Source organism: Vidua macroura, chromosome 16 (assembly GCF_024509145.1).
Source record: "Vidua macroura isolate BioBank_ID:100142 chromosome 16, ASM2450914v1, whole genome shotgun sequence".
NCBI lineage: Eukaryota > Metazoa > Chordata > Aves > Passeriformes > Viduidae > Vidua > Vidua macroura.
The window spans coordinates 13361920-13497342 of record NC_071586.1 but is presented as its reverse complement, the minus strand read 5'-3'; the positions used below and the strand labels follow the sequence as shown (position 1 = coordinate 13497342).

General features: G+C 52.8%; 4 protein-coding genes and 2 long non-coding RNA genes across 13 annotated transcripts; 3 read left to right on the top strand and 3 right to left on the bottom strand.

Moving 5' to 3' along the window:
- Window positions 1–4439: 4439 nt before the first annotated feature.
- ACTB (actin beta) lies at window positions 4440–9264 on the top strand. The gene is made up of 6 exons (XM_053992539.1): window positions 4440–4535; window positions 6013–6141; window positions 6445–6684; window positions 7206–7644; window positions 7970–8151; window positions 8518–9264. The coding sequence occupies exons 2-6, from the start codon at window positions 6019–6021 to the stop codon at window positions 8659–8661; spliced, it is 1128 nt and encodes a 375-aa protein (XP_053848514.1). The 5' UTR covers window positions 4440–4535; window positions 6013–6018; the 3' UTR covers window positions 8662–9264.
- Window positions 9265–13219: 3955 nt separating this feature from the next.
- LOC128815444 (uncharacterized) lies at window positions 13220–14621 on the bottom strand. The gene is made up of 2 exons (XR_008439643.1): window positions 13557–14621; window positions 13220–13359 (listed from the first exon to the last, which is right to left on the bottom strand). It is a non-coding gene; the product is annotated as an uncharacterized LOC128815444 (long non-coding RNA).
- Window positions 14622–14690: 69 nt separating this feature from the next.
- FBXL18 (F-box and leucine rich repeat protein 18) lies at window positions 14691–38513 on the top strand. Of its 7 annotated transcripts, none has more exons than XR_008439617.1 (6): window positions 15066–15279; window positions 15422–15613; window positions 16459–17999; window positions 20601–20819; window positions 32724–33161; window positions 36381–38513. XR_008439617.1 is itself a non-coding variant. In XM_053991997.1 (5 exons), the coding sequence occupies exons 1-5, from the start codon at window positions 14752–14754 to the stop codon at window positions 32878–32880; spliced, it is 2127 nt and encodes a 708-aa protein (XP_053847972.1). In that variant the 5' UTR covers window positions 14691–14751; the 3' UTR covers window positions 32881–38513. The 7 variants fall into 7 exon arrangements, 5 of the variants coding, with proteins under 5 accessions (XP_053847972.1, XP_053847973.1, XP_053847974.1 ...); XR_008439618.1 differs by having other exon boundaries at window positions 32724–36519; window positions 37190–38513; XM_053991997.1 differs by lacking the exon at window positions 15066–15279 and adding an exon at window positions 14691–14769 and having other exon boundaries at window positions 32724–38513.
- Window positions 38514–59967: 21454 nt separating this feature from the next.
- On the bottom strand, window positions 59968–64792 carry LOC128815634 (uncharacterized). The gene is made up of 2 exons (XR_008439678.1): window positions 64549–64792; window positions 59968–62382 (listed from the first exon to the last, which is right to left on the bottom strand). It is a non-coding gene; the product is annotated as an uncharacterized LOC128815634 (long non-coding RNA).
- Window positions 64793–68922: 4130 nt separating this feature from the next.
- TNRC18 (trinucleotide repeat containing 18) lies at window positions 68923–123259 on the top strand. The gene is given in 29 exon segments (XM_053991554.1): window positions 68923–69086; window positions 69089–69179; window positions 85654–85779; window positions 86185–87993; window positions 91075–91177; window positions 91572–91777; window positions 91979–92125; window positions 92632–92816; window positions 93579–94002; window positions 94502–95449; window positions 96098–96273; window positions 96965–97101; window positions 97600–97728; window positions 99515–99689; window positions 100727–101087; window positions 103394–103678; window positions 110673–110912; window positions 112839–113281; window positions 114078–114242; window positions 115027–115168; window positions 115514–115631; window positions 115909–115984; window positions 116341–116449; window positions 117358–117474; window positions 117750–117914; window positions 118463–119769; window positions 120067–120303; window positions 120773–120847; window positions 121407–123259. Coding segments are annotated over 29 exon segments (8814 nt in total). The 5' UTR covers window positions 68923–68975; the 3' UTR covers window positions 121614–123259.
- A 452-nt stretch (window positions 123260–123711) lies between these two features.
- SLC29A4 (solute carrier family 29 member 4) lies at window positions 123712–131498 on the bottom strand. Of its 2 annotated transcripts, none has more exons than XM_053991555.1 (11): window positions 131431–131498; window positions 129258–129427; window positions 128479–128610; window positions 128254–128367; window positions 128046–128174; window positions 127520–127594; window positions 126904–127169; window positions 126682–126817; window positions 125982–126169; window positions 125476–125716; window positions 123712–125401 (listed from the first exon to the last, which is right to left on the bottom strand). In XM_053991555.1, the coding sequence occupies exons 2-11, from the start codon at window positions 129415–129417 to the stop codon at window positions 125259–125261; spliced, it is 1584 nt and encodes a 527-aa protein (XP_053847530.1). In that variant the 5' UTR covers window positions 129418–129427; window positions 131431–131498; the 3' UTR covers window positions 123712–125258. The 2 variants fall into 2 exon arrangements, with proteins under 2 accessions (XP_053847530.1, XP_053847531.1); XM_053991556.1 differs by lacking the exon at window positions 131431–131498 and adding an exon at window positions 130823–130853.
- Window positions 131499–135423: the final 3925 nt, after the last annotated feature.

The following is a 135423-nucleotide window of genomic DNA, read 5'->3' as shown; positions in this document are numbered from 1 at the left end:
CTCTGCTCTGGCCAGGCCAGCACAGCCCAGGGAGGGTGAGAGGGTGGCAGGGCTGTGGGGCACCAGGATGGGGCTGGACAGAGGGTGCCAGCCTGGGCACTGGCTGATGGATGCTGACCTGGCTGCCTACAAGGCTGGGAATGACACCTTGGCCTCCTGCTGCCTGTGTGAGCTGAGGAACCCTGGGGCCAACATCAGGATCTGGAAATGCTGGCACAGGGGTCAGCTCAGGGATACGCAATGAAAGGGCTGGGGAAGGCATGGGGGTGCAGAGAGACAAGGCTGGAGAAATAGGTGGAGGAAAATCTTCAACCCCTCCAGCAAAGTCCACTTATCAGGGACAGCGGGCTGTAAACCAGGCACGTGTGCCCTGCCAGCACCTTGGCTACCTGGGCAGGGCTGGGCCCTTTCCAACAGCCCCGGCAAAACCTGGCACAGATTGTCTGTCTGTGCCTTGAAAATGGAAAATGGGGGATTGATACAGTTTTTCAGCATGATACAATGTAGTGATTTTCATCCCTTGTGAATGGGAGGGATGCTCGATGCGCTGTTAGCCCATCCACGCAGATGCAGCAGATCAGGGGAGAACACCCTTGCACATGGAGGTCTGTGAAGGGAAAGGCTGTCTCTCTGAAAAAGGACTGATAGATCAGAGAGAGCTCAAGGATCAATACAAAGGAGCAGAAACCCCGGGGAAGGGTGTATGAGAGTGGAGAATGATGCTTAAAGGGGGAGAGTCGAGTCTGCAGCTTGTCAGGGATGAGCTGGCATCAGGGATGCAACACAGCAAGCCAGGAAAATGTCAGGGGCTGTTTTGCTTCAGGTTTAATGCTGAATATGTTCCCATAAAGGGAGAGGTGGGGGCTGCAGTGAGGCCCCCAAACATCTCCAAAGGGAGTGAAGGGCCTGGGGTTCCTGCTTAGATTTTACCTCCTGCAAATTCCCGTTTCAGCTGATGCTGCAAGGAGAAAATTGAAAGAGGAAGGTGCTGAGATAGTCCCTGTGCCTGTGAAACAGGGGATGTGGTCAGCACCTTTCCTTCTTCCCCTTGGGGAGCGGGAAGGGAAGGGAAAGGCAGTGCTTCAAAAAACCTCCATGATTTTTGTGTGAGGGTGATTCAAAGAGACTGTGGTTGTTTCAGAAGTTTCTACCTCTCTTCTCACTGTCAAAACAGCAGGAGGGAGAGAAGGGAGGCCTGAGCACATGACAGAGTGAGAGATGGAAGAGCTGGCGCTGAAGGGGATGTGCAGAAATCCAAGCCAAAACTCCAAGTCCAAAAATTCCCAGGAATATTTCCCCCTCTTTGACCCTCCTCTCCCCAGCAGCGTGGCAGATGCCATCCCTGAATGAGCACAGGGCTTCTGCACTAGGGGAAGGGCTGGGAGCAGTGAGGGGAAAGCAGAGCTCACATATTGTCCCACAAGTGCAGCGATTCAAGCCCAGCCATATCAGCTGGTGAAGGGCAGGAGGATCCTCCCTCGCATAGTTTTGTCCAGAGTCGGTGTGAGCCAGGCACCAAGGACGAGCAGGGAGAGATGAAGCAAAACATGGGAACTTGGGAGCTTGTGATGTCTGCCCAAAGGTAACACGACAGCCAGGAAGCTTTTTGCTTGGTTCCCTTTTCTCTCCTCTCAGCTCTTGCAACATCCCAGAAGAGATGGGAAGAGAGCCCCAGCCATGGCCAGGGAGGTGGCCTGGCCCATCACACAGTGGTGAACATGGTGACCAGCTGGTGGCTTTGCTGTCAAGGTGTCTTCAGCCTGGGAGGAAGTGGTGGCACCCAGCCATGTGCTGGAGGCCACATCCTGCCATCCCACCAAGGCCAGACCTCGCTGCCCCTAAAGCCAGGAGACACGAGGCCGGTGCTGCTGCCCTCCGGATGCTGGCAGATTGATTGCCTTCTGATTCAGTCCAATAATCAAGAGTAATTGCCTGGCAGCTCCATCCCTGCCTAATGGGCTGTCTCGCACCGCGGCTCCCCAGCCTGGCTCCACCCAAGCTGCTCACAGGGATGCAGCAGAGTGCAGCATCCCACCCGTCTCATGCATGCCCCATCCACCTGCCCAAGACACCCATGAGCCTGGTGGCCTCTCCACCTGGCCCTGACCTGATGTTCCCCATCCCAAACCCATCACCCCAGCGGTACTGTTGGACTTTTTCCTGCTCTGTCAGCACATCGGTGGACAACACTTCTCAGCTGCGAGGGTCATCAGCTCTACCCATGCCTTGTGGCTCCCCTTATTTGACGTATAATCTTCTAATTAATAATCAGCATTTTCAAAGTGGAATGCAAACATTAATTAATTCCCCATGAGGCAGGTAATTAACAGCAATGACTCCCATTTTACTGCCAGGGAAGCTGTGAGGGAAGAGATCTTGCACGATCCACAGTGAGGTGACAGAGGAATGACCAGGCAAAGGCAGCTCTGCTCCAGCATGGCCCTGCAGGAACCCTAGGCTGGGTCCCCTTCCACTGAGGGCTTCCTGTGGGGACTCTCCTGGGCTATCTCACCTTTATCACTGTGGCCATCTCCAGACAGGAGGGGATGGCATAATCCCAAAGTGGCCTGGCAGGACACGTCCATCACCGTGGCCATCTCCACATGGTGAGGATGGCCTGGTCCCAAAGAGGCCTGGCAGGACACGGCCATCACCGTGGCCACCTCTGCCCTGTGGGATGAGGCATGGCCCTGGGGTGGCCCAGAAGAGCCCACAGGTCTCCTGTCCTTCTTTACCACCCCCTCCAAAGCACCCACCTGGGCGCAGCTGTGGTGCTGAATTTTGGGGCACCTTCACCAGGACAAGGCACTCCTGGGGAAGGGGATGCCATCCAAAGGAAAAGGGTTTCACTCATATTCCCATCCATGCCTGGTGTCCTGTTGCCTCCCATCCCCCCAAGTAATTACAAATCTCCATCTCAACAAGCTTTTGCAGGTTCCTCTTGCTGCTCTCCTCCTTTGTTCATCCCACAGCAGGAGTAATGAAGGGGGGGGGGTGTGAATAATGCCTGGGACCCCTTCAATGAGACCCACACGGGCAGTCTGGGGAGGGAGCCCCATCCTCATCCTCACTGTGATCTCGGCAGCTCCCTGATGACAAAGAGCTTTGCTGGTGTGGCCTGCAAGACCTTGACTGCAGGTCTGACTCCCGTCTCTGTGATGCTGGACAAGGGGTAACCCATGGAGAACAGGCATTCTGAGCCTTTTTTTTTACCAAGATTTTTTTTTTTTAACCTGTCACTACTGTTTTAAAACGGCTGAGATTACACATCCAAGGTCCCCACGCTGAAGTCTCTGTGCTTCCAGCCGGCAACAGATTGCGAGTGGCTGCTGCTACTTTACTTACAGGACTGCTTAATTAACTTGATTAATCAGCCCGTGTTCGCACAACACTCTGGAGACGCAAAGCCCTCTGGTTGCTGCTGCCTGCTGCTCTGCGGCCGCTGCTCTCCCCTTTATTCCCGACCCGTGTTGGATGGTCACAGGCAAGAAGGGAACTGCAGAAAGGCAGCCTGGGCTGGAGCAGCCACGTCTCCTACTCCAGCAAGGTTTGGATCAGAGGACAGAAACAAATATTGCTCCAATCTGACCAAACCACTGCTCCCGTGGTGTCCCCTGCCAGCACGGGGCAGGATGGAGAGCGGGGACCAGGGTCTCCTGCTTGACTCGATGCCTGAGCCAGAGCCAGCGGAGCGTTCCCTTCTCCCCGGTCCCGCCGCCACCGTAGGCGCACGGGCTTTAATAGTGCTCGGTGGCGCCGGCGGCGTTCCCGGTTGCCCGGGCGGGTCCAAGGGCCGAGGGCCTGGTGGCTGCTGGCAGGAGCCTGTCGCCGCCGCTTGCTGACATCAGCAGTGAACTTGGCCCCGCGTCCCGCTCGTCCCGCTCCCGGCCGGGGTCACCGGAGCCCGCCCGGCCCAGGGCTGCAGGTGACGGGCGCTCCACGTGCCCCGCGCCGGGCAGCGCGGCGGGCAGGGCGAGCAGCCCCCCCCACCCCGGGACCCCGCACCGCGCTGCCCCCGCGCACCCCCTTCCCTCCGGGGGGCTGCATCCGCCCGGCTCCCACAGACACAGGGGGCGAACGGGCCGGGACCCGCACCCGCCGGGCTTTGTCTGAGGGTTGGGGTGGGGGGGGGCTGCACCGGGGGTACCGGAGCACCGCGGAGTGCGGCGGGCACGGGCAGGAGCCCGGTGCCACGGGCAGGAGCCCGGTGCCCGCGGCAGCGCAGGGACCCCGGGGCCGCACCCCCACCCCAGCCCCATTCGCTTCCCCCCCCCCCCACCCCAATATTTTCCCCCCTGTCGGGGCGGCGGGGCGGGGCAAGGCTTGGGGGGCGTGGTGAGGCGCGGCCAATCGGAGCGGCGCACTCCGAAAGTTTCCTTTTATGGCGAGGCGGCGGCGGCGGCGGCCCGATATAAAGCGCGCGCGGGCGGCGGGCGGGAGCCGCCGCGAGCTCTGCCTGCCCTCACCGCGCGCGCGCCCCGCTCCCGCCGCCGCCTCGCGCCCGCCCCGGCTCCGACCGCGCCAACTCCCCGAAGGTGAGAGCGGCACCGCGACAACGGGGGGCTCGGACGGTGGTGATATTAACGGGAACAGTAACGAGCCAGTGTTATTACGAATCTCGGGGTTGTTGGGACGCGGCGCGCCCTTTGTGCGCTGGCGGGGTGGCGGCCCCGTAGCGCGCTGCCGCGTTTTAAGGGATAGAGGCGCAGCTCGCGGTTTTAAGGCCGGTTTCGGGGGTGATGCTTGCCGAGGGGGGTCGCGCCTCTGCCACCCGCGGGGCTAATCCGCCCCGTAAGAGGATTGCTGGTGCGGACGGGGGGAGCGGGCGGCTCGGCTGCTGTGTCCCGGGAGCGGCGGCGTGGACGGGGGGCGCGGGGCTTTGTCTGTTCGGCGGAGCCGCCCGTGCCGGGGTCGGGGCCCGGGGGCGTTGTCCCCCGTGAGGAGGGGCGCGGCCCCCCCGCCTCGCACAGAGGAATAGTCGTGCTGGCTGTTGCTTGCGGGGAGGGGGCGGCACCCCCTACACGGGGCGAGGCTTTGGATAGGAACAATGCGGGGTTGGGGGCGCAGGGGGGACCCCCCGTGTGCCCGGAGCGCAGGTGCAGGCGGGCTGCCCGCTCCGGCTCCGACTACACTTCCCAGGCTGCCCGTGCGGGGCGGCACATGTGCGGCAGCTGCTGCCGCCGCCCCCCCGCCACCAGATTACACCGGCGCGGCCGGAGCCGCCGGGGTTGAGCCTGGGCGGGCGGCAATTGCATAAGGCGCTGGCTTTAATCCCGCCCGTGGTGCCGCCGGTCGATGGGGCAGAGCCCCGGTCACGCTTGACTAGTGAACTGGGCGTGGTGGCCAGTGCTTGTCCAGCTGCGGTTCCTTGTAGAGGCCGGCTGAGGCTTTGGGGGGGCTGTGCAGAGTGGTCGAATCCTGCTGGCTGTGCCTGGCACACGGCAGGCACCGGGCGTAACCCCTTAGGCTGGATGGGCGCGTCAAGCCCCGCTGACTGGCACATGGCGGGGCTCTGAGGAGAGCACCGGGCGTGACCGGCGGGGCTGTGCGGAGGTGTTGAGCCCCGCCGGCCGGCTCAAGGTGGGGCACCGGGCGTGACCGGCGGGGCTGTGCGGAGGCACCGAGCTCCGCTGGGCGGCACACGGCGGGGCGCTGGGGTGTGGCGGCCACGCCCGCCCGCTCCGGGGAGTGGCCGCCGCCGTCCCCCCGACAGCCGGTGGCGGGCGAGGCGCGGCGCGCTCCATCCCTTGCCTTTTATGGTAATAATGCGAGAGGGCGCAGGGACTTCCTTTGTCCCAAATCCGCGCAGTGCCGAAATCTGGGAGGCGTCGCCCCCTCTAGCGGGCGCCGGGCGAAGCGGAGCGGCGCCGGCAGGAAGGAAATGGGTGGGGAAGGCCTTGGCGGCATCGCCTGCGCTTCCCGCCATCGCCTTCCCTTCCCGCCTGCCGCCGCGGGACGGGGCTCGGCGTGAGTGGGGATGCTCATGTCTCCTTCTCTCCTCTCCTCCCGCAGCCAGCCATGGATGACGATATTGCCGCGCTCGTTGTTGACAATGGTTCCGGTATGTGCAAGGCCGGTTTCGCCGGGGACGATGCTCCCCGTGCTGTCTTCCCATCCATCGTGGGTCGCCCCAGACATCAGGTAGGTGGCTGGTTGTGCTTGTTGTCTAACAAAAGAGGGGAGTTTTAGGTGGAAGTGGTTCCCCTAGAGGCAAGAAGCCCTTCTATTTGGCTTTGTACATTAAGAGACCTGTGCACTGCAGCACCGCTGGTGGGGAATCCAGCCTCCTGCAGAGCCTTTGTGCAGTGTGTGTTACAGCAGCTGACTGGATGCCTTTCCTGATAGAGAGGTGACAGCAAAGGAACAGTAATTGGTGACTTAGCTTTAGGTAAAGGGAGTTATCCACTCTTCAGCTGTACTTACCATGTGGTGTTTGTTCTGCAGGGTGTGATGGTTGGTATGGGTCAGAAAGACAGCTACGTTGGTGATGAAGCCCAGAGCAAAAGAGGTATCCTGACCCTGAAGTACCCCATTGAACACGGTATTGTCACCAACTGGGATGACATGGAGAAGATCTGGCATCACACTTTCTACAATGAGCTGAGAGTAGCCCCTGAGGAGCACCCTGTGCTGCTCACAGAGGCTCCCCTGAACCCCAAAGCCAACAGAGAGAAGATGACACAGGTGTGTAGAACTCTGCAGCATGAAGCTACAGCAGCTAATTGCTGCAGGCCAGCTCTCCTCTTCCATGTTGTTCTCTCTCCTCCTTCACCACTATTCTCCCTTTTGCCATCTTTACAGGGTTTTCCTTTCCTGACCTGAGTCTCCTCTTTGCTGGACCTTGACAGGTTTTGTTTGCTCTCTTCTAAGCTGGCTTTCTCTGAGACTGAACTAGCACCTTGTCTAACTGCTGTTTCTGACTAGGCACACTAATCCATTTACAGCCCTTGAGTGACTGTACCGTAGTTTACTTGGCATTTGTTTTGTTCCTTGCTGTGATACGTGGATGGGTCTGTGGCAGTGGTGTCCCTGCTCAGGCAGGTGTGGGTGGAGACCAGGTGAGATAAGCATGGACTTTGAAGGGAAGTGTAGAGATGCTTCTTATCTAGGGGGAAAAACAAGACCGTTTGCATGGAATTGGTATAGACGGGTAGCAAGAACCCTGTATTTTGCTGTTGAGTCAACCCCTTCTTTTCTCTCTCTAGATCATGTTTGAGACCTTCAACACCCCAGCCATGTATGTAGCCATCCAGGCTGTGCTGTCCCTGTATGCCTCTGGTCGTACCACTGGTATCGTGATGGACTCTGGTGATGGTGTTACCCACACTGTGCCCATCTACGAAGGCTATGCCCTCCCCCATGCCATCCTCCGTCTGGATCTGGCTGGCCGTGACCTGACGGACTACCTCATGAAGATCCTGACAGAGAGAGGCTACAGCTTCACCACCACAGCCGAGAGGGAAATCGTGCGTGACATCAAGGAGAAGCTGTGCTACGTCGCCCTGGATTTCGAGCAGGAGATGGCCACAGCTGCCTCTAGCTCCTCCCTGGAGAAGAGCTATGAACTCCCTGATGGCCAGGTCATCACCATTGGCAATGAGAGGTTCAGGTGCCCTGAGGCCCTGTTCCAGCCATCTTTCCTGGGTAAGTCCAACTTTTCTAGGATACTCTGTTGCCCCTTAATGCTCTGTGAAGGATGACCTAGAGACCATGGCAGTGATGAACCATGTTTTACTGCTGGTCTGTGGCAAGGCTTCTGCTGCCCACCAGTCAGTCTTGCTTCCTATCCAGCTTAAAGCTGTTTGAGGAACTTGGGTCAGTAGAGCCAGAGATTGAGTCTTTCCCAGTCATGGCTCTGTATCCTTCCTGCTGAAAGGACTGCTGGTCTCTTGGTTGCCTGTAGTATCCTCTTAGGCTTCTTGGACTTAGTCTGAGCTCTTGTTAATTTGAAACTTCTGCTTCTTCACAGGTATGGAGTCCTGTGGTATCCATGAAACTACCTTCAACTCCATCATGAAGTGTGATGTGGATATCCGTAAGGACCTGTATGCCAACACAGTGCTGTCTGGTGGTACCACAATGTACCCTGGCATTGCTGACAGGATGCAGAAGGAGATCACAGCCCTGGCACCCAGCACAATGAAAATCAAGGTAGGATGGAGTTGGGGGAACATCTCGGCACCCCTGTTTGGCTGAAATATGCAGCATGTGTGGAGGGGGTGGTATGCTGGAGCCTTGCTGCAAAAGATAGAAACCATGTCTGTCTGGAACAGCCTTAATGGCCTTGGGCTGGACAGGATGGCACCCACCCAACTGCATGAATAATGGGATTAGAGTAAAGACTGACTGCAAAGGAGGGAGGTGGGTGTGTGAGGTTGTGTCTTGATCCTGTTTGGACTTCATGGTATCTTGGCCAAGGTTAGATAAGGGAATTAGGCAGCTCCATCTTGCAGGGCTGTGCGTGGGCTGTGGCGTAGCACGATGCTGTGTCTGACTGGTTCCTCCTCTTCCTTGCAGATCATTGCCCCACCTGAGCGCAAATACTCTGTCTGGATCGGGGGCTCCATCCTGGCCTCCCTGTCCACCTTCCAGCAGATGTGGATCAGCAAGCAGGAGTACGATGAATCCGGACCCTCCATTGTCCACCGCAAATGCTTCTAAACCGGACTGTTTCCAACACCCACACCCTTGTGATGAAACGAAACCCATAAATGCGCATAAAACAAGACGAGATTGGCATGGCTTTATTTGTTTTTTTTTTGGCGCTTGACTCAGGATTAAAAAACTGGAACGGTGAAGGTGTCAGCAGCATTCTTAAAATGAAACATGTCGGAGCGAACGCCCCCAAAGTTCTACAATGCATCTGAGGACTTTGATTGTACATTTTTTTGGTTTTTTTAATAGTCATTCCAAATATTATAATGCATTGTTACAGGAAGTTACTCGCCTCTGTGAAGGCAAAGCCCAGCTCGGAGGGAGTCCACCAGTTACAGCTGGTGTTAGGTTATAATTGCTTGTCTGTAAATTATGTAACCCGACAAGTGTCTTTTTGTATCTTTCCGCCTTAAAAACAAAACACACTTGATCCTTTTTCTCTTCGATTTGTCAAGCAAGCAGCCTGTGTTCCCCAGTGATAGATGTGAATGAAGGCTTTACAGTCCCCCACAGGGTCTAGAAGTGGTGCCAGTATGTGGGGGAGGGAGGGGCTACCTGTACACTGACTTAAGACCAGTTGAAATAAAAGTGCACACCATAGAGGCTTGACTGGTGTTGGTTGTTCATTTTCTTTCTTCTCCTGCCATTTTTTTGACAGTTGCTCCCTCCTTGGATCTTGCCCTGCCAGACTGCACAGCTCTGCTATCTGGCTGGGGGGGATGCTGGTGCTTCGGGGCACGAGGCAGATGGCTCTGGGTGATATGGGGAGGGGTAGAACTGAGCCTGCCAAACCTGTGAGTCTCCAAGGTTGCTGGGGGCTGGAGTTCTCCAGATACTGCCCGTGTCTGCAACAGGGAGCTGCTGAAGGAGCTGGCCTTAATGGGAAATTCACCTGCACCTTCCCAAATGTTGCTCTGTGTGTGTCTCCCTCCTGAGTGTTTTATGTGCTGGACTAATGCAAGCAAGTGGGGTGTGCTGATCCCATAACAAAGCCAAAGCAGCTGCCTTCTCCCTCCACCACGGCTCCTTTTGACTAGTCTGCAGCTTTACATGGGGCAGTGTCCCTGCTTCTCCCTGCTCCAGGTATCAGAGCTTGCCTGTCCTGCTCCCAATTTGCAGGTTCAGGTAGGGAGACTCATACCCTGGCAGTGTGCTGGTTGGGTGGAGCAGCTTTCAGGTGAAAGCAAGAGAAAGTCCTGTGAAGTGGAAAAAACTGACTTCAGAGAGCAGGGCTACTGGAGTGTTACTTGGGTGGGGCTGGGAAAAAGGTGCAGGAAGGAAGGAGGAAGCTTTGGCAGGGTGAGTGACACAGCTCCAGTGCCGGTACCTGCCTCCAGCCCAGCCTTTGCCAGGAAGGTTTTGGGCTTACTGACTCTGTACCCATCCTTTGAGCTTCCAAACCCTCTGTGAAGCTTCAGCCTTGTTTAGTCAACTCTGCTGGTTTTGTGGACCCTCACAAAGCTGCGACCCTGCTGGGTACAGTGATGTCCACAAGTCCCCAGAGCTGGAGTCACATCTGTGGAAAGGAGACAGAAGATTGAGGCTACTGGGTCAGGAACCAGGAAAAGCTGAACCAGGAAAAGCTGAGCCAGGTAACACTGTTGCCAGCTCAGAGACCAGACCTGTGAGCGTATTCAGGAGTGAAGCTTCCCCAAGGCTCTGCCACCCTCGCCTGCCTTTGAAGAGCTAATGTCTGTGATTGTGTCATGCTCAAGTAGATGAAAGGTGGGGAACAGGCTCTAGTTCCTCTTTAATCCTCTGCCTGCCCTGCTCCTGCTCTGGCATCGTACTGTATTCAGGGTGGACCTGCCGGTTTCTGCCCTTCATCTCCCCAGGCTCCCTCCTGGATGCAGTGGGAGCCTGGCAGGGCTGGAGGTGCAGACGCTGGGCTGAGCTGATGAGTACTGGAAGTGCTAGTTTACAAGAGAGGAGGTGAAACAGGTTGGAGCAAGGCCCAAACTGAGCTTATAACCTGAGGTCTTGGGGAAATGGGGTGAGGAAGAGGCAATGGCAGCTCCTGGGGAGGGAGCTGGTGGGAGTGGGGTAGGAAAAAGGCCAGAAGCCAAGAAGAGATGACAGCAGTAGGGAAATGGGGTGCTTTTCTTCAGCCTCTTCTGAAATGGTCACTGATCGCTGTGGGAAAACGTACTGAGACACAAAGAACAGAAGAAACTGGTGGTGGTGAGAAACCAGTGAGCAGCAAAATGCCCAGGGCTGAGAGCAGCTCAGGTGAGCAGAGGTGTGGGCACAGGGAGACTGATGCACAGCTGCTGGACACAGGGCAGTCGGGATGATTTTCATGCTCCACAGCCAACGGAGGTATGCTGTTAGTGAACACTTGGCAGGGCTTTTTCTTCTTTCTTCCCATTTCACTTGCTGTTTTGGGTAACCAGCCCCTCAGTAAAATGAGGCTGAGCCTTCCACAGCCCTTCCTGATGCCTGTCCAGCGTAAGGCCATGGTGTGCACAGCCACACTGCAGGCTGCTCCAGCAAGGCTCCATTTATCCCTCCTCTGGGCCATTACATGCTGGAGAAAAGAATGTGGTGCCGGGCAGGGACAACTGCAAGCATTACTCACTGCTCCCAACTCCAGCGAGCACAGGGGAGCCCAGAGTGGTTTCTTCTCAAGAATGTCGAGTGCTGGAAGAGAGGGGATTTTTTTAAGCACAGTTTCTCTGCCATGGAGTTTCAGAGAGTTCATTTCACCCCTCACTGTTTCACAGAGGTGGGGAAATGCCAAGAGGCCTGTCAGGGAGGGCAGTAGAGGAGCCATGTCCTGGCTTTGTTAGACTCAAAGGAGAAGTTGTGTAGGGAATAATCAGTGATCTATTTCCTCCTCTTCTCCAGCACACAAATAGCCAGGAGCTGTAGGGAGAGCAGAAGCTTTAATATGTCCACCTACGGGCCAGGCTGAGTGTGTCCCCCTGTCTGGCTCAGCCATGGTGATGTTCCAGGATTCCTCAGGCTGCAGAGATGGCGGGATTTGGCTCTAGATCCTTCCAAGGCACCCAGCCCTTTCCTACCTCCCTGTAGCTGCCCCGGGAGACATGGCTCAGCTGAAGAGAGCTGAGCAAACATATTTTACACCCTTTCTTCCCTCAGAGTTCCCAACTTTCCCTCCTGCTGGAGACAGTCGCTGGCACTTCACCTGCAATTAGCTGCTGACCTGGAAAGTCACCTCACTGAGCTGCTTATGGAATCAAGCCACCGCCGGGAATTAGTGATGTCCTTGGCAAAGGAGATGGTTGCAGCTCTCGGGATTTAGCCCTGAAGGGCCTCATTGTCTCTCAGCTGTGTCAGGGACAGTTGACCAGAAACAGTCCCTGGATGGGGAGGGTCCTGTTCTCTCATTAGTGAGCATGTGCTCCTCCGGGAGAGATGCCAGCTGGCTGTGTGGAAGAATCCCAGGGAATCTCAGAGCATTCAAACTAAACTGGCCTCCTTGCAGAAGTCGCCCTGGAGGATGCAAAGCACCAGCTTTAGAAAATGGCCATTCCAAGGTACCCATTCAGGGGTGGGTCTGTGGTATTGGCTGTGTTCAGACGAAGAGCAGTCTTGGTCTCTGAAGTCATTCTTTGCAGGACTGCTGACCTGGAGCCTGTCCTGACTTGCATTATACCCATCTGTAATCCACTTTAGCAGGCCTTACAGTATTAAACCGTATCAGGGATTGAGAATCACTTCCAGCAGTGGAGCTACCAATCCACCCAAGCATACCGAGTGCTGTGGCTGCTACAGCACAGCTGGGCTTTAGTCAAGCTGACAAAAAGATATTCAGCCTGTATCAGTCTTAAGAAGAATCAGAAGAGAGAACCAAAGCAAGACTTTCCTGAGAAAAAAAAAAATCAAATCCCCAGGACAGACTGGCCTTGAACATTAAGATATTTTGTTTTAAAATACCTTGATAGTGGTATTAATTTGTTTGCCTTTCTGGACTGGGACAGCATGAGATGTGCCTTGCCTTGTTTGGGCTAGGAAAATGTATATTGATTGTAAGATGACCAAAGTCTACCCACATGAAGAGCATTCCTGAAGTGAGGCACAGCAAGGAGGGTTTCCTCTATCACTGTCTGGCCACCTCCCAGGGCCATGAAGAGAAATGCCAGAGTTCGATGTAGATGTTCAGTTTCTTCCTCCTTTACTGCCCACTTCTGCCTCATGCTCAGCCTCCGTGTCTGATCTGCACCAACACACTGCTCGTTTATTTGGTGGATCACAAGTCCAAATGCAGCTCCTCTTACAAATTCTCGTTTCTCCTCAGGAGCCCCTTACACCACCCTCTGTTCCCAGTCCTTATTTGGGGTTGTCAGCTGCTCTGTGGTCGCTGTACGCCCCAGGGCTGGAGGGAACCTGTGGCTACTCTAAATGCCAGCTGCTCCAGCTACCCTGGCTTTCTGGGCAGGGCCTTCACTCTGCCTTTGGGACTCACTGCTGGTTTTATTTATCATTTGCATTGGAAATGCAGGTCTCCTCCACCCTGGTCTCTGCTTTCTCTGGTGACTGCAAATATGGTAGGTTGGTATTTTTCCCAGATGTCAAACAAGTCAGTCTTGACTGAAAGGCCTCCGGATTTAATTTGTGATTACCTTTTATTTAAGTGAAACACATGACAAACAAAGCAGGTACAGATCCTCTGCAGAGGCTCTCTCTCATCTAAGAGCTAAAAATGGTTTTCCTCTTTGACTCCAGAGCTCTCTCACAAGCCTAGAAGCAAAATACATAATCAAGACTTGAGGCACTTGCTATTTCTAAGTGAAACCCCCAATTTACCCTTAATGTAATTCACGGCCTTAAATGGCAACAATCAAGCAGGAAGAAAATAGCAACTTATTCATCTTCCTTTATGGGTCATCTTTAAAACACATTTTCTATGAACAAAATTCCTGAAGCATACACGTAACTGGAAATTCCAGCGCTCTGGTCCTGTCTGTACTTGAGATTTGGGATAGGAACTATGTGGAGCTACGCTGCTGGAGCCAGCTGCTCTCCTTGGACATGGCTGTGTGATGGCTGTGGTCACAGCAGCAGGCACAGCAGCCCTGGGTGATTCTGCATGGCCCTCTGCACATCAGTGAAGGGTAGGATGATGATATTGGGAAGGAATTCTTCCCCGTGAGGGTGCGGAGGCCCTGGCACAGGGTGCCCAGAGAAGCTGTGGCTGCCCCATCCCTGGAAGTGTCCAAGGCCAGTTTGGACAGGGCTTGGAGCAACCTGGGATAACAGAAGGTGTCCCTGTCCATGGCAGCAGGGGGAACAAGATAACAAGATGATCTTTTAAGTTCCAACCCAAACCATTCTAGTATCCTATGGTGTGTCCCGCAGCAGTGATTCTGCCCCTGTACTCGCAACTGGAGAGTTCACACCCCGAGGGCTCTGTCCAATTCCAGGTGTCTCAATCCCAGAAGGCCATTGAGGCACTGGGGCGTGTCTGGAGAAGGGAATGGGGCTGAGGAAGGGGCTCGAGCACCAGGAGCAGCTGAGGAAGCTGGAGGGGGCTCAGCCTGGAGAAAAGGAGGATCAGGGGGACCTTCTTGCTCTCCAGTTTCTGACAGGACGGTGTAGTGAGACGGAGGCTCTGCTCCCAGGGAGCAAAGGGCAGGATGAGAGGAAATGGTGTTAAACTGTGCCAGAGGAGGGTCAGGATGGACATCAGGAAGCATTTCTTCACAGGAAGGTTTGTCAGATACTGGAAGGGGGTGCCCGGGTGGGTGGTGGAGTCACCGTCCCTGGAGGCGTTTAAGGAAAGCCTGGACATGGCACTCAGCGCTCTGGTCTGGTTGACACGGTGGTGTTCGGTCAAAGATTAGACTCGATGAGCTCAGAGCTCTTTTCCATCGCGAGCGATCCCGGTGTTCCGTGACTCCCGGCACCCGCCACTCCCACCATGGCGGCGCCGCCCTCAAGATGGCGCCGCGCCGCGGCCGCGCCGCGCTCAAGATGGCGGCGCGGGGCGGGCGCTGCCGCGGAACCGGGTCATGGCCGCGCCGGAAGAGCCGTGAGGCGGCCGGGCCGGCGGGAGCGAGCCCGGGACGCGGCCGCTGCGCGCGGGGCCCGGCGAGGCGGTGGCGGCTGCGGCGGGACCGCGCGGCTGCCGCCATGTTGCGCTGCGGAGAGGTGAGTCGGGGCTTGTGGGGCTCGGCTCGCCCCCCGCTTCCCCTCCGCACCGGCCCCTCGGGGCGCCGGTAACAGCGGCTGCTGCGGGACTGGGGGAGCCCGGAGCCCTCAGGACGGGAGCCGGGCTCGGGGGCATGGAGAGCGCTCGGCGGCGGGGCCAGGGCGCCGGGATCGCCCTCGCCGGGTGAATCCGGGGGCTCATGGGGGCTGTGAGGTGGAGCAGCCCCGCTTCCCCTCAGCGGCTGCCCTGGCGTTAGTGCCGGTTTGGGCTCTGGTTTCGCCGTTAAGGCGTGAGTGTTGCACAAGAGCTGGGGGTGATGTTGGGCTGCGGTGTTGGTGCGTGTCTGTATGTGTAAACAGATATATATAGCCGTATATATATGTATATATGCGTGGTTATGTAACTCTAAAGGTTATTGAAACGGGTGGCGCTTGGAGGAAGGATGTAGAAAGAGATTGCTGTGGTATATTTAGGAAAGGATCATGGACAGTCCCTTTTCCAGTTGCAAAGTAAGTGGAATGAATGGAAATGTTAGCCAGTGGTGAAAGACCAAGTGAAAGTACCATGATTTTGTGTGAAGTTTTGCACTACCTCCATATTCTCCTTTTATTTTTCCTCTTTTTTTTTTTTTTTTTTTTTTTTTCCCACCAGGAGGTCGTAAGTGAGGAGGAAAGCAATGGAGTCAACTTGATGGAGTTCTCAGATGAGATCCTTCTGCACATCCTCAGCTATGTCCCTTGCACAGACCTGGTCCTCAATGTCAGGAGAACCTGCAGGAAACTTGCAACACTTTGCCTTGACAAGAGTCTAACACATACAGTCCTGCTTCAGAAGGACTATAAGGTGGGAGAGTAGCTTGCTTCTTCTGTTAGCTGTGAAGACAAATCTGACTTCTGAAAAACAGTGCCAAGAAGTAGAACTTTCCAGTGTGTATGCCTAAATAGACTGCTCCTGAACTCTGAAATCAAATCCACAGTAAGCTGTTTTAGAAAAGCATTTATTTTTCAGTATGCTTTGTTAAAACAGCTCTGTGCTCCCTTAGTTATATAAAATACTGTCAGTGAAAATGTAACTTCTCCATGTTTCTGGAAGCTAAAATGAAAGTAAACATGATCTTAAAGTTACCACTTTCCCAAAATATGTTTTCCGTGTTGTTGTGCAAAAAAATCTTGTGCATGTTGCTGTCAGGCATGCAGTCAGCAAAGCCAGAAATTGTGAGCACATTATAACAAAAATAAAGCTTGGGAAGGAAGGGTGATGTATTAAATGAGAACTGTATCAGTGCAGGCAGGGGAAAGCCTCCTATAGTCATTTCCAAAAGAGGAAACTGAATGAAGAAGAATGGAAACATTCTTCTTTCAATTTGAGTTTCTGCACATAGCCAGTTCTGCCGAAATAGCTTTGCTGGTAGAAAATTGAGATGGTTTACCCTTCCACTCTCAGCTGCTGAACAGTCTGTAATGCAGAACTGCAGAAGCAAAAGGAAGTGTAATCCTAAGAGTCCAAAGCATGGCAAACTGAGCTGCCAGCAGTGTGGTAATTCTTAGGCTGTGCTGCCATCCCCAAACCTTTGGATGAGCCATGTAATCCAAGTACCAGCCACTCTTATCCCCATCTCCAGCTGGGAAACTGAGTCAGTGCCCACCACTGCTGTATCTCTCACTGAATGTGGTTTTGTTTGGGTGCAGGTAAACAAAGACAAAGTGAAGCAGCTGATGAGGGACATTGGAAAGGAGATCTACCAGCTGAACATGGCCGGGTGCTACTGGCTGCCCAGCTCCACTATCGACCACGTAACACGGTGCAAGAACCTGGTCAAGCTGAACCTGTCGGGGTGCCACGTCACCTCTCTGCGGCTCTCCAAGATGCTCTCCACGCTGCAGCACCTGCGCTCCCTGGCCATCGACGTGAACCCGGGGTTTGATGCCAGCCAGCTGAGCAGTGAGTGCAAAGCCACCCTCAGCCGCGTCTCGGAGCTGAAGCAAACCCTTTACACGCCCTCCTACGGGGTCGTCCCGTGCTGCACCAGCCTTGAGAAACTGCTGCTCTACTTTGAGATCCTCGATCGCTCGCGCGAGGGATTTATGCTCTCTGGGCAGCTGATGGTGGGCGAGAGCAACGTGCCCCATTACCAGAACCTCCGCATCTTCTACGCCAGGCTGGCTCCTGGCTACGTCAATCAGGAGGTGGTGAGGCTGTACTTGGCAGTACTGAGTGATCGGACACCTGAGAACCTCCACGCCTTCCTCATCTCTGCCCCCGGCAGCTTTGCGGAGACGGGAGCCACCAAAAACCTCCTGGACTCCATGGCCCGAAATGTACGTCTGGATGCTTTACAACTGCCCAAAGCCTGGATTAACGGCTCTGGGCTCCTGCAACACTTGAAGTTCAACAACCCTTTCTACTTCAGCTTTAGCCGATGCACCTTATCTGGTGGGCACCTGATCCAGAGGGTCATTAATGGTGGGAAGGATCTTAAAAGCCTGACCAGTTTGAATCTCAGTGGCTGCGTTCACTGCCTGGCCCCGGAGTCCTTGTTTCGGAAAGCAGAAGATGACATTGACAGCAGCATTTTGGAAAGCCTGGTAGTGTCTTGCTGCAACCTGAGACACCTGAACCTCTCTGCAGCTCACCATCACAGCTCTGAAAGCATAGGGAACCACCTGTGCCAGCTCCTGTCCAGGCTAAAGCACCTGCTCTCACTAGCACTACCAGTTTGCTCCATCACAGATGTTGGTGCAAGCGTGGAGAAGCCTCCCACCACACCTAACTTGGTGCCCCAAACATTTGGAAGGAAAGTTCGGATTGGGATACAGACATATCCAAGGAACTTAGGGGACCAGGCAAATCAGAAGATCGAATCTTCAGTGTTTTGGGCTCTGATGGGAAGCCTCCGATTTTTGGAAACCTTGGAGATAATTGGGTCCAGTTTCTCCTCTGCCATGCCCCGCAACGAGCCAGCAATTCGGAACTCGTTGCCTCCCTGTGTCCGGGCACAGAGCGTGGGGGATTCAGAGGTGGCTGCCATTAGCCAATTGACTTACCTGCAGAGCCTCACCTTAGCACAGCTGCCAAATATTCTCACGGGCTCTGGGCTCGTCAACATCGGGCTGCAGTGCCAGCACCTGCGGACTCTTTCCTTGGCCAACCTGGGCATGATGGGCAAGGTGGTCTATATGTCTGCTCTCATGGACATGCTGAAACACTGCAAGTGTTTGAGAGATCTCAGGTGAGGGGCTGCCCTTGAACATCTCCCATTTTGTTTGTGGATCTCCAGATGTGTGGTTTACTGTGGCTACTATTAAAAGTGTTCCGGTCCAGAGTAGATGCAGTGGCTTGAAAAGTGGGTATTTTCCTTCCTGTCTTGTGGAGAATGGGAAGGCATTGCATGTTGTCCTTGAGGGCTCAGGATGTGCCCTTTAACCAGTGTTTTAGGAGCAAAAAGTGCTGTGACTGACTTCCTTTTAGATAAGGAAGAGTGCATGCTGCTTATTTGGGAACTAGCAGCTTGTCAGGGCTGGTTAAATACTACGTGCCTTTGCTGATTTTTTTGGCTTTGTGTACATGCACACCTCTTAAATTTCCAGGAAGGAAGAGACTCCTACGCTGTCTAGATAATGTAGAGTTGTCTTTGGGTTTCCCAATGAGGTATTTGTCTGCCTTAGGTTTGTATGAAAATCTCACCTCTTTATTTTTTTGTTTTCTTTTTAATGTACTGAAAACATTCCTGATTTAGAGTTTGTCCTGTTGGTGTTCCTCTTCTGATAGGATTTAAAGGATCCTACCACGGGTCTGATCCTAAAGAGTGCCCAAAGGAGCTTCATGGTAGCCAAAATGTGCTTGTGAAAGGAAACTGTGATGGTTTCCTTGCACTAGTCTATATGAACACAAACATTATCACTTTAGAGAGATGAGTTGTTTTTTTTTTTTTCTTCTTCCAAAATCAGCCTCTTTCAGTGAAACTGCAGAACCTGTCAGTCCCATTGTGCCCCTTTGTTCACAAAGCTCCAAAGTGCTGTGCACTTGAGACAGCAAGGTCACAGTTACTGTGGCTGAAATTACTGTTCATCACCTGAGACTGGTGCTTGTGTGCCTGTCCCTGATCCACTGCAATAGTGAGGGGGGCTAAAACACCTCAGGAGGGTTTTTATTTTCCACCACTTCCTATTTATAACGGGCGAGGAGTGTGCTGGTCTCTCATCTGAGTTTGGTTGCTCAAGGTCTTGGGTTTTGTGAATGTGTCTTTAACCTTGAGGAAATAGCCATGGAGGAAGTGAGGGCTGGGGAAGGAGGTTTGGGTGTGCAGTGCTGCTTTGCTCATCCTAGGCCCTGTAGCTTCCTGAGGCTTTGAAATGGAGGCCAAAAGCGATAGAGATGGGAGGCGGCGCAGAGCCTGGAATAAAGGCTGCAACAGGGCTGTCTCCTTGTACCACATTTGGGTGGAAGCTGTCACTCTTCTTCCCTGAGTAAAATCTAAGGTTTTATATTGGCTTAAGATGGTTTTAGAAATTAGCACTTCCTCTTGATAACGTAGTTCCCTTTTGATCTGACTAATTCCCTGCTGTTTCCACCCTTTTTTCCCCTTCCCAGTTTTCCAGGCTGAGGAACAAGTTTAAGGGGCTCTTCCAAAGCAACATTGCCATCTAGCGAGTGCAGGGCGGCATTGCAGGTGTGGCTGGTGCGTCCCAGAGATTCACCTGGAAACCTGGATCCTGCAGATTCTGTGCTTTTTGTCCTAAATTTACAGTGCCCCAGTAATGATGCTGGAAAATTGAAGAGGCTGCCTGTTCTCTTAATATGAATTTTAACTTATTATCCAAAGTGTAGCTATGCTCTTAGGATCTCTTCAGGCAATGCCACCCAACAGCAGTCGCAGGCTGAGACAGAAACAGAATTTATCAATTAACAGGATTAAGTTGCTGAGATATCCCTGCATACTACAAAGCCTATGTAGAGATTACCCAGATCAGGTTGGGCCCGACAGCTTGTTATCACCTAATGGATTAACCTTCTTAGAGCTCTTGGCTTTCCTGACCCAATGACTGAGATTCCCAAGCGCTCTGAAGCCTGGTAGTAAATCTGCACTAAGCAGATGAACTGTCCTGGTGGCACAGGCCTCAGGCAGGTTCAGCTCCCTGCAGGCTGGCTTCTGTGAGGGAGTCATCCACTTATGCTGCTGGGTAAAACACAGACCCCTTGTTGGCCAGGTCACTGTGTCATTTTATTGTCCTCCTGGATCACCGTGATAGAGGATCCTGACTCTCTTCCCTGAGCCAGGTGTTTAAGGTAAAAGTTGGGTTGATGATGGTTGTTCCTCCTGTGGGAGAGCAGTAGCTCTGATCCTTTGCCAGGGCTGGCTGTGGCCGCTGTGTTGGCCCCAGTTCTGCATCAGCCTGTGTGCACTGTGTGTTTTCCATGCCTGCTTCTCCCCAGGCAGTAAACTGAAGATACGACCAGTTTGGGCAGTGTTTGTACACTGGAGCAGAAGGTCCCTAAATCCACACCACCTGCTTGGTGGATGTCAGGTACGGAAACCAGGCTGTGCTTTTAAGACCAGAATGGATCTCCTGCTTAGACCCAAGGCTTGTCTTACCCACCATACTTTGTGGGAAACTTGCAAAACCAGGGTTACTCCAAGGTCACTCCCTGTGGGCGCCAGAATTCTGCAGTTTAGAGCTTTCCTGCCTATTTGTGCCCTTGTCCTTCTGGACTGGAGGCACTGCTCCATCCATTTGCCAGCTCCCCCGTGAATGTGCTGTGTCTTTCCTTCTTGCATGAGAGCGCCCCAGGCATGAATTGCCCATTGAGTTGTTTTTGTTTATTCCTGCAGGCTGGAACAGCCGTACTTCTGTGCGGGCGCCCAGTTCTTCCAGGCACTGAGTCACTGCTCCTCTCTCCAGCGGCTTTGCATCGTCTCCCGGAGCGGGACTCTGCAGTCTGACGCAGTGATGTCATTCATGGCCAGCTGCCTTGAGGTCATCATGTGCCACATGTTTATGGGAGAATCTCTTACCGTTTGCAAAAATCTCCAGCAGTCCATTGTCCGGAGGTGAGTGCGGAAAAAGGTGGATGTGGGATTTCTGGAGCTGTTGGAGATTTATCTCCATCCCCTGGCTTGCCAAGGTTTATATGGTTTGGAGCTCTTGTTCCAAGGAGCTAATAGGTAATGTGTAACTTTTTGGCACATAAGCCAGCCTCTTACTTTAATAAGAGCGAATCAGTGAAATATTTGAAGGTATTATATGAATTCTTGATTCCATTCCCACCCATGTTCTCTGCAGTTCTGCTGGCCGAGTTGAAGTTCTGGATGTGAAGCTCCATCATAAATCAAATGACACTTTTCTTGTAAACAAAACATCTGCCGACATTTAAGTACTGAGAGATTTGACCTTGAAGCTTTCCTCCTTTCCCACAAGTGACTAAGATAATTCTCTGTCCTCTAATCACTTGTAAATGTCACTTACTGATAATCCCCTGACAGCGCAATTCAAAGCCTTTAAAGGGTTGTTGTGAAGGGTTTTTTCTTCGGAGGGTGCTTGAGGGGGGAGAATTGGTACAAACTGCCTTTGCACGTTTGGCAGTTCTTAAATGCATTTTGCTTGGCCCCTTGCAGCGTTCTGAGGCTCACGTGGTGGGAAACGTTTGTGTGTGAGCCGTGAACTGCATTTGAAAAGAGAGCTTTTAATTACGCTTGGCATTTGGAAATCTTCTAATAATGGCAGTCATCTTACAAAATATTTCCCATGCAGCAGACTTTCCATTATTATCTTTTTTTTTTCTGTGAGGCTATTTCCCCACCTTCAGCCTGTTTTCTTTGTCACCTACTGTTGCTGTGCCCTGTTAAGCTCTAATAAAAATTTCAAATCACACGGCGTTATTAGTGCATCCTAAAGGGTGCTCCTCCTCCCCAGCCTTCCTCCGGCTTCAAACTAACTTATTACACTTGGCTTGTTTCTGTGGATCAAATCCAGAGAAGGCTGTGACTATATTAGCTCCCTACCAAACTGCTCCTGAGGTTGTTGCTGCCTCTGAAAGCCTCTGTGTCCTTCTGGGGTAGGGATTGTTGGAAACATCTGAGTAAATTCCTTGTGATACGACAAGGATTCTTTGAGTTTGTTTTACACAGGGCTTCATATTTGTAAAAACTTTACTGGGTTGATTTCAGTTGTGCTTTGGGGATCCTTAGAAAGAACCAGAAATCTGCAGTTCCTGTTTTTTATTTTCCTTCCCTTCTCAGCTTCTGCTGCAGTGCTGGCCAAAATTTTAATGTCCACTTACTGAGCAGAAATACACCATTCTGCAGTCTTTTCTCCCTCTTCTTCTCTGTCATGGACTGATTCTCACTACATTCTCTACCTCTTTATAATCTAAACCCTGGGAGCTTTCAAAGAGCAGCTGATGCCTGGTGGAAATGTTAAAAACTATTTTTATATTTAGCTACAGTTCTGGCTGTCAAACTTATTTTCTTCTTTTGTATTTTATTAATAGAGACGCTTGTATGAAAACAGGGTTTTTTGAAGGCTGGGTTTTGGGGTTTTTTTTTGCTGAAGAGAGCATCTGCTCCCTCTGCAAATTCTACACCTGAAGTCATAATCCTCTGTGACATTGTAATTGGTGGCTCTGGAAACGATTTTGATGTCATGTAAGATTATGACTTCAGGAGGGGGATAAGCAGTGGGAGCAGATGCTCTCCTAAGCAACAAAGATCCCGTTCTCATGCAACTGTCTCTAGTAATCAAATGGAAGAAACAAAATACAGAAAATGATGTGTAAGCAAAGCCTGGAGTCTTCCATGAGCCATCAGTGACTCTTTAACCACGTGACTTCTCCAGCAATTCCATTCTCATCCTTGCACAAATGTGCCTTGGGATGGGGTCAGGAATTGACTTGCTCTTGCTTGCATTTTGTCTGCTACTCCAAGGCAGAGAGATGTGCAGTAAAATCTGTGTGTGAGCTTAAACCTGTGACTATGGCTCCAATTCACACAGCATGACTTCCTCTAAGAGTGTGCAGCTGGTGTCTCTTTAATCCAAGTTTTACACCAGGCAGCAAGTTGAAGTTATCTATCCTTGTGCCAGAAGGAGACAAGGTGATTTATGCTTATTTTTTTCCATTTGTTTGGAATGGGTGTGGATGCTGTGTGTGAAACATGGGGAGCGGGTGGGAAGGAGGAGGTGAGAGGAGGGACCTCAAGCCTTTGTTTGCTCCCTTTCTGGAGCTGGAGCAATTGATCCTCAGGTCCCACTGAGGGTCAGAGTTGCTGTTTTAGGGCTGTGGTGATGGTGTTGTTTAGGGTGAGAGATAGTTTTGAACAGCAAAATGGGGCCGAAGTGATTTGCATTCTCCCAGTTGCCTCTAAAACAGAAAAGAAATGTGAGTGGGAATGGGAAGGACCCAGGGCTGGCTATGCATCAGGAGTTTGCTGCAGAAGGTAGAGCTGAGAGGGCTTGAAAATGCAATATAGTGCAGGGTAATCCTCTTTCAAGTGTTGGTGCACAGGAGGGTTTGGGTAACAGAAGAAGCCAGAACCTATCTTGGGAGAACAGATTGGTTTCAGCTGTGGAATTGTACTGGAGGATGGTGAATAATACAGGGTGTGGTGATGGGAGCTTGGGAATTAAATCTGCTGCATCACAGCAATAGCTTAAAGCCTGAACTGCTTCTCAAACTGTCCCTTTTGACTGTAAAAGGAGGTTAGTGTTATGTATTTCTGTTCCACTGGCCTGAAAAGAGAGGTTGTTCTCATGTCTCTTATCTGTCACAAGACAGCTTTGAACCAGACCCTGTGATGTCCAGATTTCTGGTGAGCAGTTTCTGGTTGAAGTTTGTTACGATTTGGGACAAACTAATTCGTGTATTTGAGTCGTTAAAAGCCTCTGATTCAGTTCTGGCTCTTTTGCAATGAAACACAATAAGCAGAACAGGGCTCATCTGGAGCCTCATCAGCAAACAGGAGGCTTGCAAGGGCAAGGTCTCCTCTGAGCTGTAGAGAAGACTGTAAAGATTGTTTCCCTCTGGGCAGATAAATCATTGCAGTGTTTTTCTTTATTCTTTTTCCTTCAGTGTGAATGGGAGGGGGGAGCTCCTTTATGGTTCAGGGAGATACTCTGCACATGAGAAGGGCGTAGTGGTTAGAGTGGGAGATGTGGCTTGAGTGATCCATATCCACTTCCCTGATCTTCCTCAGGTTTCACATGTGATGTTGGTCTAGTCTCAGTTTCTGCGGAAATTGACATTTTTTTCCTCCATCACATGGTGCTCAGCTGCTGCCACACTTCAGATAGCAGCAGATCCAATAAGCACAATGTTTTCCATTTTGTGCTTGGACCCAAACTTTGCTGGAGTGCTCAGCTCTAAGCACGTGTTGTCCCTGTTTAAATAACTCTTCTGTTAAACCACTGCAGCATTAATTCCATAAACTCTAAAATACCATAATTTGAGGCCTTGTGGTTGGAGGTTCAGGTGTGAACCTGACTTGCTGCTGTGCCAAGGCTTCTTTGCAGAAAAGGTAAATTTGCTTCACCATTTTGGGCTGAGCTGCTGTGCTGGGATTGTTTCTAAATTCCTGCTCAGACCCGTGTGTCCAAAGGCAGGTCCAAGGGGTTGAGCCTTCCAGGAGCTTTCCCAATCTTTTCCACAGTGTTATTTTGTGGAAGAGTCAGTAGATGGAGCTGTGACCCATGGAAGGTCCCACCATTTACCAACGGGCTGCATGCTAAATAATCGTATTTATATGCCAGTATGTCTCTGCCCCAAAAATCCTGCGGGCAAGGAATTTGGATGACTTCAGGCTTGCACAGCAACATGGGGTTAGCAGGCACTTCACAAATGTGCAGGAGAAGTTGCTTTCCTGGTGCTTTCCTTGCCATCAGAAAAACAGGCTGGAGAGGGGATGGGAAATGCTTCGGCAAATATCCCCTTGGCTTCAAGGACAGATTTTTATTTTCCACTCTGTGCCTTTAGAATTTTGTCGGTTTTAGCTGAAGTGTTTAAATAGCTTCTATCATTGTAGTGATTTCAAGGACTCTACAACACCAGACAATACAAGCCAGTGAAAAGTCCTTGGAAAAAACACCTTGGAAAAAGATCAAGAAAGCTACAATAAAATAAAAACAAACAAACAAAATTAAAAAAAAAACCAAAGCAAAACAAAAAACCTCTGAGAGCATGGCGTCATTAGGGATTCTTCATAAAGAAGGGGGAAAGTGTCAAGGTGTAGAGGTGAGCTGTGATTTATAGAAATGGAATCCAAGGGAAAAAAACATGGTGCAGCTGGAGTGTGTTTTGGGGTGCCGGGTGGGCAGCTGGGCTCAGCTGTTCACATCTCCCAAAAGTGCTGTTGTAAATTCCTGGAGTCTGAGAGCTGTCGGGAGATGGTGCAGAGGGCTGGGGCTGTGTGGGGTTGTGGAGCAGCATCCCCCCAGAGCTGTGGGGTCAGAGTGGGGATGTGGCAGTTCTCTCCTGTGCTCTCTGCCCCTGTTCCCCAGCCACACTGGTACCTCTCTCCAATAAATGGCTTTGCAAAGCACCTGAGCAGCTCAGCACTGCTGAGGCCACACCTTGAATCCTGGGGTCAGTTCTGGACCCCTCAGTTCAGGAAGGACATTGAGGGGCTGGAGTGTGTCCAGAGAAGAGAATGGAGCTGGAGAAGGGTCTGGAACACAAGTCCATGGGGAGAAGTTGAGGGAGTTGTAGGTGTTTAGCCTGGAGAAGAGGAGGCTCAAGGGGATCCTTCTGTCTTTCCATAACTCCCTGGCAGGAGGGTGCAGCCAGGGGGATGTTGGGCTCTGCTGTCAGGGAACAAGGGACAGGACAAGAGGAAATGGTCTCAAGGTGTGCCAGGGAAGGTTTAGGTTGGATACTAGGAACAATTTCTTCACCAAAAGGGTTCTCAAGTACTGGCCAAAGCTGCCCAGGGCAGTGGTGGAATCTCCATCCCTGGAGGGATTTAAAAGCCATGAGGATGTGGCACCTGGGGACATGGTTCATTGGTGACCATGGTAGTGCTGGGGGAATGGTTGGGCTTGGTCTTAGGGGGCTTTTCCACCCTAAACAATTCTGTGATTCTGTGACTCATGTCACTCTTGGGTTAACCAGTGCTGGAAAGTGCAGAGAATTTTTCTCATTTAGGACAATCCCACTGTTCTGGGGATCCAAACTCAGAGGAAGAGAAACACAAACTTACCCTGCCTTGTGTCTGTGTCAGGTATGAGCACTGCTTGGTTTGAAGTGACTTTCATTATAAGATTCCTGCCACTTTCTAGGAAGAGCTTTCAGCCTAAATTAGATCTTTTTGTTCACTCTTCTGTAGCATTACCTAAATTTCCCCGTGCTTTTGTCCTTTTTTTGACGTAAAACTCTTGGCTGGATCTTCCCTTTTTCTTAAACTGCTGATTCCAGTGGCCCTGTGTGGCTGTGAGCTTGCTGAAGGGATGGAGCAGCCTCCTGGGATTCAGTTGCAGAAACAGGGCTTCCAGGTGGGAGCACTGGGCTGAAAATGAGTATTGGAAAGTGCTGAGCGAGCCAGTCCCTCTCCTGACATTTAGCACAGGACTGAGTTATCACAGATGAGTTTTTGCTCATCTCAGGGCTAAGTATTCCCCCTTGCCCTGGATATCCCTGCAGCATTCTGCTTGCCTGGATTCTCATTTTGGTCTCAGGCTCATAAAATCCCTTTTGGGGATCCCTTTTACTCCTAGAGGGATTGGAGGGGGCTCTAGGGGCAGTAGGTGATTGCAAGATGATCTTTGAATTCAGCCTCGTCCTGCAGCATCACTCCTGTGCTGCCCACCCGACTGCTGCAGTCCTACTGACACTGCAAAAAGCTGCTCTGAGCACCTAGGGCTTATTCAAGATTTTCAAGCTGGTTTTGCATCCCTTCAGCACCTTCTTTGCCTTCTGACCTTGAAGAAGTCCCTGTCTGTACGCTGGTGGCTTTCCTGGTCCCAGAGCTGCTGGCAGTGGCTGCTGATCCCACCCCGCCAGCCCCAGCGTGCCGAGGGCTCCAGCCCCGCACAAGTGGGATTGCAGAGGACTTAATGTATCACCAGGCTGGTGAAGTGAATCATTAGCATCCTGCTCAAGCTTTCATTGTCTCTTTCATTTCCTGCTCTTGGAAACCCCTGAATCATTCTGTCACAGACTGAATAACAAACTGCATCCTTGTCAGATTGCGTTGCCCAAGGATTCCTTGGCTGGCTTGCCGAAGGTTGAGTGCATGAGGTGTGGCCCAGACACCTTTGCTTCTACCAGGGATGTTGCTTATGGGTGGGTTTAAATACTTTACAAGCCAGCAGGGCTTGTGGGACCATCCCCAGTTTGCCATATTAATTTATCTTCTTTTGGGGGTACTCACAAACACCCTTCTTTAAATGCATTCCTGTGGCTGACCCAAATGCCTCGTTCTAACTGCCAGCTCGTGTGTTTTGAAAGGAAATCAGTTCTGAAACCTTCCTCAGCGGGCAGATTGGTTTGTGCATGAAATAACTTTCAAGGATTGTCCTCTGTCTCTTGGCTGAGAAATAATATTGGAATAGCACTGTCGTGCTTTCTCTTCATGAGGGTGTAAAAGGCTGAACGGAAGCATTAACTGCAGCTTTAAAGCATTTCCATAGTAAAATAAATCTAATTGAGCAGTTATTGCAGTAGCTTTTTAATTTGTGGAAGAGATTAGGAAATAACTTTCAGCTTGCTCTGGCAGAGCACTCCCCTAGGACGTGTCCTGGGCGCTCTGGCATCGCTTCTTTGGGTTCTTATTCCCTCCCCCTCTAATTGTCCGGTCACATTTGAGTGATGCAGAGTTCAGCTGGCAAAATAACATAGGAACCTCAGTCTGCAGGCGTGTTTGATACAAACCTCAGTTCACAGGAGAAGTAGCAGAGTGCCATTCATGCCTTACAGGGAAACCACAGCAGAGAGATGTAATTTGCCTCGGCTCGGGATGAGTCTGATGTGTTATTGCTCCTTCCCTGTGGCTCAACGCAGTGGCAAATGAAGAAGCTGCGTTGAGGATAATGGGAGAGTTGGCAGTGATGTGTGTGAGTGATTTCCAGAATCCCATCTACACCCCTTGGTCTCAGGTTGGAGGCTGCAGTGATGGGACTTAGCGTGGAAAAATCAGCAGCTTTGGGAGAATGTTGGTTTGTCTACACAGGCATGAAGGGATGGAAGTTACCCCTAAAGGAAAACATTTTATAGCAAAAATATCTCATTGTGTGGAGTTAAGAGCAACCAGAGGAATCTGAACATCTTTCCTTGGGAACTTTTCAAGTCCATTTCTGAGGTTTGGAAATAAAGTGTGCTTACCACTGGCACTCTGGCAGGGCTGGAAGGGAGAATGGCACTAGAGAATGGATCTGCTTTAGAGTCAGTGTGAGGAGAGTTTGGACCCCCCTGAGACGCTTCTGGGGGATGAGTGGGAGGCAAAGGTTCTCCCTGCTCCCAGGAGAAGGGGCCTGGGAGAATCCCACCTACAGTTTCTTTGGCGAGGCCAAATCTTCTTTGGAAGATGCTCCTGCAGAAGCTTCTTTGAGAGTCACTGTAATCAAGGAGAGATTTGCAGCTCCTTGGTACTGAGGTCAGGGCACAGCCAGTGGAATAAATCTTAAGTGTTTGCCTGGCCTTCCCTGAGAAGATGAGAAAAGTGTGAGTGTGTGTGTGTATGTCGGGTCATGCTGCTTCCAGCTGCTCCAGCTTGTCCTGGCACTTCCTCCATTCCACCGTGCCATGTTGCAGGAAGGGAGTTTCCAGGCTGGCTCAGGTATGCTGGCTGAAGCTTTCAAGACAGATGCCACACTTGAACTTCGAGGTGTGAGCAAGTCTTCCAGTAAAAACAGGCAGTGCCTGGCAGAGCATTAACAGGGCTTTGTGCATGTAGGTGAGAAAGCTGCATACAGGACAAAAAGTGAGTTGGTTTGAAACTTCTGCTCTTGAGAAACTTGTGCCTCTCCAAAAACAGCTCATCAGCCTGTGGGGAAGGTCAAAACAGAGAGGGGAGAAGGTGTGTGACTGCAGCAGACTGGTTTGCATTTGTGAGAGTTGTGCCAACCAGAGTCCACATCTGCTCTGTTCTCCCAAATCAAACTTCTCCTCATTTCCTTCCTTCTTCTCCTTCTCTAGAGCTTCTTTTTCCATAAGCTCAGCTTGGTTTGTGGAGGTCAGAGATCTGCCCTTGATCCATTCCTGACACACTGTATTTCCTCACTTCATCTGCTGTGTGCTGCTTTTGTTGGCAGTGTTTAATTATCCCTCATTGCATGCCCTCGGTCCTGCTTGCCATCCTCTGTGAAGTGGGATGTGCTGAAATGTCTGATTTGGCTTAGGACTTTCCTTGGGTTTCTGTGGAAATCTCAAGGGGAAGAACATTGTTCAGCACCAAATACTTCCTTATCCTTTCCTTATAAGTAAAGGAGGGTTGAGCAGCACCTAATGCAGAGAGCTGTCACCTTACAGGGTCTGTGGTGCAGAGGGTTGCAGGGGGGTGTAATCCATCTTTCCAGGCTGGCTGGAGAGATTCCCCATGGCTTTGGGCTACCCTTTGGATCTATCAGCAGGTGGAATCTCCTGGGGACTCACTGTCCTCTCCGGAGAGGCTTGTCAATGTTTGCCAGGAGATAACTGCATTCCAGGGAGGGGCTCTTTTGTCTTGCTAAAATCAAGGAAATCTGATCAAAGTGCAGCCTTGCTTTAGACTTTTTCTCTTTCTTTTTGACTTTGTCCCTGACCTACATATTGGATCCTGCCACAGTGGTTGGAAGTAATTGAGAGCCTAGTGTTAGGCTATTTACCAAGCTGTTCACTTGAAAATAACCTTACTGATTCCAGTCCACACCTGTTCTGGGAGAATTCCGGAGACAAATAGCAAAGCATCATTAACCCTTTCATCCACACACAACCAGTTCAAGATCTAAGAGCAGAGAGATGCTGCACCTCTGCTGCTGCCAGGAGGAATTTGTGACACAGGGTGTGCTTCATCATTTGTTTCCCAGCTATGTGGATGATTCCAACCAGCTGCTGAGAGGCCAGGTCTGCTCTGTGTCCACATCCACATGAGGACACATCAGAGACCTCCTTGTGGAAATTCCTGCTGGGTGGTGGTTGGTTTGGTGTTGATTCTGCTGGACCAGAGGTTATGCTGGAAAATATACATGGGGCAGGAGGGGAGGGAGGTGTTTTCTTTGTTATCCCAGTGGTTGTGTCTGATTAAAGGATCTGTTTTGAAGGGGCTGCTAGTCAGTTGCCTAGAAAACTTGCTTTCATGTAATTAATCATGATGAGTTTAGTCTGGAGGTTTTTGTAGGAGAGAGCAAAAAAGCATATACTTGGCTTTTTTCCCTTGAAAAAAAAAAAACTCAAACCAAAAAAAGCAGGGCTTCATGTCTGAAACTGCAGCTCTTTTGTCTCCCTGGGTCAACATCCTTCTCTGTCCTTCGGGTTTTAATTTTACAAGCCATGCGTTTGCAGAGGTGGATGGAGTTTGAAGTCCATCCAGGTGTGGAATGAGGAAAGAACCCTCAAGAAGATTACAGGAGCTGTTCTGCAACTCATTAACTCACTCTCTTCCCCTTCTTGTTATCTCCTCCCCATGCCTGGGGCCTTTCGAAGTAGTGCTCTAAGTGCCTCTCACTTAATCTAGCCCACCTGGACAGGTGTATGAAGAAAGGAATTGCCTTCCGGGGAAGGACTAAAGGAGCATAGATTGCAGAGGGAGGCTGCTTTTGGGAACTGCTAATCCCAGTTTAACATTATGACAGCTGCTCGTTAAAATCAGGGTGTTTTTTAACAGGCAGTTAAAGGAGAGGCTTTGCACGCACATTTAACTGAGAATAATAGTGAACCATGTGCATTTGATTTTTTTTTTTCCTTAAATCACGCAAATTGTACATGGAAAGAATTCTCCGGCGTCAACTTGCTGGGGTATGGAATTTACAAGGTTTGCAGTAACATACAGTTTCCTGTTGGGGGGGGGAGAGAAAATCACAAAGCTTTCTTTTTTTTCCTCTTATTTTAAGATCAAGTTCAAGCCCCTGGTATAAACCCAGCCTCTTTAGGAGGGACACTTACTGCGTTGGGGTTTTTCACTTGTCTCGGTGGCAGTTCATCATGTAAACTTGTCTGGGTTCTTGTTTTTATAGCTACATGTGAAGGCTGCTTATAAACTACAATTTTGTACATGGTGAGAAGGCAGCACTCAGGACCAATTTGGGAGAGTCTATATACAAAGAAGGAAGCAGTTTCTTTCCCTTGGGGAGATGGCAGTTTCTTCCTTTGCTGAACTTCAGTAAACTTGGTCTATTAACATGATTTTCTCTGCAGGACTGTGGTGTTGGATAAGAAGCATGAAGAGCTGAGGCAGAGCAGGGACTATCAAAGAGATGTTTGGCTGTATTTTATGTGATTTCACTGCAGACTTTACCAGCTGCCTCCCAGATCAGCAGTTATTTGCTGGTTGATTTCTTGAGGGCAGTGCTGTGGAAGTAAGAAGCTGCCCAGCTCTGACACAAGTCCCCAGATCTACTCAGGGAGCCGTGTCCTTTTCTGCCAGCCCTTAGGCATGAGGCATGAAGGGCAGGTCTGTGATGCAGAGAGATATAAAATTGCCCCAGGTAGTTCTGTTGCTGGAAATTCTTATTCCTGCAGCTACTTAGGTTCAGGCAAATTAATTCTACCCACCAAGACCGAGCAGCTAGCCTGGGAATGGAAGTTTCTCTGCTGTGTTTTTGGCAGCTCTACTCCAAATCGTTTGTGGATGGGAATGTCCTTTCTGTCTCCCAGGAAATGCCAGTCTCTCGTGTTGCTTTCTTCAGCTGGCTGTATTGCTACCTGGGATTTTCATGTCTGTTTCCAGCAGCTGGATCTCCAGCCTTTCCTCAGTGTTTGGCAGAAATCTGGCCATTTCAGAGCTAGAGATGAGCTGGGAATCTTCCAGGCACATACCTGTCTAAGTTTGTCGAGCAGAGAGCTTCTCTTTGGACCCAGCACAGCTTGGTTCAGCCTCCAGGGACTGGTGCTGCCAGTGTGACTCTGCCTCCTCCTGAGTGATCATGAACTGGTCCTTGTCACACCCTTCAGAGGAAACATCTTGGTGGCACAGGACTAGGAGTCACAAATCTTTTTCATCTTAAGGTGTGACTCTTACGGGTAATTATCCTACAGTTTTACCCCCCCCCATCCCCAGCTTTAAAAGACTGAACTCTTGTTACACTGCACTGAGTAATACCATTTCTCTTCCTCACAGGTTGCTGTCATGTAAAGTACCTGCTGGTGGGCACTTGGGCTTTTTCTGTACGGTTCTTTCTACATTGTTTAATGGCTTTAACTTGTGCAAATCTCTTCCTTTGCTCTGCAGCCTGGATTGAAAAGAAGGCTGCAGTGTGTGAGTGTGAGCACATTTAAATGCTTATCTGCACATCTGAGCTTTCTAAACTTGCCTATGCTCTAATTGCAGAGTGTAGACTCTGCGTGCAGAACAACCCAGCCTGAAGTGATAATCCCAGGCTCAGCCCCGAGGGGATGCCTGACATTGCTCTGGCCTGATTTTCCTAATGGCTCTGCAACTTGCCTCCGGTTTGCAGGTGGTTTAAATTGTTATCGCTGAGCACCTTGCCGAGCTTGGGCAGAACTCTTGAGATCTCTGATCCTCTAAGAATACCTACCTGTCTTAATTTATTCTTCATTAATTTTTTAAAAACTTCTTCCTCCCTCCCGATTTTAGGTGCAATTTGGGCTTGTGCCAGCTTAGCAGACTCATTGCAAAGGGGTGCAAACCCAGCCTGAACTCCCTGCTGACACAGAGAGGGAAGAGTGGGAGACCTGGAGTTCCAGCTGCCCCTCCTGCCTCCTCTGAACAACCCTTCCTTGCCCCCATCCTGCATGATCGATACCCAGGCCATCCCCTTCCCTTGCACTAGAGAACTGGTATTTTTCCTTGGCTAATAACCTGTGTCTGCTTTAGTTTCCAGGCAGAACGCCCTGCATTAAACGTCGTCATTTTCCCTCTGCTTCACGAGGACTTGACAGAGGTCATCAGAGATGTCCCCATGAGGCACTTGGATGAAATTACCTTGTTTAAAAGCAGAGTGGCCGAGGAACCTCCCAATTTGTGGTGGTGACTGCCACAGCATGGAAAGGACAAGTCAGTGTGAACCCATGGAGCAGCTTCTTGTTGGCCTGGATTTCCCATCCTCGGCTCCTGGCCACCTCACTGGATGCTGTACAATCACTTCAACCAGGTGCAATTGCAAAATAAAAAAAAAGCTGGTTCTTTGCAGTGGGGAAATATCTATTGGATATTGCTTGCATCTGAAAATCCTGTCTCAAAGGCTTGTGGAATCTGATGAGTATTTCCTTGCGGTTAATATGAATCGTTTTTGTTGTTTTACTGAAGTTAAAGGTAAGAGAAACTGACTTAACAATGCTCTTTCCCCTGTATCCCCTGGTGTCTGTCCCAAGGGCCCCTGTGTACGTTGGCAGTGTGCTTTGTGGTTTTGGTGGAAATCATTCTTTGCTTCAGTCTGTTTTTGGCAAAGTAGAAAGCCTAGGCCAGCTCAGAGGCACAAAATTGTGTTGCTCAGTTGAAGTGCATCACATCTTTTCTATGTTACAAATAGGCATTTGTAGTCACACATGTGCAGTCACAGATATTTAAAGGTTTTTTTTTTATTGAGAAGTACCACAAGGACTTTTTTTATTTTTTAATAAGAAAATAAGGTCATTAACACCTTGACCATGGTATCAGCATCCTGCTGATGCTTTTCCATTGGTCTGGTGGAAGAAGTTCTCAGCTCTTCTGGAAATTCTTGTCCTAGGGTAGATGGTGCCTACAGTGAATAAGTTGAGGCTCAGATCTGATTTATATGCAGTCTGTCTTGCAGTGTAGATGGGAATGTAGTGTTCCAGTTCTGTCCTTATATCCCATGCCTTGAGCTTATGCTAATTTTAGAGATGTTATAAAGTATTTTCACCGTGTGATTTCAGTCAGCTTCTCTGCTCCACAGAACTTCCTCAGGCATCAGTAGTGGTCTGGATCACTTTCATATTGCCTTATTTACTGAGCACTTTTAAAAGCATCAGAAAGCTGTACCAAAAGCCAAGTTACAAATTCCTGGAGCTACAAGTCTGGGTGGCAGAATTTTCCTTGGTAGCATACCAGGTCTGTCTTCTGCAAAGCAGCTGCTGACCAGAGCTGTCTAACTTCACCCAAATCCCGAATGTGTTGAGCTCTTCTTTTCTGGGGAGGCCCAGAGTCGTCCAAAGATGATGTGCCCATCTCCTTGACAGCATTTTCTACTCAAGATGCCCTCTCCCAAATGCTCTTCTACCCTCAGTGTTCATAGGAAGCCTGGTCTGATGGGATAGATTTGAGAACAAAAGGCATCTCCCAGCCTTGGAGGACTTTCTGTCCTTGATTTCCAATCAGCCACGTGTGAGCCTGCCTGGAATTCTGTCTCACAGGTGTAAATCTTGAGCCAGGCTGTGATAACCCTTGTGCTCAGAGAGGTTACAGTAAAGAGCAGGTGAGTGTCAAGCTCTGCTAGCACAGGTCTGTGCTTTGCTGAGACCAACCCCTGGTGGTTTGCTGCCTTTCCCGAGGCTCTCATCCTTCCCCTCTGAGGACAGGGAGCCAGCACAGCCTCTGGAGTGCAGCTGGCAGCAGGAATGTGAGGCCAGCTCCCCGGGGAATGCTGCAGCTGAGCTGTGAGCACTCCTTGAGTGTTTGAGGCTCTGCCTCAGCTTCAGCTCCGTGCAGCTGAGTGTGAGGAGCTGCTGCCCTGCTCCTGCCACTGTTTCCCTTCCCACTCTCCCCCATGAGGTCGTTCTTTCTACCTCTTGTCATATTACTCACCTGTTGGAATCCCTCTCTTCTCTCATTCTCCCTCGCTTCAACACATCAGATGTGCTTTTTGGCAGGAACACGAGCTGCTGCTCTGTCCAGTTCAGGCCACTTCAGCTCTACCTGCTTTTGTCCGTGTTTTTTCCCTAGGATAACTAGCAGGACTGGGCAGAGGGTGTTTGCAAAGCTGCTTTCTCCTCCTTGTTGGATGCACTGGCAAAGTTGCTTTGTCCTGCTTGTGCCGCTGGCCTCAGGGCAGAGCGAAGGCCGAGGGTGTGGCGGCAGCTCTCTGATGCCTTGGGGGACCTGTTCAGTCCTGTGAAATAATCCTGGTGTTTGGTTCCAGTGAGGCCATTCCCACCCTCAGCGGGATTTCCCCTGTATAAACAGCTGTGGTATCAGCAAGAGCTTGGCAGTGCTGCCGACTCACCTCTTCCTGTTCCGATGGAAAACCTGGACTGAGGGACAGTGGTGTGCAGAAACCAGCTGTTGCTTGATTCTGGTGTTAAACCTTTGCAGTCACCTGATGGAACATGCTGTACACTTGGCTTGGCACATCCATGTCCACCTGCCTTGTGTCCTGCTGGATGGGAGCAGCAGCCAGGGATGTTTTGTAGTGCTGTTATTCTCTTGCCAGGGATATGATGTTTGGGCATCTGTATTCATGCAAGTGAGTCACAAGCCCTTATGATGCTACCAGTTATAAGCAGGGCTAGGAAAGGTCACCCACAGGTGATAAAGGTAGCATCCCAAATAGTTAATAAAGAGCTAAAATCTCCCACCCCCAGCTCCCCAACTCCGGGCCAGTGCTTGATATCTCTACTACAAATCCTCTTATGGTGAGTGAGAATTTCCGCTGCTTTTGCACTCCAGGCAGGATTCACCAGATGTTAATAATGTGCTTATTTTCTCTAAGTGCTATTTTGGCATCGGTGTTAATTACAATTTATATTCTGCAACATTTACACTGGGAAAAGAACCCACCCTAATAGTACCCAATTGGCAGAGCTGGGCTATTAAACACAGCTCCATATGTTCTGAGCAGAGCAGTGGATGGGACTCGGAGCCCACTCAGTGCTCAGGCAGGCAGCTGTAGAGGAAGAGAGGGGAGCAGAGAGAGGGGTGTTCTGCTCCTGAATTTTATTTAATATGAAATCCCCCTTCCTTTTCTCTGTTCCCATCTCTCTAGAAATCTCCCTCCTGCTACCTGTGAGCATTTAAGGAGGTGATCTCTGAGCCTGCTGATGCTGCTGTCCGTAGTCTAAAACAAATGAATTCAATTCCAGAAGGTGCCCTTCTTGCAGGGAGTGCCTCTGCAGGATCCCAGTCCCTGCTGGCTTTTCCTTGCTGCCTTCCAAAGCAGATCTCCAATCTTTGGGAACTGCAGCAGAAATCTTTGCTTTGACCACCCCTAAAGTGTCAGTGGTTCTGTGGAAGAAGGATATTCTGGGACAGTTCTGTTCTTGTGTAAAACTCGATGTAGTTTGCTGCTCTGCTCATGTCCAAAGTCTTGTTTGGCAAAGTGGCATTTGGTTCCTGCAGGCTGTGAGGGTCTGGAGTGACACTGGTGTGGGGAATTTGGAGGGGCTAAGTCATCTGTGTTCCCGTGGGTTTCTTAGGATTGTAGGTTAAAGGATTGCTTCCTCAGCTGTTTGCAAAGCTGATTTCATGGTCTCTTTAGGAAATGGCAGTGTATCCACTGCTCTGTTAGGAGAAGGGGCTGTGTGGTGACAGTCTCTCCCTTCAGGAGAGCTCTGACTGTAGTCACTGCTCCGTCAGGGAGAAGATGGGAGTCAGAGGAGGCAGGGTAGGACGGAGTCATGGATCTCACCCTGGAAACCAGACACACATCGTGAGGCTTGGCCTGTTTCCTGTGGAAGGGGAGGAAGCTCCCCAGGTGCTGAACCCTCCCCTCCAGGTAAGGTGTTGCTTGCTGGGGAGCAGAGGGCAGACCTGGGGCTGGTGTGGACTGAGAGCAGCAGAGCCATAACCCCACTCACTGGGGCTTAATTCCCATCACTGCCTCCTCCTCTGCCAGGGGTGTGGGATCCGAGGGAGCAGAGCAGGACCCGTCCCCTCACATGGATGTTCAGAGCTGTGGCAGCTCTGGGGCACTGGGCAGGCACATGGGAACTGTCTGTGTGAGGTGCTGGCTGCTTTCTTCCAGCAGTGCTGTTTTAGGACAGGGCCGTAGAAATTTGGGACTTTACTGGTGGGGTGAACCAGTGCAGAAGGGTTGTTTCACCTGTCTAAGGGGGATGCAATTCCCTCTTGGCTGGTCCCAGCAGAGTGTCCAAAGCTGGGAGAGCAGTGCAGAAGCTGTGCTGGGTGTTGCAGAGCCCAGTCTCCTTCCACTGCAGCTCTCCTGCCTCTTTGAGATGCACAGGCAGCCAGGGTACTCCAGCAGGAGAAACATTTCCATAGAAACCAATTGGGATGTTGTACAGGGAATAATGATTAATAGTGAGGGGATGTTGCCTCAGGCCCTTTTCATTTTTTAGGGGGCAGTGAGGGACAAACTGGGGCACAGGTAGGGGGACAGGGAGAGTTGAAAACTAATGGAAACCATCTCTTCCATTAATTTCCAGGACAGCTTCTCCTCTTTTCCTCCTACCCAGCCCCCCACTGCTGCTCCCAGCTTTCGTCAAATTTTCAAAATGGCTAACCTGGTTAGAAATAATCATAATAATAAAAAAGGATGGATGAGGTCTGACTACTAACATTGTTGCTGTTAGCAGCAGGATTTCAGCCATAAAACATGAAGCAAGGGAGGCATTGACCTTTCCGCTGTTTGAAATGAATGGAGACATCAATATCTATTGTTTTGTGGCATTGACCTCTGACGCTCTCAGTTCGCCCTCCCCTTTCTTTTATTTTAATTTCCCCCTGACACTGGAGGAAAGGGGTCAGTCTGTACCATCTATTGATCCCGATCTTACTTGGTGATAGGGAAATAATTAGAATTTTAAAGATCTCTGCTGCACGCTGGTGAAATACATACACAGAGGCACAGGCTAAGCCCCCGCTTGCCATGTTGTGTTCTCCCCCCTTCCTTGCAGAGATCCAAAGCTCTGAGATCTGAAGGAAGGCAGATCAATATAGGTTTAATCATGATGGGGGTTTTATTTCAGTTTTTTAAATAGTAAAGTGTAACATTTTATGTTAATGTTGTCGGAGCCTGGCTGCCTGGTGCCTTGTTTTATTTATTCTTTTAAGTAGCCCCTTCTTTTGTGAACTTCATCTATGTACAGAGAATGTGAAATCAGGCATTGCTAATTAGCTGTATGACAATTAAGTAATGTAGCACAAAACCATTAGGACACTGGATTTGTTTTTGAAGTTTGTCCTTTGAAGTGGAAGCTGCAACTCCCTGCCCAAGGCTGCTGGGGAAAATGTTTTTCTATCAAAACTTTCTTTGAAAATAAAATGTCAGTGTAAGAGTCCTTATTTCTGTCGTCTCTCCCTCTAAACAGCGGGTGGAAATTGTTTCTCCTTATAAAAACTGCTGGCATTGATAGAAAGGGGAATTCAGGAAAGCATTAAATGGGCAGTTGGTCTCCAAACACCCTCAATTCTGGTAGAGATATTACCAAAAATTCTTGTTTAGCACATTGAAAGGGAACGATGCCACACTAGGAGAGAAGACCCAGCTCACAACTCTGGAGATGGCAAAGGGAGGTGGTCCTAAAACTGGGTGTTCATCTCTGACACCCCAAGTGCCATCAGGGTGGCAGCCTGGTCACAAATCCCTGCGGGCTCCTGGGTTGGGGCTCCTCCGTGCGTGCGCTCGTTTGACACTTGTGTTTGCATCTGGCCCTTTGTCCCTGTAGTGAGTCCAGTTCTGAATGTGCAACTTTCATGTACGCTGGTGGCATGTAAAACTTCAAATAAAGAGTGGAACGTTTGGAACCAGCTCTGTCTTCTTGCCTCCTGCTTCCTGTTTCCCTCTCGATGTGGAGCCCAAAGCCACCCTCTCATGGGGAGTGCTTTGGCATTGCCAGGTAAGGTGTGTGTGGGCTGGGCCGTGCCTGGGTGCAGCCCCAGTCTGCACTGGGAGCTGTGGAGTGTCACTGGGAGTGCTGGGGTGAGCACTTTGGGGTTACAGCCCTGTTCTCCTGGGTCTCCTGGGTTTGGGGATGCTGTTCCGTGGTGTTTGTGGCTGTGGGCTCAGCTGAAGAAGCAGCTACTCTGTGCTTAGGAAATGCTTCTCCTCCTCGGATCTCTGCACATCCAACTGCTGAGCTGTGCTGATGTGGGACAAAACATCAGTACCAGCTTGGGAGGGGATTGGAGCAGCCTGGTCTAGTGGAAGGTTCCCTGCCCGTGGCAGCAGGGTTGGAATGAGATGAGCTTTGAAGTCCCTTCCAGCCTGAACTGTTTTGGGATTCTGTAACCATTATCCCTGGGTAAGTGACTCACAGTGAAGGTCCATTTCTCTGAGCAACCCCAGGCCACCTCCCACACCTCTCTCTGACAGCTCCAGCCCCTGGACAGCAGACAGGACCTGCACCACTGCTTTGTGTGAAGCCAAGGGCTAGAATCAGGTGCCTGGTGAAATGTGAGCTGGGATGGCCAAAATGCCATCAATGGCACCATGACAGCATGGATTTAGCTGAGCTGGGCTGGCTGAGGCTGCAGGAGAGGGAAGGTGGGAGTGGGCAGGATGGGCTGCTTGTGGTGAAGGAAACTCCTGAGGCATTAACCTGCCTTGGCAGCAGCACTTGTGCCCTGGCAGCCACCTCTGGTCCCTGAATCCTGGAGCTCTGCAGTGGTGGCTGAAAGGCCACTGCCACCCACACTGAGGAGTTGGAGGGGAGTGGGATGGATGTGCTGGGGCCGCACAGTCCTGGGCTTGTCTGTGTGATCAATGCTCAAGAAAATGTGCACCCTGTTGAGCTGTCCCTGTGTTACTGTTCCCAGGGATAGTGGTACAGAGAGAAGCCAGGCTTCAGCACCTTCTTTGAGTTACGAAAATCCACAAAATAAACACACAGGAGGAGCAGCTTGGTGGAAAACGGTGCAGCTCATGTACTCGTGTGCTTAAGTCAACTTGCCCTAGGTAGGTGAAGTAGAGAAAAGCCTCAGAACTGGGGTGTGATCAGTTTTAAAAAGGTGAGTGAGTCCATGCAGGACTTGTGGGACTGTAGGAGAACCTCTGTGCTGGGATGTCTGCCTGCAGTGTTCCAAGGTTTTATTCCCAGAGGGGATCATGGGCTCTCCTCTGTTTTTCTGTTCTGGCAGGTCTGCTCACCCAGGCAATGGAGTGGAGACCCTCCTTCCATCCCTCCTGTGCTTGTGTTTAAGTTATAGATTTTATTGTTCCAATAACATTTATCTAAATGTGCTTTTGGGGGAGGGAGGAAGGAGATAAGGAGGGAGGAGGCTGAGGAAAGAATGTGCTTTTGGACTCTGCTAAGCCTCCATCTTATTGCTGGGACTTGCTGTGGGGTTTTGGAATTCATGATCCCAGGGGAGGACTTGGGGGAAATGGCTGGAAGAGCTGTGGTCAGTATGAAACACTGGTGGGAGGAAACCCAGGGATAGCCTGTGCTGAGCATCCCTCTTCCCTTTTGGTACTGATCTCATGTCCTCTGCCAGCTTATCTCTTGGCAAGGAGGGACCTGACTCAGTTTCCAGGAAGGAGAAGTGGGGTGGAGGTGTGGGAATGCTGAGGATGCAGAGCTCAGCTTGGCACAGGGAGAGATTTTCTGCTCGGATGTCTCAGAGTGTTTTGGGGTTTACCCTCACCTGCACACCCATGAGGTGGGCACATAAAGCAGTGATGTCAGGGAAAGGGGGCAAAAGGCCCTGGTTCTTCCACTGCTGGGACATTCTCTGGGAGGTCTCCAGCAATGAGATGGCAGGAGGAGAGGTCCTCTGGGTCTGTGCTCCAAGTGCAACTTCACCCCCAGGTCAGTTTGGGAGCAGTTTGTGCATCTCTGGCACTGACATGGAGGCAGGGGAGAAGGGGATGTGGAGGAGAGAGGGCAGACTGCTTCAACTCCCAGAGGCTGAAGGATGCCTGTGGCCACAGGATGCAGCTGACAATTGCCAAGGTGCTAATTTTGGGCTTGGTACTTCCCAGCCCCAGAGCTGGCCTCTCCCAGGGGCTGGCAGATGAGGCAGAGGTGGAGGATACCTGCACTGCACAAGGGAGAGCCAGCACGTGGGTGAGGTTCTGACCATGGGGAGAGGTGGAAAGTCTTGGGGAGCATCAGGAGAGGAGGGAGTGATGGTGTCAGGGCATGGATCAGCTGTAGCCCTGTGATCCAGCCCTTCCTGTGCTTTTTGGTTGCCATCAGAGTGGACTCCAGGGTCCCATTCCCATTTCACCGTGCTTGAATTTGGTTTTTGGTGTGGTGGTGCAGGCTTGCATGGCGAGAGAGAGCCATGGCAAGTGGAGAAGAGAAGGAAAAGGATGAGCTTTCTTTTTCCTAGGAAGCACAAATGGATGGAGCAGTATTTTTGAACAAACAAGTCTCTCCTCCCTGTCTCCTGGAAGCTGCATTATCAGAGCACCATTACTGTCCTCTCTTCTCCTTCCTCCCACCAATGAACAGGAATTAAAAATACAACTAATAAAACCCTTTTACTTTTTCCAGCAGGAGGAAAAAAAAAAAAAAAAAGCAAAGCAGCCTTGAAAATGCTAAAGGACATAAAGGGCATTCATGAAAGGGTTGGATGGTGGTTATTGCAGCAGGGGGAAAAACATTATTTCACTGTGCAGATAAAAGGAAGTGGAAAAGCAGCATATTTATAGCTGGGGAGCCTGGATTCCTTGTTAAGCTGCTATTATCAAATTAATGTCAAAATGCATCAAACAGGCACGAGTGTTCTGGGCCCCTTATGCAAAGTGCTTGCAAATTGGTTACAAATACATTTGTTTACAGGGGACGAGGCAGGAGCGAGCTAATTAGTCATTGTAGCAGGGCTGTTTTGTGTCTTTTTTTTTTTTTTTTTTTTTACATTTTTTTGGCAATTACACAAACAAGCTGTTTTGAAGTATAAATACACGCTGCATTACAGCCCCTTTAAAGGGGAATCAAATGGGAATTGTGGGATGCAGAGGGCTTGGTGTGAGTGGTGTGGAGCATCGTGGTGGAGCATGGTTCTCTCCTGTCTGGATGCAGCAGGAGTGCCACACTGGGCACTCAGCTCTGGGATGTGGTGTGGAAAGGGAGCAACTCCCATCCCTGGGCATCAGGAGCATGGGATGTGGTGTGGAAAGGGAACAACTGTTTTCTGGGTCCTCTGAGAGGCCTGAACCCCCTCACACGGGGCATGGTGCTGTTTTCATACAGGACCTGTTAAGGTTTCAGCTGCCCACCTCTATCATGGGAATTCCCTTTGGGCCTGGGATATTTTGGGGTGTTTTTGGTGTCAGTGGCGGCTGCCAGCTCGGGGTGTGAAGCTCCTTGTGCCCAGCTGGTGGGTACTGACATGGTTTTGGATGTAGAGAGCATCCCATGGATGTGTGAAGAAAGGAATCTGGTGTGAGTTCTCCCAGGTGAACGTGTCCTCAAGGCTTCTTTAACAAAACCACAGGCTGCACCTCCCAAACCCATTAAGGAGGAAAGGAAACAGGAGAGCTTATCTGATCCTCAGTGTGGGAATGGTTGGGGAATTTGGTTGGGGGGCAGATGGAAACTTCCTGCTGCCCTGCATCTTAATATATCCCATTCTGGGAGTAAATCACACCTCTACCACTCAGGGAAGCTGCTAATTGAATCTGCTCTGGTGGGAGAGCATAAAGCCAAGAGGCATCTACCACCATTATTTTTAATTTACTAAGAAAGAGAAAAGAGAGAGGAAGGAACAAGTTGTGTCCCTCTCATGCTGGAGGCCCTGACATTTCTTGGCAGAAGGTGCAAAAACCCCACAGCTGCTTCTCCATTTGGATTTGTTTGTGGTAAATCTGCCCTTCAGGCTGAAATAACCCTTCTGAGCAGGTCCTGCACTCCCAGAGGTGCTGGGAACATTGAGTTTAATGCCATCATAAAACCCTGTTGTGGGTGGGAACAGAACGGGAGAAAATCTCAGAGGACCAGGAGCAGTGGAGAGGGCAGGGCTTTCCCCAGCCTCCTGCAGGAGCTCAGATGGTTGCACCAGGTTTTATTAATTTAAAACTCAGGGTAGCATTTCTCTGCACCTTGTACCTGCTTTTCAGCGCTGCCTTCAAAGTCCAAACCTCTCGTTACCATTTTTTGCCTTGTTGGCTTTGGTGGGCTCATTTGCCATGGGGAGGGTGACCCACTCCATTGGGAGCAGGGGCTGTGATTTTGAGGAATATTCTCATTTCCAGCATAATCCTACCCCTGCCCTACGAGCTGTGCAGGAGCACAGCTCAGCTGGTCAGCAAATGCACGAGCAGCTCGTTGTAATCAGGCTCTGACTCCTGCCCAGTTGTTCCAATCAGGACCTGTCTCTCTTCATTTATAGCAGGGCTCTGGTGTGACTGTCACCTCCTGTGATTGCTGGTGGCCGTGCCACGGGATCCTGCCCTGGTTTGAGCAGTTGGTGTTTCACACCTGCTCTTCTTATCCAGGGGTGTCCCAGCATCTCCTTGCTCTGATAGTTGGGAGCAGACCTGGAATTTCCACCCTCTGTAAGTCACTCTGGTCACCCTTTCCCTTGGAGAAGGCTGTGGAGCCCAATGGCTTTGCCTTGGTGGAGAGGGATGATGGGGCACAGACCTGTGCTTGATTTCCTTCTCCACTGTTAATTAACATAATGAGGGTGCAGCTTTTCCTGTAGTTGAGTGTGGCAGTGACTTCCAGGCTGCCTGGTGAACCCCTCAGTTTCCAAACGTGCCCAAAGTATCCAAGAACCTTCCTTGGTGTATTCTTGGGCGTGTTCCTCAGTATCCTCCTCTCCCGTGTCCAGAGGGATGGAAGCACTGCCTCCAGTTCTGCCTCCTGTATTCCCCACAGAAGTTCCCATAGGATTGGGGTGTCCAAGGTCTCTTAAACGCTTGCAACAAAGAGGAAAACATTACAGTCGTCCTGCCCTTGTGCTTGCTGAGCTCAAGGGAAAGGATGAAGATGTTTCCTCGAGGCTGAGGGACAGGAATTGGGTCTTGCCCATGGAGATGATGATCCCCTGGGTGTGGGAGTGAGTGTGGGGTGCAGAGCTCGGCAGGGAACGTGGTGCCCGATAAGGCTGCGGGCGCTGCCGGCGGTTCGGGGTAACCCAGCATCCTCTTCCTCTCCCCGGGAATCCCACGTGGGCAGCACGAGGGCTGAGCTGGCCTGGGGAGGGATGTGGCCTCTCCTGATAAGAGGCTCTGGTTCCTGCTGCTGCAGATTTACAGCCTGGCAGCGGGCGGTGGGCGCTGTGCTTTCGCTGGGTGATTTATCGCGGCTCGGGGCGCAGCCGCTTCCCTCTCTGGCCAGAGCCTGCACGGGCAGTTACGGCTGCCTGACTCAGCCAGGGTGAGGCAAAGGCTCAGCCGAGGTCACCACATGGTGGGACACAGGTGGGAGCAGGTCTCTGTCATCTGTGGCTTGGAGAATGTCCCCATCCCAGCATGGGGAGGGCTGGGACCGTCAGGCTCTGTCCCATGGCAGCAGGGATGCTTCCAACCTTTCAATCCCCAATCCCACATGCTGGAGCCCACCCAACTCACAAGTGACTCGTGTGGGAGACCCAGGACCACCACCAGCCCCACTGAGCAATGCCTGCACTGCCCAGTTGTGTCCCTTTGATACAGACAATGCCAGGAGGGAGGAGCTGCAGTGGGGGAGGATGAGGAAGGAAAGGTCAAATGCCATCACTGTGCTCCCTTCCATGTCCCAGCTCCTGCCTGGGTGAGCTTCCCAGCTCCTCTGGTTTGTTTTAGAGGCAGCATGGGGGCCCCAGATCCCTGCAAACCCTCCATGCTCTGGGTTTTATTGGCATGTGGAAATAGTTTTGTCTGGTTTCAGATCTGGCTGATCACTGACTTTCCCGCTGCCCTCCCCCCGAAAAGGGCTGACAACCACGGGCGACCCAACCGCACTCATCTTCCTCCCTCTTTCTTCTTTCTCCCCACATTGTTCTCTGAAATCCCAGCTGCTGCTTTTCCCTCCTCCCTTTCCTATCCTCTCACATCAGCTGGGATGGATCTATCTGTGTTTTGTATAAAAGCTCCTTTTTGTTGTCTGTACTCCTCCCCCCATCCTGGGGGTGCTGGGGTGCCCCATCCTCTCCTTGAGGCTGTGCAGGGGCAGGAGCTCTGGGCACCCTCATTGTCACCCCCAGGCTGGCACTGGCACAGGAGGAATCCTTGGCAGGAGTGAGGGCATCAGCATCTCCAGAGTCCTCATTTTGCTTCTCTGACAGAGAAAATTGGCAGATCCTGGGGCCAGAGCCACCACATTCCTCCCTTATTTCTCACTGGTGGAGCACTGATGTGGGGGATTCCTGGTGAGCCAGCTCCTGCAGGGCAGGACAGGATGGGATGGAGCAGGGCAGGTCTCCTCGTGTCCGTGGGCTGCTCCTGATCCCCCACAGGCTTGATGTATTTATTTTATGGTGTATTTGTGTGCCAGTGCCTGGCTGCAGCTCCCACCAGCCCAGCCCAGCTGCATTCAGGCAGCCAAGCAGATTCCAGGGGAGCCTCTGGCATCAGCAGGAGCGTCCCTCAGGGAGCTCTTTGTGGGGACCCCAGCCCTGGGAAGGGGCTGAGCTGGGCTGTCCTGGCTCAGTGCTGGGGTGCATGCTGAGATTCCCTCTGTGGTTCCTTTGGGTCTTGTCCCCCAGCCCTGGGAAAGGGGGTACAGCCAAGGCAGTGCACAGAGACCAAGCAAGGACTGGAGAGCCATTGGTACCTGAAGAGAAGCTTGGTGTGAGCTGGTCAGGGAGTCCCCCGTGTCCCCATCACCATTCCTGGCCACTGGCTCCCCTTCCCAGTGCTCAATGGCTTTTCCCACCTCCAGTCTTCCCAGCCAGCATGGTGAGGGCCCCTGGGCAGCCTTAGAAGGGAGCAGGAAACTCTCCTGGACTTCTGAGCCCTGGGGTTGTTCCCTGTTCTCAAACCTCTGCCATGTCCCCCTATCTGCCAGGGACACTGGCTGTCCCCACTGCCAGTCTGCACCATGTAATAAATCAGTCCCTCATCAAATTTGGGTGAAATACCATGGATTAACTCACCAAGACTGCACAGGCTGTCCCAGCTGAGATGGAAATGGCTGCATGCTGAGGATCATCTTGGGATGTTCTTGAGGAACATCCTGGGAGTCAGCAGGGACCAGGTGAGGGTGAGGAGCATCTGGAGGAAGGCAGCAGGTGACACCCACGAGCGAGTCCCTTCCAGCCAGTGGGAAAAATCTGGGGGGTTTATCCTTCCCTGGGTGGGCTCTGGCAGCCTGGAAAGCAGCTGGAGTCTGGAACCTCCTTCTTCCCCGTGGAACTGCGCCTCCGAGTCAGCATCTCCCGAGGTAATCACTTCCCTCCTTTCTCTGTTTAAAGATAATTTTAAATGCATGACTGGCAATTCAAGAGAGAACAGGAGAACGGCTGGTATTGCTGAGGATCTCAGCCCAGCCAGAGGAGACGTGTTCCTTTTGTGGAATCAAACGTCTGTCAGGGAACAGTCACGCAAATTTATTTTGCTTTTCTTCTCTTTTACCTGTTCCATTGATCCGGAGCCTGTAGCAGTTGGCTCATGGAGAGATGGGTTTGTTAATTCAGGAGCCTTGCAAAGCCTCAGTCGGTGAGGAGGGGACTTTGCCAAAGCTCCTGGCTCTGGGGACACTTTGTGCTGTGTGTGGGGACTGTGTGGGGACACATCCCTCCAAAGGAGAGGGGAAAGGGGTTTGCTGTGTCCCTGGGCACTGTGCAGACCTGGAGTGGCCCTGGGAAGGCAGGAGAGAGGCTGCCAGCTCTGCCAAAACTACTTCCCACCAAGGGAAGGGACAAGGGCACTTGGTCACGCTGCTGGGACAGTCACCACCAGCCCTGAGGAGTAAATGTGAGTTAGACCCTTAAAATCACAAGGTGGGCTTTAAAATATCCAGCTGTGAGATTGTATTTGATTTTATCACTATTATTAGACTCTTCAGTCCATCCGGATGTTGTCAGGAATGACCTGCCAAGCTTCTCTTGGCAGGTGGGAGGTTTAGGGTCCTGTGGTGTCTTCGTGTTGAAGGGAGGTGACTCCGGCCTGACTGCTGGAATCCACAGCTGGAATCCACAGCTGTGCCTGTGGGAAGGTGTCAGGCTGCCCTGCGTGGTCTGAGTCTTCAGAGGATCCCAGATGGTTTGGGTTGGAAGGGACCTTAAAGATCATCTCTTTCAAACCCCCAGGTTGCTCCAAGCCCTGTCCAACCTGCCCTTGAGTCTTCTCCTCCAGCAGTCTCATCTCCTGGGAATGAAGAGCAGATGCAGCTGCCTGGGGAAGGGCCAGAGGCTGCTGCTCTCACTGCTGCAGGGGATCTTCTGCTCCAGGCAAGGGAAGAGCCAAGCCTGCCTTGGAGCAGGAGCAGGTCCAGTGTCTGGAGGCCAAGAAGCCTCTCTGAGACATTCCCTGTGTCCCTGCAATGCCACTGCTCTTATTTCCTGCTGGAAGCACTGCTTTGTCCTTCAAGAAAATTTCCTTTTTGCTTGAATTGAGAGTTTTGGTATTTATTCCCTGCAAAGCCCATCTCTGTGTCTTTACTGCAGGTAGCAGGGGCCAAGCCCTTGGCTGATGACTCCACATGAGTGAAGACACCCCGTGGGTGTCCCCACCACTGTCCCCACCACGTGGGCTTGTGTGGCTGTGGAGAAGCCTGCAGCTGGGAGAACCAGGGAGAAGCCTCATTAAAGCAATTTGGGAGATGCTCATCCGCGCAGAAATCTGAATTTATTCCGCTCGCGCTGACTCTCCTTCATCTCCTCTTCCTTGAGCAGAGGAATTCGCTGGTGGGGAGCAGAAAGCACAGGGATGTCCAGGGAAGGGAGCGGGTGGAAACCCAACGATCTGATCCGGTGATGCCTCCTCCGCATCCCTCCGGCCGCGGCGCTGGGCGTTCCCGGCCCCACAGATGCTGAGTATTCCCAACACCACCGCGTCCTCCGCGGCCACCGGCTCCTCCTGACGATGATTTTTCCTGTCATTTCAGGTATCGCCTCCTTTCCTCGGGCTTTTCCTCAGCCCAGCAACGTCTTGCCTGAATAATTCACCTAAAAACTCAGGATCGCAAATAAATGCGGGATAATTGCTAACGGCTCGCGGGCAATCCGCTGCCGGAGCACGGCTAAACTCCTGGTGAATTATTTATCTGCTAGGAATTATTTGCCCGGCCCTGCTACCGAAGAAAAGCTCCTTCCCAACCTTTGCCTGACGAATGGCCTGGCCGGGGGCGACTCTCCGGGTGCTGACTCAGCCCTTTCCCAGCTCCCTGCCTGCTCCTGCTGCCTGCAGCCTCTGCTGGATAATGCCTGGGTAATTCCTAAAGCTTTGGGGGTCCCTCAGGGTGGGTATGAGGGTCTTACTCCCAAACCATCCTGTGGCTGCAGAATTCCATCTCTCCGTGGCCATCACACTCTGCCTCCCCCTGTGAGATGGAGTGTCTTTGGTTTGGGGAGATGGGAAGGGCTCCTTGCTGTTCTTCCACCCTGCAAGCCCTGGAAAGAGCTGCTGGTGCAGGGATGGAGTCACAGATGGAGTCAGAGCAGGGATGCAGGATGGAGGCTTCCTGTGGGATGTTTGCTGGCTTTAATGTCACATCCCTGTGAAATCATCTCTGGTGATGTCCTTCACCCCGCTCCATCCATGAGGATGTTCCTCATCCCACACTGCAGCAAGCACCTCTGGGCTGAGCCAGGTGCTGGGAGCTCTCTCCTGCCCATGGATGAGGGGGTGATGGCCTCTGTGGGCTTGTGGGATCCCACTGCCCACTCCTCCCCGCGGGAAACACAGAGAAATGACCCTCAGAGGTGAGGAGCTGCTGGCCTGGGCTCATCAATCTCCATTTGCATCCAAAGAAGAAGGAAAAAAAAAGAGATTTAGGAGCAAGATCAATATTGAAAGAGCCTGTTTTTTTTTTTGCTTTTCCCTGTGCTCCTCTGGGGGTGGGAAACTCAAGGCAGGTACTGGGAGTAAATCCTCCTGGCTACCTGGATGTAAATCAGGAGGGAGATGATGGATTTACGGGAGCCCAGCCTGATTTACACCCCCGTGTCTGGTCCCTGCAGGTCGGCGCGTGGCCCTGGGGAGGTGAAGTGCTGGAAGGGGATGGAGCCACCTCCACCTCCTGCTGCGGCCGAGGTGGGGCTGGGGCTGCTGTGGGGGTGACTTTTCTGTGCTTTCTTAACCCAGTGCAGAGAATTTTGGACTTTTTGCTTTGCTCTTTCTGCAGGAGTTCAGCAAAGGTCATCCACTGGGACCCAAGTGCCAAAGCGAAGCAATGCCCTGCTGGGGGCTGACTTTGTGGCTTGGTGGGGAAAAAGGCTTTGGAGTGATGCTTTCCCCCTCCATCCCTCCTTCTCTCACATCCCAAGAGCCGGTGAGGCTTGCTGGGGGCAGGGTTGGTGTATCCATGGAAGAGGAGAAGACTTTTCCTTCAGAAAATCCTCCTCAGAGAACTTGGGGAGGCCTGGGGGTGCTGATGGGGGAGCTGTCCCAGCTCTGGGGCTCCCCTCTCCAGCCCTCCCGTGTCCCTGGCCGTGGCAGGGCTGGAGCAGGCACGGGGAGCTGTTGTTATTCCTCTCATGCAGCAGGAAGGATTTCTGCGAGTGCCATAAACCATCACGTGGGCAGAGCCTGGGTGAGCTCTAATTGCTTCTATTTGCATAACGAGGCGAGGCTCAGCATCCTGCTGATATTTGAAAGAGGAAAATCAAAATCAGCTCTAGATAAACAACTCGCCCCCCCCCCCCCCAAATCCCTGCCCCCCACTCCTAATTTGTGCATTTTTCTCCCTTAATGCAGTTTTTTCAGGTTTTTGGTCTCCTCAGGAGCAGCGAGACCACCCCCAGGACCCCTCCCACTGGGGCTGGGGGTGCTGCCCCCTCCCCTGGCCGAGGCAAAGGAGGGTTTTGGAGCTGGCGGTGAGGGGTGTGGTGTGGAGGTGTGTGAATGGGAGCTGGAAAGAGGATCAGGGTGGGATCGGGGCTGGAGAAGCGGAGTCCCGGCTGGAGAGCCCGGGCTCAGCGTGGGAGCGGGTCCTGCCCGGGGCTGTGCGGTGCCGGAGGGGCTGGGGGGGCCCGAGTGGGAGCCCAGCAGATGTCACTGCAGCCCAGTGCCACCGCAGCCTGGCCCTGCCAGCTCCCGGGGACTGCCCGGGATGGGATGGGATGGGATGGGATGGGATGGGATGGGATGGGATGGGATGGGATGGGGTGGGACCTTTCCTCACCTGCGATCCCCCAGCGTGGAAGGAAGGGCTCCCTTTGCAGCCCAGGTATTGCTGGCTGGGGGGATGGGGGGATGCTCCTGCTCTGGGGCCATGGGGATCTGGAAGAAGGCCCAGAAGGACCTGGAAAAAGGAGGTGACATCCCCTGGCTGTGCTGTGACAGCAGCCGTGTCCCCAGGTGTGCTGTCCCTCTGAAAGCCATTTTCCCACCACACCCACAGCCCAGGGGACCAGAAGCATCCCTGCTCCTCCTGTCCCCTCGAGTCCCCAGGGTCCTTCAGCCAAACCTGGGTGTCCCCTTGGCCCTGGCAGGACCCTGGGCATTGCCAACACTTGCTTGGCCCCCATGGCTTTGGGACCTGGAGGGGCAGCTCTCCTGGCTGGGGTCCCAGGGGGTTTTCACGCTTCTCTCTGGCAGGGGGGTGGTGCCTTGCTCACTTGAGGCCAGGTAACAGACACCAAGGGCAAATATGTTGTGTCCTTTCCTTGGGGGATGAGGAAAATGGGCTCCTTCCTCCTCCTCTTCCTCCCCAGCATGAGGGCTGGTGTCCTCTGAACCCTTCGCTGCCCTTTGGGGGAGAAGTGCTGACTCCAGATGTTTTCCTAAATGAGAACCTTCTGCAAACAGTGCCAGATTAGATTAGATTTTAGGAAGAAATTCTTCCTTGTGAGCGTGGGGAGGCCCTGGCACAGGTTGTTCAGAGCAGTGTGGCTGCCCCTGGATCCCTGGAAGTGTCCAAGGCCAGGCTGGACAGGGCTTGGAGCACCTTGGGACAGTGGAAGGTGTCCCTGCCATGGCAGGAGCAGGAACTGGGTGATCTTTAGGGTCCCTTCCTTCTGGGAATCAATGATTTTTGCTTTTTTGGCCCATCCATACTTGGGGACCTCCAGCCTGCAGCAGGGCTGGAAGGATGGGGCAGATCTGGCTGCCAGCATTCACTGCTCCCTCTGCTCTCCTGCCTGTGCCCAGCTTGTGGCTGGGGCTGCTGCCTGCATCCCTGTCAGGGTCCATGAAAATTCCCTTTCCCTTGGCCCTCGTGGTGTGTGAAAACCCTTGGTCGTGCCAGTGGTGCAGCAATATTTCCCCCAGGCCCTCCTCATCCTCCAGATCCCACAGAAGCTGCCTGGGGCAGGATGGAGAAAAAGAGAAGGACCCTCAAAGATGGAAAGAAATCTCTGCTGCAGCTCTTAAAAGGTGGGGGAAGAAAAGGAACCAGAGGAGCAGGAGGTATCTGGTGCTGCACGTGGGGGCTCTGTGCACACACCAATTTTCCATCAGGCTGATAAAAAGACCAGGAGCACTTGAAGATGAAGCCAAGGTGAGGAACCTGCGTCTGTCCCAGGGGTGCTGGGGGGAAGAACTGTTTACTCAGGAGCAGCAGGGATGCTCTGCAAGGAGCTGGGGCATTTGGCTCTGTGGTCACAGCTTGCCAGGAGGGATTGGGTTCCAGCATCCCAGCCCGTGCTGTGAGCAGGGATGCTGGCCAGGCACCTCCACCCTCGTGCCCACACTGGTGGTCCAGGGGGATGCAGGATGGAGGGGCTTTTCCTCCTTTTCTGTGCCTGAGCTGGGGGTGCTGGGGCTGGTTCTGGCCGTGGTGGGGCTCCCCAGGGCTCCAGTGGAGCACACACAGCCCAGACTCCAGCTGGGAATCTGCTGGCCTGGGCAAGGCTTCCCTGTCCCAGTCAAAGGTTCTCTGGTGCCTCCTGCCCCAGCAGCAAGAGGATTTTTCCTCCTCCTACGAGGAAAAGCATCTCCCACTGCCATCACGCAGCTCCTGCTGCCCTGCCTGGGGGCTCACTTGCACCTCCAAATTTCCAAGGGCTTCCTGGGCTCTCTATTCCCCCCTCCGTGTTGCGTTTGGGATTTGTATTTCATTCTTATTTATCTCTCTGTAGGTTTGTCCCTGTCACTGCTGCTGTTCCTGGCTTTCCAGCAGGTTTGCTCTGCAGAGAGCTGCAGGTTGGCTATGAAATATGACAAAGCGTTCATTTAAATGCACACCATGATGTCGGTGAGTCCATTAGGGGAATTAATTTGAATGGTTGGCGTTTAATAAACAGCCTCATCCCTCCTCTCCACACACAACCCCCACCTCACCACTGCTGGCAGCTTGGAAGGGTTAAAAAAAACCCCACATGTGGATATTGGAGGGAGAGGGGAGCAGGTATCAGGGACTGGAGTAGGGAGTGGGGGGAATAATAAAAGAGATCTGGTGCTATAAGAGGCATTGCAGTTTGTTTTGTTCACGGTAAAAAAAAAAGCACATGTGGAAGGGGTTTGGGCTCACAGGGTGTTTGGTGCATGGAGAAAATGGGGAGGGGGGGACAGGGGGGACAGGCTCCGGCTGGAGGGTCCCAGCCTGGCCCCGAGCACACCGGGCTGGGGGAGGAGAGGGGGCTCCAAGGACGTTGCTCCCCATATGGTGTGTATTACAAGCTCCTTTCTAGTTGTAAAGATTAATTTAAAGCCTTTCTCACCTCCCCCCCATCCCTCTTCCATTGACAAATGAACATCTGGGCTGAATGCTGCCCAGATCCTAATCAAAGCATTTTTCCAGGGCCGTTGTCTGCCTTTATGGCTATCTGCTCTTCGGATGCTCTGCAGTTCCAATGCACTTGGCAATTCAGCCTGTAAATACCCCTCTGCAGGATTTATGACTGGGGATAATGTGATTTTTCTCTTTGCCTCTGGATTCGTTTGTTTGGTTTAGTTAAACGACATTTCCTTGTCTCTGCATAAGTGAGAGCACGAAGGGAATTTTCTTCCCTCCCCTCTTTGCGGGGAGTTATTAGCAATGAGCAAAACTGGCTTTTCTGGGGGGATGATGGGCACACTGGTGTGGGGTGAGGGGGGCAAATCCAGCCCTGAATCCGTGATGAGCACCCCTGCTCATCCCAAACCATCTATTTTTCCTACAGGAGGTTGTTTTTGAGGTTTTTTTGAGAAAGCAGCTTTTCACCAAAGCAAAGCTGAGCCCTTTCCACAATATTCAAGGGCTTCTTCATCAGCCCAGTATGGAAAAGCTGTTTGCTCCCCAAAATGAGGCACGAGAAGCCAAATGAGATGCTTGAAAACCAGGGAAAATCAGGGAGTGCTGTGGCTGGGATCCCATTCCCACCAGACTTGATTTTTTCCCCTCCAGTTTGGGAGTTAAAAGCTCCAGTTTGGGAGTTAAAAGATTAATATCTAAACCCTAGCTGAGATATTGAATAATGTTTGTCATGTCCCAGGTGCTGTAGGAAAGGATGGTGCTTGAGCCAGGGAAAAAAGGCAGGAAAATCCCTTTAGGGCAAATATAGGGATTTGGAGGGGCTGTGGCATGGGGTCCCTGTGTCTGTGCCTGTCCCTGAATGAGGAGAGAGCTGGGAAACACAGAGCTGATGGGTTTGGGGCATATCCTGAGTATATTTATTCCTGCAGAAATCCTGCCTCCAGGACTGGGCTTCCCCTTCCCTCTGACAGGGCATCGAGCCTGGTTGCTTTTCCCAATGGATGCTTTAAGGACTGTGTGAGTTCAGTCCATTTAAACCGCCATGGAGAGGCTGTGTTTACACAGAAAGTGTGCAGGGTGATGGCAGCAGTAATTAAAAATGTTCTCCTAAATGAGATAAAAAAATCGCTGGGGTGGAAAGTGCTTGGCTGCTCCTCCTCCAGGAAAAGGTGCAACCTGGATTTTGGTGGTGCAGGGTTGGGTACCATCCATCACCAGGACCCTTCCCACCCCGGGGTGTCACTGGGGAAGCTGAGGAACATCACTGGGCTTGTTTTTCCTAAGAAACTCTGAGTTTTCCACAAATACGACAAGCCAGGATGAAGCAGGCAAATCCCTGCTAATGGATTTGGGATTGTGAAGAGCCAGAGCTGGACCCCTGAAGGGTGTGGGGCTGAAATGACCCCAGCACCAGCCCTGGATGAGGACAGCCAGAGGTAGAAAAGCACCTTCCTGAGCACCCAGAGGAGACTTTGGGGAGAATTTTAATTTCTCTGCGTTTTTGCTGTTGATTTTTTAGAGCACTCAGCACCTCTTGTGTCTTTTTCATCCCTTTCCTCCCGATGGCCCCCAAATGAGCAGTAAGACAGCGAAGCCTGGTGTCAGTCCATGGCTGAGCCACGGCATCCATGGGGTGAGAGCAGCCCCTGGCAGCCCCGGGCTAAGGCGAGGGCGATTTATGGAGTTTCACAGCGGCACAATCCATCGCTGGGGTCACCTCCGCGGGGTGAGGTGAGGAGGAAGGGTGGTGCTGAGGGGCTTTGTGGCCAAGGAGGCTTTTTGGGAAGGGGGAGGAGAAGGTGTGGAAGGCGCTGGGGAGCCTTCCTCGATGTCCCCAGGGAGGAGGAGGCGATTCCCGGCAGCCGCGGCGCATCGGGAGGGGGCGGCCGCGGCCGGGGCCCCGCTGCCGAGCGGGGATTTGCAGCTGAACTCTGCTCAGAAAGTCGCTCCCAGCCTTTTCTCATTTCTTTCTGGATTTAAGGCAGCTTCCAAATTCCTGCGCAGCCAAATCCTGCCTGGGACTGCCAGGAAAGCCGGCCAGCAACAAGAACGTGCCGTTTCTGTACCCGCAGCGCAGCCAGGGTCGCTGTTATCCTGCGGGTGATGATGACGGGACGGAGCTCCAGCCCTGCCGAGGATGTGACCCCGTCCCTTCCCGGGACCCCTGCCCTGGGCGCTGCCCGGGTGTCGCCCCTCCTTCACCACCGCCTTTTTATACACCAAAACACCCCACCCCAGATTCCCTAAACTTTACCTCTTTACTGCCCTCCCCGTAACCTCCCAGCCAGCCGTGGAAGGAAACACGCTGGCTTCGTGCGCTCCCAATGGGATTTACGATCCCGGGGACTTCCTGCGCTGCCTGTCATCGCTCTCGCCCCTTCCCGCCACCGACAAACCACACCCGTTTGTTTCGGGGCGCTCCTTCCACGTTTCTTTATTTATTTTTATTTCTGCCGCCGCTGTCCCTCAAGGAGGGCTTTAGGGGACAGCGGCAGAGCAATGAAGCAGCCCCGGGGTCACAGAGAAGGGCACACGTTTGGTCTCCATGGGGAATGTCAGTGGCTGGGGAAAGGGGGATCGGGAAAACCCCGCATCCCGAGGCCCTCAGCACTTGGGGATTCCATGGAATCCACCCCAGCGTGACCCCAGAGCAGCCCTGGGAGAGCTGAGAGCAGTGCAGGGAAGGGGCTGCGCTCGCAGCATCCTCCCGGCCGCGGCGGGGCTGCGGAGCCGGCTCCGGCCAAGCCCACCCATGGGACGCCTGATCTGGTCTTTCCACTGGTGACTCATGGAAAAACGACTTGTTTTGCAGCGGCGCTCGGCACGTCGGGCGATCCTGCCTCCCTGCCTCGCTTGTCTGTCTTTTTGTAAAGGATCACTGGTATGAAAACATCTGGGACCCCGACCTTCCTGTGGAGCTCGCTCACCTGAAGGCATTTTCCCCTGGATGTGTGGAGGGCTGGCTGTGCAAACCACGCTCCATCAGCTGCCTGGGAGGCAGCCTGGTCACGCTCCCAGGGTTGAATTTTTTGGGGATTAGTATTTTTTGAGTGGCTCTTATACAACGGCGTTGGAAGCTTGGAGGGTTTCCACCGGCTCCTTGCGTGTTGGTTTCCACACTCCTGCCAGCACCTCCAGCTGCACGGGGCCCCCCAAATCTCTCCACAAGATTTGTGGCACAACCTGGGGTCATGGGGCTGGGGACTCATCCAGGCTTGTCCTGGGTGTCCCCACTGTCCTCAAGGCCAGGCAGGACATGGAGAAGTGAGACCTCGCTGTGTGGCTTGGCTTCTTGATGCCTCGTAGGAGGCAAGCAGGATCCATTGGTAGATTTGGGTTAAAACACTCAGAATGGGAATGATGCTGATTCCCATCGAGTTCCCAGCACCACACTGTTTCCTAGATTCTCACCTTTCACCGCTTTTTCTCCAAGTCCTTCGGAGGGCAGAGATGGAGCACGGCCCTTTCCCAGTGGGACCAGCCCATCCCAGGCTCGGTTGCAACAGGAGGCTGGGCCAGCTCTGTGTTTAACTGAATTGGCTCTTTTAAAATGTTTTTTCTTGGAAATAGGCATTGAGAGGGATGTTCTGTGGTGCTCACTGCTGTGTACCACACCTTCACCCTTTCCTCACGGAGCACTGACCGTGCCACTGCTCTCTGGAAAGCACATCAGCAATTTTTTTTGGGGGGGGGGGGATGGGGGGGTGCTGGTTTAGTTTGGAATCTGGCATGGAAAATCATTTCCAAACCCCAAATTAGAAACAGAATAATAATACAGAGCCTTGTTTTGGAGGAGGTGGTGTGTGTCATCCCACAGCAATGAGAAACTTGTGCTGGAGAGGAGCAAAGAGCTGTGATTTGTTTTTTTAACACTCCCCAAAGGACTGACGTGGCTCTGGGATGCTGCTCCTGCTCCCTTGTACCCATGGATGGGGATGGGACAGTTGCTGTGGGCAGGGGGGTGTCCTTACATCATGTGAGGGGCTGCATCACCCAATTTTGTTGTTCTTACCCTTGGTTTTGTGGAGAAAAGGGAATTGTGCCGTGTGGTTTTCTGCCTTGCCCTTCAGTAAGGAGTTGGGATGGGGAGCTGATGTTCAGGGATGGGACAGGAGCCAGTATTTTGCCATGCTGGGCTGGAGGGAGGGATGAGCAGGCGTTGCTTTCTCCTTGGGATCTTCTATTTTGACTGCCATGGATTAGAGGGAATTCGCTGTGAGTTGTTCTGTCTATGGTATCTCTCCCCCAGAAAACATCAAGTCCTTTGAAAACCGAGTCAGACTCAGAAAAAGAAGCCATGCTGAGGCAGTAGCTAGTCCTGCCTGAGATGGGCTCACTGGCCACCAAAGCATTGCCAGAAAACCCTTAAAAATAACATCTTTTTAAAAATTGTGAGGGGTTTCTTCATGTGTGAGAGCAGTGGCTGCTCAGCCAATTTAAATGCTGAATTCCTGTGCAGAAGAGCCTTCACCCCACTCTGGTTCTCTCCCTGCTGATTATAACAAACTCTACACCCAAATGTGTGCCCAAGCCCGGGGTGCCCCATCTGCCTTTGGGATGTCCTCAGGATACGTCCTGGGGGGGAGAGAACTGCATGGAGCCAGTCCCTGGGATTTAATAAGACACTTATTGTATGTTAAATATCAAGGGCTGATAGGAAACATGTGTCCTGAGGATTAACAGCCGTGTAAAAGATAGAGCCATGAGTTGAACCTCTAAACAGCGCGTTTCAAATAACCCTTCACAGCTGCAGTCTGCACTATCGGGGTAACCAGGAGTGGGATGTGGAAGGTAAAATGTGTATTGCAGCTCATGGTGCTCCAAAATCCCTGGGATGGGCTTGGGACTGGGTTTTCTCCCAGCAAGGTGATGCCCAGGGATGCTGGATCACACAGGGGTGACGTCAGCTCCTTCTTCCCCCATTTCTTCCTCCCTTTCCACCTCTCGCCCTTCTTCTAATGTTTTTTTTTCTTTTTTTTTTTTTTTTTTTTTTTTTTTCCCAGGCCCCACTTTCTCCCCTGTCGAGGCAAACGCTTTGGCTAATTAGCAAAACGTGTCAAAGAAAATGATTAATGTCCCGGGAGGAGGCTGAGCTGCCTTTGTGCTGGCATTGCCTGACTTCTGCTCTTAAAGGTTTTATTAAAAGATAAGGGAGCTCGTGACGGGTGAGCAAAGCATGTGCTTCCCTGGGTGTTAGAGGGTCGGGGAAGCGGGGGATGTGGGGCAGATTGGGGTCACCCTCAGAGGGAGAGGAGAGGGGCTCGTGTTTCCCTGCCTCTGTGCGCCACCGTCACCGCCGTGTCTGGCCTTGGCAGGGGAAAAGACTTTAAAAAAAATGGCTGAATGCCTCCTTTATTCTTCCAGGGGCAGGTAACTCAATCTCCTCAGCTGGGCCATGAATGTTGCTGTGTTACGGGGCTCTGCCTGGCTGCGTGCTCCGGCAGCGATGCTTTGGGGGGTCCTGGGGAGGGGATGCCCAGGATGGGCATCCCAGGGTGGGGTGGGATGCTGGGGATGGGGCACAGCCAGGCTCCTGCCCAGGACAGCGGTGGCAGCAGGGACAGAAATGCTTGGGCAGGGGTTTGATGGTCCCTGTGGTCAGAGAGGTGCCCTTGGTTAGGCTCGAGCCCAGTGGGACATCCCTGACAATTTGCTGTGGGCTGAAACCCCCATCCCAGCTCCCTCCTGGGGATCCCAGGCCCAGGTGGGCAGCAGAGACACACAAGGGAATCTGAGCCACTGGGCTCCTGCCAGGACCACCATACACAGCATCCAACTGTCCTCATCTCTCATGGCTTTGGATGTTTTCAGCAACCCTCAAAATATTCTTCTTGCAACCCAAACCCCTTCAACCCCCCCCAAAACCAGCAGCCCTTGCAGGGGGGTCTTGCAGAAGGCAAAAAACTTCCCAGCAGCTCCACTGTGGGATCACATAAACCAGAGCTGGCAGTGCCACAGCATCCCTGTGCCATGCCAAAATCCTATCTGGGACATCGGCCTGGGAACAGGGAGAGGGTGAGAGTGGTGGGAGACCCACCAGCAGCACTCTGGTTATTTTATCAAAGCAGGAGCGATTCCCAAACCCAGCAGACGCTGATGTCTGCAGCCACAGAGGCCTGAGCCCCTGGATGCACATCAGAGGGGTTTTGGGAGGGGGCACAGCTGGCAGGAGCCTCGGGAGGGGTTGCAGGAGCTGCTCTGTGAGGTTTTCCTCCAGCAAACAGACCTCTGGGCTTAATAAGCTATTTGTAAAACTGGCTGTGGATAAACAAGAGGCCGTGTGTCAGGCTGAAGGCGGCCTCGCAGGGCTCCGCCGCGCGGGGTGGGACCTCAGCACAGAAATATTTTCAAGATAAACAGAGGAAAATGAGTCCTGGAGGAGGCCGGAGCCACTGGCAGCAGCACGCCGCTCCTCTCCGAGATTATTTCGGGGCAGGAACTTGGCTTTCTGCACGCTGCAGCTCTTTTTATTTTCTGCCTCTGAAGGGAAGCTTGCGTGCTGCTGATTCAGAAATAAACCTGAGGAGCGGTGGGCACTGAAGGCAGCGGTGAGGAGATGTGCAGAGCCCGGGGCTTGCACAGGAGTTTTGGGGTGAGGGCAAGGAGCTGGGATGCACAGCTGCTGCTGCAGATCCCCCTCATCAGAGCTGCCTTCCCTGGAGAACCCTTGGGCTGAGGTAACAATACTGGGTTGGGGGTGTTCAGCTCGGAGAGGAGAAGGCTCCAGGGAGATTTTAGAGCCCCTTCCAGTGCCTAAAGGGGCTCCAAGAGAGCTGGAGAGGGACTTTGGATAAGGGCATGGAGTAACAGGACAAAGGGGAATGGCTTCTCACTGCCAGAGGGCAGAGTTAGATTGAATATTAGGAAGAAATCCTTCCCTGTGAGGGTGGGGAGATCCTGGCACAGGGTGCCCAGAGAAGCTGTGGCTGCCCCTGGATCCCTGGAAGTGTCCAAGGCCAGGCTGGATGGGGCTTGGAGCAACCTGGGATAGGGGAAGGTGTCCCTGCCCGGGCCAGGAGGTAGAACAAGATGGTCTTTGAGATTCCCTTCAACCCAAACCATCCTGGGATTCTGTGACTCCAGTGTGAGCAGCAGAGCTGCCCTGCCTGGCTGCTGGTGCCTCCTGCCCTCCATCAGCTCCTCTGTTTCCCAGCAAAGGTAGAGGCAACTCTGGTGCCCCAGGGCAGGATTTGGGCACTGCCCTGCCCTCTGCCAGGCTGGGAAATGGGCTGGGCTCCATCCTTCCATCCCCTCTATCCTTCCAGCCTCAGTGTCCTCTTCATCCTCCTCACCCCCTCCATCCCACCATCCCTGGGCTGTGGGGGTTTGGTGCTGATTTCTCCTCTGTTCTGTGCCTGGTCTTTAAACCCCACAACCGTGGATTGACACCCAGCCTGGGGCAAAGCTGGGCTTGGGGCACCAAGGCTGGGACCAGCCGCAGCCTCAGCAGCTGAGATCTCCCAGTGTATCTCTCCCTCTCCTCCCCACCCCCAGCAAATTTAATTAAAAGTCATTCAGATTCCTTTGAAAGAAAATGTCATCCGTCGACACAATTACACTTTAACTAACCAAAGCTGTTACAGTTCCTATATATATTGGAATCAGGCTGTCGTTATTAGTTCTAAGTAAGTAATTTATTCCCATTATTGTGTTCAAATTACAGGATATTACCCCCTGGGGAAATAATCCTGTTATTTGAAATGTAAAAAAGAATTCACATGGACAACAATAGATTCCTAAACGAACCCAACAACAGCCCCCAATCCCAGGGCGGCATCACTTGCCTCAGATAGGGAAAATATTAAGTTTCTTTTAAAAAGGTTCTTGTCCCCTCTCTTTCTCTTCTCCTGCCGCAGGTAAGTTAAATTGGGCTCCTCGTCTTCTTCAAGTGCATCCATTTATTGAGGGAATCCTGGATGTGAAGGAATTTGGTGGGGAGCATGGAGGAGGATATATGTGTGTATATATATATATATATATATATATATATATATATATATGTCTCCCCTTAATTTGGTGGTGGGAAGGAAGCCCTGGGAGGGTGGGATGCAAGTGCCCAGCACGGCCCTGCGGGTTTCTGCTGGAGCTGGGAACCTTTGCTTTCTTCGGCAAAGAGCTGCCGAGGTTCTTTGGAAACACTGTTCCCTAGATCAAGATCTTCACTGAAGGCAAATAACAGATCGTCTCTGCAACACCCAAACATAAGCAACTAATTTGGACCACCGAAAGGAAAAAGGGGGAGGAAAAAAAAAAAGAAAAGAAAGAGAAAGAGGAGGAAGAGGGAGGGGAGGGAAGAAAATCAGATACACTTGTAACCTGATTACAACAGCCAGCTATGTGTGCAAAATCACAATGCAGCTCTATAATTAAATCTCTCTTTCCCCCTCCTGCCGAGCTCTTTCCTCTAACAGGCGCGGTACAAAAACAGTCGTTAGGACATCAAATTCCAGCTCCGACAAGAGGGGACTTTTTTGTCTATAGCTGCTCAGCTCGTCTTTAAGGAAATAATAATTATAAGCCCAGTGCTGCTGGCTGACGAGCTTTGTGGAGCAGAAAGGGCTCGTCTTGTCCAACCTCCCCTTCCCCCAGGCAGAGGGCTGGGTGATGGGAACAGAGATGGGATAGCCCTGGGAGCCAGCCTTGGACACCCCCTCCTTGTGCTGGATCCAAGGGAGAGGAAACCCTGGGGTCTAACAAGATGCTCAGAGTCACAGAGCCCTGCTGAATGCACCTCGTGTGTTTTGGCACCCGCAGTTTGGTGGCCCAGGGCACTCCCGGGTGGGTCTGGATGTTTGGGAGTGCACAAAGCACCTGTGAGGGATGTGAGGAGCCAGCGGGAGAGCTCCTGCCACAGCGCTTCCCCAAGGCTTTCCCCCCTGCCTGGCACTCAGCTTCTTCTCCAGCCAGATCTGGGCTGCAGGGTGACTGAGGGATGTCATGGAAGGGATCAGGTCAATGGACCCCAAAAGCAGCAGGGAAGGGACCCCCCAGCACGGTGGATGGGAGCGGGGGGAGCAGCGCTGGCAGCCTTTTCCCAGCCCTGCCTGTTGATTTACTCCACATTGGTCCCAGAGAGCTATTCCCATCCCTGTGACACCCAGCACGTGCTTTTGCTGGCAGCTGCGGGCTGGATTCAGCCTCAGGGACCCAGTTCCTCGAGGGCAGGCTCTTGCTTGCTTCCTCGGGGTAATTTTGGGAACGAGTCTTGCATCCCATCTTATTTCCCACTGCAAGTCGAGGGCAGGTGTGTTGAGCTCCTTGCAACTGGTGCGACGACTCACAGGACGGCGAAGGGAAAAACCTGGCACCAGGAAACCCTCCAAAAGGCCCCAAAGGGCAAGATAACCAGCAGTGAGACAGGATTTATCCACCACAGCTCGTCCTGGCAGCGGGCACGTGCAGGAGAGCACGACCGAGGGTGGACGCGGGCTTTGCAACGCGCGGCGTGCGACAGGGAAGCTCAGATGCTGCTCCAATAAAGCTGTGCAGGTTTGGTTTTAATGGCAATTAACAGCTGTTAAAAGGTGAAGGATCTATTCTGTTAACACCCAGTGCTTCTCACGCCTTTCATGAAGGGATTTGAAAATACATTTGTGAGTGTTAATTTTAAGCCACCCTAATGTACCCCGGGGAGGTGGATGGGTTTATCCTGTTTTCAGGCAGGGAAGCTGAAGCAGGCCAGGGCACAGTGTGGGGATGAGCACTCAGTGCTGGCAGAGGCAGTGAAATCCATGTCTGGCTCTGGAACAGGGATGGGAGCAAGCCAGGGACCAGCCAGCAGCATCAGTGCAGTTTTCACCAGCACTTTCCCGGTCTTTTATTTTGTGGGGAGATTAACTTGGTGCAAAACCAAAGGCACTCACGAGTTTAACCTTCAGCAGGACCCTCGCGCTGGGGGGGGGGCACGTAGGAAATCGTCTTTCCCTGGGAGATGCTGCAAATCTGGATTTTCCAGTTCCTGGAGGGCTCTGCTTGTTTAAATTAGAAGCAGATAGGAGAGGTGAATTTTAAGAAGGACAGAGCAAAGGCACACAAGTATGCAGTTAACTTCTAAACTTCTTTCTCTGGCTCTCCTGCTGAGTAAATGCTTTAGGAGCTTCAAACCACAGCTTTTAATATCTCCTTAACATGCCCCGCGATTCCTTCCTCCCTGTCAAAACAGCGAGAGCAGCTGTGAATATTTTCCATTTTAGAATGTTTTGTATGCATACGAAAGTACCTGCAGCTCCAGTGGGCTGGGCTAGGGAGAAATGCTGGAGCCAAGGGTATCTATTTTATATCAAACCTCAAAATAGCACATGCTCCTGCCTCCCTCTTACTCGTGTCCTGCATCCAGGAGGGTATTTTTGATTTAACTGACAGATCAAGGGAAAAATCCCCAGTTTACTCTGTTGATGCAGAAGGTCTTGTCATTTGGAGCTCAGCTCACCTGGAGGTGAGGGTTGTTTTAAACTCCCAAATGCAGAACACGTAATAGCGGGGTGTTGTATGGGGACTGCAGTTTTGGGGAGGTTTCCCGTGCACGTTTCTCCACTAAACCACATTTTTTCCGCTGAAAGGTGTAACTGCCGTTTCCCGTGCCTTACAACCAATTTAGCAGCTGATCCCTAGCCAAAAAAATGCAGGCAGTAATTACAGCTCTGGGGTTGGTGCTCTTCTCAAAGCTCTCTATGGGTTGTGAATGTCAGCCCTCCTCCCTGACTATTTTTTCCCCCTGATCTTGCATGAAAAAAGCTTATTATTGGGTAAAAGGGGAAAAAAAAAAAACCCAGCCTGATGTATCCAAGAACCAGTCTAGCTGTGAAAAAAGCCCAGTACAGGGACTTGGTGGAGGTCGTGGAAAGCAAAGGGCACCCAGCATGGGGCAGGTTCTGGCACTGGAGGATCCCAGCTCGGGATTTGAGGTGGCAGTGAGTGCACGGGTGGCAGAGCAGGAAAACAGGGTGGGATTGTGCATAAATACCTGCCCTCCTGTGCCAGGCAAGGGGGAAAAAAAAAACTATCAGTCTGTTTTTGGACTTGAACCAGCCTGGTTTGGGACATGTTTGGCTTTGCAAACCCCAGAGTTGTGGGATCAGAACTGCTGTGAACTGGGGGGAGGGCACCAACCACACCCCTGTGCCCCTCTCCCTTCTTCCCTGCTCTGCCTGGGACGGTGAGGATGCTGCAGCCCCCAGCTCCTGCCAGGCACTGGTACAGCCCCTGCTGGGGGTCATTTCTTGGGCTCCCCCCTCCATGCAAAGCCCGCTGCCAGGCTGAGCACAAGGTTTATAATCAGCCAGGATTTATGGAGAAAACCAAAATCCCGAGCTGTTCTGGTCATTAATCAGAAATTCTTTGCTCAGTTCCCAAACTGTTTCCCTGGGGATCTCCTCATTGGGACCCCCCCTCTCCACAGCCCCCTCCCCACGGATGGCAGCTCCTTCACTGCAGGAAGCTGGGGCTGGGGTGGGGAGAGACCCCAGGCTTTGGAATTATCCAAGCCCCCCCATCGATAATAAATCGCCATGGATTCATCGGAATAAACCCCAGCAGGGCCCCCCTTGCCTTCAAATCCCACCTCTGTCCCTAGAGGGTTTTATTTTAGGGGGGGATGGGACCTTACTGTCAGACTCGGTTCTGCTTTTAAGATGGGGGGGAAGGAATGAAATCAGGGCAAAGCTTTGCCGACGCGTTGGGATCGTCGCCGTCCGCGTTTTAATGTGATTTATGCCTGGCTTTCTAAATCCAGCCACTGACTGCACACTTTAAATATAGCTCCAAAAACACCCTGAAAACGTGTAGTAAGCACGTTGAAAACAGCGGGCGGGAAGGATGCACAGCACCCCCCGGCTAAGGATAGGGAGCAGGGGTGGGGGGGGGGGGGGGTTATTGTGGGGAAAAAAAGGGGATTTTGGGGCTCCCAGCAGATGGAGATGGGGGGTCCAGCAGGGTCTGTGCCCAGTCTGTGGGTGGAAGTCGAGAGCTGGGTTGGCGATGAAGGGGTGAGTGTCCCCCACCCCCCCCACCCTGGCAGCCCCCCAAAGTGGAGGAGACGCATTGGGGGTGGGGGGCACCGGCTTGCTTTGCCTCCCACGTCTCCAGAGAGCCTCCCCCAGCTCCCCCCACTCCCAGATTCCGCCTCCCCGTCCTACCTGCATCCCGGGAGGGGGGGCAGTGCCCGGTGTGGGGCTGGGGGCTGCGAGCTCCGCACCGCTCCGCTGCCTCCTGCCCGCTCCCCTCCGCCTCCGCGGGCACCGGGACGGGGGCGGCCACCGGGAATTTCGTGTTCGCCCGGGGAGGGGAGAGAAGGGAAGAATGGGAAAAAGAAGAAAAAACAAACCAAACGGAACCAGGAAGAAACGCCAAAACCAAAACAAAATGGAGAATAAATAGCTGGGTTGGTGGGGGGGGAGGGGGCGGAAGGGAAAATGAGAGAAAATTAAGGGAAAAGCAGAAGGGGAGAGATGGAGGGAGCGGAGCAGGGCGGGAGGGGGGGTGCCCCGTCCCCGGGGGGGGCGGGGGGCGGCCCGAGGGCGGGCGGCACCGTGGGAACCTGCCGGGAGCCCGGGGCACCGGGATCGGGATGGGAATGGGATCGGGATCGGGATCGGGATAGGAATGGGATCGGGATGGCAATGGGAAAGGGAATGGGGGGGGGGCACAACGCGGTGCGGCTGCTCGCGGGACAACCCCCTTCCCCGGCCCGATGTTATTTTTAATGAAAATAGGTATTTTTGGAGAAAGCGCTGTTTGCGGCAAAGCTTTGGCGCGGGAAAAATGGTGGGAGCAGCCGCCACCCCCCAAATTTTACGGGGTGCTCGCAGCCGCCCCCCATTGCGGTGTGTGCCCCCAGCTGCAGGGGTGGGGTGGGGGGGGGGGGATTATTGGGGAAAATAATGGGGAGAAAACAAGCGGGGCTGAGATTTCATGTGGAAAACGCCGGGAAAACAGGCGCGCCCGCAGCACCGCGCCGGAGAGCGAAGAATAACAGCAATAATAACAATAACAATAATAATTAGAAAAACGCGTATATTAGGTCGGAAGTACTTTTTTTCTTTTTTTTTTTTTTTCTTTTTTTTTGAGGGTGTTTTGCAGCAGCGATGCCCCAGCCAGGAGCTGCTGTACAAGATGGCTCCCGGCCGGGGGAAGGGGAGGAGGAGGAGGAGGAGGAGGAGGAGGAGGAAGGGCTGGAGTTCCAGGGGGGGGCCGTCCCCCCCCGCCCCGCCCGAGCTTGCTTTTTCTATTTTTTATTATCATTTCCCTGATTTATGACATGCCAACCCCCCGGCCCGGGGACAGCGGCGGGGAGGTCCGGGCGTGAAGGCATTAAACATTTATAAAATATGCTTTTAAAGCCACATAAAAGCGATCAAACCATTAATATTTTTTTTTTTCTTTCCCTCTCTCACCCCCAATTCCCCCGGATTTTTTTTTTTTTTGTTTACTAAAGCAGACTGGGAAAAGAAGCGCCTTCCCCTTGGAGGCAGCGGGGTTTGAGCCCTCGCCTCTGACGCAGTTTTGCTCTTAAATATAAATAAAAACATAAATATATGTTATTGTTATTTATTATTATTATTTTCGCGTTAAACCAGGGCCTTGAGCAGCGTGAGAGCTTTTCGACAAACTCGATTTTGCTCGGAATGTTTAAAAATAAGCAGATTTTTGGGGCTGTTTCTCCTCTTTTCTGGCCGATGTCCCCGGTGGGTGCCTCGAAACTCCTGTCCGGGGGGCTGGGGAGGGGCTGGGGGACGCTTTATTATTATTACTTTTAATTTATACCGGATTAAATTAGATTTTTTTTCTCCCTCCTCCCCTTTTTCTTTATAAAAGCCGATTTTTGTTTAATTAAGAAGCGGGGAAGGAGGGGGGGGTTTGGCAGCCATGGGGTGTTTCCCCCCCAACTTCTCCCCGAGGAGTGCTCTGTGCCGCGCAAAGGGAAAAACACATTAAAAATCGGGGGGGGGGGGGGGGGGGGGAAAGGAAAATAAATTTGAAATAGAAAGAAAAAAAAAAAAAGGAAAGAAAAGTAAAAGTTGGTGTGGCAGTACTGGGGGGGGCCGCCCCGCTCACAATCCAGAGGGGGGGAGTGTGTGTGTGTCTCCTCCCCCGGCGTCCCTTTTCACCCTATTTTTGAATTTTTGGGGAGGCGGGGCCCGCAGTGAGGGCAAGGGACCCTCCCCCGCTCCCCCCCGGCCCTCAAAGGCCGCTTTGTCCGCGGCGGGGCCGTGGGAGAGGGCCCGGCGGCACTTCCCCCTCAGCCCTGCCCGGGCGGGATGAAGGATTTAACCCCCACAGATAATAAAGGGGGGTCGCGGGGCGCTCCCCCCTCACGGCCCCGCTCGGAGCGGGGGGACCCGCGGCCGCTCCCCGCCAACCGCCCGCCCGCTCCGGGCGGGAGCGCGGGGGCAGCCTGGAAACAGCAGCGGGAGCGCCGGGGGCGGGGCGAGCGGGGGGGGGCCTGGAAACAGCCGCCTGTTTACCCGCCGCTGAGTGACGGCCCGGCCGACCAATGGGAAGGCGCAGAGAGGCCGCGGGCCCGCCCCCGCCGCGCCGAGAACAATGCGTGTTTCATAGCCCCGCCGCCGCCGTTTTTCCCTCCCCCATTCCCCCGTTTTTTCCCTCCCTCCCTCCCGCCCCGCGCTCGCGCTCCCCTTTTTTTTTTTTTTAAATAATTTTTTTCCCTCCCTATTTTTTTTTTTATTCCTCTCTCTTTTTTTTTTTTTTCTTTTTTTTTTTTTTTTTTTTTTCCCTCCTCTTCCCTTAAGCGCCGCCGAGCCGCGCGCGCGGGGCCGGCCCGGGAAGAGCGGGGGGGGGGGGGGTTTGTGTGTGGAGGCGATGCTGCAGCTCGGCGGGGCCCCGCCGCTCCATGGCGCGGCCGCCACCGCGTCGCTCCCGCGCTGCTGCCCCTGAGGAGCGGAGCGGAGCAGCGGAGGAGCCGGGCGGCGGGCAGGGCGGCGAGCCGGCACCCCCCGCCCCAGCCCCGCACCGCCGCCATGCCCCGCGACCAGGCGGCCTGACCGCGCCGAGGTAGGACCCGCGCCCGGATCCGCACCCCGACCCCGGGGCGGCGGTCCCATCTCCCCCCACCCCCGACCCCGCTCTGCCGCCACATCCCTCCCGCTTTTCCCCCCTTTTTAGCCTTTTTCCTCTTTATTGATTACTTTCCAGCCGGGATCCGGCCGCTCCCGCAGCCCCCGGGGTGAGGCTCGCCCCGAGCAGCCACGCAGGCAGCGTTTACTTATTTTAAAATCCACTCGAAAATAATTTTTTCAAAGCCCCAACCAAGCAAAGCAGTGAGATTTTTTGGGGTATAATTTTGCATTTCTCCCCACTTTCTTTTTTTTTTTTTATTTTTTAAATTTTTAATTTTTTTTTTTTTAATTTTTTTAAAATTATCCCTCCCCCGCGCTGGAGCAGCCGCCCGGGAGCCGGGACGGGCGGCGGGGCCGGAGCGGCGGCTCCCGGGGCTCCGGTAGCGATTGGAGAGGGTTTGAGGGGGAGAGCCTCCACTTTATCCACGCAGTGTTTGTTACTTCTCGCTATCCCGGCGCAAAATACGGCGGGCGAGTGGAGCCTTTCATCAGGCTGCGAGTACAAATATAGATAGTTTTATATATACGGTTGGGTTGGTTTTTTTTTTTTTGGGTTTTTTTTTTTCGCCCTGCCGGGAAACGATAATACGGGTTTTGTTTTCCCGAGTGAAAGTGGCGCTGCAAAAAGGAAAAATAAAAAACCCCAGCCCAAACAACAAGCCCAGTCGGTGGTTTGGAGCCGTGGGAATGAGCTCCAAAAGAAGCGAGAAACGGGGCTGCCGGAGAAATGCCGCCGCCGGAGCCGGCGGCGGGGGAGAAATAAAGAAAAGACGGGAAAAATAAAAAATTAAAGAACTAAAAAAAAAAAAAAGGGGGGGGAAAGAAGGGAAAAGAAGAAATATTTGAGTGGGTGGCTTTTTTTTTTTTTTTTTTTTTTTTTTTGTTGCTGTTATTTTGGGATTTGTGTGTTTGTTTTCCGGGGCGAAGTGCGGTGCCGCGTCCCCGCCGGTCGGTCCCGCCGGAGCCGGGTTGCGGGCGGGCGCTGCCCGGCCCGGCCGGGGCTGCGGCCGTGACAAATGTAACTCTTGGGAAAAAAGTTTAAATTCTTAAAATACTATTTTTAAGTACTTAGTTTTTTTTTGTTTTTTTTTTTTTTTCCCTGCCTTTTGCCACAAGTTTTCCTTACATTTTTTTTTCCCCCTCCCCGCTTCTTCCCCCTTCTCTACCCTCCGCTCCGGGAAGTTGAGGGTGGGTTTCGGGGGGTATTTTTGGGGTTGGCTGTGAGCAGGGGGGTGTCGGGGCATGTCGGCTCACCGCACCTCCCCCTTCTTTTCTCCTTTGCAGGCAGCGCCGAGACCGCCGCGCCGGGGCTGGCTCCCTGCACCGCGCCATGGGACGCTTGGACGCCTTATTTTTGAAAACCATCTGATTTTTTTGGGGGAGGAGGAGGAGGAGAAGGGGGGGTGGGGGGCGGGGGGGGGGGGGGGCGGGAAGGCGGTGGCGGGCATCGACAGCGATCCGGGAGACTCCGTGAAGCCGGCGAGTGGATGATGGATGGCCGAGATTTCGGGCCCCCCCGCTCGGTGCACGGCCCCCCTCCGCTGCTCTCCGGGCTGGCCATGGAGAGCCACCGCCTGGGAGCCACCGGCCGCCTGGCCCCCCGCCCGCCGGGCCCATGGCTGCCGGGCTCCCCGCCGCCCTCCAGCCCGGAAAATTCCTCGCATCGGGCATCAGCCTCCACTCCCACCCGGGTAAGGCTCCGCGGAACCCCCGCGCCTTCCCTGCCTTCCCTCCCTTCCCTCCGCGGTCGCGGGCGGCGAACGCGGGATCGGGCTTTAACACCCCCCCCCAAAATATAAATACCGTCATGGTAATTATACGTTTATGTGCTCGCAGCTTTTTCGCGTGTTTTCCCCCAAGTGTTTTCTGCTTCGCGTGGTTTTGATTTGGCAAGAAAAAAAAAAAAAAAATAGGGGAATGGGGAAGAAATACGAAAACAAATAGGGTGATGGTGGAGAAATAAGGGAATGGAGTGAAAAATAGGGGAATAGGGGGAAAAAATCGCGCCTATCCGATAGAAGTCCCCCCTTCCAGCGTACGGTTTTGTTGGCACTGAGGAAAATCCCCGCCGCGGCGGCTGCGGAATAAATCCGGGGAATAAATCCGATTTTCGGGAAAGCTGGGAGAGGCGCAGACCGGATTGCGGAGGGACGGGACTGCGCTGCCCGGCGCTGCGCTTCCCGGACAGCCAAAAAAAACATCCCTGGGCTGGGAAAAAGGGGTAAAATGGGGCTCTTTTGGTGATTTCTTGCCCGGTGCAGCCCGAGCCCGGTTGAGGTCCCGCTGCCCCCGGGCAGCGCTGCCGGCACCACTGGTTTTGATGTCGTTTTTTCTTTTTTTTCTTTTTTTTTTTTTTTTTTCTTCTGAAATTCTAATTTTTTAAACCCGCGAACAAAGCTTCCATGCAGTGTGCAGTGACTACTCCCTCCTTGAATTTTTTCCCCCTTCTCGACGCAGTTCATACTCGGGTAGCACCACGACTGCATATCCATTTAAAAAAAAAAAAAAAAAGAAAAAAAGTAGACGCTGAAATATACGCAGTTTTTTTTTTTTCCCCACAGTCAGCTTTTTATTTATTTGTTTAATTACTTTTGTGTTTTGGAGGCTTTTAATTTTTTTCCCTTTTTCTGAGCTCCCTTTCCCTGCGGCTCGTGGAGTCCGGCTCTGCTGGGAGGACGCTGCCGCACTCTCCTGCCCACAGTCCTGCAGGAGGACACAAGGGATTTCTGACCGTTTGATTTCCCTCTCTGGCTCTATTTTTAATTTTTTTTTTTTTTTTCCGCTTTCTTTCCCCTGGGCGTGGAGAGGTGACTCGGAGTTTACTTTAGGCATTGGGAGGGTGACAGGTTTTGCAATAATAAACCTGCTTTTCTCCCAGCCGCCCGGGATGAATGACTTTGAAATTTGCAAACCTGATTGCCAACATCTGCAGAGAAGGAAGCAGCCTGAATCGAGGGAAAAAGATTTATTAGTTTTAGACTAGGTGGCAGTGCCAATTTCCCAGGTGCTAAGAGGAGAGGTGTAAAGCGAACGGGGCTATGAAGCCAAGCACATGGGCAAACACCTTATTTTTTTCCTTCCCTTTTGTCTTTTTTTTTTTCCCTCCCTTTTTTTCCCCCTGGTTATTTTTTTTCCCTCTCCTCCACCTCCTACTGCAGCAGAATGTGATCTTTGCAAAAACGCATCTGGACAATCTCAAGCCAAACCGAGTGTGGGTTCTTGGAATTTTAAAAATTATTCTTATTTTTCATTGGGTAATTTTTTTCTTTCTTTTTTTTTTTTTTTTTTTTAAGTTTTATTTCTCCTCCCAAGGTTTCCTTTTCTGAAATCCAGGCAGGTCAGGAGGGAGGCACAGAGCTCTGGTCTCTCCAAACTGACCAAGCTCAGTGATGCCGTCTGGGAGCTTTCCTACCACACTGGGAGAAAGCCTCAGATTTGAGTCCCCTCACAGAGGGAGTGGGGTCTGTGATACTTCCAATTCTTTTTTACTGTGTTCTTATTTTATTTTTAAAATTATTTTCCTTTTTCTGGGAGCTGTTTGAAATGCCCTGTCCCTGCACCTCAGTGTGCCCAGTCTCCCCGTCCGCTCCCCGGCACGATCCTCGCAAAGCTCGGCTTTGTCACGGCAATTCCCAGTCAGGCTAAACTTCATTAAAAAGATCTGTACAATTAACAGCCGAAACTCCCATTAAACCACAGCAGTGGGATAGGCAGGGATTTTTTTTTTGTTGTTGTTTTTTTACGGCTTTAACAATATCGCCTGAAATGATGATTGCTTCCTGCTACCAAGGGGCCCTTTGTAGGTTTGCGTTCGCAGTGCTGTTGGTGTGTGGTTTTGGTGCGCTTTTTTTTGCTGTTGTTGTGTTTTTTTGGGGGTTTGTTTTGTTTTTAGGAGGGGTGGAACGAAAAGGCTTGTGCAAGGGGTTAAGAAAAGTGGGCAGGAGGCAAAGCCTTTAAATAGAGCCAGTTCAAACCGATCCTTAAATACCGCCGGGCTGAAGAAAGAGACTCTTGAATCTGTCCCAGCGTCCTCTGAAAATAAATACGCCCCTGTAAAAATAGCACGATTGGCCATATTTGAGAATCCAGTTATGGCCGGCACCGACTCCTTGTTTTTCCCGTACCTTCTGCTCATTCCGGCAGCCGGGCTCTGCCCCAGCGCCAAAGTACGGGCGCCTGGGCTGTGTCCAGTGACCCCTGGACCCTCGGCTCCTCTCGGGGGGATTTGTGCTCCATGGTAGCGATTTCTGCTCCACGGGGGGAGGACAGGGACAGAAGCCCCTTTGTTGGAAGCGCAAGGAGGGAGGAGTGAGCTGGAGGCCAAGGCGGGAGCTGAGCCGGGGATGCCATTCCCTGTCCCCCCCGTACTCTTGGGCATCGCCATCTCCCCGTCCCTGAGGAGGGCAGGGGGATGCTCCCCCGATGGGCCTTGCAGAGGGATAAAGGAGGAAAGGGACTGTTTGCAATGGAATTTCATGCCTGGAGCTTGCTGGAAGGCTTAAAAAAAGGCTGCAATCAATGGAATGAGGCAGCTGAGTCCATTAAAGCAAGGGCTCGCTCTGCTCTGCAGCAGCTCAAAATATGGAGATTTATCATTTTGCTCCTTCCCTATGCCACTGTCTTTGAGTCCTGCTCTCAGCTCCATCCCGGAGGAGCGTGTTGTTCTTGGCAGGCTCTGTGTTTTGGGGAAGGTGGAAAAGGCTCCCTCAGACGCGATTGCGAAGGGCTGCTCTGGGACCGTGTCCCTGCCAGGCAGCAGCAGGGCTGTGTGTGAGCAAGGATCGCCCATATCCAAAAAAACTCTCCAAATTTAATATTAATAGTAATTAATAAAAATGCGGTTTTTGCTCTGTGCTGAGGTGTCCTTTCTTGGGTGGGGGGAGCTGCAGGAACAGATCTGTGTTTGTATAAAAGGATGCTCAGCCTCTTCCATTCAGAGACGCTTCAGAAACACTTTTCAGTGCTCGGGAAAAGGGAGCTGGGCAGGGCTGACTAAATCCAGCTCCAGAGCAGTGGCTGGACGGAAAGCGGGCAGACAGAGGGGAGAGATTTTGATTTCCCTGCTTTCCTACTTCACATTAGCATGTGCATTCAAATGCAGGGATTTAAGGTAGATTGGAGACCGTCCTTTCTTCCAGGCCTGCTGTGCCCGGGGAGAAGTTTTCCAGACAGCTGGGCCAGGTAGGAGCATAGGAAAAGAAATAAAAATACCCTTCCATTCCCCAGGACAGCGCTGCTGTGCCAGCAAAATCCCGCTGTAGCCATCCTTATAATGGCAAAATGGTGCTTCTGCTGAGCCCGCAGATTTTGCAGGAGGCCTTGCTGTCGGCAATGCCAGTGGAAGCACAATTCACTCATCAAACTGCATCCACGCTAAACTTGCTTTGCTGATAGAGGGACTGGGATAGCATGGACTGGGCACTGGAGCGATCCGTGCCCCGCTCCTCTGTGTTTCTTGGGAGCACGATGGCTGCCGGACCAGCAGCGGGGTTTTGCTCGTGGTTCGGCACCATTCTTTTTGGTTCCGTTTTGATGCTGCAAGGAAAATACCATCGGTGTTTAATGGCCCTTGAAATCGCGGTTCCCCCTCCCTGCCGGCCCAGGGGGTGGTGCCGGGGGCTCCTTGGGGCAGGGGCTCGGTGGTGTAACACCGGGAGGAATGCAGACGGGCGCGGAGACCTGCCTGGGAGGATGCCTCCCCTCCCTTGGGGCCCTGGTGAAACGAGATGCTTTTTGAGATGTTTTCAGGCAGAGCAGGGAGTGTGCCTGTCCCAGTGGGGCTCGGGGAGGTGGTGCTGGGCAGTGAGGTTGCGCTGGGTCCCGTCACACTCTGCTCTTCACACCCGGCATCCCCTCGGGGTGGAGGAAGTGCTCGGCCACGGAGTGATGTCCCTGCAGCTCCCTCGGGCTGGCGGCCAACTCGTAGGCTGTGAGGAAGGCAGGAGCAGTGTCTGGGCTGAAATGGTGGTGGATTTGTGCATTTTTGTGAGTCTCCCACGCTGAGCTCCTGTGTTTCTCTGATGTCCCAGTGATTTTTCCCAGTCTCCTGGGGGGCTGTGGGGTTGCATTTCCATCCTTCAGAAGCAGTGGGAAGGACTGTCCAGCCTGTGCTGCATACTCTGTTGAAATGCTCATCCCAAGCAGCAGTAGCTGGTAGGGATGTTGGGCTTGGAACGTGGACAAGAGCCCATGGGCCAGTGTGGTGATGTAAACTTGCTTGGAGCAAGGTCCTGCGGGATCCTCTGCTGTGTGAGGGTTTCCAACACTTTCCCAGGTGAATGGGCTGGAGTCTGTCCCTGCCTCTGGTAACACGAGGCTGGTAAAGGTGTCATTTATTTCTGTGGTTTCTAGCAGCCTTTCTCCCACTTGGAGCGAGCCTTGCCTCCTACCCAGTACGGTGTCTCCTTGGTAGGGTTGGAAAACCACGGGTCCCATCCCTGACTGATGGTGTGCCAGAGAAAATCTGATCTGGAGGAAGAGCCGGCACTAGAAATCCTAGCCGGGGGTGGCATGGGGCACTGGGCAGGTCCCCGGTGTTGGGGACAAGCTCCTGCTCTTTCCCAGCAGAACAGCTGTTGGAGAAATGGAAATCGCTGGGAATTAATCTCACTGCAGACGTGGTTAGCAGAGCAGGGCTTTCGTAAGGGAAATTTTAGATCTCCTTCCTAGGATAACCCAGGGTAAAGCTGAAATTAGTTTATAATTATATAGTAAATAACCCCCCATCTTGTCATTTCACCATCTTCTGATGAATATGGAAATGAACATTGTTAATGGGAATTAACGTCATTATGGCAACCTTCCAGGTGAGCGCCTTGCGGTTCGGCCGCGCTGCGACCGGCGCGAGGGTGTCAGATCACCTCCCCGAGCTGGGGTTAGTGCCCAACGAGTCCAGACAAGGCCCCGTGTGTTTTCACTGTGTACTAAACTGGTCCAGTTAAAGCTTCAGGCAGGAGGTGGTGCAGGGAATCGGGGCCAGCCTGGCATGTGCTGACACGAAAGCTGCCGTGCCGGGACGAGGAGATGTTGGTCTGGGTTAGGTAACGCGATCCAGCATCGCCTGCTCAAGGTGCTGAGGACAAGGGAGTGCTTTGTTCAGCCTCGCTGCTGAAGCAGAGAGCACACTGCACCCTGAACAACCTGAAAATGCAGGCGGGATGGAGGAGCCGAGGGCAGCCCTGAGTTCCCTGCCCGTTGGAGCCGCGGTGAGGGAGCAGTGCTGTGTCCAGCTGCACAGCCTCTCACTGGCTTTTCCTGCTAGGAATGCTCCTTGAAAACCAGGGTTTGGGAGGGGATCGCTCCACTGTGGCTGCCTCACCCTCGCCACGAGGATTTGGCGGTTTCCTTCTCCCTGTGTTTCCTCCCATCCCCTCATTTCTGGCTGTCTTCGCTCCGGGATGCCACAGCTGGATGTCTGCAGGCATCGCCACGCACCCACTGACCCTATCCCTCTCTGCTGTTTATTTGCTTTGCTTATTGTTCGCTTCTCCCCAGCTCTTAAACACCAGGGGGACGGCAACCACACAGCCCCTTTAGCTCCGTCCCCGTGGGCGCTGGCTGGGGGACGCGTGGCAGGAGCCCCCGGTACGGCAGCACCGCGGCAGTGACAGTTGGGCTCGCTCCCCACGCCGCCAGGATCAGCTGTTGGGTGCGCAATATGCTCCCGTTTTCCTCTCCAGCTGTTGCTGCTGACGGTTATGGGAAGCGAAAGGTACTTGAGAGTTTGGCAGCGCTAAATCAGGGGAGTGATGGGCAGAAAGGAGGGGCCAAGGGGGGGCTCAGTGTGTCTGGGGCTGGGTTTTGTTTAAATCCAGCCAGATTGAAATAGTGGCAAAGGATTGAAGTGACCTTGGGAATAAATTTTATTGCCGGCGTAGCAGTGGCCAAAGAGCCATTTTGAGGGAGCTGGATGCAGGCAGGCAAGCCAAACATGGTGGGCTTGGAGCAAGGGAAGGAGCAATATTCAGGAGGGAGTATGTCTTTTTAGAGGAATAACAGAAATTTTAAGGTGCTCAGCCCTGTCTCTCTGGAGCTGTATCCCCGGCAACTTCTGCAAAGGTTGCTCTTGCTTCTGCCTCCATCCATCTTATCCTGACGCATCCCTGCCAGCAAAGAGCCCTTTTTACCTTCAGTAGTTGGATGTATTGCCCCTGATTCCCTTCATGCCCCCATCCCTTCTCAGCAGAATTCCCTGTGACTTGAATGTGCTTTTAACGCATTTGGTTTAATTGCTTTTAATTAAAAAATAATAAAAAATATTAACAGTAGTGGCCGTTGTGCTGGGGAGGAAGGGTTTTGGAGGGACTGGGCTGTGCGCTGCTCGCAGGCAGTGCCGGTCGCTGTGTGTGGATGAAGCAGCTCCCGTGTTATCGCCAGGCAGTGTGTGTCATCCTGGTGTTTGCATCCTGGTCTGCTGGGCGTGGGGACATCCCACACGCCGTGTCACACACAAGCCACGCAGATAATGCTGCAGCGAGTAGAGATCTGGGCGGGTGAGTAAAGAAGGGTGCAGGCACCTTGCCGGGGTGCCTGTGGAAGCCTCGGCTCCGCTCGGATGGGCAGGGCACACTGTGCCAGGCTCCTGGAGTGTGCAGCGTGCCGGGGTTTCCCTTTGCAATCCCGGCGCTGCAGCAGGGCTTTCTCCCTAATGAGATTAGTGACACAAAGCAGTAATTCTTCTGCTACTTTTAATGGATGTTCGGGGTTTGTGTGGGATCGGAAATTCCTACTTTCATCAAATGAGCCCTCTCTGTGACTATTTTGTGGACAGATCTTCCTTTCCTTGGCTTCAGGGCTGACAGTCATATTGGCACAAGTGTTTCAGGCTTTCCCCTCCTGTCCCCCCCGACGTGGTGGACTTTATTTTATGTCCTGCTTTGAATCTCGCCATCACCCCAAGCTGCTTCCATCTTGTGGAGGACACAAAAGCTTGGTGGCCTTCTTTGGACACACTAAACACAGCTGGGAGGAGGGAGAAGTGCAAAAGTCACTCTTGAACCATTCTTGCAGGTACTCCTTGGTCTCCCTAGGTGACATGTGCAAGCACATACATGTGTGTGTATGTACATATATAGGGCACCCATGCAGTGCCTCACCTGATGGAGGGCTGGCCGTCCCTGCCTGGTGTCATCGAGGCCAGCTTGGCAATTTGTCAAGAGCCCAAGGGCTGTGCTTCAATTTGAATATGGATTTGCATAATTCATCAGGAATTAAACCGTACTGCCATAATATTTGCCCATGCGTTTATCTCCCATTATCAGCAGTGAGGAGGTGTGGGGTCCTGGGCGCTTGCTGGCTGCAGATGCACCTTTGCTTCATGGTTCAGTGCTTTTTTGGTGCAGAAGAGGTGGCATGGGCCAATGTTCAAGAGAGTGTGGGAAGGGCAGGAGCATCTGGAAGGAAAAAAGGCTTGAGTGGGGGGTCAAGAGGAGAGGCTTGGCAGAGGCTGAGCTTTTGAGCCTGGTTTCCTAAGGAAAAGATTGTTACGAGATTGTGATCTGTGTGTGGATGCCTTTCTTCCACCCGTAAATGCCTGCAGCCCATTGCTGAATTTTTCCCAGGGTGGTTTTAGTCCCTGCAGATGCTGTTTAAGTCAGTGCTGGGCTTTGGGAGAGTGATGCATTCACTCCTGTGGCAAACAGAGCAGCACATGCAGGAGCATCCAGCTTCACTGTGCACTTTTTGTGTCCTGGCTATGCTGTATCCAAGGGGAATCATGAAGCCAGAGATGATGAATTCATTTGGGTCATTGGCAATGTCCTTGCTGCACCCCTTGCAGGGGTATTTCTCGGAGCTGATCCCCTCTTGCTGCTGGCCTTGTGTTGAGCTCAGTGACTGCTGATCACACAGGCAGTGGTGATGTGGTGCCCAGGTCTGATCGTGGGGCTGTGCCTCAGTTTTGCCTTGCAGTGCCACCCCCTTTGCAAAGCACCCCGAGAGGTGCTGAGCCGCAGCAGCAGCCGCTTTGCAGACAAGAGGGTTTAAAATAAGCAGCGGCGGAGGCTGCGTCTCCCGGGCTTTGAGTCATCCCGGCTCGTGCTGACTGCGCCTGGCAGGAGCCTGGGAGGCAAAACAAACCCACATCCAGCTGCCGCCTCCCCGCCAGATGTTCGTGGTGGGGTGGCTGGTTGGGTTTCGGTGGTGGATCCAGCAGTGGAGCAGATGGAGCTGCTGCGGGGAGATGCCACCTCTCTGGTGGCTGTGGTGAAACCCTGGTGGAACTGGTGGCCTGGGGCAGTCCCCAGCTTGGGGACGTGCAGTTGGGCTATTGGGAGGAAGGGGTGAGATGAGCAGCCCTGGTCTGGCACTGGGCAGGCCTGGGTTTGCAGGATGGGGGGTGCTGAGGCTCCTTCCAACACCCTTGGCCTTGGGCATGGTGGGACCGTTCTGGCCGTGAGCTACCACTGTGCTGGACAGGACAGGAAGGGAGTAACCCAGGGGTGATCCTGCTGTGAACCCCCTCTCACCACCCCACACAGAGGTAAGGCAGCCAGGGCAGTGGGTGTCCATGGCCAGTGATGGGAAGCAGAGGACAGGATCAGGCAGGTGGCATTTACCTTTCTGTGGGCACCTGGTGTGTGTCCAGGGCTGGTGCTGCCCATCACACAGCGGAGTTTAATTTCTCAATGGGAAGGCAGGGAGATGATGCTGCACAGTCCCATTTAACCTGCTAGTGACCTGATCTTAAGTCACTGTGGCTGAAAATAGACCGTGTTCCCTCCAGGGCACGGCTAATGGTGCTGGGAAAGCTGGGATCTCTCTTTGAAGGCTGATTTAATTGCTGCTGGCAGGCACTTGGTGCAGGTGATGTGGGGACCAGCACTGGTGCCATCCCACAATAACCTCCCCCACCGAGCTCCTGTAGCTCTCCCGGCTCTAACGAGCTCTTTTCTAATGAAGGCACGGACAGTGCCTGGTTAAATATGCGGGCCGGGCTCAGGGAGGGGGGCTCACTTGTTTGTATTGTCTTCTGCACTGGGTTTGGGTGATTTAAAAAAAAATAAAATTTTTAAAAATTTAACCTGGTGGGTTAAATTTCTGTGCTTAGGAAGGAGAGGGAGCACCTGTACTAAAAGTGTGCATCCAGTGCCAGGAGCAGAGTCAGCCTTGGGATCGCTGTGCTGGACACCAGTGGCTAAAGAATCTTCAACATGATGAAGGATGAACCAGAGCAAAGGCATTTTCATGCTATCCTAGAAAATCAGGAGGAAGGCGAGACTGCAATCTAGCAGCCAGGTTCTGCATTCCTGGGGATTCTGATAATCAGTTTGAGAGTTAAAATTATTATTTTTTCAATTTCCATACAGCATTTTAGTGAATGTGCAGCTGAAGACTTCACCATGTTACTCCTTGCTGTTGAAGGAGAGCTGTGTGGTTGTGTAGTGAGAGCCTGGAGGTTTCAGTGGACCCCTGTTGGGGTGTCAGGTTTAATTATGCCAGTGGAAAAGGAGAGACATCCGACGTGGTGGGGGATTTCAGGCTGGGGGCATGTGGGAGAAGCTTCTGCAGCTGGCAGTGGCCCAGGAGCATTGACACTGGTTTGAGTGTCAGGATTAGCGTGGGACCAGATCGCTGCTTCCCAGATCCCGTGTTTCAGGCTGAGTGGACTGGCTGCACATCATGTCAAGAATCCCACTGGGATAGTTTCCATCTTTACCCCTCCAGTGTGAGGAAAGGCCACCTTCACTTTGCCAGAGTGATTTGTGTCCCCACCTGGGTGGCTTCTTGTTTTCCCTATGGAGATGCTGTTAATGGGGAGCTGGTGGGTGACATTGTGGGGGATCTTCAGAGTGTCCTGTCCTTTTCCTGAGGCATTGGCTTACCTTGGATTGCCATTGTTTTGTTGCATGGTGGAAACTAAGTCTCCAGACACTGGAGCAGAACCAGGCGTGAGCACAGTCCCTTGAGCCACTTCCCATTTTCTCCTCCTCTGCCATATCCAGGCTGTTGGGGCTGTTCCGGCTCCTGGGTGAGGAGGTGAGTGGCGGGGCTCAGCCTTAAGATATTTATTTCCATGGAAGCAGGGAACCCCCCCAAGCCCTGTGCTCACACCCTGCCTTTCAGTGTCCTGTGGCTGTGGGGGGCTGGTGATTCACCAGTTGGGTGACACGGCAGGAAAATCATGGCATGGCATCGGCACGGGAGGAATGGCTGCGGCAGGGCTGGTCGGAAACCTGGCGTGAGCGCGCAGTGTTCCTGTGCTGACGCAGCTGCGAGCCATAGTAAATATTGAGCAAGAGCCACTTAAAAATAAAGCAGCCTGGACACAGATTCCCACGTGGAATAAAATAAAATTAAAAGGAACAATAGAGAGCTGTGCTGAGCTGGAGGGAGAATTCGCCTTGGCTTTTAAGGTAGCGATTTTTGCAGCTGAAGGAAAGCGGCGCGGCGCTGTTCAAGCCAGCAAAGTCTGGGAGTGTGGACCCCCCGCTGGAGGATGCTGTCTCCGAGCTCGCCAGGGCCCTTAGAAGATTAAATGGGGAGTTAAATTGCCCTGGCTGTTCTGGATCCCGGGGATGGGATCGAAGGCTTTCAGGGGATGCAGAGAATTGAGGCTGTAAATTAGTGCTTTGAAGCTACTGCCAGTCCCGTGGCATGGGGTGTAAATATGGCTTTTGGGGTGGTTTTTGGCGCGGAGGGTGGTGGATTGTGACAGCAGCTTGTGGCTGCTGGGGACAGGGACCAGTCACCGCTGGAGTCCAGGCACATCTGATCTGGGAGCTTTGGTTTCAGCCCAGCATGTTCAGGGGCTCGTATCGCTGGTGTCTCGTGCATGGCACAGAGTCAAAGCGGCTCTGGTGCCTCGGGTGTCACTGGAGCTGCCCTGGCAGGCAGGGGAGGAGGTGGCAAAGATTTACACTGTCAGCACTCCGGCTCGCAGCTGTTTGCAGCCATAAATGTGTGCATGAGGAATAGCTGCGGCTGTGCCTCACTGAGCTGCACGGGGCAGAGATGGGGAGGTGTGTGCTGGAGGGGGAGCCCTGAAAGTCTTCCCTGGGAAGACTCCCTGCTTCTGCAGGGAGAGGATAAGAGGTGCACTGATGGTGGTAAGCACAGGCAGCTGGTGTGGTGTCTGTCCTGCCAGTGATGGGAAGGTACTCACTGTGCTTGGACCTTCCCTGCCTTCCTCCCCTCCCTCCCTGGTGGGGAGGATGTAAGCATTTATCCAGCTGTTTGTGGTGTGGACTGTTGTCCCAGTTGGCTGCCTGTGAGGCACTGCGAGCCGGACTGGGGAAGAGGTGATTGTGTTCCTGGCCAAGGGCGACTGCAGCTCCTGCTCTGTGCTGTGCCCAGCAGCCCGCTGAGAACTGGCTGCAGCTGGGCTGCAAATCTCCCTTGAGTGCCCAGAGTTCGAATCATGCCATGGAAATAAACCCAAATTTCGTTGCAGTGTTTCCCAGCCTTGCTGGCTCAGATTGGAGGGTCCAAGGGGTCAGGCTTTATAGCTCAGGCTCTTCTGTGGCCATAGCCCCTTGCAGAGCACTGTGTGGTGCCAGCCTGAGTCCTGGCAATGTGTCTGTCTATCATGACCCAGGGAGGATGGCAGTTGGAAATATTTCATAAGTGGCAGAAATGTATAACGGGCAGATGAGGCTGATGGGGGAGACTTACTTCACTTCTCCCGGGGTGCTGGAGGCTACTGGTCTTCCGGTGCCAGGGCTGTGGCTTCTCAGACAACGATGGCTCGTGTCCAGGGCTCAGTTTCAGGGTGTGCTTTGCAGCCAGCAGTGCACGTGGCCACCTCTTATCCCACACCAGCCAACAGGGTTGTCCAGCTATGCTGAATTTGATTAAAGGTCTTTTCCAAGCTGGAAAGGCATGAGCAAAGGCTTTGTGGATGCTGCTTCTCTCTGGTGTGCTGGTGCTCTTGGTTAGTTTGGAAACATGGAACCAGACTGGGAGAGTGAATTCCCCATTGAGTGGTGTCTCCGTGTTGCTCTCCCTTGCTGCCCTTGACCCTTCGTGGGTGTCCAAGTGAGCTGTCTCCTCTGTAGTATGTTGGCAGCAAGTGTGGAGGGCAGCATGGAGATGCTGAAGGTGCCAGCCAGTCACCTACAGCTGAGGAGGGGTGGAGCAGCTTTCCCAGTGCTGGCACACACCCGTGTTACCTCAGGCGTGTAGCCTGGCTCATTGGCCAGAGCTGTGTCCACGGGGGAGATATGTTCAGTTCCAGCGTATTGCCTTCAGCATGCTCTCCTCCTGTCGGGCTCTTTCACAACCCAGGCTTGACTGACTTGTCCAGCTGGGACTGAATTTTAAGACTTAAAGTGTGAGGGGCCAAGTTGGAGAAAGCCCCACAGGTTTGAGACTCCTGGTGACCAATGGCAGCCCCCTCTGCTGCAGGCATGGCTGCCTGCCTTCTTCCCCCAGCTCTGCCTGGCGGTGCTTTCTGTCAGCTCCCTCCTCACAGGGACCTTTGGCATCCCCAAGCGGGCTGAGCACGTGGGGTCTGTTTCCCTCCCACTTCCCCCAGCGTGACCTCCAGCCTCCAGACGTTTGGTGTGTGGTTTGTGCGGTCGCTGGTATCTCATCTCCCCATCGGTCACATCCCCTCTCGGTGGTGAGTCACCCGAGGCCGTACCTCTTCCCCCCGAACCCGTACCGTTTTGGAGAGCTGAGCAAAGATGAAGATGTTTTCAAGTGGGCTGACACATCTGCACCCGCTAAGTTCCTCTAATAACAGCCCTTAGTGATTTATGTCTCAATTGTGCAAAACAGATATGTTTTATAATCTTGGAGCTGGGACGGAGGAGGACAGGTGTGCTCATCCACTGCAGCAGCTGGAGCATCACAGGGGTTGCATTTTGGCTGCTGGCTATAGGGATAAGGTGGTTTGAGTGACGATCTCTGTGCCCTGAACCCTTTTACCCGCAGAACTGGGCTGCTTTGGATCATATATGTCCCTGCTGGCATGAGATGAGTGTTGGTGGTGCCTTTCCCAGGCGGTCTAATGGGCTAATGGGCACACGCATGTGTTTGGCGTGGTGTAACTTGGCAGGGAAGGGGGGGCACAGCCAGTCTGGGCTTGGCAGTGTTGCCACCTCGCACCTCCCTGCCTGTGCTGTGGTGCCAGACCGCCTCTGGGCAAGCAATCGGCTGGAGGAGCGTGGCTCAGCCTGCCCAGACCTGTTGGCGTGTCCCTGGGCAAAGCGGATCTTGTGCTGGTTCAGCAAACACTCTGGCCCCAGGCAGATGGAGATGGTTGTGGTTTCCCCTTTTCCCCTCCCTTTCTCCTGGCAGATGCCCATGGTTGGGGTGAGCTGTGCGTTGCTCACTGCGGTAGAATTTCTCCCCTTGGCATTGCTTTCTGGCACAGAGATCCAAGGAGGCAGCAACTCACCCGCGGCCGCCTCCTGCGAGTGCAGCTCCTCAGCGCACGGAGGAGCAGCTTCACCTCCAGGTCCTGCCCAGGGCACTGGGGCAGCAGGTTTTGGGCTCCGTGTGAGTCGTACGCCAGCAGCCTGTCAGCGTGGCTGCTGGAGGGCTGTACAGAGGAAGGGATGTTCCGGCAGTGCCTCGAGGTTGGATTTGCATTGGGTTCATCCTCAGGAAAGCTGAGGTTCGGATTCCTCCTCCCTACTCCAGCTCTGGTTCCTGGCAGGGAGCAAGCCAGGTAAATACAGCCTGTGCAGCTTCTTCAGGCACTTTGCAAGGGAAAAAACAGTGTCGCTGGTAGAACCGAGAGTGGAGTTCAGGTGGTTCTCTGCTTTTGCTGCTGGTCAGCTGCATGATGCACCAAGTCATTGCACCTGCCTGTGCCTCAATTTCTCCACCTGCAGGGCTTTGGGATGTGCTTTGAGCTCCTTTGCTGGGCTTACGCCTGTCCAAGCAACAGCAGTTGTGGGCTTCTGGAAGTTACTGGGAAGAGGTGTGAGGTGTGAGGTGGCTTTGATGGTTGGCTGGTGGCATCAGCTCAGTTCTGCTGCTGTTTCCCAGCTGGCATGGTGACACTGCCCTGCAAGGTTCCCAACCTGTCCATCTGAACCCCTCCCCAGCTTGGACACTTTGCATTCCCCTCCTGCTCGTGCAGTTCCGAGCTGAGGCTGGGTCACTGTAGGAGGATGTGATGATGCTGACTGGGGAGGAAGCCCCAGAACATTTGGGGCTGGGACTGAGCTGTGTTATCCCTGGGCAGGATATGATGCAGGGAGATGCCCTCATAGGACCAGGGATGTAACTGGTACTGAAATGCCTCTTTGGGTATCAGTAACTTAAGCTGTGTGTAGGTGTCCCTGTGCCTGATGGCAGTGCTGGAGTGCGTCCCTTCCCTGGAGCTCTGCAGGTGGCTTCATGTCCTTGCACCACATGCAAGTGGGGACATGCCATGGGCATCTGTGCACAGTGGTGCCTGCAGCATGGGATGTGTCTCTCCGTGATCCCTGTGCTGGTGTTTCCGCCTGCTGGAGCAGCTGCAGCTGGGGTCTGCTGACGTCTGGCTGGGAGAAGGGGCTCACATGGGGACGTCTGCGGCCAGAGCCTCCGGGCTGTGGCCTGGAGTGCTCCAGGGGCTTTGCCATGCTGCAGCCATGTGCTCTGCCAGATGGGACTCCCGTTCCCTTGGAAGTGTGTCACTCCTGCTCCAGATGCTGGCTTGTTGCCAGCCCAGTCCTGCTGGAGAGGTGACAGTGACACGGCCGAGGCATATATTGCGTGGAGTGGAGCTGCTCACAGCTAAGCTAAGCTGGGTTCTACCCAGCTCTCTCTAGCTCTGGAAGAAGAAAAGGTGTTTTGGAGGATTTTGGGGTTACCAAGGAGAGGCCTGAATGTGTGCACAGGCTTAGCACCTTTGCAGCGCTGCGCTCAGGGTTAAGCAGCAGGTTTTACCTGCTGGGAACGGGCTCTGTGTTGAAGTGCCCACAGCACAGCAGTTCCCCTGGTCCTGCTGCTGGAGGGTTGGCGTGTGCGGGTGACGCCGCTGGGATCTGTCGGGTGATGGATGCGGGCCAGGAGCTGTGCGGAGCCCCGCGTCGGTGAGGCACATATGCCGGGATGCAAACATGTACGCGAAAGAGATCCTGGCTGTCTAAATAATGTGAAATATTGACTAGCTCTCGCAGATGGTGCTCCACGTGCAGCTTCGGGGACTGAACTTCTCCGTCTCCCCTTGGGTTTTGGTGTGATGTTGTTTTGAGCCAGTTGGATGCTGGACTCTTGACAAACTTGTTGCCTGGTTGCTTTCAGTGGGGGCATTGAATCTGGGGGAAGTTGGTTGCTAATGCGGGCTCAGGGTAAAGGAGGAGGGTTGCAGAGGGCTTGACTGGCTCCTTCAGATTCTCCTGATGGCTTTAACTCAGTTTTTAAATTATGGCATGGACTGGGATACTGATTCTGGTGGAGGGTTGGGTTTGTAGTGTTGTGCGGGTGTCGTTTGGTGGCAGTGTTGGAGAGGAATTGCTGCCTGTAGCCAACAGTGTGTGTTATTACCACTGTTATGGTGATTGTATTCATTGAGGAAATGCTGATGAGGACAATTTGCATGAGGATGTTGCTGGGGACCCAGCGTCCAGGACATCCAGACCACTGGCAGCAGGGTTGTGAGGATATGCTGCTTTCATATCATCAGTGGATGGTTGTCACTTTCTCCTCTGTTTTGCCTTCCTCTGGGATAAGATGCTGAGTTTGGATACGTGAAACTATGTTTTTTGTGAGCTGCTCTGGAGGATGCTCTCATGTTTTCCCAAAGCCTGTACCCAGTACTAGGCACTTGCAGCGGGAATGAACTGTGTTGGCAAAGCTGTGCTGGCAAGAAGGTCTTACCATGGCTCTGGAAGCATGCTGGGGAGTGCTCTCACCCACAGGTCGCTGTACTTGTGGTAAAACGTCTTATCAGCCAGGTGGTTTGGTCACGGAGCCCTCAGGTGTCAGGCTCTGCTCAGGAAGCAGCATGCTCCATTTGCTGCAGAGTTGGAGCCCCACAGAGGTGGCTGGGTTGAGCTGGGGGACCCACATTGGGAGTCAGTACCTGAAGTGGGGTCCCTGAGCAGGGGTCCCTGCCCTGGGCTGTGTGTGCTGTGTGTCACTGCCTGCGTCCCCGCCGCCACCGCCGCTCCTGGCGTGTGAGGGACCGACAGCCACAACAGTCTGTGCTCCTGCGGGGCTCGTTCCAAGGCAGCGTGCTGCTTGGGATAAAACATGTTTCCCTCTTCTGTTTCCCGTTTTCTGCAGGCTTTTCCCATCTGCCTAACGGTCTCTACCCATCGTACATTCCCCTGAGCCACCTCGAACCTCCCAGTGCCGGCAGTCCGCTCCTGGCCCAGCTGGGACAGCACAGCCTCTTTGAGTCACAGAAAGGTGAGTTCTGGGACCCTGTGTGCCCTTCCCATCCGTGACCTCTGGGTACTTACCCTGTCCTTTGGGCTTGTTTGGCTGCTGGAGCTGCTGGATGCTGGAATGTTGGGGGTGAAGAGCAGGGTGATCAGCTGGGATGTTTCCTGGGCTGAGCTGGTACCAAGGTTTTGGATGTGGCTGTCCTGCAGGAAAGCTGGCCAGGTCCCTCCTTGAAGCCCCACTGTGCACGAGACAGGGCTGTAGTGCATCCCACATGGAGGAACCTGCTTGGCCTCCTTTGCCCTGGGCATTTTTGTTTAAGACATCCTTGAAATCTGTTCTTTCCTGATTTGCCACCTCTTGCTTGTCTCTATGTAGGACTGAAGGGGTTGGAAGCTTGTGATAATTTTCGTTGCTTTTACTCTGCAGATGGATTCTACCTGTCCAGCCATGCAGGCCAGTCCGCTTTGCACCCGCAGCCTCCCCTGTCAAGGACCGTGGGCAGCCACACGTCGAGCACTTTGCTCCGGGAAAAGGACCTTGGGCAGCTGCACAAGAGCTCGAAAGAAGGCCTGAAAGACCCCGGTGGGAAGGAGCGGGCATGCCGGAGCGATCTGTCCCTGCCCTTTGCCAAGAAGGAGAGCAAGCCGAAGGAGGAGCCCCGACCCCGCAGTGTGGTCGACCTTACACAGGACACCAAGCCCGACAGCGACCGGAAAGTGAGCGTGGTGGAGAAGGCGGTGAAGGTTGGCGAGCGTCTCTCGCCGTTCCTGGCTGAGCACATGCCAAATCGGGGCGCAGGCAGCGGGGAACCCAAATCCAAGAACCCGCTGCAGAGCTCTTCCCTCAGCAACTGCAACGGCGGCGGGGACCCCATGCTGAAGGTCCTGGGTGCCGAGCAGGACCGCTGTGCCAAGGATCCCGCTCGGCACGATGAGAACATGAGGCCTTCTGCGCACGCCCACGCGGAGCGGCTGAAGCGGGGGGAGCCCCTCCTGCCCTCTGTGGGCGCTTTGCACATCTCCTGTAGCTGTCCATCCCCACACCCCTCGCAGACAGGGAAGATGACGCCAGCCACAACATTCCCTCCGCAGCCCGTCCATTCCAGCATGTACACCATCTTCCCACCGGCCAAGGAGCTGGGGAGGGAGCACAAAGTAATCGCCCCCACCTTCGTGCCTTCGGTCGAAGCCTACGACGAGAGGAGCGGGCCCATCCAAATCGCCTCCCAGGCCCGTGACAACAAGGGGAAGGACAAGGACCTTGGCAAGGTGGGGGTGCTGCAGTCACCCACGGAGCGGTGCCTTGCAGATGCCTCCCGCACACTCTTGTCCCAGGACTTTTCTTGTCACAGTGATGCCAAAAGGATGGAGGTTCTGAGAGAGAAGGGTTCGGTGATCAGGACGAACTCCATGGCGCTGAAGAGACAGGTCACTTCAGAGCCCTTCCTCAACCGGCCGGGGCTGGGCTCTCCGGAGAGCAGGGAGTACCTGGCCTCCAAGGATTTGCTGAAGCCGAGTCCAGAGTCAGAGCATCGCCCCTGCGAGCGGGACCGCTTCCAGCGATCCAGCTCCAAAGAAGCAGCAAAGGTCTATGGCACTTTGGACTCTTCCCGGCAGCACCTGGACCACGGTCAGCTGAAACCGCCCGAGCAGAAGTGGAAGCCCTTTGAGATGGGCAACTTTGCCACCACGCAGATGGCGGTGCTGGCCGCGCAGCACAACCACGTCAGCCGGGTGGAGGAGGAAGCCAAGAAGGTCTACCTTGACCCCAGCGGTTTGCCACGGTCCTCGGTGGTGGGCTCGCGGGGCGCCGCAGATGTCCTGCACCCCGCCTCACACGGAGAAGGCTCGGCCATGCAGAGCCTCATCAAGTACAGCGGCAGCTTTGCCAAGGAGACGGCGTCCCGGCAGAGCTGCGGCAAGAAGAGCCCCTTTGGGGGTTTGGGCAACGTGAAGTTGGACTCTGCACAGCTGGGAGCCTCCAAGGTGCAGCAGCTGCTGCTGCAGCAGCCTGCGAAACAGCTAAAGAGGGACCCTGAGAGACCCGAGAGTGCCAAATCCTTCGGCCGTGAGAGCATCGGCTCCCAGGGCGAGGTGGAGGTGAGGCACTTGCCTGTAGGCATTGCTGTGGCTGTGGCCCGGCAGAAGGACAACAGCAGCAGCAGCAGCAGCAGCAGCAAACTGGGGCCCAGCTTGGCAGACCGGGATCGCTCGCTGTCTCTCAGCAGCATCAAAGGTAGGTTCCCTAGGGCTTGTCTCAGGGCTTCCCTGGAGGATCTGTTCCCTGGGAAGAGCAGCCACCCAGTGCAGGCTGTGTGCCATGAACTGAGTTTGGCATCTTCAACTGTGTTTGCCTCCCTTGCCAGCCAAGGACATGTTGTAAACTGCAGTGGGAAGCAAGACCCCCTGTGCAAGAGGCAGTCAGTCCCCTGTCCCCACTTCCATCCCCTCTGGCCACCTCTGAGGACAATCCTGCTCCATGAGTTTGATCCATCAGCAAAGGGAGCGACAGAGAAACCTCTCAAACCACCTTGCTGCTGTTGTTGTAATCTCATGATTTTGATTTAAGCCGTGGTGCTGGCAGGAGTGGGATGGCGCCAGAGATATTTTGGTTCTCTGCTTGACTTGTATAGCAAGATAACACCCGGGGGCTGCCTGGCACGGGGCTCTGCTGTGCCAAGGAGCGATGCCAAAGCGAGCGGCTGGCGAGCAATGGTCAGATTCCCAGTTTTAGCCCTTCCCCATTTTTCTGCCTTTGCCCCCCTCTCCCAAACTTCAGTGGCAAGAAGCAGTTTCCCTCAGGCAGCAGCCCCTCTCCCCATTCCCATCGCCTCCCAGTGCCCTCCCCACAGCCGGGAGCCGGCCGAGGACCTCGTGGGCAGCACAGGGAGCTGTTTGTTCAGCCGTTCAATCGTCCCAGACGCTCCCAGCTTGCGTTAAATGTAATTTACTGAGCCGAACTAAAAGGCTGCAAACAAGGGTTGAATTCTGGCAGGCCTCTGGGCTCGTTGCTAAGTGATGCAGTTGGCTTTCAGACAGAAAACAAGACTGCTTTTCTCCTCCTCTCGCCCCCCAAATGCTGCCCCCCCTTTGTGTGCCAGGAGATATTCGTCTAATAACATTAGCTTGCTTGCGCTGAGTGGACGGTGCTTGAATGTTTAGACCTTTTAAGAAGGAGAAAGCAGGCTTTAGTTGGCTAATCTGTAGTATTTGGCAAGTAAAATGCAAGTATTTAGTACCGGGCATTGGTTGTCAAGGGAACGGACCTAAGCCTTTCCTCCATGCATAACTGATTGAATTTTTCTATGCAGTCCGTGCGTCATGTTCATATATATAGACAGAATGATCATTCACTGTCTGGACAATCATCGTTCTGTCCAGAAAAGGGACTGTCCTGTTGGTGGGATGGAGGCTGGGTGGGAATTTGAGGTCCTTCAGTGTTTGTGTTTGGATGGGGGGGGTGGAAAAAAGATGATAAACTCGTCTAGAAATAATGGAGCACAAGGAGTGTAGATGGGAGAGGGAGGAGCGATGATAAAATAACAAAATAACGCATTTCTAATGAAAGGTTGGGGGAGGGGGTCTACTCACCTTAGGCCAAGGAAGGAAGGGAGGCTGTGAGCTCTCCAAGGAATTGCTCCATATTGCTGACACCAAAGAGACAGCTGGGCATTGATTAGGGGAAAGAAATAGGAAAAGGGGCTCCATAGGGGAAAAACCTAGGCTAGGGTGTGGAAAGGGAATGCTGGCAGAGAGGCAGTGGAAGATGTTTGGGCTCCAGAGGGATTTGTGAGGCCCCCGTGCTGTGGTGGTTGGGGAGTAAAAGTGAGCAACAGAGGCTGTGTGGGGCATCATTCACTGAGTCAAGGAGGGGCTGGCTGGGGTTGGCTGGGCTGCACGTGGTGTCCTGGCAGGCTGTGAGGGAGATGTGGTGACCCTGGAAAGTCCTTTGGGAGGGAGAGCTGTGTGCCAGGTTTTAAAGCATCTTTGTTTTCTGCCTGGAGCCCGTGAAGAAGCCTTGGGGAAAGGAGCTGCAAGGGATGTTGTCTTTTTCCCGGATTCCTTCTGACAGTAAAAGCTGAGGGAATTGGAGACTTGACAGCAAAAAACCCATGGGCTGTCCAGGTTTGTGGAAATACACACTAGAGCTCTCCTTGAAAAGACTGCCTGTCAGCAGAATAGACTTGATGTTCCGAGATGTTTTCCCATGTGCCAAACCATATCCAGACAGGAGAGTGAGGACCCTGGGAAGGGCTGCTGGGGTGCAGTCCTGTGAGGCTGAGTGCTCTCTGCAAGCAGGGCTGGGATTTAGGAGTGCAGTGTATCACCAAAGCATAGTGCAGAGAGGGGCAACAGGGAATTGTGTGAAAAACGAGCATGCAAGAAAGAAGCTAAGGAAAAAACGAGGGAAAAGCAAGCTTAAAATCAGGCAGCTGGAGTGAAGATCTTGGCTAAAGGGAAGAGTGGCCCCTATACCTGGTGCTGGCAGAGCCAAGTGAGGCTCTGCTGCTTGCTCCCGTGAAGGTGCCTCCTAACCTCTTGCAGATGCAGCTGCTACCATGCCAGGCTGTATTTGCAAGAGCTGGGCTGATTGTGGACAAGTGGTTTCTCCAGCCAAACATCCAGCCCCCCTTGTTGGATTCCTGCCCTCATCTGCCATATGTGTCCCTGCCTCATCAGACCCTTTCTTGTTGCATGTCTCGAGGGGGATGCAGATTCCTGCTAATGGTTGAATTGTAGAGTGGAGCGCGCTGGTTTTGTGAGGGTCTGTATTGTTGGTTCTGCCTGTTGCAGAAGGACAGGAATTCAGAGCATACTCAGTGCTCCCAGACTAATTTGCAAGATCAGAAGGTGCTTCAGAAAGTGCAGAGATAAAATCCTTCCCCTCTCTGAGATGTGTTAAGGAGGACTATGTGGTTTGATGCAGGATTTAGCTGCATCTTGGCTCTTGCTGGGATGGGAAATCTGCCACTGTCTTCCAACACAGTGGTCCCTTTGGTCCTGTTGCTCCCAGGCTGGTGGCTGTGCTGTCCTGGGAGACCAACCTGGCGTGGCAGGTAGTCCCTTGATGTCTTGGAGACATGAGCCTCAAAACATACGCACTTGGGTGCTACCAGGGGAATATTGCTTTAGTGAGAATATCTTGATCACACAAGAGAGCCTTGCGTGGTCTTTCAGGATTTGAACCTGGAACATCCTTGGGGACACTGGTATTTGGGTTTAGTGGCTCTCAGGTACTCTGCTCCATGCCCAGAGGAGAGGGGACAGCTTTCTCCAGGCCATTTCTCCTGTCTGATGGTGCTGGGTTGTCTCTTAGGGCACGGACGCTCCGAAGATGACTGTGGGGACGAGAGGAGCCGCCACCGGGACAGCCACCTCCTGGCAGGGCGCTTGGAGCGGGATCAGGAGAAGCTGCTCAGGTGAGGGTTGGAAGGAGGTGAGATCTTATCCCATAGTGTCACAAGCTGAGCTCAGGGACAGCCAGTCCAAAGAGGAGACAGGATTGCATCCATCCTAGTGTAGGTACCAAACTCTCTCTGGTGTGGAGAGGGATACTGAGTGGGGTACATGGGGCTATAGGCAGATCCTAAGTCCTCAGCAGAGCAATCCTAATAGACAGCTGCAAATCCATGTCTGCTCCAAAGGGCTGGAGAGATGGGGTGTTTTATTCTAGATGTGACACCTCCATCACAGCCCTCCTTGCGTGACTGACCCTGGTTTGCAAACACTGGTTCTGCAGGCTGGTCCATACTCCTGGGCTCCTCCATTACTTGGACCCTCTCTCACTGTCTCTCTTGCCTCCTCCATCCCCAGAGAAAGCAAGGAGCTGGCAGATTTTGCCCGAATACACCCCTCCAGCTGTGCCACCAACGGTCTGAACTCCAACCTCATGGTGACGGGAGGCCCAGCCCTGGCGGGCTCCGGGCGCTGGTCTGCAGACCCCGCTTCGCACTTGGCAGCCCACCCCTGGCTCCCCAGGACAGGGAGCCCCTCCATGTGGCTGGCTGGCCATCCCTACGGTGAGTGCCCTAAGAGGGAGCAGTGCCCAGAGGGTGTTCACACCAGTGAAATCCAGGGAAAAGTGTTGCTACGGCCCAGTGAGGCTGTTTGATGAGCTCAGAGAAAAGGGAAGGAGGCCTTTCGGAGCAGTAGATGACTTCTCGTGTGGGTAGGAGCAGTCTGCATCTCTTCAGTTGTGACTTTGGTGTTTTTTCTTCCAGGACTTGGTCACCCTTCCCTGCACCAGGGCATGACTCCAGGCTTCCCCCCTGCCATGGGGGGAGCTCTCCCCTCTGCCTACCAGTTTGCCAGAGACCCGCAGTCAGGGCAGCTTGTTGTGATCCCCAGCGAGCACTTGCCACACTTTGGTAAGGATGTGAGCTTGTTCCCGAGGACCATTCTTTGACAGCTGTGGGCAAAACAGACTTTCGAGAGGGCCAGAGAGGAGCATGCCTAACTGTGGGGACCAGCAGCCACAGCTGTAGGGTGGGAGTGAGCGGGTCTCTCATTAGGTGTGTTTTGGAGATAGAAACATATAATCTTTAGTAGTAGCTCTTCATCCCCTGCAGGACCTTGCAGAGTTTGAGTCCTTGGTTAGGAGAATCTATTCATAGGCTCAGGCATGGAAATCAAACCAAGGGCTGGAGAGCAAAGCAAGTCCAGTGGCCCTAGGGCACAGGGGTGGTGCAGCTGGGGCTGCAGAGGGGAACGCGGCATGCTTTCCCCTCTGGTTTCTGGTTGTATTTCTGCACAGCCCAGTGTTTGGCATCCCCTACGCTCTGGGACTGTAGAGACCATTGCCCTGAGTGATCCTGAATGCTTTACCCATCCTTACCCTGTTGCCTCCCTGACTGCATCTCTGCTCATTCCACAGCAGAGCTGATGGACCGGGCACCCCCTCTGTGGCCCGCTATGTACCCCCCAACCAGGAGCTCCCTCCAGCACGCTCACCAGCTCCAGCTCCTCTCCCATCAGCAGCTGCTGCGGCAGCACGAGCTGTACATCCTGCAGCAGCAGGCAGCCCACGCCATGGAGCTGCAGAGGAGTGCCCAGCTCGTGGTATGTTTTCAAGAACTTCTTGCTTGGCTGTGAAACAAGCCTGAAGTTGGAGTGTCTGGGGAGAAAATGCAGCTGTGCCTGTGTGGCAAGTGTGTCTCAAGGGTATGGATACATTGAGTGATTCTGCCCTGGTCTCTGGGATATGAAGCATTTGGTGTATCCTGCAGTTAGAGTGGGTTTTGGGGGGGTTTGGTGTAGAGCCCTTGAGTGCTCCCCAGAAGAGCTCCCCAGCAGCAGCAGTGTGACCTAGATTCCTTCCCATGGGATGTCTTTGTATAGCTGAGTGGTTTCATCCCTGGTCACCTCCAAACCAAGCTTCTGAGCAGCTCAGAGAAGCAGCTGCAGGACTTCCAGCAGTTACACTGGCTCCTGGAGAGAGCTCCCATTCATGAAAAGGTTTTGGAAGTCATGAGGTTTCATTTGGGTGTTTTACACCCATTCATTTTTATAGTGGTCCTCTGATTTTCAGGCTTCATTTTACATGTGGGCTTGCTAGGCTGGAGGCTTGGAAATAGAAATGGTTTGCTTTGGATGCAAATGAAAGCTGAGACTTCTCATGATTCCTGGAGCTGGGAATTTGTAATGAAGCTATTGTAAATCAGTGTCACCCTCCCATCAGATTGGTCTTCAAATGGTCTTGCACTGGGGACATGTGTTTTATTCCACTGCATATTTGACAAGACATTGTTTTGCTCTTGCTTGGTGGTAGGTCAGTGCCACTTTCCAGATGTTGTGCTGAGTTTTGCTCTGTTGTTGTCACAGGAGAGGTTGAAGGCAAACGAGCAGCGTGTGGATATGGAAGAGAAGGTGACAAAACGGAGCCTGGACAGTGCCAAATCAGGCCTTTCCTCCTCTGCCCCGGGACTGGTGCACCGAAAACCACCTGTGCTGTCTCCCAGCGCCTCCACGTCCTACAGCAAGGCTGTGAGTCCACCTCCCCTCTCTCCCAGGGCCTCACCCGTGTCTGTGCTCAAAGCTGAGGTGATCCAAAAGATGGAGGAGCCACCTTCGCAGCCAGCCTACTCCTACCCCGCCACCCCCAGCTCCCATCCTTCCAGCCCACCCCCCGCCTCTCCACCCCCTGCCCCTGCCATCCCTCCAAAGGAAGAGGTGCCCGAGACCGTGGAGAAGAAAGACCTGGAGCTGGAAAAAGAGGCTGCTGGTCCATATCAGGCCTTGTTCCCAGGTAAGAGAGCCCTGCTTTGGCAGAGTCCCGTTGTGTTTGTGCCTGCCTCCCTTTTTCTCCTCGGCTCTTTTCCTGCTTCTGTCCCTTCCCCTAGGGAAAGCCACATAGCTCCTCTAAAAAGGCAGGGGAGGGGAAAAGAAGAGCAGGGCTGGTGTGATGGACTGAGATTGATGTCTGGGTGCCTGGGGCTGTAGGCTCTCTTCTTCCCTTGGGCCGAGCCTGGGTTGGTTCTTCCAGGGCTGGAGTCCCAGTGGGAGAGGATGCAGGAGGCAGATCTCTCTCCAGTTGCATGAAAGTGCTGGAAAGGTGGAGAAGGGACCTCTGGGGTGCTGCATGTGGCAGCTTGGTCAGGAGAGAAATGCCTAAAGCAGCTATTGCTTGAGAAAGGAAGAGACCAGAGGTGATGGAAGCAAAGGGAACCAGCTCTATGCCTTAGTGAGAGAGAAGGTGCTTTGGAGACCCAGCCATTACACAGTCTGTCCCTTCTGATGTTTTGCAGAAATCCCCCCTGGATACCCATTCCAGTCCCTTCCTCCCTCCTTTGGAAGACACTATCCCTACCTCCTTCAGCCCCCCGCAGCATCTGATGCGGATGGCCTGGCTCCTGACATCCCGCTGCCTGCTGAAGGCTCTGAGCACATGGACCTTTCCTCAGAGGTCAAGCCCATCCACCTGTCTCCGTCCAAAATCCTAGAGCCCATCCAAGCAGCAGCAGAAGAGGAATCCTTGGAAGAGAGGGTGAAATCAGAGGTGCAGATGGAGGAAAGCCAAGAAAGCATCTGTGAGCAGGACATGGGGACTCTGAACATCACCACCTCTGCAGCCGTCCCAGTGCAGAACGTGGACAATTGCAATCTCCTGTTGCACCAAGGCGAAGCCCTGGGTGCTATGGAGCAGGACCAGGAAGACCTTCAGAGCTGCCCACCTCCTTACCAGGTTGTGGCCTGTCCTGCAGAAGCAGAGGCTGAGGCAGAGAGCGGGAGTGGAGCAGAAACCTGCTCCATGCACATGGACTATGACGGTTTGCTCGTGCATGCGGAGAGCGAGCCCCCGGAGATGGACTTGACGCCCCAGCGGGAGGAGGCCTCTGTGGCCATGGATCTGCAGAGCGCTGATGTGCCCCGGGCGAGGGAGTTTCCCAGCCTGCCTCCTGAGGAGGGGGAGCAGGGGCCAGAGATCCCTTCCTACACAGAAGAGGCAATCACTTGCCAAATCCCAGATCTGGACATCAAGCCGGGTGACCCACTGGCTGGGATGAATGCATTGGTGGCTGCTACAGAAATGCCTCAGGCTTGTTCCTTGTTGACTACCACCACTGTCACTCCACCCCAGATGAAAGTGGAGGTGTTAACTGACCAGACCCTGGAGCACTCCTTCCTGCAAGGGATCACTTTGCTGAGTGAAATTGCAGAGATGGAGCTGGAGAAACGGAAGCAAGAAATGCAAAGTAAGTTGTGAGTGGGGAGTCTGGTCAACTTCAGACCATGCTGGGTCTCCCAGCTTATGGTCCCTGTGCTCTCCATGTGGGCAGACGAGCAGAGTCACAGGTGGGATCTCTTGCAGCCTCAGCCAGGCAGCAAGGAGAGCATTGCTCTGAGTTGCAGGAGTGGCTGGTACTTCAGATGGGGTTGGAGCAGAGTTTTTGTTGCAGCAGGCTGAGCTACGTGTGGCTTTTGTACTGCTCTCCCTTCCAAAGGCCCTCGCCATGTCTAGACAGTTTGTGGTATGCGTAGCGGAAACGGAGCCCCAGTTGCTGAGAGCTGCCAGGGTAACACCCTTCTGGCAGGCACTGAGTCCACAGTCTGTTGGGGTTTGGCACCAGAGGCCCCAGTAGCTCCAGATGATGCTTTCCAAGAGCTTGGCTGGTCCTGAAAAGAATCTCACCTTCCAGTAACTTCCTGAGGTGAGAAGTGATGGGAACTGCCAGTTACACCATGGCTGAGTACAACAGGAGATCTCAAGTGGGGGCCAAGGATGGCTGGGGGGCTCCTTGAGCAGCCATGGTCGAGGAGGGGCCATCAGCCCCTCCTTGTGCCTGTTGGAGAAGCAGTCTTGGAATGTGATCTTCTGTAGCTTTTTTTTCTGTCCTTCTCAGCAGGTCCAGAGAGTTTCCCTGTCCGGCCAACGCTGGAGAGTTTGCTGGCTGCCAGCACCCACATGCTCATGGAAGTGCTTTCCACCCCCTTTATGGAAAGTCTGAAAACCATCCGTCTGCCTCGAGAGCTGAATCCCAACAAAAAGTACAGCTGGATGCAGAAGAAAGATGAACCAGTAAGTAGCTCTTAGTGTGGCTGAGCCTGGAAAGCCCCAGTGCACCCACTCACACAACTCACTGTCCCAGCCCCAGTCTGGGGGCTCATGCTGGCTCGTGCTGCCCCTCTGCATTCAGCAGAACGAGCTGGTTGTTCCTTCATGTCACATTCCTAGCTGCACAGGAATCAGTGGGCTGCAGTTTAGGTTCTTCCCTTGTTTGTTACTCGAAGTTCAGCAGGACCCTCGTCAGCCCCTGGAAGTGGTGTTTTAATGTGAAACCAGAGGAACCCGTGTGTTACTGTTTTGGTCAGAGGATAAATAAAAATATTGGCAGCAGGGTTTTTCCTTGTTTATTTTTAATTTTTGGCCCTTCCCTGTGGAAGAGGCTGATAAATTATTTTGTACAGAGCAAGTAAGTATTCCAAGATAGGGTGTATTTTGATCTGTCTTTTTAAACAAGGTAAAGAGCATCTTATCCTGCAGGTTCTCTTCCAGGGTTGCAGTCCCTCAGAGCTGATGCCATCCTGTGCCACAGAACGTCTTTGCTTTGCTGGTTTTCTTGAGTACCACTCTGAGGCTGTGCTGGTGTCTGCTCCCCTCTCAGCACAAAGGGCTTTCTGCCAGGCTGCACACTTTGGCCATTGCCAGGGCACCCAGTGTGGCCCCCCTGGACGTGCCCTGACACTCTGTTGTTGCCTCCCCACCCCAGATGTACTCCATCAAATCGGCCATCGAGAACATGGATGCGATGGAGCTGGACTACAGGATGAGGCTGGCCGAGCTGCAGCGGCGCTACAAGGAGAAGCAGCGGGAGCTGGTGAAGCTGCAGCGCCGCAGGGACTCCGAGTAAGTCACAGGCTGCTCACCCAAGTCTTGGTTTTTTCCAGCTGGGCATTTCCACTGCCTCTCGGCCCAGGAGAAAAAACTGCCCTCCATCCCTCCCTGCCTCCTCTCCTCTCCTCTCCTCCTGGTACATCCCACCAGAGCTTTGCACAGCACACTCCTAGGCTATGTGACACGACAGCCTGGTAACTGGTGACTGCAGCTGGGAGACTGTGTTAGAGACAACCTTGGCTTCAGCAGCTCAGTTTAGCAGTTTGGTGGCAGGCGAAGGTTCTGGGTTGGCTCCCGTTCTTGCTTGCTTTCTTTTAATTATTTTCCCTTTTTCTTCTTTTTGGATTTGTTTTCTTTATTTTTTTTTTCCCTGTTTGTTTTGCCTTTCAGTTGCAAAATTTGCTTTTGCTTTTTTTTTTCCCTTTGCCTTTTGTTTTTGGTTTTTTTTTTTTTTTTTGGTTTTTTTTTTTGTTGCCTTGGTTAACAGTGAAGCGTATGGTTTTTTTAAAGGGAAAAGCATGACGAGAAAAGTAGAAGCTTGGCGAGAAGAGGCCCTGGAAGGCCCAGGAAGAGGAAACTTGGATCAAGCGCTCTGTCACCCATTAAGGAGAGAGGGAAGAGTGACAGCAAGAGTGGAAAGTAAGGCTGGAATTTGGGGAAGACGGGAACATGGCAGGGTCACTGCGCCAGGGTCTGACTTGGGGACAGCATCTCGGATGCAGCGGGGGCTCGTTGTGTTGGCAGGCTGGCCGCAGCGGTGGCAGCGCGTGCCGTTAACGTGAGTGTGTCCTTGCCGTGGGAATGCAGTGCCAGTGTCCTCCCTCCCCGCAGCTGGAGCACCTGTCTGGTGTTGGGTGCAGGTAGGACAGGTGGAGTTGAGCAGCTGTGAGGTGATGTGGCTGGCAGGGAGCTGTAGGTGAGGTTTTGTAGTTGGGGAATGTGTCCTCGTGTGCTTTCAGGAGAGCAGATGGTGCAGTCAGGTGCTGTAGAGCCAATTGCGGGGATGTTAATGTCAAAACTGGGAAGGACAGGGCTATTCCATTTTATCTACTTTGCAGGACCTTTCTGCTGTGTTTCTTCTGTCTTCCTCTCTCTTCCCTGAATCAGTGGGAGTTGGTTTTACCTGACATCTCTCTTTCAAGCATCTGGATTATCCTTTACTCTGCTTTTTTCTCTTTTGCAAGTGCAACTGCTCTTGTTTGGATCTCACCACTATCTACCCTACCGTAGATGGGCTCTCCAAAGGGAAGGCATTTCCAAGCTGCCTCCCTGTGTGCTCCGTATTTCTGCAAATGTCCTTTTCAAGACTGCAAATCAGATTCAGGTGCCCAGCTCCCACTGACCAACGCTTCTGAAAATCTGTCCTCTTGGTGGCTCCGTGTTTTGCTCTTCATGTTTGTGTGGCTGGGCAGGCTGGAGGCATCCAGAGGCAGCTGGAGTTGTGCATGTGTGGGTGCGTGACCGTGTTGCGTGTGCATGTCCCTGGATCACAGGGATGCTGGAGCAGGCTGCTCTGGGAGATGGAGGTGCACCCTCAGCCAGCATCCAGGGCCTGAGGTGTTGATTTAGCTGTTTGTGCAGGTCACCAGAGAGGATAGAGGGAGGGTAAATGCCTGGAAGCTGAGGAGGCTGTGTGGTAGTGGTCTGACCAGCAGGCTTAGGGTGAAGGAGGCAGCATATGAGAGCTTGAAATGGAAGCTTGGTAGGAATCTTGAGGTGTTGAGTGATCATCCATCAGATAGTTACTGGAGATGGCTGGGGAGCTGGGAAAGATGTGCTTATAGTCTCACCTACTTTATTTTTTATTTTAGTTTCTTATTTATTTACCCTCTCCTTTACCCCCAAATCCCAAAGCAAGTCCAGACGTAGATCACAAATGCCTTTCACAAGGGGCCCGACTTGGAGTCTGGAGTGAGGCAGTCCTTGCAGTGCCTTTGTCCCTCCCTCTCACCTCAAGTGGCACTTCCTTGCCACATCCTGCTCATACCAAAGCAAGTGTCTGGGCAGTGAGGCACCTCCCTGGGCCTCAGGAGTCTCTCTCTGCACCTGCAGAGTCCATGGAAGTAGAAGTGGGAAAAGACCTTAAGGGCCACCTCAGCTGTCAGTCCTTCCTGTTGCTGCTCTGTACCAAATGAGGCACTTTTTGGTGGCTGTTACCAAAACACCAAGCACTTCCTTTTAGAGACCATCTTGCAGGTCTCTGATTTCAGGCACCCTCACCTGTCCTGGTGGCCAAGAGTGTGCACGAGGGGGCTCTTAGGCTCTCCAGTTTGGTGGAAAACCTTGTCTAAACTGCTGTCACTTCACTTGGCTCCTGCTGAGGATCCCCACTGTCTGGGGGGATTTAACCTCACTTTTGAGCTTGGTGGGGATCACAGGGAGGAAAGCCCCCCCCACCTTGACCCATCCTGTGCTTGGCTTGCAGACTGAGCAAGTCCTTGTTGCTCTCTGAAGACTCTGAGACTGGTGAGGGCATGAAGAAGAGGCACAAAGGGGCCCTCCCAGAGGAGGACGAGGATGTGGAGAGCAGCAGTGGCAAGATAAAAGGGAAGAACCCAAGCTGGGAAGAGCATGATGCAGCTCCCAGCTTCTCAAATGAGGTCAGTGCCCTCGTGGGGAGCATGGAGCCAGGGGCCAAAAGCCCGTCTCTTTCCTGCTTTGCTGGTGTTGGCTTGGACTCCTGATCTTTCAATGTCTGCTTTTAGTTCACATGGGTTTAGATGCTCCTCAAGAGAGGATTGTGGGCAGTGGAGGGGCTAATGTTGGCTTACAGAGGTTGAACCTCCTCGGAAGGCAGCAGCGTCAAGTGCCTTGGAGCCAGCCAGAGCATTCAGTGCTGCACTGGCCCTGAGTCCAGAGCAGGGCTTGTCTTACCCCTTTGTCTATTGAGGGAGCACAGGGGAATGGACCTCCTGAAGCAAGGAGGAATGGGAGCTCAGCCTTGCTATTTCAAATGTTGGGTTTTCTGCTCCTGTTGAAGCAATAGGATACTTACTGGAGCTTTAAGCTGCTGATGAAATCCAAAATGCATGCAGGCAAAGTACTGAGTTTGAGCTGCTGTTATCTAGCTGTAGCACATGTAAAATATATTTGCTTTTTTCAAGAAGCGAGAAAATGCTGGAAAGGTTGTAACAGCTCTGGCTGTAGTGCAGTGGTGCTGATGCTCATGCTGAGAGGTATTTGGGGTTTTTTGGCATCCCAGCCTCTGGAGCTGGTTGATTATGTGGAAATCCGAATTTATTTGGCTGGCTCTTGGGTAAAGAAGATTTTTAATCCTTGTGATTTAGAGAAAAGCTTGTAAAACCAACCCAAACATACCCTAAAAACCAGGTACTGTAGAGAAAAAAGAACTCCAAAGTATGTTGTTCTATGAACATATTTCTTTTGGAAAAACGTTCAAGTTTTCTAAGTTAATCTTGCAATTTTGTAGTGCTCAGTAAGAGTAAAACTGTACTGTTTGCTGACATCTTCCTCTTCTTCTTCCCTACAACCATGGTGGGTTTTGGCAACTGTGGGCTATCACCTTGAGGCTTTATTAACTACATGCATAAGACAGTTTGGAGGGCTAGTAAAATCCCTCAGGTCTCCCATGATATCTGCTCTGTGTTCACCTTGTCTCTTCCTTTCACCTCGGCAGTTAAAGCTCAAAAAGAAGAAGGTGCCATCGGATCAGGAGCAGCTGGCCAGCAAGCTTGACAAGGCCTTGTCTCTCACCAAACAAGACAAGCTCAAATCCCCCTTCAAGTTTGCTGAGAGCTCTGGGGGAAAGCTCAAAACCAGTGGAGGTGGTAGCAGATACCTCTCAGCCCATGAGGCTCTGCCAAGCAAGGAGGAGAAGAGCCTGGCCAAGAACCTGGGCCTGTCACTGAAAACTGCCAAGGAAGGTAAAAACAAAGTGACTGCCAAAATGAAGAAGATGGAGGTGGGGTTGAAAGTCAAAAATCAGCTCAAGGTTTCCCATTCACCAGCAATATCTGAAGTTAGCAGCTACTCCTATAGTAAGTAACGTCTTTTTTTATCTCTTCTGTCTGTAGGAGGGCTTGTGGTGGGAGTTTCTGGCCTATTGAAAGGGGTCTTGCAGATGGGTCTGGTTTTGCTCATGAATGAAAAGTGACCTCCTCGTCCCAGTGACTGCTGCTGCATCTTTGGGGTCAGCATGGGCTGTCTGCCCATCTTGCTGTCCCAGAGGAAGCCACGATCAGTGTGTCTCTTCCTGACCTGTGTTGTATTCATCGTCAGTGGGGACAACACTTAAAGAAATTGACCCATGTTCTTGCTTTTGGTGGGAGTAGACACTCTCCTACCTGTCAGATGAGCAGGTGGAGCCTCTTCTCTAGGAGTAGTTGACTGTTGAAGTCCTTGTTGAGTTCAGTGGGCTTGTCTTTAGGACACTGATGTTTCTGAGCATCCTCCTGCCCTTCAGTGTCATGGCTTGCTTCCTGGCTGGCTGTGCTGAGCCTTCCCATCGGTCTCATCAGCCTTTGTCCCCACTCCATCAGTGTGGTGATTGTTACTACAGAACCCAGAGTGTGCCCGAGGTGAAGGTTCCAGCAACTGACCCCTGTTACAGAAGGAAAAATCTGAATTGCTGACAATGCTGGGAAAACAGTAGAACCAAGCATAGGAGAGTCTTTAACAGTTCAGGCAGACATTGGGGCAGAGTTTATGGTCTGAGACCATTGTGTAATGGTCTCAGCTCACTTGCACACGCATCTTTCCCTTTGCTTGCAGCTATTTAAAGCCATGTTAAAACCTTTATGGGGTGTTTGTGTGCATAACAAATATATCTCTTGGTGCAACACTAGTTTAGAAATTTCACTAATGGGGAAGATGAGCTAGTGACTCTCCAATGGAACAAATGTTTGGCATGAAATCAGCCATTTATATGGCAAAATAGGAGTCATTGTGTCCACTGGACTTGAACACAGCCTTTGGCTTATTGTGTTCTACATACTACCCAGCAGTTCTGTTCTTCAAGAGCAGACACGTGTCTCCTGAACTGTGGGCTCTGGAGCTAATGGGAAGAGAAAGGATGGGCTGTTGGCTCATGGCAGAGGGAGCTTTTACAGTGCCTTCACACTTGGCACTGTGGTTTCATGAGCAAAAACTCCCTCCCAGAACTAAGAGAGCTTCTATCTCACCACTGTCCAGTGAGTCTCCTGGTGTAGGAATGTTCCCCTTTGTCACCCAGGTCTCAGCTCAGGATTGTTGCGACTGAGGAGACACCTCAGCTTTGGTTTTTCAGCTGTGTGCAGGTTCAGGGGAAGGGCCTCAGCCTGTCATTTGGTCACTCAGGCATGGTGAATTTGGGGAGGCAGGTCGAGCATATGGCAGCACCTCCTATGATTGCTGGGCCGCTCATGTGGAGAAGGAGAAGCGGGACTGTCGCCAAGTCCTTCTGCTTTCTGACCTCAGGATTTTCTTCCTGGAGTCCTGAAAACTTTGGGCATAGATCCAAAGGGCGAACTGAGCATCTTATTCCCACAGATTTTAAGAAAAGTCAGGTGTCCAAAATAATTTGCGTATTTGGGCTTTGAGCTTCCTAAACTTGCCATTCTTCGTGTCTTCCTCTCCAGAACCCAGTGCAGTGGAGTTGGGGAGTGATGCCACAATGTCTGTAATGTTGTGGACCTGAGGGCATGTCCACAAACGGGGAGGTGACAATTTACACCCACTTCTGTTGCATCCAGGGGTACCATATGCTTTTTTTCCCTCTCATCGAATGCCAGAGGGGATGGCTGGATAAATTCTCACCACCCACAAGGATTAGCAGCTTTGTAAAGCCATGCTTCACAGACCAAGGAGCGGCTTGGTCCCTGCTCCTTTGCGGCGTATGCTGTGGAGCATCTGGGGCAGCATGCTTGGAGTCACATTTGGAGTTAGACATCCTGCCTTCTTGGCAGCTGGGCTTGTTCCAACCACACGTGTTGAAAACCCTCTGCAAGGGCTGGTTCACGTAGAAAAGGAGATTCAGGTCAAGAGTGTTGAATATCACCATAGCCAAGACAAATTCGGGTTGATGGTCCAGTTGTTGACAGTGCTGTGCCTTCAGTGGACATTTTCATAGTGGAAATGTTTGCTTCATTTTTCTGCTGCCAAGCTAAAAACCCTCCTTGGATCTTAAGGGAGGACAAGGAGGTGGAGAATGTCCATTTGTGATGGAAAGAAGGAAATGTGAATTTCTGTGTTTGTTGAGCTCAAGGCTTATGATGGAGCACCTGGGCAGGGGTGGACAGTGGTGGCACCAAAATCCCCAGACCCCCATTCAGTGATGTAACGCTCTTCCCACCCGCTTTGACCACAGATACGGACTCGGAGGAGGAGGAGGAGGGATCCCTGAGGGACGAGTGGCCAGCGCAGCCCCCGTCCGCTGCCAAGCCACGGCCACCTGGCCTGTACAGCTCGACGGCCAGGAAGGGCGGCCGGGCGGCCGGCGGCCCCAGGGCGGCCCCACGCAGTGCGGCGGTGGCCGGGCGGCCGCTGAGGCCGAAGGCGGCGGCGGGGCGGAAGCAGCCCTTCTGCCTGCTGCTGAGGGAGGCCGAGGCGGGATCTTCCTTCAGCGACTCCTCGGAGGACTCGTTCGATCAAGGTTATTAATTTATAGCAAACGCACCCCCCAAACGCACCCCGTGCCGCGGCCGTGTGGGAGCGGGGTGGTGCTGAGGGGCCTGGCGGGCCGGGGTCAGCCATTTTGATGGTCGCAGCCAGGGCGGCCATCTTTGTCCTTGGCAGCGTAGCCTGCTTTATCACCCCAACGGTTATTTTTTATCCTTTTTGTATCTGTATCGTTGTGATATTTTTACTGGCTGGCTCTTTTAGAGCTTTTATATCGACTGGGTTTTAGTGTCTGCCTCTCCCTGCTTTCCTGTTCCCTTCCTCCCTTCAGTTTTAACCTCACTTCCTTCCTTCCTACCACCACCACCATTTTATTATTATTATTACTATTATTATTATTATTTTAATTATTATTATTTTATTTTGGCATGAGCCTTGTTGAAGTTTGAAAGGAGCTTTTAAAATTACTTTCCTCCTTTTCCCTGTTTTTTCCCTCCTTTATTATTTTCCCCACCTTTTTCTTTTTCCCCTCCTGTTTCTTACCCCCCTTTTTTTCTTCCTTTTCTCCTTTTTCTTTTATTCCCCCCTATTTTTTTTCTCCCTTTTTTTTATTCTTTTTTTTTTTTTTTTTATTACCGGGGTACTGTTGTGTGGCCGTGTGACTTGATGTTTGTACTGCGATTTGGTTTACCAAGCTTTATTAAACATACCGAGTTCATTTTTAACTAAACCTGTGTACCTTGTCTCTCTTGCTGTGTCTCTTATCAGGAGATTAGGTTGCTGCTTCACTCCATCCTGCTCTGCATCCCCCTCCTGCTCCCACTCCCCATCAGTAGAACTGGAATTAACCTAGTTTGGGGTACTCTCTATTATTCAAATATCGCTGCTGCCTTTGTCCAGATAAAGCCTAGGCTTCCCCCTTTCCCCCCAACCCCTTTAAGTTAATTTTTTTTTTTGTTCACCCATTTTTAGTTTTATCTTAGTTTGTTTGCTGATAGACTCTCTCTAGGCAGGCACATAAAACATGGAGGCACTGACTCCTTGTTGCTGCTGCAGGAGGGTGCAGGGTGTATTTAACAGCCAGAAATTTTTCTTTTTAATTTTTTAAAATATAAATATATTTTGTGTCTCTTTTTGGGTGGTAGGTTTTTTTTTTTCAGATGCCCAGACGTAACCCACAGTGCTCAAGGATGTGGCAATTACTGCATTAAATTTGACTCTCCAGTTTCCCTCCCTCACCCTCACCCCAATTTTTTTCTTGCAGCTTTTTTTTTTTTTTTTGTCAGCCTGTCATTAGTACTTCAGTGGGAAAAGAGATTACTTGAGACTTTTCCTCCAGAGACACAAGGGGTTTCTGTTTTAGAGCGCACTCATTAAATAATAATCATGGGGAAAGGTCATTTTAATGAGCCCTCAGCTCCCGAAAGAAACTAGCTCGGCTGGGCTGAATGCAAAGCAAGAGCATCCCCAGTTGTTATCTGAGTTACATGGCAGAGCTGGATGTAGCCCAGCAAAAGCCTTTTAGTGTTTTACACTGCTCAGGGTTGTTAATTGAAAACCAGGGCTGGATAGTTTGGCTTTTGTTTTGTTGGGTTTTTTTTGTTGGTTTTTTTTTTTTTTTCCCTCTTGAGTTTTTTGATGTTAATTTCCTCTGTGCACCTGTTTGGTTTTTCTTCCCTCCAAACCCAACCTCCAAAGAAAGATAATTAAAGCTTAAAAAAATAAAAGAAAAGAAAATTTTCAAATATGGCAGAAAGATACAGAATGTTGATTTGTTTTGATGTGGCTCTGGGCTGGACCCACCAATGCATTTCAAAGAAAACCCAAAAGAGAAATACATGTGTCAAAAAAAAAAAAAAAAATTGTTCTTTAGAGAGCCCAAAAAGTTGTGGGGACAGTGGGAATTTTATGTAAGGCTGAGATTGCCACATTTCCATGAAGAGTCTGCGTTAACTTCCATTCTTCCCTTCCTTGTTCCTTCCTGCATCTTTTCTTTGTTTGTTTTGCTGCTGTTGGAAATTTTGAGGATATCAATCCCTTTTAGGTGCCAAGTTCTTGAGGGGGGTTTTGGGTTTGCTTTTTGGTTTTGCTCCAGGTAAGCAGAGAGGTAACTTGTCCCTTTGTCTATTTTTCAAGTAACCTGTCTGCTTTATTAGAAGAAACAAACAAAAAATCCCAGTTTTATGGGATAAAATCTGGGGAGGGGAGAGGGTATGGGAGGAGGTTGGGGAATCTGGAACAAGTGGGGAAATGCATTGTAAATCCCATTGGGGTGTCATTTAATGGTGGGGAAACCAAAGATGCAAAACCCTCTGGGGTGGGAGGTGGGTACGGAGAGGGAGGCGGGAAGGGATTATTGGTTACAATTTGGGGGTTTTTTTCCTGCAAATGATTTTTTTTTTTTTTTTTTTTTTTTTGTCAGAAGCATTTCTTGAAGGGATATTTGGGTAATAGGGTTTCTGATGGCTTTCCCTGAATACTAAACCGATTAATAACCTCAGCTTTTCTAGAAGTGCTCGCTTTCTCCTTGCAGCTGCTTGACAACCCTTTCACCCCTGCCCCTATCCATGATGCTTTGAATGTCTGTGTCGGTCTCTTGCATTTGCTCTCACGCTGCACTAAAGAAGCAAAGTGGTTGGCTGGTTGTAGGGCAGACACTTCTCAGCGAGGGTCACTAGCCATGAGCCTGAACCTTGACCATTGTTATGTAGGTAGGCAAAATAACTTTTCTTTATGTCATCTGTCAGCCTCAGACGTTTCGATGTTGCCTCCATGAATAATGACACGTAGCTCTTTGCATTCTCTTGGTTATTTTAATTTTGAAAATGATTGCTGTCAGCTTTCAGCTTTACTCTGTCCATGAAGAGTCTCACGTGGAAGGTTTGCACGTGTGTGTCTGAGGACTCCAGAAATGCTTTGCTGCTTGCAGAACTACTTTTGGACAACCCCTTGGCCCAGCCAGGGCAAGGATTTGCAGATGAGTCCAAGATGCAAACCTTAAAGGTTTCGGGACCATGGTGCAGAAATGTCCCCACGTCAGGGATATTGCCTGGCCCTACAGTATCTTTGTCAGAGGTGGGATTAGCTGCAGGAAGACCTGTTTTCTGTCATCTGGTTAGACATAGATCAGGGGGGACACTGCTTTCTTACAGACCAAACATCACATTGCCATTCTGATAAGAGGCAAAGCTTGTGGTTTTTAATCAAGTGACCTTGGAGGGAAAACTGCTAATGTGGGCTAAAGCCCATCAGGATAGGTAATTCCTTGAGCTTTCTGAAACCAAAGACCCATAAGTCCTCCTCCTCCATACTTTGTTTTCGTTAAGAATTTAGTCCCTTCTTCTCTGTTCTCTTTTTCCTGACTTGGAGGATGATTTTACCCTAGTTAAAAAAATAAAAAAGCCATGAAGGGTAACCAGTTCCCTGCACATTCCTATGTGATAGTTGTAATATTTTTAAATTTTCCATAAGCACTTCTGGAGTCAACAGCACAACACGTGGAGGGGAAGAATCTTCCAATGATGAGAAAAAAAAAAAAAGGTACAGTCTTAAATTGGACACTCAAAAATAAGTAACCTCCAGAATTTGGACAGATTGCAGAAATCAGATGTTAATGACCCAGTAGCTGTCTAAAGTCTGCCTGTACTTAGCCTGCTTTGTATGCTGTAGACCTGCTTGGTGTTATGAGAAAATCATGCTATTTATTTTTACAATGTGAAATGACTGTTTTAAGTGTGTGTTTTTACTCCCTCCCTTCCCCAGCCTTTCCTCTTCACACCCCCCTCAACCCGTCTTGTTACATACATCAGTCTCTAAAAACCAAATTGCTTACTCAATTTCTGTTCATCATTAACAAATCTTCATTTACTGCTCTCCTACAGTAAAATACCATGGCAGCTTAGCTGTTAAAAGCAATGAGAAAACTTAGTATTCTTAACTGGGTTTGGGTTTTAATTTAGTGCAGGTAAAAATTAAAATAATCTTTGGCTCCCATTTATGGCATCAGTTGCATTTAAATATGAATGTATTGTTTGTTTTGGCTGTGGAGTTGTGTATGTACACGTGTGGTTGTGTGTGTGGGTATATACACACATATACATACTCTTAAAAATGTCAATTAGAAAAGATATTTTTAACTTTGAGCATTTTTTTCTTTACCCTCTCTCAGTGTTAACAGAATTACCATTGAAGGAAAAAATGATTTTAAAAAAAAATGTCTTTTCCCCCTTGCTAGCTAAAAATCACCTTTTCAGGACCAAAAAAAAAAATATTGAGGCTTCAATTGTTTAAAGGCATCTGTGCATAGTTAATTTTAAACCCACACATAGTTTTGGTACAGCAGGGATAAAATTTCTGCTTCCCATTAAATACAGGCAGCAGTCTCTCCAAGGAGCCGTACAGATGGACAGAGAGCACCAGCAGCTTATTTGCCACCATGGCCAGAAGTTTGGGGACTTACTTTAGAAGCATGTGGGCTTGGAGCAGAGCCCCAAATGTCTTCTTTTTGCTTCATTTGTTACTTTCTGTCCCTTGGAAAATCAGAAAGAAGAGGAGCAGGGATTGTGTTGTGCGTGTGGAGTGGGGTTAGCAAGATCTATCCTCGCCATGAGAGGTGGAGGAGGATAGATCTGTGCTGTGAATGTGTTAAAATGGGGTTATTTTCAGGCTGGAAATTGTATCTCCTGCAGATAAAAATGTAAGTGTTGTGGTAAAAATGCTGACAAGGGACTGTCTTCAGTTGTCTATCCGTAGTGTGACACCGTGTATGAGCAGGAGGTTGGAATAACCACAGGCACCTCATTGTGTTGTGAATTTTCTGTAGCCTGAGGAACAGCCACTGCCATCCTGGCTTTTAAATCTGTTTTACCTGAGTGCCTCTGAAATACTGGAGCTGCTGGGCACCCTTCTGCCCTTGCACATGCAGCGTGTAAGTGCTGAAGGAATGGTGCTGCTGGGCAGTCCATGTGGCTGAGCCAGTGGGGCTGGACTGGTCATGGATTTTCCTGCAAACTTTCCCCACCCCACCCCAATTTCCTCCCCAGCTGCTCACTGAGTCACTCACTGCTCAGCCAGCTCTCAGGTCTGGCATGAGGGGCTGTACAGGTTGATTTTTTTTCTTTTTTTCCCCCCTGTTTTTGCTGGAAATTGCTGAATTTCGGAGCTAGACAGGATGGATGGAGGTCTCACTATCCCACAGGGTGTCACTGAACTCAGGCAAGGTTTTGCTGCTTTTCAGGCAGGTGGTTTTCACGTCTCAGAATAAAGTTCATCTGGATTTGTTTTCTCATTTGGCAAAATGTGATGTAAAAAAAGCAGTTGTGACCCGTTTTCTGGTAGGGGAAGGAATCTGATCCCAATTTGCTGTGGATTTTTTTTTGCATGTGGTTTTTATGCAAGGAGTGAACAGAGTTGTGGATTTCTTGGTATTGATTGCAGGACTGTAGGTTTAGTAGCATTTTTATATCACAAGGAACGAGTCTGAGGAACTGAAATGGGGAAGGAATTTTTATGCAGTTAAAAATTAGCATTCTCTGAGTATCAGATATATGCTACAGAGATAAGCCATCCATGTTAAAAAAAAAAAGACAAAGCTGCCAGTTACCTCAGTTGATAAAATACAAGGATGAGAACATTGTTTTCTGATATTCCTGTTCTTTCTAATATCATGGAAAAATAACACTTGTGTTATTGTATTTTTTTTTTCTGAGCAACCAAGTGTTGAGGACGTTTTTATCCATCCCTGAGGGCATATGTGAAAAGAAAAGGATTTTCATGTTCATTCTAGCTCATTTTGAAGGGATCTGGTTTCTCATTTGGCTGGATTTCAGACACAAGGATAGTGGCTGGTAGGAGCTGGGGAGTGGGCTCAGAACAGGGCTCCTGCTAGTGGTGGAAATTTTCCAGCAGCCTCAATGATCCTACTTAAGCCCTCAATTTCAAGAGAAATGAAATATCTTTTCCAGACCCACTTTTTGTAGTTAAATGAATATATTTTTATAGATCTGTGTGCTCATATATGTGTGTGTATAAGTGTGTGTGTGTGTGTGGTATATGTGCATTTGTGAAGTGGCTTGCTCACCAGCACTCACTGGATGAGATGCTGTTAAAATTAATTGCCTCTGAGCTGCTGACAGACTCTTGGGAAGCGCTGTAGGGAGGGAGAGGTGCCACTCTCGGAGCATCTACCCCAAAATACCTGCTGTGTACACACCCTAGAGGAAACCCTCAACCCACTGCTCTGCAGGTGTCAGCTGAGGCAGGCAGTGAGGCTGATTTCTTTGCCAGAATTAGATTTTGGCTGTGGGCAGCTCTTCCTGCCTGCGCTGAGCCGGGGCTTCCCTATCCTGAGCTGTAGAGAGGGAAATGAAAGGCATGGAGAGAGTTCTGAGGCAGAGGGTTCAAACACTGCTCCTTGTCTCCAACACTGCCTACACTTTCCTCCCTTATGCATTCCAAATCCATTGCTTTCGAATTATTATTTCTCCCCCCCTCTTTGCATTTTTGCTTCCTGCCCCTTCTCCTCCCTGTGTTCCCCTTGCCTCCTGCCAAGGCACAGGCTGCTTTCTGGTATTCCCCTTCCATGCTGATCTCTGGTTCTGATTACACTAATGGATTTTGTTATGGAGGAAGTGTTGGTGGGCGGGAGGGGAATCCCACAGCTCCCAGGTCGGGTTTTTCAAAGGAATTAAGCTTTTAATTCCTCCTGAAAGCTGTAGGGAAGGGGTGCCTGGCATCCTTTTCAAATCTGCCAGCACCCTGCTCTTCCCTCCCTTGCCCTGAGTGGGTCGTCTTTGCCGTACCCTGTATTGCTGTGTCCTTCCAGGGTGGTGGCAGGCAGGGTGACACCGGCTCTATGGCTGCAAGGACACGTGTGTGCCCATGGCCAGCGTCTTGTGGCCCAGTCCTGGGTGGCTCAGTGCCACTTCGGTGGGCCCAGAGCAGCAGGGGAGTTGCGGTTCGGGTTGGGAATGCGGCTGGCGCACAACTCCGTGAGATTTGTAACGGGCTCCCTGTTTTCTGCGTGCCAGATTCCAGCTCGGAGGAGGAGGACGATGATGACGATGAGGAAGAGGAGGAAGCAGAGGACTATGGCACGGATGGCACAGACAGGCTGTCGTCACCTGCCCTGGATGAGAGTGGCCTGGGCCTTCTGGCCAGGTTTGCTGCCAGCGCGATGCCCAGCCCCATCGTTCCCCCTCCGCTTTCCATCATCCAGCTGGAGGCCAAGCAGAAGGCGAAGAAGAAGGAGGAGCGGCAGAGCCTGATGGGTGAGATCCCTGGTGTGGGGTGGTGCTGTCGGGGGCAAGGTGGACGGTTTGGGAGGTCCCAGCTGTGCTGCAAGAGAGCACGTTGTGTACCCACACACTGAGCTGCCCTTTCTTTGCTTTGGCAGCTTGGTCCTGATGCTGAAGGTGGAGAAAGTGGCTGATAGGGAAACAAAAGCCAGTCATGGACATGGCAGGTTAACAGCTGCAGCCATGGCTTCCCTAGGGACAGCTGTGGCTTTGTCGAAGTTTCCTCTTTTCCTACTTGGCAAATTCTCAACAAGACATGCTGCAAAGGCAAGCAGTGGGATGCTGCATCCCCTTGGACAGAGTGCAGAAGGCACTGAAGTGCTGTTAAATTTTAGGGAAGGAAGCATGAGCTAAATGCAGCTGATCTTTAGGTACCCAAGGGAAGCACGGACACCCAAGCAGAAGAAAAGCGCTTTCCATCAGCCCATCCCATCAACTTCCTTATAGAAGCCAGCCAGAAAGACTTGAAACAAACATTCCTTCCTCTACTCATGTGATTGCAGTGCCAGAATCTGGGTTTCTGCCCTGTCTCTGTCTCACTTTCAATGTGTTGGGAGTTTAATTTCTTCCCCTCCCCATGCCCTGCTGCACAAATGCCCATTGGTGACATTGTTCCTGGTCAGACAGATCTATATGGGTTCCATTTATAAATTCTCTATTAATATTTATTAAGTGATAATGGAATTTATAGCATGCTTCAGAATGGAAAATGATGTCTCCTCAGGAGCCTGGCTTGTTTTAGCACTGTTTCCATGCTATATTAGGCTTTTGCCAACTTGTTCCAACAGCCTTTGCTAAGAATTTATTGTCTTGTAATCTGCCCTCCTTGAAACTGGAAGCATCTAGAAATTACCTCATGCAGTACTGAGAGAGGAGAAGGAGTGTTTTAATTTCCAATGGGTTTTTCATTTTGAGCTTTGCCAGCTTTGTTTTTGACACGCTGGCTCTTTTTCTCTCCATGCTGGGGCTGTCTCAGGGGAAGAGGACTGGGTAGAAGATGAGAGCAGTTTCCTGCAGACTGAATTTACCCAGGAAAGCGAGTTTTTTTTGAGAGAAGGACCAAGAGAAGATGCTTTCCTTGCTTGTGCCATGTACATTTTCATTTTCCCATGTGAAAGTTGTTTGCCTACCTCCTGCCCGTGTTGCTGGGTGCTGCCTCAGTTTCTCTTCTGCCCCTGGAAACATGATCTTGCTTTCCTTTATCAGGTTCAGGGGAACACAGTGAAGGTGGGGAACATCTTGGCATTATTACAGTATTTCAGGCCTCTGGGTACTGCTGTGCTCATGGTGCTCAGCAGAGGCCAATGTGAGGGGAATTCCATTTGCCACAGACAAAAGATCCTTTACCTCTCTTGACTTTAAGGTGACTCCTTGAGCCAGTTAAAAGATCTGTGGTGTCTGTTAGCCAATGGGAAAAAATAAGCTTGAAATTTGGGTTTATTCCATTTGTTAAAAGACATTGTTCTCCTGAAACAAAGGTGAAACTGGAGAGGGCTCCCACCATGAGAGAAGAAGGGATCAGCTTGTGGGGTTTATGCTTGGTTTCAGCTGAGCAGCTCCTTTTTGAGGAGGGGCACGTTAAAGTATCTTTTCTCTTCAGAGCTTCCCTGCAGGGTTTTGCTTGTGGGAGAAGGGAGAAAATGGAGGCAGGGAACACACTGAACCACACTGCCTGAATTGTTGGGCTCTGGTTTGAAGCAGGGCAGGCTTACTTCCAGGGAATTTCCACAGTGTTTTATAGGTCAGAAATGGAGGTCTGAGGGGATTGGAAAGGGGAACAAGCAAGAGCTCTGTTGAACAGACACAGCATCTTCCATGGAGCCCAGAAGTTTCCAAGAGGATGTGTCCCCTCTTGGCTCAGCCAGGGCTTTGACTGATGGTTAAATCCTTTGCACCTAGGGACAGAGTTCGAGTACACTGACTCGGAGAGTGAGATCAAGATCAGGAAGAAATCTCCTTCAGGGCTGCTGCGCGGGAAGAAGGGGCCGCTAGAGCCCAGCAGCATCCCGCCGAGCCAGGCCCCCAGCAGCCTTGACTCCGGATCTGGGAGCGCTGACAAGGCCAAGCTGGGCTCTGAGAAAGGCCGCAAGCTGAAGAAATTTAAATCCCCTAAGGACTTGAGCTTTGAGTTTGGGCTGGAGGCCAGCGATGATGACCTGTGGAACCGGCGCCGCAGCGAGCGGATCTTCCTCCACGACGCCACCACGTCCTCGGCCATGCTGACATCCACGGCGCCTGCCAGCTCCACCCCTGTCTCCAAAACTGGGCGCTGTGGCAAGGGAGCCCCCATGAGCCCCAAAAAAGAAGGCAGCAAGGGGAAGGAGAGGAAGGAGCTAAGTAAGGTGAGGAACGTGCTGGCCAGATTGGTGTTGGGACGCTTGGGAACTGAGGGTGAAGGGAGGATGATTAACTCCACTAAGGCAGAGGAGAGTTGAGTCCTGTCTCAGCAGTTGTCCCTTGTCACCCCTGTCAGCCCCTTGTACACCCGGAGGCTCTGTCAGACTTGCAGGGGCTAAAAGCCGTGTTTGAATGGGACTGGTTACTTCTGTCACCCTCCATGTCCCAAATCCATTCTGTTTGGGTGGCCAGAGTCGACGATCCTGCATTAAAACAGATCCTGTGAAATCTCTCTCCCGCTCTGTGCATGAGGTTGTCCTCTTGCTGACTTGTGGCACCCAGACTGGCCTTTAAGGCTCTTCCCCTTTTACATGGTGACTTCTGACATCTGTCCCTGGCTGGGAGTGACAGTGGTCCCTGGGTTACTGGCTTTTCATCTAAACTGAATGCTTGGCTCCCTCTGGCTCCAGTTCAGTTCATGGCAGTCTTATGGAAGAGCACTGATGGGGAGAGTTAAGACAAGTTAGTTGTGACATGAGGCCAACTGGGATCTTCTTGGTGCTCTTTGGAGGAAGATTTGATGGGCAGGAGTTGCTCTCCAGTGTAATGAAAAGCTCTTCCCAAAATGTGTGAAGCCAGAAAGCAGAGATGTAGGATGTGATGTGGGCAGTGAACTAACTGCTGGCTGAACATGATCCTACCTGTGAATAGCCTGCCTTCCTCCACCTTTTCCCTTTCCTTGGACCCAGATCTTTACCAATCTTCTCTTTACTGATGGAAGTGTTTTATTTTTATTTTTAGCAGAGGAAGAAGGGTAAAGAAACACCCTGCTGCTCCTCCTCCTCATCCATGTCTCCTCCTGGCATCCCCAGCTCCCCCTCTGATGTTCGGGTCAGCCTTGCAAGTGCCCTGGGCTCCACCAAGAAGAGCAAAGCTAAGGTGAAAGCCAAGGAGGTCAAAAAAGAGGTGAGGGGCTGGTTCTAGTCTGGCTGGATTGGAGGGTGGCTGGCAGAACACCTGGACTGTTGCAGTGTGAGGGAGGGAAAACAGAGGTGCAGTTATTGCTGGGGTGTGTTGCAGGCAGAGGGCTGGTTTGAAAAGCCTAAAATCCAAAGAAGACTCTCTGATAGTACCTGCTGCTACCATCTGCTGTTCATTTGCCTTCATCCCCCAAATCAGTGAGCAGGCAGGATTTTCTCTAAGGCTGCCACAGGGTGGAAGGAAAGCTTGCATGGACAGCAAGGACCAAGGAGATGGTGATGGAGTAGCCTTGCTCAGCACTGGGTCACAGCTGGTTCCTGCTCCACTGCATCTCATAACACACATTGCTGTCTTCTCACATGATTTCTGTGTGATGCTTATGGTCTGCATGTAACAGCAAGGAACATGTCATGGAGACTGGAGAAGAAATAGGAACAGAGCTTGGTGCCTGTTCAGTGAAGGCAGAGGCTCAGGAACACTGTGGTAAATGCAGAGCAAAACTGCAGATCCAGTTGGGAGCATCTCTCCCAACCTCCAAGAGGGAGCATGTGAGGAATAGCTTTTAGTCAGCTGCTGCTGATGCTTGGGAGGGATAAAGGCAGCAAAAAGTCTGGGTACACCCACTTAATTGTTTGTGAGATGAACATTCCTGAGGATAGAGACAAGTTTGTCCTGATATCCTCAGGTTATTTTTTGCTGGAGGGAGGTGAGATGGGATCAGACCGTTTCCTGTGGTGATCCAGCTGATGTGCTGCTTGCTGTCCTGCAGAACCGAGGGAAAGGAGGAGCTGTCAGCAAGCTCATGGAGAGCATGGCAGCAGAGGAGGATTTTGAACCCAACCAAGACAGCAGCTTCTCAGAGGATGAGAACATCCCACTGAGCATGCTGGTTGAGAGGCCACCCACACCAGGTAAGGGCAGGATTTTATAGGTAGGGGAGCTGGGCAGGTTTCCCAGGGTTGCTCAGAGGACAACTGTGCTGCTTTCACGCATTCCTCATCCAAAGCCATGAGTCTTTGGGGTGGAGATACCACTTTGTCAGTCAATTCAGTAAAAACTAAGCCTGATCAGCATGGCTCACTGTGATACCTAGTTGAAGCCCAGTCTCTGAGTTGCCCTATTTTCATTTACTGGTATGTTATTGTTACCAAGAGAGGGGACAGTGATGCTGGGAATATGAAGTTTCCTTCTCCCTTCACTGTTCCTTTCCCATGTATGGTGCTCTCTAATCCCCATCTTGCTCCAACACCTCACAGCTCCCCGCTCCTGCATCATTGACAAGGATGAGCTGAAGGATGGCCTGCGTGTCCTCATCCCCATGGATGACAAATTGCTCTATGCTGGGCATGTCAAGACAGTGCATTCACCAGACATGTGAGTTGAGGGGCTGCCATATCCACCTGGGATCTGCCAGAAAATGGGGACATAGCTGCTGCACTGATCAGTTTGGGGGTTGTGTAGAGCTGACTGCCTAGAGACTGACAGTGTCTGGCAGGGAGGGAAGGAGAGTTCACTCTGGTTTATCAGCACTGGGGGAAATCCAATTATCTCTCACTAAGTGCTCTTGCATCCTCTCCCATCAGAGGGAGGCGTTACCTGGTGGGGGTGGTGTCTCCCATGTGCTGTGTCTGACCCAGCCTTTGTGTTTCAGATACCGGGTGGTGGTGGAGGGCGAGAGGGGAAACCGTCCCCACATTTACTGCCTGGAGCAGCTCCTGCAGGAAGCGGTACGTGTGGCCAAAGACTGCCTGTCCTCAGTGCCCATGGCCTGTTCTGGGGTGGGGGAGGCTAGCTGGAAGCTCTCTCTTCCTCCAGCTGCAGGGATGTCCTGGTCCTGCCCTCATGGTCAGTGTGGGCAGAACTCCCCTTGGTGCGCTTGCTGCCCCGCTGGCAGCAGGCACTAGTCCTGTATTCCAGCAGGGATGGTCCTTCCTTCCTCCTGTGAGCACACAGCAGGCTGTTCCCTAGCAGGGAAGCTGTCCCTTGCCTTCTCCAGAGCTGCTTTGCTCCATGCCAGGTGTGGTGGAATGGTCTGTGCTGGTGCCGGGGTGGTCAGTAATTGCCTTCCTCTTGCCCTGAGCAGATCATCGACGTGAAACCCCCTTCAGTGCGGTTCCTGCCCGAGGGCACGAGGATTGCAGCCTACTGGAGCCAGCAGTACCGCTGCCTCTACCCGGGGACAGTTGTCCGAGGTAAGGCCACCCTGGCTGCTCTGTGCTGTGAACCTGGGATGTCTCAGCCCTGTGTGTCCTCAGGGATGTCAGGCTTGTCTGGGGAAGCCCTGATTTCTGCTGTGAGTGTCCTGGAGGTCAGAGCCTGGCCTGTTCTGTCCTCCAGGTCATGCCCCTCTCATTAATGATGCAGATTTAGTAACATCCTGCAGGTTCAGGAAGAGGTTCAAGCAATTTAGGAGCTTAAATATATCAAGGACATTTAATACATTTCAGAAAGTCGGAATTTATTCCAGGCATCAGTTATTTCTGAGACTGTGGAGATTTCTAAATCACCTGGACACTCACAACTTTACTCTGACACAAAACTCTCCAGTCTGATCCCATTAAAAGCTTGGTGAATGGCTCTGGACAATTCTCTCACGGCTGTCTTGTTTTTTGGGCTCTTGGTCATACCACGTGTAAAAGGGAATAATCACTTGTGATGTATGAACCAGTAATGCTGATGCAAGAAGAGAGGGTGAGAACACTGCTTATTTCTCTTGGAGAAAAGCAGCAGTTTATGATGGCTGAGAGTAGTTACAAAATGCAGGTTAAAAAAAAAGATACTTTAGTGAAAGGAGAAAAGTGAATTTCTGCAAGAGTAAAGGGAAATAGTGGAGAGAGGTGGGAAGTCAAACTGGAATGACTGTTATGTTCTGGAGCAGTGCTGTTGATGGGGACTTTCACACTGAGTGGGCTGGTTTAGGGACTTTCCATTGCAGATTGAGCCTTCTGTGCCCTCCCTGCACAGCCTAGGAAAGGTGAAGTGGGATGCTTTGCAGCAGGTGCAGCACCCCTATCTTTCCCCAATGTCCCCACTTCCTTTACAAGGGGTTTGTACTCTGATGTTTGTTCCTAATCCCATCTTCTGCTCCCCCATCCCACAGGAACCCTGGATCTGGAGGAAGATGGTGATCTCATCACAGTAGAGTTCGATGACGGGGACACAGGACGCATCCCACTGTCTCACATTCGGCTTCTCCCACCTGACTACAAGATCCAGTGTGAGTCTTGCTGTTCAGTTTTTTGCAAGATGCTTCCCACTCTGACATATATGTGGAGTTTGGGGTGCTTTCCTCAAACTTTGGGACAAGTTCACAGACTTTCAGTCACAAAGATTGCACCATCAATTGCAGAACACAGTGCTGGGGTGGGATATCACCCATAAGGAATAAGGCCCAGTCCCTATTGCAGATTTGGTTGGGATACTTTCACTATATCACATCTCTGTTTTATGTGTTATTTGACTGCATTTGAACATCTCTTTGACCTGTTCCAGGTGCTGAGCCTTCCCCCGCCCTTCTGGTGCCCAGCACCAAGCGCCGTAGCCGTAAATCCAGCAAAGACACTGGAGAAGGAAAAGAGGGAGCTGCACTGGGGTCAGAGGAGCCTGTGTCAAAGGGCAAAGGGCGAGGGAGAAAGCCAAGTGTCAAGGCCAAAGCTGGTAAGTTGCCACACTGCCAGGCCTGGAGCTGAGGGAATCTTTGCACAGTTCCCCACTGTTCTCCCCAAGTCGGAGCTGTTGCTTGGAGCAGGATTTGGATGAGGATGGATGCATTGCCTGAATGCAGAGCACCCGTGCATCTCACTCTGCTGTGGCTACAGTTTACAGGAGGCTGGCTTGCAAGCTGGCCTGTGCTCTGACAGCCTCCTTCTGTCAGTCAGGGATGTGGAGCAGAGTCCCTTTTTCAGCTGAGCATCTCTGCAGCCATCAATAGGGCCAAAGGTGCAGGAGATTTGTAGTTTGGTTCTCCTGAAGTTGAAGCAGCACCCCTGGGCATTGTCCATCACTTCTCACAAGTACTGGCACCAGGCCAGGCAGTTCAGTGAGCAGTGAGGACACCCCCTGTGCTCCTTTGGGGGTAGCTGAGCAGGCAGGAGCAAGCCATGCTTGGCCAGAGACCAGTCAGCACTGGTGTCTGGTTGTGTCTGAGCTAATAAAGCCCATCTGGAGGGATAACATCATGTCTTTGTGTTTCTTCCCCTCTGCAGAAGAGGCTGCCTTGCCTGAAGAGAAGGATCAGGTGGACTCTTCACCTGTTACCTCCTCAGTCCCAGAGAAGCCGGCCTGCTTGAGCAAGCCAAGCATGAAGGGGTCACGAAAATCACAACCGCTGCCGACTGGAGGCTCTCCTGCTCCCACAGAGGAAAAGCGGTCAAAAGCCAGCAAAATGAAGATCTCCACGAAGCTGCACAGCCCCCCACAACCCTCTTACCAGCCTGCTGTGTTCGGCAGCATCCTCGGCACGGAGCCCTACAGCGATCTCCCGGGAACGCTGGCGGCCTTTGGCTCCAGCGATGCTTCGGTGTCCAAAGCCAAGGCCAAGAAAGGGCGGCCCACTGAAGAGACACAAGAGTTTGGCACCATGGTCAAGGCTCAGAGGAAGCATGACAACGAAATCCTGATCAAGCTGGACCATGAGGGTGTGATGTCTCCAAAGACAAAAAAGATGAAGGAGGCAATGAGGATGCTGGAGGACTCGAACCTGGCCAATCGCAGAGATGGGAAGAGTCTCTTGGGGCTGGGCTATTCTGCTGCAGTGAGTGTGGAGGGCAAGCAGAAATCTTCCCGAGCCAAGGTGGCTGAGGGAGACCCTTCCCCTTCCAGCTTTGGAGGAAAGTTTGATTCCTCAGCAGAGAGCCTTGCTGCCTCGAAGGACCAGGAAGAAAAGGCAGCAGGTCCAGCAGATGTGGAGGAGTCTGAGAGCAACAGCAGCGACAGCAGCTCAGAGTCAGAGGGAGAAGAGGAGGCTGAGAAGAACCAAGGGGAAGCCCAGGATAGCAGCTCAACTAGCTCAAGAGCATCCACCCCTCTCTCTTCCTCCAACTCCTCCTCTTCTTCCTCTTCTAGCAGCAGCTCCTCTTCATCTTCATCTTCCTCCTCTTCCTCCACCTCATCAACCTCTTCTTCATCAAGCTCCAGCTCTTCTTCCTCCTCCACTACGGATGAAGATTCCTCCTGTAGCTCTGACGACGAAGTAGCTGAGGCCCAGCCGAGTTCCTCGGTGCAGCAAACCCTCCCACCCAAGCAAACCAAGCAGGCAGGGAAATCCCGGGCGTCCTCCCACCCGCAGAGCCAGAAGCAGCCGGCGCAGCAGCCGGCGCAGCAGCCGGCGCAGCAGCCGGCACCGCCGCAGAGCGGCAACAAGAGCCGGCCCAAGAAGCGCGAGGGCATCCACCTGCCCACCACCAAGGAGCTGGCCAAGCGCCAGCGCCTGCCCTCCGTGGAGAACAGGCCCAAGATCGCTGCTTTCCTCCCGGCACGGCAGCTGTGGAAGTGGTTTGGCAAACCCACACAGGTAAATGCTCCATAGTGCTCGGCACTGGTTTTGCCTTCTGGTGCTTCTTCCCTTTTCCTGGGGTGATGGAACTGCTGGCATGGTGTGCCAAGTGTCCACTATGCAGGGAGATGGGGGTTGGCTTTCACTGTGCTGGGGAAGCCATTCTGTGTGGTGTATCCCTCTGCTCCAGTTCCTGTGGGAATACTGTGGCACTGCCAACAGCAAAGGGATGCACGTGGGACAGGGCAAACAGTGGTGTGTAGGGAAAATATGGGTGATCCCTGTCTGACCACTTGCATGATCCTCTCTTGGCAGAGACGAGGAATGAAAGGGAAGGCCAGGAAGCTGTTCTACAAGGCCATCGTGCGGGGCAAGGAGATCATCCGCATCGGCGACTGCGCGGTTTTCCTCTCCGCTGGCCGCCCCAACCTGCCCTACATTGGCCGGATCCAGAGCATGTGGGAATCCTGGGGGAACAACATGGTGGTCCGAGTCAAATGGTTTTATCACCCAGAAGAAACCAACCCTGGCAAGAAACTCAATGAAGGCAAGGTAGGCTGGTCTCCTTTGCTGATAGGGCTGCAAAGCTCTTTGCTCCCTTTTGTTTCCAACAATGAAGAAAACACCCAAGGCCCAGTTTGTTACTGGTACCCTGAAGGGGGTGGCCCCATTCTTTCATCTTGTTGGGGCTGCCTATGGTGTGGGCAAGCCCAGTGTTGGCCTCTTGAAGAAGGGAGGGGTGGGTTTCTTTGTATCAGGAAATAAAGACTTTTGCGCGCATCCAAAAAAAGTGTCAAGAGCCAGATCAAGTCTTTAAAGTGTAAGAAGGATGGGCCTGGTGCTCAGAAGCACTTAATTTTGCACATGTGTGCAGCTGGTTTACAACAGGATTTATTCTTAGTGGCAGTGGGCAGGGGTTGAAGTTCCAAAAGCACATGTGGTGGGCAGGAGGTGATGGCATGGAAAAACAACAAATTCATCAGGTTTTCATTTCTGTTTCCTCTTTTCTTCTTGGGCACAGCGCTGGGATCAAAAATCAGGCAGGAGTCTGGCCACAGCTTTGCAGGCATCCAACCAGAGGAAGGACTTTATGGAGGTTGGTGAGATGGGGGGAAGGCTGGGAGGGAATGATGGGTACCCTGTAACAAATAAATACTGCTGGGAAATGCCCCCCAAACTTCTCTGGCTCTTGCTTTCTGCCTTGGCTGCAAAGTCTGCAGTGCCCAGGACTTGGGATGGATATTTCTGGGAGGGTGGGTGTAGCTGCAGGTGCTGGGTGTGGAGAAGAACAGGGAGCTGGTATCCAGCACCCATCTTTGCATTTGCATCCTTGAAATGAGAATGACAAACTCCTGGCCTCCATATTTCCCTGTCTGTATGCTGGGCAGCTGCAGCATTCCCATCAGTGGGAGCCAAGTGAAAGCCAGGGCTCAGGTTCAGTGGGCTGGAGGGATTGTCCAGCCATGGACCTCGGCAGATTCCCAGTGTCCCTCCCCTGGGCTGGCTGTTGGGGTGAGTGAGATGTTCTTGAGTGTGAACAGAGTCCTATCCCATTATGATGAGTGTTTTTCCTACTTGAAGATGATGCTGTAAATGTTGTGTGATCTAATGGCTCCTTTTTTTCCCACCTCCTTCCTTCTCTTCCTGTTGTGCAGAGAGCCCTCTACCAGTCCTCTCACGTGGATGAAAATGATGTCCAGACCATCTCACACAAGTGTCTTGTTGTTGGTCTGGATCAATATGAGCAGATGCTGAAGACAAAGAAATACCAAGACAGTGAGGACCTCTACTACCTTGCAGGGACCTACGAGCCCACCACGGGCATGATCTTCAACACTGACGGGGTCCCTGTCATCTGCTGACTGCCCAGGGGACACATGCCACCCCCTGGGAAGGGATGGGACAAACCTGAGGACGTGCCTGTTCAGACGACATGATTGTTTCTTTCAATGCTCATTTCTGTGTCACACTACAGACAGGAGAGCACGAGAGATGTGAGGAGGAAGGAGAAGGCTGAAGAAAGGGGTTGGGGAAGCAGTTACAGGACTCGAGGAAAATGCCATTGGGGATGGTGGTGGTGGTGCTTGAACCCCGAGGCTCTTCTGGAAGTGGCTTTAAGTAAGGTGACACTTGACCAACTTCTCCCTTCCTCCTTTTGGTCCAGGAAAGCACATGGGTCTCGTGATCATTTCACCAGCGGGACCCCCCGGCAGGAGGGATCCCTTTTGTGTCATTTTTCCCCATCAGTAACTCGGAAGCCGCCCGCGCGTGGAAGGACCCTCTTGCCTTCTGCGTGCGCTCCTCTCCGTCCTTATATTCCCTTTCCTGCTTAGTTTCGCATGACCCTTTATAGGAAGGACAGGGTGAAAGAGAAAGGAGATGAGTCTCTCTCAGCGCCTCGTCTCGATCCTCTCAGCGCCTTTTTGCCGTTCCTTTTCCCTGGAGGCCCCTCCGGCAGCGTGTGGAGCACGACAGGGCAGGGCTGGCCCCAGCACAGAGATGGCAGAAGAGAATCCTCTGGCCTGGAAGGAGCCAGGTGGAAGAGGAGCCAGCATCCAGTCTGGGACACTTCCTTCCCACTGCCTTGAACAAGCAGTCTGAACCCTCTGCAGCTCTGCACCCCTTCTGCCCTGCGAAGGTGCTGGAGGGAGCAAGCAGGTGGCAAGGGGGGTGACACGTGGCAAACTGAGACCTCATCTTGGAGTGTGCAGTGAAGGAGCAGGAAACGACTGGGAAAAGCTGCTGCTTGGTGCTTGGAGGAGAGAAGATCAGAGGCCAGTGGATTCTGGCATCCCTCACCCAGCTTTACCCGCCATGCCTTGCCTGCGCTGAGACGTGGAGCTGCTGGGAAGCCTTGCCCATCATTTGAAGGGAACGGGGGCAGCGTGTGCACCCGGCTGTGCCTGCCCGCGGCGCTCCCTCAGCCAGAGCCCCGCTGCCACCTCGGGCTCAGGGACTGCACCCTTCAGCTTCCTCCATCCATGGAGGAGCTGAGCTCCCCTTGGGCACACGCCGGACCCGCGGCACCACTGCTGCTCCAGGGTTACACCTGGCAAGAGGGAACACTGGAGGAGAACCTGAGGAGGACGACGCACCATCCTTGCACTTAAAACAAAACTCCAAGAGACGCACTGATCTTTGCAACTCCCGACTCGCACTACGGATCGCCGGGACGCGGAGTGGGGCCCGGCTCGGCCCAGGCTCCGGTGGGGAGACGCTAAAGCCAAGGACAGATTGGAAACTCTCCACCCTGGCTGCGTACCAGAGACTGGAGGCCGGGGCTCAGGGGTGAGGGACAGCCCCACAGAGTTAACCCTCGTCCTTTTAACAAACCACATGGTGCTGAGCTCGTACCATCTCCACCCCGGGCCACCGGCGCCCCGGCACGGCGGACAGTGACGGTTCTAGCCTGTACAGTTTTAATGTACCAAAAGACTCTTTAGCCCTCCTGTATTATAAGTCTTTAAATGGATTCAACTTTTTAATTATAAATATAAATATAAATATATATATATAAATATAAACTTTTTAAAACTGTGAAAAAAATTATGAAATTATAAAAAACAAAAAAAGAAAAAAACCCACAACGGCAGAAAAGAACACAGTCTGACGTTTAGAATATTATTTTTTATTTCCTGTTGGATTGTGATTGTAAATGATCTGGGAACAGGCACACCCCCCACGCTCAAAGTGTACTGTACTTCTAGAAGCAAATTGTGTGAGCATATTTTAAAGAGCGAGAGAGAGAGCGCGCGAGAGAGATTTTATGCTAATGTTAAATAGAAAGCACTTAAAACCCACTGCCTTCTATGGAACACAAGGATATTTCAGACAATCGAGAGGAAAGGAGAGCCAGGTTTTTGTCTTTTTGTTTTGTTTTGTTTATGTTTTGTTTAAAACAATTTTTTTGGCATTCTGTTTGTTGGAGAACTCCGTGTGATCTTTTTTCATAAAAAAAAAAAAATCTAATTGAAAAAAAGCAACCCAACGAAGCATCTTTCTTTGTCTCGCTTGTCCTGACCACAGGGTTTTTCTCCCCTTGGTGGCAATGATGGCTTTTTGGCTCAGCCCCTGCCCTGGAGAAAGACACAACCCAGGTGCTTGGTGGCTTTTTGGGGAGAACCCATCCGTGTGATGTGGTGGCACCGATGGACAGGACTGGACACTGGAGTAGAGGTGTCTGCTGGACCGGGCCTGTGGGCTGGAGGTGTGAGTCCTCCCCCTGCCACCATGCTCAGGGCACCATGTGCTGAGGATGAAACGCTGGATTTGCTCTTTTTGGTGTGAGCTGCACTTCCTACAGGCGGGAGCTTGGCACGGCCAGACCCTCCCGTGCTGCGGGGGTCGGGTCGGGGCCAGGCCTGGCACTCGCTGGCTCCTTGGGCTTGATTCCCTGGGAGGTGGCACCTGCCAGTTGGCACAGTGAGGTACAGCTGGTCCCAAAACGTGGTGTTGGCACTTTCTCCTGATGTTTTCTGCTCCTCCTGGCCTGTTCCCTCTCCCGTGTGCTGCCCACGGCAGTTTGCAGGCTGGCAGGGGTTTGGTGTAACCCGGTGATGTGTTCAATCACCTCAGGTGACAAAGGGGGCACTGAAGATAGGGAGCAGCACAAGGGGCACCCCAAAACCCAACAGGACAGGCAGCAGGCACCACCCTGTGTGTGTTTGCCAGCCCAGCCCAGCCCACCACCAGCAGTCAAGTGCCAGTGGCACAGCTAAGGACCAGCCATTGTTGCAAAGACATTTAATTATTTAATCAGCTTCACTTACATCCTGCATTAAATCTTGAAGCTCAGCAGTGGCCTGCAGGTGGCACTGGCAGTGCTGTAGCCTTGGGACCCCCCCTCTACCCCTTGCAAAGGAGCAGATTCACAGTGTGGGGTGGGGGGAGGCAAGACCCTGCCTCTGTTGCAGTTAGAGGGGGGTAAAACAAGATACAATTTTAAAACTTTTTTCCCCAGCCATATGATTCGCATATTTAGGGAGGGACTGTGATTTCAAGCCATTCCTGGTGAAAACCTGCAGCACCATCAATGGAAGTCGAGATCCACCCTCCCAGAGCCACGGGGGCCTGAAGGAGTGTTTCTTTCCTCTCTTACTCCTCTTCTTCCTCACCAGCCCTCCATCACCCTCCTCCCCAGTGCTGGTCCTATTCCCTTTGGGATTTGGCAGTATTTTCTTCCTCCTGTCAATGGCTTGGTGCAAACAGAAGATCCCCAACCTTCACTGGAGAGATGCACATTGCTGATGGGGAGACCCCCAAAAGCAACAAGAACTGTCCCCTGGGGTGGGAGGAATGTCACCCCAAGCACTGGCCCTGCACAGTGCCTGGCTGGACAGCACAGGCCGTTTGGGAATGCCACAGCCCTGTGCCAACAGGATACCAGTCCTTGTCCATGCTGGGGTGGCTTTCTGGCTCCAGGCTCCCTCCTTGAGGAGGGATGTGGGGCGCTGGGGACCATGGTGGGAAGCAGGTCCCATCCTGTCCCCGTTGCCCGGCCCCAGGGCTCAGTACCCCGAGGTAAAGGAGCCATTGGAGGTTTCGGTGTAGAAACAGGTGCTGTGGGAGGTACTGGTGAGGCTGTAGGCAAAATACGCCACGGCCGAGCCCAGCGTCAAGCCCGTCATGTAGGACACGGTCATGGTGTTCCCTGTGGGAAGGGACATGGGGTGTCAGGGTGCTGTGGCCACACCATGGGGCATTCCCGGGAGGGCTTGGTCCTACCTGCCAACTCCCGCTGCTCCGGGCTCACTTTGCCTGCGGCCAGGATCATGGGGACGCTGCCGAAGTAGCCGTTGGTGATGCCCATGAGGAGGGAGAAGATGCAGGGCCAGGCGGGGTGGCCGAAGGTGGGCTGCCCATTGGGGTAGACGCACATGATGAAGAGGGGGATGAAGACCACGCGGAGGCAGGAGTAGACGAGGAGGTGGGTCCCTCTCCAGTCGTAGGGCAGGGCAGCCAGGATCTGCAGCGAGGGGCAGAGATTCTATTGGGGGGGATGAGGAGGTTGGGGAGGGTCCTGCTGTGCCCAAAATGGGGCAACAAGGAGATGAGGTGGTGGAAAGATCAACTGCTGTGGGAACCCAACCTTGGCCATGCTGCTGAGCACCAGCCTCACACTGGTTAGACCCCTGTGGGTGGAGATGACCCTTGGTGGAGCCAAGTGGCTTAGAAAGAGGGCACCAAAGGAGGACAGACCCCCACAGTGCTGGCTCTGGCCTTTCTCCTACCTTGCCGACAAAGTCAGAGAGGTTGAAGATGGCCATGATGAGGATGGGGAGCCATTCCCCCAGCGTGCAGTTGTGGATCTCCGACTCCAGCCCGGGAAAGAGGCACAGCGTGATGAAGTAGGTCATGGCGATGGAGAGCATGTAGGCCCAGATGAGGCGGGACACGACGTAGCGGTAGAGCAGCATGTCTGGCAGGGACAGCACAGCTCAGCCAAAACTGCAGCCCAGCCCCCTTGCAGAGCCTGAGAGCTTTGTCTGACCCCCAGGAGTGCCTTCTAAAGATGGGTTTGCCCCATGGTTATGGGCACATCATTAGGAAAGGGATCATAGAAAGGTTTGGGATGGAAGGGACTGTTAAAGACCATCCAGTTCCAACCCCCAACTGACACCTTCCCCTATCCCAGGTTGCTGCAAACCCCGTCTAACCTGGCCTTGGACACTTCCAGGGATGGGGCAGCCACAGCTTCTCTGGGCAGCATGTGCCAGGGCCTCCCCACCCTCACAGGCAAGAATTTCTTGATAATATCCCATCTAATCCTGTCCTCTTGTCAGTTTGAAGCCATTTCCCTTTGTCCTGCTATTCCATGCCCTTATCCAAAGTCCCTCTCCAGCCTTGGGAATGATCCTCCCCCATAACACTGGGTCACCAATCATTTATCCCACCCCAGGGGCATGCCTTTCCCCCGAGCCCACCACTCACCTCGGAAGCTGGGCCAGCTTTTCTTGATCTTGGGCCGAGGGACGTCGAAGCGCATGTAGGTGCCACTCCCAGCCAGCTCAGCTTCGGGGCCGGGGCTGCCCCGGGGGGAGCTCGGCTGCCCCTGCTCCCGGTTTTCCTGGATGAGGGGAGAGGGGACAGCAGTGCTGAGGTGCAGCGGCAAAGAACCCCAGGGGCCGGCAGGGAAACCCACCCTTGGCTTACAAATCGGACGTCCTCCGAGGTGACGTCGTGGTGGACGCGGTAGCCGGTGCCGGGGTCGCCGGCCCCGCGGCTCTCCGGGAGGCCCTTGCGGGAGCAGTCGGTGTAGTAGCGCACGAAGCGGGTGCGCTTCACCAGGAGGTGGAGGATGAAGCACGTCAGCTCCATGCCGATGGAGATGAAGAAGAAGATGACGGTGTTCTCCTTCTCGTCCGACAGCAGCAGCTTGGTGAAGATGCGGCTGAGCGAGATGATGACGCCGGCGGTGCCTGGTGGTGTGGGACAGCTGTCAGTGTTGGCCAAGCCCCACTGAATCCCAGCTCAGGGATCCTCATCACCCCCCACCGTGTGGATGTGATGCTTCCCGGTATAGAGGAGTCACCAGCAGTGATTTTGGGCTGATAAAGCTCCTGGCAGACATCCCACCCCCAGCCCGGCATGGCAGTGCAGGGACTTAGAAACCAGTAAAGCCCCTGGTTTTCTGGGGAGCACCCTGTGGTATCCCTGATCTGCTGGCAACCCAGCTGGGCTGTGGTGAGGCCAGTGGGGACCCAAGTGTGGCTCACTGGGGCCCCAGGAAAAGGTGCAAGTCCATGTGTCAGTGCCTGTGGGTACTTACTCTCACCCGTCATCACTCCCTGCGTGTAGCGCTTGGGCAGCAGCCCCGTGTAGCCGTAGAAGCTGGATTGCTGCACTTCAGGAGAGATGCACAGAGGGGAGAAGGAGGGATTATTGGTGCAGCCAAAACTCCGGGAAGGGGGGAGAAATCCCAGAGGGAACCCATGTGCTGTGGCAACTGGGAGCTGCTCCTTCCAGCAGCCTCCTTGCTCCAAAAGCAGGAAGGCCTTTTTTCCCCTCCATGGATGTCCAATATGCCTGTTCCCACCCAGAGTGGCCACCAGGTGTGGGGGCTTGGCATGCCACCATGGTGGCCCAGATCAGTCGTGTCAGTGACCAGTACACGGTTTGGTGCTGGTGCCCCTGGCCAGTCCCACAATGCCTGGACAGAGGTGGATGGGATGGGGCAGGGACCTGAGGGTTATAGGGATCAGAGCAGGAGGGTGTCCCAGGAGACCACGGCTCAGGGATGGGGCTGTTTCCCACCCCTACCTGCCATGCCCCAGCCCAGCTGCTCTGCCACATACCTGTGCAGCCAAAGGCCACCACCCCAACAGCCACCAGGTTGATGGCGTAGGCTTGTCTGCGGCTGAACAGCTCCAGCCACACGTCACAGATGCTGACAAAGAGCAGGGGCCCCAGGGCGAAGAGGTAGCCTGTGGGGAGGAGACAGAGGTGGTGGCAGGGGCAGAGCATGGGCACAGAACTGCCTGGGGGTACAGGGACCCCACTCACCCACGGAGATCCGGGTGTGCAAGCTCAGCAGCTCCACCAGCGCGTTGTTGAGGATGACGGCCACCAAGGCCACCAGGATGTAGGTGAGGCTCATGTCAAAGACAATGGAGGTCCCTGAAGAGAAGCAGGTGATGGGGGGACAAGAGTTCAGCTCCCTTGGAAGTGGGATTGAGCTCTCTCCAGGTTTGGGGTGTCAGGGATGTGCTGGAGCTGCTCCAGACCTACCTGGGTATTTATGGTGCAGGTAATCCACATCGGTGATAAAGCTGTTGTAGGGCAGGAGAAATCCCACCCCAGCCAGCAGCATGGCAAAATAAATCCCATGGTATCGATCCTGGGGCTCGGGGTCCTCAGAAACTGCCCCAGAAGAGGAAAGAAAGACAAAAAGACATGACAGCAGCATTGCTGCCCCCCTGGGACCCACGTCAGACCCCAGCCTTGAGGCAATGAAACAGCCCAGCTCCCTGTAGATGCACAAATAAACAGCCCCAGCTCTGAGAAGTTCCTTCCCTAAATAAAGACATTTCAGTGGAGACCCAGGAGGCAGGAAAACATCTGGGCTTTGGGGGTCTGGTGAGTTTTAATTGCAGCTAAACAAGCTGAGAGCCAGGCAGTGCAGGTGACAGCACAAGTCAAGGTGCAGGAAGGGTCAAAGGTGGGTGTGGAGGTGGGCAGGGCTGCCTCAGGATGTGGAGCAGGGCTGGGGTGAATCCCAGGAGTGTCTCTGAGTCCAGCATGGAGAAAGATGAAGCTGCAGCCTGGGGGTGAGCCTGACAGGAGAACCTGGGCACCAATCCTCAATGCCTTGCCAGGCTGCAGAGCAGTCATAGGATGTGCTGGTGGCTCACATGGGTAAAAAAAGTGATGAAAAAGGGTAGTGGGCAATATTGTGATATTTCAGGCTATTTGTGGCTATTAAACCCAGGAAGCTCCTAAGCGGGTGGGAAAGCAGCAGGGAACCTGGCTCCTGCCTGTGGGTCAGCTTGGGCCGTGCCTGCCCTCACCTGGCTCCATGAAGGTGAGCACGCCCTTGGCCTGGCTGCCCCGCTGCAGCTCGTCCTCCTCCAGCTGGTAGCTGTCGAAGCTGAAGCTCATCACCACATTCCCCTCCGGCGTTGCCGCCGGGCTCAGCTCCTTGAAGCGCTCGGCTCCCACCGAGCCCATCCTGGCCACCCTGAGGGGGAGAGAGCAGTGACAGTGACACCCCGGGGTGCACAGGTCCCCCCCGGGTGATGCCAGCGGTCTGCAAGGGATGATGACACGTGGGTGGCCCTGAGCCTTGTCCACCTCGCTGTATCACAGCGGTTCTGATGGCTTTTTCCACCTGGAAAGATGATTTCCCCGAGGCAAATGGGATCCACCGACCTTCTGAGCAGAAGTTTGGCTTTGGGGTGGTGAGCAGTGCTCGTGGGGCACCCACACGAGCCACCCCCGAGGCACAGCACCTCACTGGGATGCTACCAAAGGCAAACGCCACTGTGATTTCCAAAAGCAATTAGAGAAATTAATGGATGAAATCCACTCAGGGAAGGCGGCTGCAGGGAAGATCCCGGCTGCCTCGGGAAGCCCTCGCTCCGTGCAGGCAGCACATTTGCTCTGCTTTTTGCCCTTTTCAGCATCTCTGGTGCCTGAGGCTGGGGCAGAGCCACCGGCCCGGGCAGGCAAACTCCTGCAGCTTTTAGAGAGGGGATGGGATTTGACCCTGCTTTTTTCAGATCTGCTTCTCTGGGGGATCAGAGCCAGCACGGACCTGCCAGAGAGACCCCAGCATCACACCTGAGGGGCTGCACTGAGTGCATCCCAAAATGAGCTCTCCAAATACCTGACATCCTCCAGTGACCCCACCAGAGCCATCCAAAACAGGCTTCCTCCCTGTGGTTCAACCCCAGGGGGCTGCTCTGAATTCCTTGTTTGTCCCCAGCCCACCTCCTGCAGATGTCCCTGGTATCCGGGGGGGGTGGTGGTGGTGGTGGTGAAAAAAATCTCCTCCAAGGCAGTAGATTGAGTCAGGCAAGGGAGGAAAAATCAATGACAGTGATTTCTTTGGGCTCCCTGCCAGACATGGCGTTTGCAGGAGCAGAGAGGTTTTCCAGCTGCCAGGACATGTTGGATGCTGGAGGGCCCTGAGGTGTGGGGCAAACGTGGTGCCCACAGACCCTGTCAGTGAGTTCCTGGAGCCTAAAATGCTTCTCTCATGCAGGGACAGGTGCACAGGGCAGCGCTGCCCCCGCTCCGAGGCTGTGCTGAGGTCACAGCACTGCTGGGGGGCTGGGATGGGGTCCCCCTCCCGCACCGTGCTGGGGTTCACCCCAACACCCCCCATCCCAGAGCACCGCGAGCAGAACAGCCCAGCAGGGCACGTTGTCTTGGGGACACCGCTCCATCCTGCTGCTCCCAGGGGAGCTGCCTGCAATCCCCTTCACCCACACCCTCCTGTGCCTGCTGCCACCCCAGGCAATAAATCCCAGCGGGAAGCATCTCCCGGGATGCCGGGAAGCCTGTTGCATGGTTTTTCCATAGCAGGAATCCCAGCTGGAGAGCATACCAGCTGGGAAAGCCTCGTACGTACTGTGTGTGGCCCAAACTTCCTGGGGCCGGGAGCAGAGCGGGATGCGGGATGCGCTGCACAGCCGCGGCGCTGGACCAGCCTCCGGCACTCTCCGCCTCGCTCCCCCGAGCATCCCTGCGCTGCCGTAAATTGGATTTTCTCCTCCCGCTGGATTTACATCCGTCTGCCCCTACGGATTTATACCCTGCCGCCCCTGTGGCCCCAGCGTGGGGGCGGGGGCGTTTCTCCATCGCGGGCAGGGGTGGGAGGTCTCGCCCGAGAGGAGCCCTTGCCCCGCTGCCCCCCGGCTCTGCGTGACCCCGGGCACCGCAGCCATCCTGTTAGGGCACAAAAGCCATTTTTGCTCTGGCAAAAGGGTCTCCCGACATCTTGCCAGCGGCGAAGTTGCCATAAACGGGGGGAATTCAGCAACCCACGTCCCCTGTCTGAAAGAGAAGCTCCTGGCCGGGCGGAGCGCGGCCGCGGCCGCGCCCGGAGGATGCTCGGGGGAGCCGGGACGATGCTCAGTGGGGCCAGGGCGGGCGGGGGCTCGGAGCGGCGGCTTCCCCTCCTTTCCCCCCGCTCCCCGGCGGTCCCGGCCGAGCACAACAGGTCGCGGCGGTTCTTACCTCGCTCCGCCGCGGCGGCTCTGCGGCACCGGCGCTGGCCCGCCCCGCTCAGCCCCGGCGGCCGCCGGGCCCCGGCCCCGCCATACCGGAGCCTCCGCCGGGAGGGGGCCGGCACCGAGTGCGGCGGCGGCGCGGAGCGGGGGCGGCCCCGGGTCTGCCTCCCCCCGGGTCTGCCTCCCCCCGGGTCTGCCTCCCGCCCGCCCCCCGCTCCTCCCCCGAGCCCCCCCGCCGGCCCCGGGGCCGCGGGAGAGGCTTTCCCGATGCACGCCCGTACCCCTGTCCATAGACACCGCCTGTAGGTACCGCCTAGAGGTACTGGCTAGAGGTGCCTTGGAGGCATTTCGGAGGTCCGGAGCTAATTGCGAAGAGAGATTAATTAGGAAGAAAGCCCCGGTAATTTCATTTGGGGCATGAGCTTTTCAAGGAGAGGGTCATTCCTCTCCTGTGAAGGGTTTTGTCTAAGAGGGGCTGATGGAATCAGGATGGATGGGTGGACAAAGGGCGGGATGGATGGATGGATGGATGGATGGATGGATGGATTGCAGCTCTGGTTAACAGAACACAGCAATCCCCCAGCTTTTTGAGGAAACAGCCAAGAGAGTCTCTACTTCCCTTCAAAATCAGGGAATGGAAGCAGAGGAGGAAGGCAACCAGCAACATGGGGCAGTGTGGATATCTGTCCAGGGAGAAGACACATGTCCCCAAGGTGGGTGACCCAGGCAAGGACCTCGTGGGTGTCCCCACCCCTCCTGGGCTGAGTGAGCTGGCCCAGGCTGCAGGCTCCATCACGGGGATCTGATGCTTTTTTCCAGGAGCAGCAAGGCATAGAGTGGGGACTCAGCAGGTGCCTGGGGGACCATCCTTGGGCTCTCCCCTCGGAGTGTGTGAGGATGGAGGCAGCAGGAAGGAGGAGAGGAACCATCCCTGCTCCAGGCCGTGGCTGCACCGTGCCGGGTTGTGAATTACAATCTCCTCGCAGTCAATAAATGCTGCGCTGTGTAAATCGGCGTGTGGGGCTGGGGACGCGCTGCTGCTGCTGCTGCTGCCGCCAGAGGAAATGAGAGACACAACCGCCTGCACCGCCTCAGCCCTTCTGAGGGAGCGGGGCTGGGGAAAGGGTCTCCTGCAAATTCAGCACAGGGAAGAAAACAGGCCAGGTGGAAATTTCCATCTTTTCTCCTTGGCTGAAATAGCCGGAGTTTGGCTCAAAGCGCACCTGACTGCTGTGCCAAGCACGGCCTGGAGCCGGGGCTCAGCCTTCCCTGCTCCCCTCTGAGCTGAGCACCTGCACAGCTCGGCCCTCTGGTGCAAACAGGGATTTTTTTGGGCTGTTTGTTGTTTGGGTTGTTTGCTGTGGCACATTTGTTCAGCTCTAATTTCATAGTATCGTTGTAAAATCTCAAAGCACCTCACTCCCCTTGGGGTACATCCCCTTCCTCTACACCAGACTCCATCACCCTCTTCCAGGAACCTTGGAAATGTAAAAACAAAACGGGGGGGTGAGTGTGTGGGGGGGTTCCCTGGCCGTGTCTGCCGCTGGTTGGCACCCAGACAGTGCGAGTGCTCCACGAAAAGAGCAGGATGAGCTGCAGCATATGTGCACCCGCCTTTTCCCGGCGCTCGCCAGGCAGCATTACTCACCACAGGGATTCCCCCCAGGAGCTGGTTCTCCCCATTCCAAAGCCCCAGGAGCAGAAGCAGGGGTGGTCCTTTAGAGACACCCAAGCTGAGGGAGGGGAGCACCTCGGCTCCCAAGTGGATGTGGTGTTCTCCGAGCTGCAGGGAGACGCTGCAACCAAACACCTGGTGGCAAAGATCAAGTTTTAGCCTCCTCTCTAAAACCACACGATCAAGACATCCTCATTTCAGGGGACAAGGGGGTTCTCTTCCAACTGCTCCTGCTCTAGGTGTGACAGAGCCATGCTGGGATACCCAAGGAAGCTGCTACAGCTTGGAGCTCTACAGGGAAAAGGGGGAGATGAATCCATCAGGGTGAACTTCTCTGGGTGCTTTCCCTCTGCTTTGCCCATCCCCAAGACACAAACAACACTGTCCTCCCTCCCAAAATGCCAAGGTGGCCCCTGAGCATGGGCTGAGCTGCCTCTGCCTGACAAGGGTACGGGGGTCCCACGGGCTGCACTCTCCTGGAGTTTTGCTGGGCTCTTCAATTTTTTAAGCTGGCCCTGAATAATTCAGCTTCCACATAGTTGGCTCAAGGTTGGCGAGCTCAGATGCTCCTTGGGTTTCTGCTTGACCCACTTTAACAGCCAGGAAAACCAGCCAGGCATGGTGCTCCTGGTCCCAGGCATCCTGGTCCCTGTGGCATGAGGGACATCCCGTACACACAGCCCCAGCCTCGAGTTTTACCCCCACACCCTGCATCCAACAGCCTCATCCTTCACCCACACTGCAGATTTTTAGAGGTATTTTTTCATTCTCTCCTTCTCCTGCTTCTCCCTGCTGTCCCATGGCTCCCAGCATGAGTGGGTGCATCCCAGCAGTGTTTGCAGGATTACAAGGAGGGATTTGCTTGGCTCCATGAACCAGCCAACACCCTGTGGCCACCTTGCTCCTTGCTATGCAGAGCCTCACCTCACTTCCCAGGAGCCTGGATGAACATTGCCTAATCCTGCCGGCAGAATAAGAAGCTGCTGATTCATTTGGCTCTGAGATGCTGGATTAGGACGATCTCCAGAAATGTCCTGTATTGTTGTTTCTTTCCTTGCCCTTCCAGCCGAGTCAGGTTTTATTAATCATTGCTGTTGCAGAGGGGAGAGGAAGGAGAGACCTTTCAGTTGCCTGCACACCAAAAACCTCAAGCCAAGGCTTTAAACTCTTGGGGATCATGGGAATGGGCTGTCCCTACTGTCCCCATCCCAGTGGGCACAGCCACGAGCCATCCCTTGGCTAAGGAGCTCCTTAACCAAGCCCTGCTCACTCTGCCAGGCTGCCCTGGTTATTCTGTGCCCCAGGGGTGTCCCCTCTGCACCAGCTGGGGTGGGTGACACTGGGGTGGGCAGGCAAAGGGATGAAACATCTGCACCCCCTTCCCACACCCCCTGGCTCAGTGCTCCCCGGGAGCGCAGCACATGCATCTTTTCCACTTCACAGGAAGAAGAGGCTGTTCTCAAGCCTGCAATCCCCTCTTGGAAAAGCTCCTTTAAATAGCATTGCATCCTTTGCATCCTTCCCCGGGGTCTGCTCCCAACGCTGGCCGAGCGTGTCGTGCCAGCGCCAGGAGCATCCTCGGCAGCAGCGGCTTTGCACGGAGACGGCGGGGATTAATCAGGGATGTTGCCTCTTGGCCAGAGTCACACTCAGGGGATTACTGGGGCCTGCGAGGAGCAGGGAGTAGCCAGGGAATTTGTTCAATGCAAGTGGAGGGGTTTGTCACAATCCGATTGCAGGCGAGCAGAAATCCCCAGTGCTGGCAGGAGCTCAGCACTGGAGGCCGCAGGGATTAACTGGTTTTTCCCCAAGCTTTGCAGCGAGGCTGGGGTGGGAGGAGATGCTCTAAGCCCAAAGCTCTGGGTTTAAAACCTCCAGGGAGATGCAGGGGCTGAGCTGAGCATCAGCTTTGGGGCACCCAAGCCTTGTCCCAAGGCCAAGAACCAAATTCTTTCACGTGGATGCCCCAATTCTCCTGCAAGGCATTACTCTGCATCCCTCCTGCCCTCAAACGAGCCTGGGAGAGATGGAGAAACCCTGGGAGGATACTCATGGCCTTTGCACTCCCCTCGCTCCTCTTTGTTGGAACAGATTTGCATCCATCACTAATTAATCCAAGATGAGCTCCTAATTCAGCTCCTTGATTGCAACTTTGCATAATTGCTGCACGCACAGGCAGAGAGGCAGGACTGGATAAAAAAAGGAGACAATCAGTGGTGGGCGTAGAGGAAACAACGCCGGGAAGGGCCGGTCCAGCCACCAGGCTCCCACTCACCAGGCTATTTACAGACACAGGTTGAGAGAGATTTTTCTCTGGAAGGAGAA

What these genes read in the sequence shown, in the direction of transcription:
- ACTB (XM_053992539.1), top strand. Translation starts at nt 6,019, where the DNA reads ATGGATGACGATATTGCCGCGCTCGTTGTTGACAATGGTTCCGGTATG. An exon ending in TGGGTCGCCCCAGACATCAG is followed by an intron (nt 6,142 to 6,444) that starts GTAGGTGGCTGG and finishes TTTGTTCTGCAG; the next exon opens with GGTGTGATGGTTGGTATGGG. An exon ending in CCAGCACAATGAAAATCAAG is followed by an intron (nt 8,152 to 8,517) that starts GTAGGATGGAGT and finishes TCTTCCTTGCAG; the next exon opens with ATCATTGCCCCACCTGAGCG.
- FBXL18 (XM_053991996.1), top strand. Translation starts at nt 15,253, where the DNA reads ATGGACAGTCCCTTTTCCAGTTGCAAA. An exon ending in TGCTTCAGAAGGACTATAAG is followed by an intron (nt 15,614 to 16,458) that starts GTGGGAGAGTAG and finishes GTTTGGGTGCAG; the next exon opens with GTAAACAAAGACAAAGTGAA. An exon ending in AAGTGTTTGAGAGATCTCAG is followed by an intron (nt 18,000 to 20,600) that starts GTGAGGGGCTGC and finishes TTATTCCTGCAG; the next exon opens with GCTGGAACAGCCGTACTTCT.
- SLC29A4 (XM_053991555.1), bottom strand. Translation starts at nt 129,417, where the DNA reads ATGGGCTCGGTGGGAGCCGAGCGCTTCAAGGAGCTGAGCCCGGCGGCA. An exon ending in GGTGGCCTTTGGCTGCACAG is followed by an intron (nt 127,595 to 128,045) that starts GTATGTGGCAGA and finishes TCTCTCCTGAAG; the next exon opens with TGCAGCAATCCAGCTTCTAC. An exon ending in GGGAGTGATGACGGGTGAGA is followed by an intron (nt 127,170 to 127,519) that starts GTAAGTACCCAC and finishes CCACACCACCAG; the next exon opens with GCACCGCCGGCGTCATCATC.